The sequence below is a fragment of the Urocitellus parryii genome, chromosome 2 (assembly GCF_045843805.1).
Source record: "Urocitellus parryii isolate mUroPar1 chromosome 2, mUroPar1.hap1, whole genome shotgun sequence".
Classification (NCBI taxonomy): domain Eukaryota; kingdom Metazoa; phylum Chordata; class Mammalia; order Rodentia; family Sciuridae; genus Urocitellus; species Urocitellus parryii.
Window position 1 is genome coordinate 119,474,704 of NC_135532.1, and position 105,069 is coordinate 119,579,772.

Here is a 105,069-nt window from a genome sequence, read left to right on the forward strand (position 1 = left end):
ATAAGAATTTTGATTCTGATTGTGTATAAATCATCTTGGGAAGAACTAATGCTGACATCTTAACAATATTGAGTTTTCCTAGCTATGAACATAGAATACTTCTTCTTTTATGTATCTCTTCCTTGAGTTCTTTCATCAGAGTTTGTGATTTTCCTTATAAACATCTTACCCATATTTTGTTAGATTTATAGCTAAAGATTTCATTTTTAGGGGCACTATTGTAAGTGGTAATGTGTTTTCAGTTGCAAAAATTCACTTATTCATTACTGGTTTATGGAACTTAAACCAGTAATGAATAAGTGTCTCTTAGCCTTAACTTTGTCTCTTAGCCTTAACTTTGTATTCTGCAAAACTGCTATAATCACTTTCTAGTTGAGAAATTTTTTTTGGTGGACCTTTCAGATTTTCTCCATAAATAGTCACCTAATATGTCAAAAAGACAGTTTTATTACTTCTTTCCCAATCTTAATATATTTTTTTTCCTTTTCTTTAATGCATTAGATGGAACTTCCAGCATGATGTTGAAAAGCCCTCACCTCTGTGAGGGAACGTCACAGCCTTGTTCCTGATCTCAGTAGAAACTGTGTCTTTCTGTGTGGGTTTTTATAAATATTCTTTATCCAGCTAAGCAAGTGCTCGTCCGTACCTAGTTTACTGAGTGTTCTCACTGTGATTGGAGGTTGCTTTTTATCCAATGCTCTTGGCATCTATGGTATGATTGTGTCTCTGTTCTTCTTTATCCTGCTGAGCTTGGGGACCATCACTTTGGACCTGAGGTGAGGCTGCATGGGGTGGAGCACTCTGCTCCCCTCATGGTGGCCAGAAGGCAGAAAGCAAGAGAGACAGAGGCTGGGGGACAGGGCTGGGGCCAAGATGTACTCCAGGGCATGCCCCCAGGGACCCACTTCCTCCAGCTGAGCCTACCTCCTGCAGTTCCCATGGCCTCCCGATGGTCCACTCAATCGTTACCCATCAGTGGATTAATCCATAGGTGAAATCAGAGCCATCGTGATGGGTTCACCTCCAGAGCCCATCTCTGAACACTGCACAGGGGACCAGGTCTTTGAGGGAACATTCCAGATGCAAACTATGACACTTGCCCTGGAAGCTGTAAGATTTCAATGGACTCTAGAGTCCCCAGACATCAGAGCAGACAGACTCTGCCAGTGTGCCCGGACGTCCCAGCAGACACACTCTGCCAGTGCGACTGCTGTTAGGCAGAAGGAGTTTCTTGGTGCATTGGGCTCCACCATTTCTCAGACCCCTTCCCCACAGTTTCCTGGCTCTCCTCGGGGTACCTTGGCACCTGGGGCTGGGCGCTTGCCCCTGAGGGATGGCTGCCTTCTCGCGACTTGACCCCTTTGTCATGTGCAATGCCTGTCCCTCCCTCTTCTCACAGTCCTCTGTCTGTCCCACCCCTGCTCTCTCCGCTCAGTGTCAGCGTGGCTCTCTCCGCTCAGTGTCAGCGTGGTGTCCCTTCCTTCACCCCTGGCTTGTAATCAACATGGGATTTTATACTTAAATTAAGTTTCTCACAGATAAAGTACGGTTAGGGCTTGTTCTCTGACTGGCCCTGACAGTCTGGCATCTAGTGGTCTATGTTGTGCCCCGCCCCTTCCACATGTTACAATCCACCCCTCATGGAGATAATATTAGGAGGTGAACCCTGAGACAAGAGTAGCAGGGTGGAGTCCTCATGAATGAGATGAGGGACCTTATAGAAGAGACCCCAGAGGTGTGCGTGTGTGTGTGTGTGTGTGTGTGTGTGTGTGTGTGTATGATTGCCTCCCTCCCTCCCCCTCTCTCTGTCATAGGAGGATACACAGGGCAGATGGCCATCTTCAACCTGGAAGGGTTCCTCACCAAGACCCACCCATGCTGGAGCGCTAAACTTAGACTCTAGGTCTTAGAACTGGGAGAAATAAATTTCTGTTGTTTATAAGCCACCCAAAGTTTAGTAACTTGCCATACAGTCCAAACGGACTGGGACGGTGCATTTAGGCCTCTGATATTCAGAGTGTTTATTGATAGAATATTAAATGTACTTATTATTTCCTATTTGCTGCCCTTGTTCTTTGTTCGTATTTTTGTCTTCCACACTTTTTCTGCCATTTGTGGTTTAACTGAGCATTTTTTCTGCTTTACTAGTTTTATCAGTTACAAGTATTTTGAAAGTTTCTAGTTGCTCTAGAGTTTGTAATGGGAGACGACTTAATCCAAGTTCACTTTCAGATGACACTATTCTGCTTTATGGGCAATGCACGTACCTGCTAATAACAAAACATCTGTGCTTTCTTCTTCCCCTCCCTTTCCTGTTTCACTTACATGTAAGCAGATGTGTGTGTACTTGGTTTCAATTATTATTTGAACAAACTGCTACAATAAGAAAAGTGAAGGTTTTGATTTTATCCTCACCTATTCCTTCCCTAATACACTTCTTTTTAAATGTAGATCCCAGTTTCTCATCATTTTTATTATTCTTCTTTCTGAAGAATGTTCTTCACATTTCTTGCAAAGCATGTCTACATCTACTAACAATAAATTCCCTCAAGTTTGGGTTTGCCTTTAGAGTCTCTTTCTTTCCTTCACTCTTGGAGAATTTCAGAGGGTTCAAATTTCAAGATTTTTTTTCTGAATAAATAATTCATTCCACTCCACCTGCTGACAGTTTCTGAGAAGACGTATGTAATTCTTACCTCTCATTTCCCATAGGTAAGGTTTCTTTTTTTTTTTCCTTGTTTCTTTCGGGATGTTTTCATCTCTGATATTGGGAACAGTCTGTTGCTGTGGTTTGGATATGAGGTGCCCCGACTCCGTGTTGCCGGAGGAAGGCTGGACTATGGGAGCTGGACCCGCCATCCTTCCCAGTTTCACTGCAGGCAGGCGAGGTGGGGCAGAGGAGGTGGCCAGCCCGGAGCTGAACCTCCAAACTGTGAACCAAAATAAATCTTCCCTCCTCTCAGAGTCGCCCTCTCTGGTGTTTTGGTCTCAGAGCCTCCAGGCTGACCAAACAGCAGGGGGTTTTGTTTCTGTTTTCCTTTGTCCTACTTGGTGTTCCCTGAACTTCCTGGACATTGGTTTTGTTCTGGGGAACCTCAGTCACTATTGGTTGAAGTATTCTGTTCTCTTCCCTCTCTTTTCCTTCTTCTGAATTCCCACTTTGTGCATTTATACCGTTTATATTCCAACAGGTCTTTTTTTAGTCAGCATTTTCATCGCTGTGACCAAAAGAACTGATGAGAACAATTAGAGGAGTAGGAGTTTATTTGGGGCTCGCAGTTTCAGAGGTCTCACAGATGGCTGCCTCCATTGCCTGGGCCTGGGGCGAGCTAGATAGAGCATCTTGGTGGAAGAGTGTGGGGAGGAAAGTGGCTCAGAACATAGCACCAGGATGCAGAGAGACAGAGTCCCCCCACACTACTGACAAAACACACACCCCAAAGGCATGCCCCCCATGACCCAGCTCCTCCAGCCACACCCCACTTGCCTGCCGTCACCACCCAGTTAACCCTATCCTGGGCTCAGGTGCTGATTGGGTTCAGGCTCTCTTGACCTAGTCATTCCATCTCTAAACCTCTTGCCTTATCTCACACATGAGCTTTTGGGGGACACCTCATAACTAATATGAATATTCTGCTCTGTCTTTTCACTTTTTCAGCTTTGAAAGTTTCTGTTGATAAATCCTCTAGTTCAGAGATTCCTTTCTTAGGCATGCCTACCCTAGTATGAGCCGATCAAAGGCACTCTTCATTTCAGTGTTTTTGATCTCTAGCATTTCTTGGTTTGTTCTGTTGTTTTGAGACCGGATCTTACATAGCTTAGCCTTGAAATCCTGGGCTCAAGTGGTCTTCTTGCCTCAGCCTCCCGGTAGCTGGTCCTAAGGTACTTGTCACCATTGCCCGGCTTTCTAACATTTTTTTTCTTTTTCTTTTCCTAGACCTTCCAAATCTCTTCTTACGTTACCTGTCTGCTCTTATCTTTTCATTGCCTTTTTTTTTTTTTCCATTAGAGCCCTTAGCATCTTAATCAAATATTTTTAAGCTCCCAGCCTGTTAACTCCAACCTCCTGCCTTATCCCAGTCTGGTTGACTCTTGCTCTGTCTCCCCAGATCTTACTTTTTGACATTTGGTGTTTCTTATGATTTTTTCTTGGTGGCCAGATGTGATGTACTAGGTAAAAGGACTTTGAGAAAAGCAGGCCAGTAGCATGTGCTGGGAAGGAACGGGCAGTGGGAGGTCCTCTGCAGACCTGTGACAGTGAGCCTGTCACCTGGACTGGACTCCTGGGTGGGACAGATGGCAGATTGGGGGAAGTGGGCGTTTCCTTCCCAAGATCAGTTAGGCTCTGATAAACCCCAGCAGGTTAGACAAGCAGAGTCTCCCGAGGGCGACCTGTTCGTGAGGACAGAATGTCTTGGTATATTTCAAGGTGGTGCTTTTCCCTCCCATGGACCTGAAGAGACTTTCACCTGATATTCAATGTGAGACGTGGTAGAGTTCCAGGAAATAAAACTCACAGAGGGAGGGGGCCTCCCGTGCTCTGAGCTTTTGCCTCCCCACACGTCCACACTGAACACCGTGATCCGTCAGCTGCCGTACCTCCCTGTGCAGCACCAGGGCCTGCGAGGTTTTGGCTTCTGGACTTCTGACCCAGAAGTCCACGATTCTCTCATTGATCTGTTGGTCTCTCCCTTTCGAGAGGGCGGGGGCTAAGATTTGCTCTGTGGCCCGCCTCCTTGAGAGACCCATGCAGAGCTACTGATGTTGAGCCTGTCCACCTCGCTGTTCTGGTGAGGACTGAAGGGAGACGTGCAGCTTTGTGCACACTGGACGGGAAACCAGCCCTGATTTTTTCTTGTAAGGTGGGTGCAGGTGGGTGACCTACCTGAGCATCTGTCTGGACATCTGACTCCTTTTGTCTAGTGGCAGGTTGGAGCCCTATGCTTTCACTGTGTAGAGAGGACTGGGGGACATTGCCCAGCCAGGCTGGAAGGGGATGTGTAACACATGATAACACCCCACTGTTGGAAGCCGTTCTACGACGGGGGAGACAGGAAGATTCTGGGAAACACATGAATTTGGGAGATTCAACAGCTTCAGCCACACTGTCTCATAGGATTGCTGTGGGAACTAAAGGAGCAAAGTTATGCGGATCTACAAATATTATTTCCAATCCATTCTATTTAGATTTTCCTTGTGAGTGTTTGTTTTGTGTTCCAGGATTTTTGTGGTTCTGTTTAACATAAACAACGCGAGCCAGAGCTGTCAGTTGTTCCCCTGGCTGTGCAGCCTGGCCTCAGGGCCGCTGGCTCTGACCACTGACCGGCCGATCTCCCACGGTGGCCCTGGCTGTTCTGGGAGGAGGAGCGTCAGTCAGCCTCAGCACAGGGACTCATTGCCACAACAGCACCCTCCGGCTCTCAAAATCCTGGGCCAGGAACTGCTGGAAGCCCTGGACAGTGCGACCAGCGCTGGGCAGCGAGGCCTGGCTCCTGACTGTCTCTGGAGCCTGAGTCAGCGTCTGCTTCCCGCTAGCTGCACTCCACCTTGATGGATGAGCTTGACGTTGGAGGTTGAACCCCAGGCCCAATTTCTACATTCTTAGGACCTGAGAATGCCCTTGATGCCAAGTGGAAGATCACCCCCTCTTCTGTGGGGGGCACCCAGGGAAGAATGTCTTCTTTTTAGTCTTTCAAATAAAACTTGTATGCAAATTAATAAAAACTTATTATGTAAGAATTACATAATAAACAAAAATGAAACAAAAATCACCTACAATTTCACCACCTAGAGATAATAGTTATTATAATATTTTTTAAACAAAAATAGGATTTTATTGTATATGCCACACTCCAAAATTTTTTTAAAAAAACTTAATCATAGCAGAAAGATCAGTAAAGGGAAGGGATTGGGGTGGGAGGAATGGAGGGAAGGGGAAATATTGGGGACTGAATTAGAATAAATCATTTTCATGCTGTTATAAGTATGTCAAGATAAATTCTATTGTCATGTATAACTGAAAGATCCAATTAAAAATGAAATGACTGTAAAAATGACCTATAAAATAATCTTTGTCCTATCTAAATTTGTCATTTCAGCTTATTGAAATTTAGGGAAGTCAATTATACATATTTTTCTGTCAGCTATTTTCCATTTCATTTTTATTTATAATTTAAATATTCTGCACAATTTCCTAAATACACAAACATGAATATAATTAATTAAGCAAAGTTCTTTGAAAATAGTTTCTTGGCAGGTACAAGTAGACCTTCAATGTGAAAAAGGCACTTGAACAATAATCATAAGTAATGGGTCAGTGTCCCAGGGTGTCTTTCAGGGTGATCATTTATGTGTGTAAAAGTCTGCTGTAAATTTTGAATGAAAACAAAAATCTTAAATGTCTGGGTTAAACACTGACTTCCTGGAGTTAGGACCGCACACCCACTGCTTTTGGCTGCTGGCCTCCCGTTCAGCACGCATGCACAGTTTCCTTAACGTGGGGGTCCAAAGCAGACACAGGATAGTGGGCACCAGCTTGAAGAAAGCGAGGTGACAGACAGCAGGTCCTGTGCAGCCAGGGCGTCCAGAGTGGTGCAGGCCAGGGAACATGAAGAAAATAAAATACAACCATGATCGTCCCCTGTGGCCCCTTGGTTGTCATCTCTCCTTGCCCTCTTGCAGATGAGCTGTGATTTTTCAGGCACGTCACTGATGCAGGGGCTCTCCCTTCACAGTCCACACTGGTGGACATCACCTGCCCAGCTCTTGGCTCCTTCTTTGCTCCCCTGTATTTTTCCATTTCCTTTGCTCTGTGTGTTTGAACAGGTTGCACAGAGCCAAGAACACCCACCTGGTCAGGGTAGTCACTTTACCAGCCGGGTGGATTAGAAGTGGTGGGTGGTTTGGGTTTCTGGTGTAAAAACCAGCCAACCCCAGCTTTAGCTCAACATGCTTCCTGCCCTGGAGAGCAGGCCCCAGCTCAGACCTTCTCTGGCCACAGGCGAAGAGGACCGGCCGGGAGGACGCAGGGCCATGTGGAGTCAGAGGCCCAGCAGCAGGCTCTTTTGCCACGTAGAAAGCATGCTTCACATGTGACAGGGCACCACCTGAGCAAGATGCATATGGGCTCAGGATAGAAAATGATTTGAAATCCTTTTTTAGTACAGAGAATATTTTTATGTTATATAAAATCTGCCATCAGCTTGCAAACAGAATTTTTTTTTAAAATCTGATGCAAAAAAAAGCAATTTTATAAGGACCGCATACCTCTTGGCTCTTTCCTTGCATTCACCTCTGATCCAATGAGATTACACAGAAGTGAGCAAGGCCTCAGTGATTGTGCCACCCTGTTTTTAAAATACCTAGCTGCTAGTTGTCTACACAGCAGGAAGTGCCCACCCCTGAGTAAGCATAGGCACCTTCTAAGTCCGGCCCAAATGTCCTCTTTCCAATTTGTTTCCTGCCGGCTGCATTGCAGGTTGTGATGTCAATGTTGAGGCTTTTCTGTTACTGACTGTAATGCCCAGTCCCACTGCTTGGCCTCCGCCTGGGAACCCAGCACCCAGCTTGCTCCTATGGTTCAGTGTCCATCAAAGCTCCCGGGTTGACACAGGATGGTCAGGGAGGAGCAGCTGGGCTGAGGGAGCCATGACCTGCTCAGGCCACCCTAGCTCACTGGTAGTCACTGGAGGCAGGCAGGGGAGCTAGAGGAGGTGTTCCCCTGAAGCCTGTCTCCTCTCTCTCCCTCTACGGCTGGCCCTCCTGAGTGGGGCACCTTCCTCTGCCACACTCTCCCACCATGACCTTCTGCCTCACCTGGGGCCATGGAGGGAGCCCACCATGACTGAACCCTAAACTGAGCCAAAATAAGCTTTTCCTCCTCTAGGCTGTTCTTGTGGGCATTTTGGTCAGAGTGATGAAGAGCCAAGGGACACACAAGCATAGGTAATCAATGGACGCGGGCTAACACGGTAAGATGGGCTAGGAATACTGTTCCAAGAGTGCTCCTTTGCTATCTCATGAATCTTCACCGTGAATGTGCGAGGCTGATGTTAGTGATGTCCCCATTTTACAGACAGGTAACTAAGGCACAGAGGCTAACCACGTGCCCAAGTTCACAATGACTGGATGGCAGCCCTGGGACCTGAGCCTAGGCAGAAAAGCAACACTCAGACTCTGGTTCTGAACCCACGCTGAATACATTTCACTGCAGAGGAAGCACATTCTGCGTGTCTCTAAGACTCTGGAGAAGCTGCATGGGGGCCTGATAGACCTATGACTTCCACTTCAACTCTGCTTTCGCCGTCAGCACCTGCATGGCTGTGGAAGAGTGATTTAAATATTCTAAGCCTCTGTGTCCCCCCACAACACGCAGCCAGCCAGGCCCTGCCCTGACAAGATCAGAGTGACCTTAAAGGGCACAGTCCCTGGCACAGTCCTGTTAAGCCCTTGGGATGGCACATGGTGCACCCCAGAGCTCCGTTGAAGTGGCACCCCCTTTCTCCACTGAAAAGTCTTAACTGGTCCTCTCCAGAAATCTTCACCATGGCTGATTTTAGGACTGTCAGCAAAAGAGTCTCTGCAAAAGAGTTCAATGTAGATAAGCTTCCTATTTTCGTGTCACCCTGTTTACTTAGCCACTGGCCGGGAAGATACCAGCACTCCAGGTGCTGGACACTCCCTAACTAGTTTTTCACAAACATATCCAGTATAGTACTTTGAAGAAATGTGCAAACAAGGCCTCTGGCCTTGAGCTGGGCTTCACAGAGATGTCTACATTTTTAAGATAAGTTACAATTGGGCTCCATGGGAACAGCTGGCAGGGGGAGGAAAGAAAGGGGAGATGAAGCTCTCCCCTTCCCAGGTGTTGTCCTTGAAGAGTTAACTTGCCCAGAACAGTGAAAGAAAAAGCTGCTTGTATGTGAATTTTTGCAGATTGTGAACTTCTGATGCCCCCCCCCCCACTTACATGCTGGGTATAAAACTCTGAAACTCCCTGAACTCGGGGTTCAGGGGATTAATTGATCACAGCAAAAGCTGTGCCCTCTGAACCTGGCTGCAGCCAAATAAAACTGTTTCCTGCTATCTTCAGTGCCTTGCCTTGATTGTCCCTACAACATCATGGGCATCTGTACACAGGGATATTGTCACCACATCGCAGGGGCCAGACTCAGGGCCAAGTTCCCACTGACCCACAGTGAGTGTTTCCAAGGCCTCCACAAACAGGCCCCTTCCCTCCAGCCGCCTGCTTCACGCACAAGTCTATGTGTGTGTGTTTGTACACTCACTCTCACACCACGCACACACGCACATGCACACACCACTAATGTGAAATTGGAGGGTCTGCACCCAAGGAGACAGCCCCCTGCAGTGTGTCTGTACCCACCCTATTGGATGGTTTTCAGGGAGCACCAAGGGACACTGCCTCCTGGGGAACCTCCACTCCAGCCCCCACAGGTCAAAGATCTAGGCCCCCGGCAGCTGTGAGGAGCCAGGGAAAGGAAGCTCCTTCCAGAACTCAGAAAAGCTCCCCCTCAACCCATCCACCATGCTCCAGGCCCGGCATCCAGCCCCCCCACCCCCAGGATCCACCCTGCAGAGTCCAAGTCCTCCTCTGCCCTTCCCCACCAGGAGAAAGCCAGCAGGACTGTCCACGGCCTAATATCACCTCCCGCTTTATTCCCACTGGGTCCAGGCAGCTGTGCCCTGAGAAAACAGCTCTGACTAGAGGAAATAGGATCTCTCTTAGCAGCAAGCTCTGGGCTAAAGCCAAAGTAAACAGAACTTCTGAGGAGGAAAGAGGGAAATCAACCAGCACAATTTAGAAGGGTGGAAAAGAGAAAGTGCAAAGAGCTCTGGAAGATGAAGTGGCAATGTCCTGTGGTGTCCACACAACCCACACATGCGGGGAAGCCCTGGCCTGCACAGGCAGGAGCTCACCGCTCATTTCCCGTCCCCCAACTCCAGGCAGATTATTGGTCGACTGCTCTAAGCAGCCTGAAACCAGTTATGCTGTACTGAAGGGAGGGAGCAACAGCTGGGATCCTGTGGGCGGGCAGGGCTGTGGGGCCGGCAGGGCTCGATGTCCTTTCAGAGGCCCTGGTGCATAGAAGCATAGAATGCTGGTGTTGGGAGGAATGTTCCTGGCTCTGCCTCCTCGTTTCACCTGGCCAGGAACTAAAGGTTAGAGCTAATCCACCCTTCCCAAGGTCACAGAGCCAACCAGGGCAGAATGTGACTGCTGGCCCGTCATCCTGTCCTGTCCCCTCCTGGTGACCCCCCCCTTCTGCAGCTGCCTCTCCCTGGCACTTCCCTCCCACCCTCTGGGCTCACCCAGTGCCACATGGGCAGCTCTGGTGTGCAGCAGGTGCAGGAGAAGGCCCGGGGCGGCACATGGGAAAGCCAGGCGTCTGGGCTTTTTATTCTCCCCATCTGTGGAAACTGACTTCCTCCTGGATCCCATATGTGGAGGTAATTTTCCATCCAAGGAAGATACTATGGAGCTACCCAATAGAGATGGGGATCCTCCAGGATCATAGCACCCTTGGGAAGTTTTTGGTAATCAAAGGATGGAGGGGCCATTTGAGTGTCCCCCCCTCCCCCCAGAGATGGTTGGTCCCCTGCTACTTGGGTTAATGCTCATCAACATTTTCTTAGCAGGAAAGGAAAATAAATCAGTGTCAGAATGCTTTTAGCTACGTTTGTGGCCCACGCACTCTGTGCCTGGCATTATTACGTCATTCTCAACAGCAGGGCGATTTTAAAGAAGAGGAATCCAAGGCACAGAGAGGTGCAGTTCCCAAAGCCTTGCAGAAGACAGTCTGGGTCCAGAACCTGAGTCCTCCAAACTCTTGCTGACCCCTGTGAGGCCATGCATGGCCCTCGGTTCACGGCACGTCGTTCCCGCACGTCCTGCCTCTCACAGTGGTATTGATCAGCGTCTGACCAAATCCTCAGTGATAGTTGCACTGCCGGTGTTCAGTTCATTGAAAGTTCCTGCAAAGTGTTGCTTTGACAAGACTGTTCATTACATAACCGCTGCTCTTGTTAGTATGCGCCTTCCTATCATTTTCCTCTTTATTTAAAATGAGGAAAACCACAGAGCAGACACATTCCACTTCCTGGCCCCTCCCTCCTCCTTTGTTAGGCAAGGGTAGACTTTGTGGCCTGAAGTCTTTTCAGCCCTTTTCCAATGAATGGATAATACTTCATTGAGTAGCATTATCATTATTTGACGTAATGATAAATAAATAGGATGCATAAAGCCCTCAGAGGAGATGTCTGGACTGCTTCCAAATTCTTCATGGTATCAATAACTTCAATCCGCTGTAATCTCAAGTTACTGTCTTTCTTCTGGTTTAGCAGAAGGTTGTGTCTTTGAGAGATTAGGCAGGGAGGGTTCAAGGAACTGTTGGTGGGTCATGAACCAAATAGAAGTTTCGGGAAGCTCAGTGAGTCACAGAAAAGGCCTGCAAAAATCAATAGCAAGCTGGGAGCAGGAGCATCACCAACTAAGAGAATGCGGACGGGAGATTGAGGAAAGCCAGCAATGTCACCAGGTCTCAAAGTGCCATGTGGAGAGAAAGTTCTCCCATCACAGGACTCTGAACGCATCTCCTCACGGAGGAAACTCCTCTGAAGTGCCACACTCATCACGATTCCCAGATCTTGGAGGCAGTCATGAGGGTTCACTCCTCTGCACACACACCCAGTCCAGAGACGACCTTCCCATACCAGCCTAGCCCAAGTGGAGGCTGGGCCTGGGAGGCAGGAAGGCTGCGTGGGACCTCGGCTGCTTCCTTTCTGGCAGTTCAACTCTCCCTGGATGAGAGAACTTCTCAGTTTTCTCACATGTAGGATGTAGGATGGGAATCACATTAAAGGGAACGAATGATTAAATGGATTTTTAAAAAGCACTTTAAAAACCACAAACACATAACATAAGTGTTAGCCACTGTGTATTGTTAGGGCGTGTAGAGATGCTGACTTACTGTAGAACGTCGCTCATCCTGGGGCCCCAGGGTACAAGTGGTGGCATGCCCACAGTCTGCAAAGCAATTTATCTAATAGGGCAGCTTGAGATGTTTTAGAATGTGGGGAATTGATAGATGCTTTACTTCCCACATTGTGTTTGCCCCTCGCCTGTCCCCGAGTGTGGGAGTCTGAGCAGCTCTGCCGTTGCTAGGCACCCAGAAGGCCCCGTTTCCTGCTGGGGAAGTGGGAGCCCACTCCTCTGCCGGGCCCCTGTTGGCTTTGGGCTGGTCACCTCATTCCCCGAAGCCCCGGATTCCTTGATTCTCTCCTCTCAGCTCACATCTGCTCCTCCAAGGCTGCTGCTCCGACTCTGCCCACACAGCTTCTTGCTTTGTCTGTGTGAGCTCAGAGTCTCCTGCTCAGAGTCTCTCTTCATTTTAATCCATCCTACACATCACTGCCGGATGAATTATAGTCCCCAAATAATGTCGCATTTTACCTCAAAAAATAATTTAGTGTCTCTAGATTCCCCCATCAGCTAACAGAGTCTCCCATCATGATGCTCAAGGCCCTCTACATAGTGTCCACACCACGGAAACCAACTGGGTCTCTCCCACCTTCCTATTGATACATTCTCATCTCTGCTCAGTGTCAGCTGGACACACGGCTGTACCCTCTGTGTACACATGACCTTCCCATCTCTGCTCAGTGTCAGCTAGACACACAGCCGTTCCCTCCACATACACACAACATTCCCATCTTTGCTCAGTGTCAGCTGGACACACGGCTGTTCCCTCTGCATACACATGACATTCCCAGCCTGCCTTTTAAATGTTTCGTGTGACCTGATTCCACCATTCATGAGATAGAAGTAGGGGTGACTTATGAAGGTTCTGGAAGGGCTGTGGGGGAAGAGTCAGGCCTGTTCTCCTTCCTGCCAGGTAGAATATCTGAGTGGAAGCTACCTAGTGGCCTCCTGGACTGAAGGTGGACGCCTTAGGCTGAGGACAGCAGGGCGGCCATGCCACAGGAGCCTGGTGTCCTGACCCTGTGCAGCACCATGTAGTCCCTTGCAGACACTGTGAATTTTGCTGTGGGTTGGGTGACATTCCCCAGTTCCTATGTTAGCCCCCCATAGGTGGACCTCTGAGAGGCCTGAGGATTAGATAGGTCAGAAGGGTGAGGCCCCATGATGGCCATATTGGCCTCTGAGAAGAGGAAGAGACCCAGCGGGCCCACGAGCAGGGTCTCATCATGATGCTGAGCCTCACTGTGATGCAGCAGGAGGCCCCAAGCTTGGGCCGATGCTGGCCGTTGCCCTCAGACAGATAAACTGGTGTTTTCTAATTATCCTGTCTCAGGTGTTTCCATCTGCAACAGAAAACAGAAGAAACAAACCTGTCCTGAAGTACGCTTCTAATTGTGCCTTCTCAATAGTGGGTTCACCAAGATCCGATTCACATGCTGTAAATCTCTCCCGTAGCGTGTCAGCTTCTTGTGGCATTATTCTTTGGACCCATGATGTGATTATTACATGCCTCTCATATTTCTCCTACTCATATTCTATAGCATCTGGCCCATTTGGGAACTCAAATTTTTATGTATTAGCTTAATACTTTGTGTACTGATTATATTTATGACCACATGACAATATTGGTCAAGTTGAAATTCCAAAATGAGAAAAAAATTAAATATATTTGAGAAACCCATATATATATTGCCTTATTCCTATAGAACAAGGAATCTAGTTGAGGCAACACATTGAATTTAAAGCAGTTTAGCAACATTAACATCAGAATTCCACTAATTATGTGGAGTTGAGGTTCTCCGACTTCAGTGTATATAAAAATCATCTGAGGAGCTTGTTTAACATGTAGATTTCAGAGCCCTATCCTCACAGGCACAGGGTGGGGCCTCAGAATCTGTATTTTAATCAAATCTCCTATTGTCTTAATAAATTTGTCAGGATCTTAATGAATTTGTCAATCACTCCTGCATTGTGTAGATTTAGTCAGAGTCCTGACACAGGAAGCAAAATGGAGCATCTCTTAGGTCAGCAAATCTTAGCCATCTTATGTGAAAACCAGGAAACTAACATCCAGAATAAGCAGCATTTTTCGGGAATTTGTGCTCATTCTTAGATATTATATAGATGGTCATCATAGCCAGCTTTCTGCTATGAAGATCTTACTTTCTCTACATCAATCAACACTTCTTAAAATGTGCTCTGTAAAAGACAATAGGAGATTTGATTAAAATACAGATTCGGAGGTCCCACCCTGTGCCTGAGAGAATAGGGCTGTGAAATCTACCCGTTAAACAAGCTCCTCGGATGATTTTTACATACACTGAAGTCAGAGAACCCCAACTCCACACATCAGGCCAGAGGACCCTCCCTGGCAGAGCATCTGAAGCTCGTGTTGAAATTAAGTTACCCCATTCCCAAGCCCCCCTGGAGTCTCTGAGATAGTGACTCTGAGGGCCACCATTCCCTCTCAGCTAAGACACGCCATCCAGAGTTGTGGAATAATTGGAACTTTAGTGGACTAAAAAACTGTATCCAGAATACTAAATAGAATATTGGAATATTAATTTAATAGAATCTTAAATCAATATTTTAAAAGATCACCAGAGGCCCAAAATGATATCTGGAAACAGCGAGATTCACGTGATTTGCACACTTGGCTATCTTGTTGTGGAAGAAAATTGCCAAAGCATGTTTTGGAAGATTTGCATCAGGACCCTGTTTGCTTCCCAAAGACCACCAGAAAACCCAGTTGATTGGCAAAGCTAGGCCTCTGCCTCACGGGCAGCCTTGGCAGAGTGTCAGAAGGGAGCTCGGAGGAGGACATAGGGCAGCCTTGCAAGGAGGGAAATTGGACATGGGCAAAGAAGCCAATAGCTAGCTGTAGGCCGTGAGGCATAGTGACAGAGGGCCCGTGTCTAGATGGGCAGTCTATAGGCTTCTGCTGGTGACAGGACATTTCACTGGTTCTCAGTTTTAGACAGGGGCAGGGATGGTCTTCCACAGAAGAAAAAGATGTTTGTTTCCATTCTAACTCTTTTTTTTTTTTATTGGTTGTTCACAACATTACACAGCTCTTGACATATCATATTTCATACATTAGATTCAAGTGGGTTATGAACTCCAAATTTTTACCCCAAATACAGATTGTGGAATCACATCGGTTGCACATCCACATTTTTACATAATGCCCTATTAGTAACTGTTGTATTCTGCTACCTTTCCTATCCTCTACTATCCCTCCTCCCCTCCCCTCCCATCTTCTCTCTCTACCCCTCCATTCTAAATCAAGTAAAAATATTTGCACTGGATCCCACATTACCTTAAAAACTCATTTTTCAGAACTTTGTGTTCTGCAAGCACCGTGGTGGGAATGGCTAGCCTCGTTTTTTACATTCACACTGCTGTGTCGTTGAGTCTTTTGACATTTGGTTTAACTGTGAGGTAGTTAAACCAAATGATTTAGTATTCCCATTTTTAGATGACGACATTAAAAAATCAGGAAAATCATGTAATTTAATTAAAGTGCTTTAATTTCGAATTATACTCCTGGCCCCAGACTTCAAAATCCACATTTTATTAAACAGCATCACAAACTTATTTCATTATATTCCAATGTCCCCCCACCCCAGGCTATGGAGTATGTGGGGCTTGTTTGGAGCTTGTTTCATGTGATCTCGCTGTAGGAATACTGGAAGGACCTCTTGTTACAACCTGGCCACAATCACAAGCTTCCAGAGTCCTGTGACCTGAAGAAGGCACTGTGACTAGCCAGCAGTGGAGCCCCATGCAGCTAAGTGTAAATCGACCAAGGAACACCAAATACACAGGGACTTCCTGGTGCGAAGCTCACTGCCCCACACTTTCATCCTGGTTGCTATTAGCTCCTTAATGCAGAGAACCCAGAAGCAAGTTTTGTGGTTTCCAAACCATCTCTACAGAGAGGAATGTGTTTCTCAAGGATGCCTCCCACCCCCCGACCCTCCCCACCACCCACCCCCACCCACCACTCCCAGCCTGACCAGGAAGTCACAAAGCTCAAGTGGAAACTTACTGGTGGGGCTTAATGAGCCATGCCACTTTCATTAATGAGATGAACTATGCCATACTTCTAAATGTTCCTTAAAGTTCAAACCCATCTAAAGGGGTGCCTCTGCAATGATCTGGGGGACAATAACAACGTCAAATGTGGGAATACACCACAGATGCAGCCACATATGAACTCTTTTAGAAACTGCATGTCCATGTAGATCCAGCAAGTGCCCCCTGATGCTGGAGGCAAGGGAGAGATCAGCTGTCCCAAATGCTCCCCTCAGCAGGCTCTCACCTTCACTATGCACCACCGTCACCCCAGGACTTCTGAAAGTCACTGATGCTCAGGCCTCCAGAGTCTCAGATCCCCCAGGAGGGCCTGGTGTGCTGCCAGATGGAGCCCTGGGCAGTCCCCAGACCAGCAGCAGCATCTCCCAGGAACTTGTCAGAAATGCAAATTCCCTCACCCCACCCAGCCCCTCTATATGAGCAACTCCAGCTGATACAGATTGCTCTAGAATGTCATTGAGAAGCACTGCTGTAATAGAAAGGCAGGCTCCCTGCACCTGCAGCTTATGGGACACAAGTCTGACCTGCCCCAAACCCGGGACATGTGGCTTTTGTCTGAAGACAGAAGCCACTATTGACAAAACACTTAGGCCCCTGGCTTTAAGGCGAACTGTGAAGTTCTATGTGATAAGTAAACTGTGGAGTTTAAAGGTTGAAGGGAAGAGAAATTCTCTGGCCCCAGTTCCAGGGCTGGTCTCGGGAATCTGGCTGGTCCCCTAGCGAATGTCCACTCAGGATTGCTATCAGTGACCCACAGCCAGCATCTGGGGTTTGCCCTCAACACACATTTCCCTTCTTCCCACTAGAGGCTCAGATTTGTACTGAGGGACCCACTGTCCCCCACTTTCAGGTGGCTCCCAGGTGGATCCCATGATCCTGGCCACTCATCCAGAGCTTTGGCTGAGCACTTGGCCGGGCCTCCCTCTTCACCCCATTTCCTGCCACCCCATCTCCTGCCACCTCCTAGGCAGCACCATGTCACCTGGGGCACCATCCAGCCCTGGCCATCTGTGGTTTACTTTCTTCTTTTAATAGGCATACCCCCACACAGCTTCCCAAGAAGTTTGGAAATAATTTTGTCCAGACGTCACATGCCTGAAATGTCTTTATTCTCATGTTAAAACACTTATTTGAGTACAGAATTTCAGGTTGAAAATAATTTTATCAAAATTTTGAACTAATTGAGTTTCTTAATATTTATTGTTTTATTTTGTTGTAAATTGACCATTTATAATTGTTTATGGGATTACAAAATGATGTTATGATTTATGAATATAGTGTGAAATAATTATGCCAAGCTAATTAACATATCAACCACCTCAAATAATTACCCTTTTGTGATAAGAATATATGGAATTAATTTTCTTGGCAATTTTGAAATTACAACACACTGTCATTGACCATATTCGCCATGCTGTGCAATAGATTTATTAAAAAAACCTATTCCTGCTGTGGAGATCGAAGTGCCCTTGACCCCATGCCCACCCCTCAGCCTGCAGACCACCCCACTGTTCTCCTCCATGCCTATCAGCGCGTCCCTGAGGCGAGGAGGCGTCTGCCTGTGCTGCCCAATTTATCTAACTTAACAGTGTCCCCCAGCCCCTCCTGCTGTCACAGATGACAGGTCACTTCCATCTGAAGGACAGCAGTGCTCCGCCATGCTCAGGCGTCAGGTTTTCTCTGCCCCTTGTCAGTTGGCGGATGCAGGTCGGCTCCATCGCTGGCTTTGGGAGTCGCTGCCATGAGCTGGAGCACAGCTGCCCCTTCCACAGACTGAGTTCAAGTCTTTGGGGCAGACGTGCACCAGTGGGGTTTCTGGCGTCTATGGTAGTCACGGCTTTTGTTTCCTGAGGAGCTGTCGTGCTGCTTCTGTAACAGATGTGTTCATTTACACTCTCGCAGTAGTGTACAAGAGTTCCCTTGTCTCCACAGGGAATATCGTTGATATTGTCTTTATTTTTAAATGTCGTGGTGGAGAAGTCGGCTGCAATTCTGATTTCACATTCTCCAGCGGCACGCTTTCTTCCTGAAAGATCTTGAGCTCCAGCATTTAGCTCTGGAGAGGGTCAATGTTATGATGTTGTGCCTTGATGATTCCTTAGACCCTTTCAGTATGGAAACTCATGATCTCCAGGACTGGAAATCTTTAATACAGTTCTATTACAGTCATGTATATATATCAGTGCCCAGTGCCCAGATGTCAAGTAAACAGCTGGAGATTATATATATATAATATATATATCTCCCATGTTTTATATATAATACTATTTACATATAATAACATGATGTATTATACTACTATTATATATTATACATATATTACTAGTTGTGTGGTGTGTGTGTGTGTGTGTGTGAGTGTATGTGTGTGTGTGTATGAAATTTCCTCTCCACTATCTGTTTTCTACTCTCTTTCTGGATCTGGAGTTCTATTTTTTGCATTATCTCCCTTTCCTTCTATTTAGTTTTGACCCTCCCTTCCACACTGGAAGCTGTTCTAGGGATGCCTGCATCTGGGCTAAGTCATGCTCTGTGCCTGTCGGCTGGTGCTTACTGTAAGGCACTGCATAGCCGTGGGTCTCCCACAGGACTCTAGGATGTCACTCCCGGGCACCTTTCTCTGTGGTGGTTTGGCTTCTTCCTCTCCAAAACTCCTGGGCCTGGTCTTCCTTCCCGGAGCTGGCAGCTGAGCCTCCCTTTTCAAATAACAGTTTCCTGTGCTCCCTTGTTTTTTTCCCAGCTCTGTCCCCTGGTTCCCAAACATGGCGCCTTTTGTTCCATCTGCCCATGGACTCCTTTCTCTGCCCACTGTGAGGTGGCCAAAGGGATGACGCGGTGAGGACAGGGCCAGGAGGTCTGATTTCCTCCTATACAGACCTGCAGGTGGTCACTCTGCCTGCAGCCCATGGGTGGTCCTGCTGCTGCCCTCGAAGGACTCCTGGGCTCCACTCTGGTGTGGGCGGGGTCCTGTGGGGCCTGCTGCTCCTCCCCTCTCACTCAGTGTGCTGAGCCTCTTCCCATCCCTCCTGTCACCTTGTACCTTTATACCTGACAGTTCAAAATCACCAAGAAATTCCAGTTTCATTAGTAAATGGAGGCTTCTATTCCTTTTTATTCATTTTTTTTTTTTGAGATGTCATTTAGACATTTTAGTTGGAGATGTCGAGTAAACAGCTGGACACATGAACATGGAGTTCTGGAAAGAAGGGCATAGGTTCTACTTAGAGGCACAGGATCAAACATGATCACAGGACAACCTTTATAGATATGGGGGAGAAAGCACAGGACCCACAGCCACATGTCCAACAGAGAAGGAGGAAGGAGCTGAGGAAGCAGGAGAACTAATTATAGTGCAAACTATTGTGCATTATCTATGTTAATAACTGGGTAATGTATTAATGTATCTGTGCAAATGAAACTTGGAAATTAAAAAGCTGTCTTAGGGTGGTATTATTGTAATATTTTAACTTAAACTTTTATGATGTTTTGATTACATGCATTAGTCAAATAATAGTGAAAGAAATGGGAAGAACTTGATCTCAGGAAAGGGTCCACTTTCAGCCTTCTTCACTTCAGTGTGTTTGGATATAAGGAAGGTTGCTAAAAAACATGAATCATCTAAGACTGCAGTGTCAGTGGGGGCAAGATCCACTGTAAGTCAAGATTACACCTGATACGTAAAGAGCGTTGAGATGGATTCATCTGAGAAGAAGTTTTGGAATTTGCTTGCTTAGGAGCTAACACTATTTCCATGCAGAGAAAGGACTTGAGTAGCTTGATTTGGGCCCCGGTGGATTCCGGTTGGGGATGTCTTTACTGATTCTTGCCTTCCTCCTACACATAGAGCTTTATGTTTAATAGGAATCCAGCCCCACTGGTTTATAAAATGCAGGTAATGTGACTCTTAGTGGCAGCCCTGTGTGGGGTGGCCCAGATAGGCCTCCATTCCATGCTGTGTGGTCTGGAGATGAGGTGTCCCCAGACTCCCATGCCACTGCAGGGGTGGAGTGATGACAGATGAGAGCCGTGGCCACTCAGTCTGTCCTAGTGTGAACGAACCAGAGGCCTATGGGGCCTGGCTGGAGGAGTCACTAGGGGTCTCTAGGGGCCACTGGGGTGTGCCCTAGAAGCGTGCATTCTCCGCCCCTTGCTCTCTCTGCTTCCGGCCACCGAGAGCCGAGCAGCTCTGCTCCACCATGCCCTTCCTCCATGATATTCTGCCTCACCTCTGCCTGGAACAGTGGAGTTGGTCCACTGAGGACTGAACCTCTGAAACTGAGTCAAAATAGACTTTTCCTCCTCTCAGCTGTTCCTGTCTGGTATTTTGGTCCCAGTGGTGAAAAGCTGACTGACACATATGCATGCTTTGTTGGGGTGACGGAAAAGGGCAGAAATAGGAAGAGAAGATGGAATGTGTGAACTTCAAGCGTCCCTTGGAACAAAGTCTCTTGTCTGGCTTCCTGATGCAGAACTACTGGGTAGTCATTGGAATTTATAATTTGTCCCTAATTATAGCAACAAAAACAGCTTGATGTCTCATTAAAAGGACTTCAAGTTTAGTCCAAAAGAAGGAGATTTGGGGAGGAGTGTGTGGAAGGGAACTGGAGACTCTTCACACTTGCATTGGAAACCCTGGCATAGTACTGTCCTTATCAAAAGAAGCATGCAACTTTAAACTTCCCAGATGCCTCATTCAGAAGATCATAAGGAAACAGGTGAAATTAGTTTTAACAATATGCACTACGTTATTTGCTTCATTGGCAGTGTTATCTCAATCTGTGATCAATATTTAAAAATTTAGCCATTTGTCCTTTTCTGTTCTAAGTCTTTGAAACACTGTCTGTGCCTTGCTCCTCCAACACATGCCAGTTGTGACTAGTCACATTTCAAGTGCTTGCTGAAGTCAGTGGCTACCGTATTGGACAGCAGAGCTCTTAAATCATTCTTTCCCAAAGGGAAGCAAAGGTTGTAACTAAAATTTGAAAGCATCAGGTCAAAAGTTGGCTGGACCATACAAATGCAAAGCAGATATTTGTCGTTTGTCTGCCAACAGGAAGTGTACTGTCCAGCTGAGGAAGTTCTGTGGCTGGCTGGACATGGGCCTTGGGGTCACTGAATGAAGACATGTTTTCCTGCCTGCAGGACCGGTCCATCAGCCGTGAAGTCTTGGAAATTTTCCTCTCCCAAGACCTCTAGTATTTTTCCTCACTTAACAAGTCAAGGATTTATTTCCTGGTTTTCAATGTCCCACATAGCCACTAAAATGTGTCTTATGAGCCTCTTGGGAACCTCAGGAATTCACTGGAATCCCATCCAGGGGTGACATCCAGCAAAGCGGGATGGACACCCAGCTGCTCTGTGTGGAGGTGCCTGAACCCAGAGTCATCACTAATTTCTCACACTGCATTAGGCTTCCAGGGATCGGGAAGCATGACCAAGATGTCCCAGTTCACCCTCGCTGCAGGCTGGTGGTCGGGTTGGTAACCACCCAACTGGATCTGTGTCTGTTTCCTTCAGCAAACTCATGCTCCTTGCTGGGGAGAGAGACAGGGCCCAGCTGGTGTGGGCTGCCCCCCTGCAGCCCCTCGGGCTCCTCAGCCAGACCACATTGCATCCTGTGTCTTCCACACCTCCCCAATAGGTCCATGAGGCATTCACGAAAGCTGGATACACACAGGAGCCCCCCATTTGACTTTCAGAGGATCAGCGATGTCATTTTCTACCTGGGTGAAGGATGCGAAGCAGCATTTCCTACCCTGAGCTAATGCTGCAGGTGAATGACCTGTTCTGTGTCAAGTCCCTGGCCGCAGCCAACGCAGCCACAAATTGCACCCAGCCTGCCTGACTGCCAGCAGTCCTCTCCCACGGGCCTGTCACACTTCTAAAAAGGTGACATTTTAGCAGCCTGTTTATAAAACTGCCAAAGGAACATTTATCATGAGGTGCAAACAAAGGCAGTCTAAGAGAGATGTTTTTCGCTGGGCTTTGCAGAACTGGGAGTCTTCTCCCAGAGAACCAGGGAGGGACACCTCTGTTCATCCCCCAGCCTTGCAAGAGCACATTCCAACCAAACAGGGGAGCGAGGGCAGGCCAGGAGGTGCAGCTGGCTGGAATGTGCTGGAATATACACCAAGGGGATATTTTTCTGACAACAGTTGGTGAAAAGAATTCAAGAGATCAAGGAATTACTGACTTTAAAAACCCCCGACTGACTGTATTTGCCCCCAGAATCCTGTTAAAATTCAACAGGCCACCCATGATTGGAAAGTAAATAGGCATTTCCTTCAATGAGCTGGTGATAAACCCACTATCCACCAGGAGCGGCTGGGAACACAGGCCTGGGGGTAGGAAGCAAGGGGGTTTAGGCAGCTTGCTTTCTGAACTTCTCAGAGGAAATCAGAATCAGAAATTAATGTACCAAACAAGCTGCCATCAGAAAGTCATTCATTAACAAAGAAAACCTAAAAATAATCAGAAGATCTGGCTGCAGCCATCGATGCCAGCCACTTATGGAGCCTGCTACCTCTTTACTTTGGAAGTCACAGGCCGGGCCATCCGTGTTACATTCAGATTCCAAGCAATTAACTCTGCTGGACCAACCAGTCTTGGGTTACCCCTTTCAGGATCAGAGGGAGCAGAACTGAAAGGTGTTCTGAGCAGCTTCGGAGGCTCCAACACCCACCTCAGTCAACTGCTTATAGCCACAGCACAGACCCACACAGATCAGATCCCCTCCCCACCCTCTCCTTCTTCCCTTCTCTCTTGTTCCCCCACCCCCTTGTCCCTGTCTTCCCAAGAAATGGAGAGGAGACCTGGAGGCAGAGGAGAGCATCAGACAGACAAATTTCATGGTATCCTGGAAATGGAGAGAGGCACTGTGGCCTCTATCATTTAAAAGTTACTCTGAGGAGCCACTTACTGGCTGGGGTAGGAGATAGATGAGGAACTTAAGGTAACATCCTTATTTAGAAGACTGATTCTTTCCTAGGTTGTGGGCATCTTGAAGGGAAGAGCTATGTTAAGGTCACCTTTAAGACAGTATGTAGCCAGGCACGGTGGTGCACACCTGTAATCCCAGCAGTTTGGGAGGTTGAGACAGGAGAATTTCAAGTTCAAAGTCAGCCTCAGCAACTGTGAGGCCCTAAGCAACTCAGTGAGACCCTGTCTCTAAATAAACTACAAAAATAGGGCTGGGGATGTGGCTTAGTGGTCGAGTGCCCCTGAGTTCAATCCCTTGTATCAAAAAAAAAAAAAAAAAAAAAAAAAAAAGACAGTATGTATTGTTTTTCCTGACTATGAAGGAAATACGTGATCATTGTCGAAAAATTAAAGAATGTGAAAAAAAATCTCTTTTTTCATTCAGCTTTTAGATAGTGTTTTGAACAAAATAGGCACTTAATAAAATTGTTCATGTTGGAGAGAGATAAAGGAAGGAGAGAAAGCAGGAATGAAAGATATGGATTAGCTGGGATGGTGACCTTTCCTTTAAAAGGTACATAATCCAGCAGTGGCCACATGGGGGCCACAAGTCATAGATGCTAAATCCGCGACGTGTTCGATGTACACTCCGGAGCAGAGGCTGCCTGTAGCTGGGGCTGCCACCCCTGCCGCTGGGCTCAGGAATCCCTGGGAAATGTAAAGTGTATTTATCAGAGAAGGAGGAACTGAGAATAGTTGGCCTAGGGAAGAGGAGCATGGGGACAATTTGAAAATCAGTATGGAAACAGTATATCCATTTTATAAAAAAGCAATGTGTGTTTATCAGAGAAAAACTGGAAAGGATGAAGGACTCCACTAGGGACAGTCCCACTATTTTGGATTATTCTCTGGAATCATGCTCCACCAAGAGGGGTTATGGCGCACACGGTGGGTCTATATAGCACTGAGAAAGACAGGACAGAAGAGCACACCAAGTGCTGAGGGTGTGGGGCTCAGGTGAGCAGGTGGGGTTCCCTGCAAGCTTTGAAAATGTGTGTGGGCGTCCTGGTCCACATGCAAGAGCAATGGTTGACTGTGGCTTGTGGTCAAAAGGTTTGAGAAACACTGTACCCCATATTTCTTTCTGCTTGTTTCATTAACTAGCTTATTAGAACATACTTAGAAGTTAGTGCATATTAATGAAAATGTCATTATTATTAACCTTGCATGCCATCAAGAGCATGCAAGAGGATCCATAAGTCTTTCCCTACCACTGGGAATTTATTTCACTTCATTATTATAAGTATTATGAGAAGATCTTTCTGCATATTTTTTATGCTTTCAAAACTAGGTTCCAAAAACGTGAAATGTTTATATCAAAGGATATGATTGTAGCAGAGATGAAATTTAATAGGCTACATAAACTTGGAGATAAATGCAGTCTGTAAATCTTGTAGCTGACCTTGACTGACCCCCACTTCCCTGTTTCTCTCATTTACAGAAAACTTAATCTCTGCACTTGAAGTTAAACTTGTCCCTCTGGCTTACAGTTCTGTTTGCTCAGTTTAGGCTGCCCTCCTCCCCTGGCTCTCCCACAGGGCCTAAGTCCAGGAGAAGCCCAGGGAGGCAGGATCTGGTGCCTAGTTATCTTCTGCCTTTGATAATCTCCCTTGGGTTGTCACTCCCCTCTTTGTTACTTATCACTTTGTCTCTGTTGTCCGTCCCCTGTGCCCTTGAGCAATCCTGTCCACACTTTCTGCCTCCTCTTAGCCCAAACAGGAAGTGCCTCTTGGTCTGCCGGCCTCGTTCCTGTCCCAGCAGCTCAGAAACTCTCAGCAACTCCCTTGAGCCAGCCTGGGCTGCAGGGTGCTGGGAGCCCACCTCGTCCACTTCTCCCAGCCAGTGCTTCTCGGGCCCCTGTTGTAGGCCTGGCTTCTCTGTCCTGCCTGCTATCTCCCCGGCTGCTCCTTGGGTACCAGACAGTGGTATCTTTTGCTCTGGGAACCTCCTACATTTATCTGGGTTTTTCCACTCTGCAGTTTGTGCCAGCCATGAAGCTTACATCTCCCTTCCAGAAAGCAACTTGTTATTTAGAGGCAAGAATGTCAGTAGCCAGCAGGGCCGCCCCCTCTCCTTTTACCCCGCCAGCTCTCCATTAGCCTTTGAGCGGAGGCTGCGCTCTTCCCACACACAAGGCCCAGCTAACAATCGAGCACTGTGGGGACACTCGGGCATGGCTCCTCTGCCAAGTCCAGGCCTCCTCTGAGGGGCAGTCTTACTCCAGCGCTGGCCATGGTGGGCAGAGGCCTCCAGGCTGCCCTGCATTCGGAGGCTCTCCCTGTTGCCCTTCATAGGCACCAAATCTGCCTCATCCCCTCCCATGAACTTCCTCCTGAGGTCCTGTTGACACAAAGTGCTTTTCCAAAAATAAAAGGGCCTTGGAGAATTGCTAAACATCATCACAACTTTGATAAAAATCTGGGAAATGTGTTTTACATATGGGACAAAGAAGGAGTTTGATTTTGTTTACTCTAATAAATTGGAATACAGGGAATTTAAGTGCCCAGGAAGCCCTCTAGGTTGCTATCTGGCCCCGTCTGCCTTCTGCAGCCCAGGTGAGCGCGCCAACGATGGACCAGGATACCATGGCCTGATGTGAAACCCAAGGAATCTCAGGAGCTGGTTCTTTGGGGAAGACAGCTCAGCAGTTGTGGCAGAAACCCAAAGAAACAGAGCAGACAGCCTCAGGTTGGCAGCACGGAGCAGCATTCCAGGGGTCCAGGCGGGCATTTGGGACCTGCACCCCCCCCCCCCAGCTCCTGATGGCCTGAGCAGCACCTAGCTGGTGATGAGCACCTGGGGCCGGGCTTCTCTGGGTTACTGTGTATGCGGACCTAAATGGCACCTTTCTAGCATGCGTATTCGACTCTGCAAGCCTAGGGCCCTGAGACCACACTCCAGCAAGCCGCAGGTGACACCATGGACGCTGTGGTCCACTGGTTGTACTGTGAGTCCCAAGGACGTGGTGTATGCTCATAGAGCTCCATGTTCAATGCCAGAGGCACAGACGCTGTTTTGATAATTTACTCCCCTTATCCCCAGACCTCATGACCTCTTCAGGGGAGGCTGGCAGAGTGACCCTGAGGAGAGTCACTGAGAAGCAAACCTAAGCCCCTCACAGCCTCCGGCCACTTTGTTTCTGTGAAACCATTGTCACTTCCAGCCCGAGCAAGCATTTCCTAGGGACAAGATGCGTGGCCCTGAAATGACTTCATCTGATAGATGCATGTGGCACTAGATGACCTGAGTCAACCAGGCTGTCACTCCCCTGCCAGTCTTCCTGGTTTTGGAGAAGAAAGTCCCTGCCAAATGCCAGTGGTCTTTGGACACTGGCCTCTGCCCCTGTGTTGGGAAGCCATTGGTGTCCCAGGGCTGTCTCAAAATGCCCTGAATAACTGAGGGAGCTTGGAGGGAACAGGAGAAGCCCTGGCCGGTCTGTTCAGGAGGCCCTGGGTTCCCGAGGATCTCAACCTCTCTCTTGGGCAGGCAGCTGCTCTTTCGATACCTGGGCAGTGCCAGACCCTGCGTTTGTACCCAACGCTGGCCCCAGCCAACAGCCAGAAGGTATAGCGCTCTCTCTTCCAGGGGCTTCTCAAAGACGGAAATGATTTTCCCAAAAGCCTCCAGAAAACATGTCCCTGGTGTTTCATCAGCACAGATCAGCCCACGAGGCTTTGCACACCAGTCTCCACTGCTAAGAGAGCCTCAAGCCCTCGGCCTATGTCCGGCAGGGGGAAGAAAGCTAGGTGGTTAGAGCCAGGCTTCTCTCCATCCCTGTTCAACAAGAGAGAGCCGGCCACTAGCTATGCACCTGAGTGCAAGCCACGCTGCCCGGCTGGACCTGAATAGATCAGGGGGCTGTTGTGTGTGTCTTTCCAGTTGCTTCCTTTTAATGGTAAATGGTACTGAGTTCTTATTTATAGTGATAAGAAGAGTTTTTAAATGTCTTACATTTCAGTTTTTTAAATGCAAGTTAATTTAGAGAAAAATATTAATTAATGAATAGAATGTCTGATATATGAATGTGGCCAAAAAAAAAAAAAAAAAGAAAAAAAGAAACTTGTGGAAAAATGAGAGGTTTGGAAACTATCTCTGAGCTGCCTCTGCCCAGCCACCGGGTCCTTGGGCCTTCCAAATCAGGAAGGTGTGCTGTCTGGAGAAGCTCCGCTGCTCAGCCCCTGAAGCTAGAGTCTGTGGGTTCACAGCCTGGCTGGAGTAGAGCCACCTGAGGATCATGCGTGCTCCACCTTCTGCTGGCCACAAAGGGCTTCCTCTGTGTTTTTAAAAAGCCTCATGGGCTATTCCAATTTGCAGGACTTTGGAGAATCTTTTTGAAGCTGAAAGTTGAAGGGCAACATCAGTTTGACCTATGGTTAGACTGTCACCATCCAAGAGACTGTAACCCGTCCCATGTCCACCATTAACCCAGCCTAGAAGGCGGAGATATGCGGCCTGCTGACCAGAGACCAAAAGGGACAAGAGCATTATTTGGGTGAATACATTTTGAGAATACTGTTTCTCAAGCAGGGTTTTCTCAATAAACGTAGAAGGACGGTTACAAAGGCAAGGAGATGCTAGTGTTCGATGGTGATGTCTCTACTGCGGAATATTCAAAAGCTACTCTGAAAACCAACATCCATGTTGTGTCCTTGTTGATATAAAAATACTGCAACACGGGCTGGGTGGGCTCCATGGTAAGAGCGCTGGCCTGGCACGTATGAGGCACTGAGTTCTCAGCACCAAGTAAAAATAAACTAACAAAATAAAGTCACTGTGTCCATCTACAACATTATAGGTACACACACTGAAGCGTTGGGCCACACAGGACGCCAGCCCCAAGCTTCAGCTGTTCCCTGCTCCAGGCTGAGCGGGGGCTTAGAGATCAGGACAGTCCCTGAGTCGGCAGAGCAACCCCATTTCTAGATATGGTCCTGATCAAGCTCGTGGGCAGGTCTTGCGGGGGAGCTCCCATACTGCCACAGCCCTTGCAAAACACGGTCCCTTGCAGGCCACCCCCTAGTCAAGGCAAGGTCAAGGAGCGGTTCTGTGGAGCCCAGGAGGCTGCTCTTCCTCCTTATCCATGTTTCCTCTGTGGGAGGTTCACTGGCGGCTTCGTGTCCCTCTGTGTCCCCAGAGCTCCCTTGTGCACAAGCAGATGTTCACAGGGATGGCTTTGGGCTGCTATGAAAGACAGAAGCCACAGAGGCCCCAGCGGGGGGAGACCCAGGGAGAGATGGAAGGAGCCTCCTGGGACTCTGCAGGCGCCCCTTCACTGAGGACATCCGTGTCATGGGGACCAGGAGAGAGTGACCTGCTGAGATGAGGGGCTTGTCCTGGAAGACCCTGTTGCTGCTCCGCCCTGGCCCCATCCTCTCACTCTTCATCAGGTATTTCTTTATTCCACGATATTTATCAAGCCCTGCGTGGGCCAAGCTCAGGCAAGAGTAGAGGAGTCCTCCTGGAGGCCCAGGTCAGGCCCAGAGGCCAATCCTTTGTCTCCAACTACAGAACTCCATGTAGCCACAACTTCCAGCCGGGGAAGGACTGACCTGGGGCTCCTCTCACACAGCGTCTTTCTGGGGACCACAGCTAGCACCGGGCCTAGCTAGGAAGGCTGGCGTCCTCCCAGGGTCTCAGGGACTGGGGCTGTCCTGGTCCCGCCAGCAAGACACTGACTCAGGGTCCTTCTTCTCCTTGCCCCAGTCCTCAGAACAGCCCTGGTCCCACCCTCGCCCTCCTCACCGCGAGGTCCTCACCCGGCCATCTGGTCTCTCTGCAGGCCGATTTCAGGAGCCCACATCCTTGGTGTAACCCTCAAATTTTACACCTTGATCATGAGCCTTTGACAACAAAGCCTTACTTAACACTCCAGAGTCATGTCTGGAGCTCACGGTCACATCCCACGCTGGAGAAAAGAAGTTTCACTAAGAACTTTGTTGTCACAATTAAAGTATAAATAGGATGATAAATAATAGCTTAGATCATTAGGGTTGTATTCTTTAATTCGACCACACATTAATCTCCCATCTCATGTCACGACACACACATAGGTGTGGAAACTAAGGAACAATAGGCCTGCAGAGCCTCACAGGCCTCCTGCCACAGAGGAGCCAGTAGATGCATGGTCCTAGGACCTTGCTTCACGGGGGGACAGCCGGTCTCTAAGCCTGGCGGCATTTAAAGTGTGAGAGCTCATGAACAGAGCACTTATTCCAGAGAGGAGCCGGGCAACAGCGCTCGCTGACTAGTGCAGTTGAGAATGTGTGCGAGTGCACGCACGTGTGAATGTGCATGTGCATGTGCATGTTTTGATAGATGGCTGATTTTATTCCTGGCTAATTTTATTTTTGACTTTCTTTTTGTCCCAGTGTTCATTTAAATCCCGACCTTAACTAATTTCTTTTTTTCTACTCACAGAAGATAACACCTTTGACAGCCAGGACAGAAAGTGACAATTGGCAGGCCTGGGGAGCAGGCCCTGACATGTTCTCTACACGTCAGCATCGATGATTTTATGGTTAAGTTTGTGTGCAGAAAAAAGGAACACAGACATGCAAACAGACTCCTGCTTGCCAAGCCACCCTCTTCCTCTGTTGGTGTTAGAGGTCAGAGCTCCAGCAAACCAGATCTCCCTCCCTGTTGGAAAGCGCTCTGGTGATGGGCAGTTATGCCTACAGGGACCACAAGGGACGTGTATCTGCATGTGTGTAAGCTGCCTTCATTTAAGGGCTTCAATGTTGTAGCCCCAAATGGCAGTTATTTTACTTAGTTGCCTTTGGTCAGAACGGCCACAGTTCCCGGGGCACTTTAAAGGAATATCGGCCACCAGCCCAGACACTATATGTAGAAAGGTGTGGGAACCACTCTGTGCCTCCATAAAAACCCTTTCAGTTAGAGTTGGAAGTGCTCTTCCCACCATGCCAGTGCTGACATTGGTCTCTGTCGTCCCCTCTCGGAGTTTATCTCGGCCCCACCACGTCTTTTAAAGATGGTGGGTCACCGTGGGTGATGGTGCAACTCGTGGAAACCTGGGATTCCAGAGGGCCAGCTTCAGTTCTTTCCTGAGATGGTCACTATACCTTCTGGGCATTCCCGTCACATGGTGGGTCTGCACTCCCCTGCCCACAGGAGGCTGAGGTGGACCTGCTCCCAGCTCTGATGGACAGAGGGCACACAAGCTCGGGGGAGAGGACATAGTGGACCAGGAGAGGCTATTGTCCCTTTACTGTCACCTATGAGTTCTCAGGCTGTAACACAGACACTGTAGAGTCCCGAGAATCATGCTCTGGAGCAGCAACGTTAGGTGGAAGCAGGACTCCATGAAGAGGACAGAGGCTTCAAAGCCAATGTTCCTTCTGGAATCACTATTCAAACATAAAAGAATCTCACAAACAACACTAAATGGTGATTGCATGAACATTCACATGGGCGAGGGAGAGGGCACAGTTCACAACTGGCCTGATTCCATTCTTCAACAGGTCTTGAAATGCCCTCCCTCTTCCTAGTTTAGACATGGCTTCATGTTAAAGGACAGCAACCCATCTGCAAGCATGACTTTCCTTCTTCCTTCTCTCCAGGAGCAGCTCAGAAGCAGTGTGCCCAGCGTGCCCACGAGCTGGTCAGCCCAAAGGCCTCACTAGTTTTTGTTCCTGAAGGTAGGACATTTTTGCCTCCCAGAATGCAAAACCCTGTGTTGTCAAATCCATCCCTCCTGACCCTGCATCTCCAGCCCTGCTGTTAAGGCAGGGTTTCCTTTATGCATGCTTTGATGAGTGAGTGCAGTAGCTGTGGCCGGAAGACAGCCTTTGATCAGTTAAATTGATGAAACTTCTGGAGCATTTTATATGCATTCCTCTACTCTTTTACAATTTTGAGCTACTATATCCACTTTGCAGATGGGAAAACCGAGACTCTGTGAAGTGCGTACCGTGGCCTACAACACACAAGGTCAATATTGGACAAGGTTCTGCTCTTGCTTTTCTTCTTTCCCTCAAAGCATCTCTACATTCTCTCCCAGGCTTTAGGGACTTACCCAATGGCACTCTGTTCCTTGTCTTGAGGCAATTTTGCCACCAGGGACAGTTGACATTATCTGGAGACAACTGGAAGGAGAGAGTTACTGTTAGCTTCTGGTGACTAGAGACCAGAGATGTGGCTCAACATCTTCCCATGTGCAGGGCAGGTTCCACAGCAAAGAGATCTCTTGTCCACAATGTCATTGTCAGGGAGACTGCCCTACACTGTTCTCAGATCGTAATGGAGTCTGTTAAGCGAAAGAGGCTGTTAAATTGCATTTGAAGGTGGCCACGAGGGATAGTTGAAAATACATCAAAGAGCCATGTTCCAGTCCCAGTCCACCGTTTGTTAACCTCATAGCTCATGAAAATGCTCTCTAAGCTTCACTTTCCTAGGATCGAGGGGGTGACAATAGTATGTGTAGCATCTGACTCTTTATTAATTTACTGTATCACGTTTATTGCCTCCCGTGTGCTGGGCAGTGCCCTAGACACTGAGTGTGCCACAGGGAACAAAATAAGTGTCATTCCAATCTGTAGGTGACTTCGTGGGAAATAGATTAGGAGGGCTATGAAAACCCAGCAAGGACACATGGAATCCACTTCTGGATGGTCAAGAAGCAACATCAAACAGAGGAACCAGGAACACAAAGTTGGAAAGCCAAGGAGAAGGGGAGAAAGTAGAAGATGCTGTTTGTAAAGCGCAGAGGGGAAAAAGAGCCAGGGGCAAACCAAGAGCTGGAACCATGTAGCCCCACAGAGGGAGGCGCGAAGGAGGCAGCAGGTGCACCTGGGGGAAGCAGAGGTGTCCTCTCAGAGGGTCCTTGGGCCAGGCCAACACAGACAAATGTCAGCCTGGAGGAGAAGAAGGTGAGGTTTCCAGAGGAAGAGGATGACATGATCACCTCCAGGCTTCAGAAGATCAGGTAGGCTGCAGGGTGGCAACTGAGTCTGCACCTCAGGGATGGGATAACCTGTTGTGATCTGTCCATGGAAGCTGTGGCTGCTGCCCTGCAGAAGAGGTAGAGGCATGGGGACAGACAGAGGAACTGAATTTAAGAGAGATCAATCAAGTCCTGCCACGGAGGGGTTGGCCAGAGGTTCCTGTCCCATACTTCTGACCCTGCCATGTCATAGCACTAGACATGTCCCCAGTCAGCTCACCAAGCTGGACTCTTGGCAGGGCCTGTGTCTTTGCCTCATTGGAGGGGCATTTTGTGGCCTCTGCCCCATGTCCGCCATGCAGCTGCTAGGGCTGTGGGGCAGGCGTGTCTCTGGTCTGTTGGGAAGGGTGCCCTAACCTAGCAAGGATGTTTCCAAAGGAAGACAGATCTGCTGTATGGTCCCCATGGATCCAGGGTGATTTTCTAAAACCTACCTAGAAAGCAAAACTGGAAATATCTTTCAAATTAAAAATATCCCTTCCCCTAAGAAATTCACTCTTGGAAATCTGTTCCCTGGAAAGAGAGCTGCCCACACAGAAAAGCCTGGAGTCGGACCTCCACATCCATGGTTCCGCAGCCCAGCTTGCACCAGTGTGACTGCAAAACACCCCCCTGTACTTAGCATACATAGACATTTCATGGTCTTTATTACCTAAACAATACCAGGGTCATCTTCCCAGCTGCTGTGTGAGCAGGCTCTGGTCCCCTCCCCATCTTATAAGGGCACTAAGCCCATCTCTGGCTCTGTCCTCATGACCTGTCTAAACCTAGCTCCCAAGGCCCCAGCTTCAGGACTTTCACGTTGGGATCACAGCTTCCATTTGTGAATTTGGGGGACACAAACTTTCAGTCCTCAGCAGGCTCACTAAGTCATTAAGTGTGGTCTTTGAGAACACGGGCTCCGGGGCCGACGGAGCCCTGGTCCTGACTCTTGCCAGCCACGTGACCTTGGGAGAGGTCTTGAGCCCTCCTGTCCCCTGGTCTGCTCATCCATAGAGTGGGCATCACAAGGCATCACAAGGATAAGCCAGTTCCTACCTGTGACGCACGGCTGGGGCAGCGCTTTGCACATACAAAACACTCAAGAGATGTCCCCGTCTTCATTCTCTTCTAGACCCAGTGAGGGCTTAAATCAGTCTTCTCCCAAAATACTCGTCCTACAAGGATCCCCTCAGCTTTCTTTCTGTCCCAGCCTTTGGTGGAAGCTCTCAGTTTAAAAAACAAAAGAGAGCTGTGTTTACCACACACAGACAATACCATAGTGATGGGGGTTCACGAAGGACACGTGGCGGTCCTGGGGCGGGAGGGGGAGGGAGGCGTTGGTGGGGGCAACTTGCCATGTTGCTACTTGCCGTTTTCAAAAGCTTTATTTAACCACTGTAATTTGTGACTCTCTGAGGGCTAAGTATAGAGCAACACATAAAGAGGCAAACGGCTCATGCTGAGCCCAGTGAGCAGGCTTCCCCACCTGTTCTCCCACGGGCTCTGGTCGCCTCCTCCGTCTCCTGTGTACCTGTTCTGGAAGCACCCTGTCTGTCCCCTAACCCAGCCTCCTCTGGGGGAGGGCGGCAGGTCACTCCACGCCTGTTCTCCCGCCCACCTCTCAGTTTTGGTTTCCAGCTCCCATTCTGGTTTGCTACCAATGCAGCAGCTGCCAATCATGGCGAGGGCTTGGGCAGAGTCCGTGCAGGGAATGGAGTGACCTGTGGAATGACCAGGGAGAGAGCCATTTCCAGGCAAGCAAGCCGGGAAGTGTTGTCTGTGGACTGAGAGTGGATTCCAAAGTGGGTGAGCTTGGGTCATTTTCTGTGACCTGTGACACACGATTTTTTCCTTCTAGTCAAAGGTTAGTCTCTAAACCAAGGCAGAAAATGTCTGTGTCTGGATTGAGACATGGTTATTATGCTTAGACCATATGTTCTCGGAAATAGTAAGATATTAATTTCCAGCATGTTCTAGGAACTCTTCCTCTTTTGCATCCCGGCCAAGAGGCAAATGGCTCTTGCCATGTGCAGCCACCGTGATGTGTCACCTTACCACAAGCCCAGAAGCAAGGCAGCCAACTCCAAGACATGGACAAAACTCCAAACCTGGGAGCCAAGATAAACCTTTTATCTCTATAAGCTGATGATTTCAGGTATTTGTTGTAATAACAGAAAGCACAGGACATAGAACTCTACCCGGCCCACACCCTCAGTGCATTGCTGAAGAGTGTTTACAAAGTTTCTTTACTCAGTACAGCAAGTCTACCTCTCAACAGAAAATTAAAGGGCACAATAAGGGCAAAAATCACAATTTGAAGGAACTGAACAAATATCAAGCCAATTCAGATATGGCAGGAATATTGGAATTTGCAAACCAAGAATTGAAAACAGCTATGATTAGTATGTTAAGAGTTCTAACAGGAAAAGGAGATGCCCTGGAAAAACAGGCAGGTAACAGAAGCAGAGAGATGGAATTCTAGCAATAGAATGCTATATAAAGAACCCTGGGACAGAGTGATCAGCTCACTAGTAGACTGAGGGAATAATCCTGAGATTGACAATATCTTAGTAGAAACTTCCTAAAAGAAAACAGACCATGGTGGGTAATGATGATTGAGAATTTCTACACATTTAGTGTTAGATACCAAACCATACAGAGATCCAAGAAGTTTAGAGAACACCAAATAGGTAAATGCCAAAACCCTGTGCTTAGGCATACCATATGCAAACTGTGTCCTAGCAAAGATAAAAAAATAAAATCCTGAAGAGACCAGAAGTAAACAAAAATACCTTATCTTTATAGAGGATCAAAAATTAGAATGATATCCAATTTTTCCTTAGAAGCCACAGAAGCAAGAAGAGAATCAAATGAAATATTTAAAGTGATGAGAGAAAAAGCCCATTGGCCTAGAATTCATACCTTGTAAGATGGACCTTTAAAATTGAAGGAGAAATAAAGACCTCAACCATAGAAAAATTAAGGGAATTTGTTGCTGGAAGAAGCACCTTTTGAGAAATGTATAAAGCATTTCTTTGGAGAGAATAAAAATGACAAAGATCAGAAGTTTGAATCTACGTAAAGAAAGGAAGAGCATCAGAAAAGAAATAAGTGTTTAAATTCCTAATTGATCTAAATGCAATGAACTTTTAAAAATAACAATAGTAACAATGTATCAATTATATATTAGTGAATGATTGACATCGGTGATACAGAAAAGGGAGGGAAGATTATAAATATCTTGTCATCACAGGGTATTCACACTACTGTGAATTTGTGTAGTGGATTGCCTGAAAGTGAATCAGTTATAGATCTGTAGTTTAAACTCTAGAACAATCAGCAAGAAAAGTTTTTTAAAAGTATAATTTATATGCCAAGAAAAGGAAACCACAATTATATAAAATTCTCAATTAAACCACAAAAGGTATAAAAAAGGAGACCAACAGGAACTAAGAGCAAGGGCCACCAATAGAAAATGGCACACATGTGGACATTGATTGATTGAACGCCACAGAAGATCACTGCAGGTTAAAAAAAAAAAATCTCTGCAGGTGTCCGCGGTCTGAGTACATCTGCTAGAAGCAGAGATGCTTACGGTGGATCAGAAAATAGACCTTACAGAAAACAGACTGTATGTTTTTATAAGAAACACATTTTATTTTATTTTATTATTTTTTTTTAATATTTATTTTTTAGTTCTCGGCAGACACATCTTTGTTGGTATGTGGTGCTGAGGATCGAACCCGGGCCGCACGCATGCCAGGCGAGCGCGCTACCGCTTGAGCCACATCCCCAGCCCCCAAGAAACACATTTTAAATATAAAGATGCATATATATTAGAAATAAATGGATGGAGATGTTATCATACCCAACACTCTCAAAAGAAAGTGGAGCTGCTATGTTAATTTTAGACAGACTAGACTTGAGAGCAAGGAAGAGTGTCAAGGATTAAAAGGGAATTACCAAATGATAGAAGACATAAAGATCCTTAATGTGCATGTGCCTGATAACCAAGCATCAAAAATAACTGAGGCAAAACCTGGTAGGACTGCAGGAGAAACAGGTGACACCCATTGTTATGCCAGATTCCTGGGATCCCAATAGACCTCCAGGAGCCGAATCCAATGCAAGCACACATGAGTCTTTATTGCAAGCTCCAGCCTGGACTCACAACCATTCCCGATGCAGTGGTCCCCAGGGAGTGAGTCCTGGTCCTTTGTTCAGTGAGATTTTATAGATTTTGGGGGGATACTCTATGCATCACAACATCACACAGCAAATCATTCCATACTGCGGGAAAATCAAACAACAACTCTTAACATTGATTAGCACATTCACTGGCGGGAACAAGTTGGGTAGGTGTGATTGGTTAGTACAAGATGGGGGTTCGTTTGAACTGATTGGTTTAGGCCACGAGGGGTGTACGTGCTAAGCTACATGGTTTCCCAACATGTTATCAACCACCATAAACTACTGGGGGGGTCATCTGGCATCCCAGGTATTTTCCCTGTCTCATGCTGATTGGTGGTTGCTAGGGGGGTTGCCATGGGTCCTCACCTAGCCTGACTGAATCAGGGACACCTGGCACCACAGATCTCTCCTGTTATTTACAGACAACTCTGCAGGGTGGGTATGTGCTTAGGAGTGCTCTGTGGGTTTTTCCAAGGACAAGGGTCATGCCCCCTTCCTTAGGACAGGCCTTGAGGTAGAAGCTGCTGTTGTTTATTTATTTTTTAAAAAATGGAGTCACATTAGTTTCTCACCATCAGTCGGAATGGGAGAATCAGCCGGCAGAAGAATGTAGCTGAACTGAGCTGTACATCCATCAACTGGGCATAACTGACATCCGCAGATCACGTCATCCAAGAGCAGAGGAAGCCACGTTCTCCTCAAGCTCACGGGGAATGTTGACCAGCAGAGACCACATTCCAGGACACAAAGCACACACTGACAAATTCAAAAGAGGAGAAGTCATGCAATGTCTACTCTCAGACCACGACGGGAGTCAACTAGAGTAACAGAAAGATAGCTGGAAAACCCAAAGCTGTTGGAGAGGAAATAACACGCTGCGAGATAACACATGAGTCGAAGGAGAACTTTGAAAGAATTTTTAAAATGCTTTGAACTAAATGAAAATAAAAATACATCTTGTCAAAACTGTAGGATTCAGCAAAAAAAAAAAAAAAAAAAAAAAAAAGCAGGTCTAAGAGGGAAGCCGACAGCATTGCCAATGCGCATTAGAAGAGAAGAAAGGTCTGACAAAGGCGTGTCCACAGACTCACAGGGAGGGTCTCTAACCCAGCAACAGCGAGACGAATGGGCACACAGGACCGAGAGTGAGCCCCAAGGTGAACCGTGGACTGGGGCACAGCGAGGAGGCCTTGTGTGTCCACTGACTGATGCGGACACGGCTCTGACACAGTGTGGACAGCAGGGATGGGTGTAGAGAAACTCTCTATTTTCCACTCAACTTTGCTGTGAACCTAAAACTACTCTAAAAAATTTTTCATTAGTTGAAAGAATCTTTTGATTGAATTGTCAGAAACACAAATCTTTTTAATTTATATTTTGCCAAATTAAAAAGAATTCGTTTTTGAATCGTGACACAACTAATTAACTTCTGGGAGACATAATTTGACATGAGAATTCATGGTCCCTTTTTACATTTATCTTTAAATCACATATGATTCAATAAAGTACTTATTACGGATTCCACTGCCACTCACTCTGATGAGTACTATTGAGAAATATTAATCTTAAAATACACAGCTCGGAGATGCGGGGTCATCTTTATTCATGACATTATGTCCCCAGCGCTGTCTAGATGTCACTTACAGGATTTATCTGCCTGTACCTCGGGCCACATTTGCACCCCTGTCCCCTTCCCAGGCACTGAGGGCTCCCCATCATGCACAAGACTGGCAAGGTTCACAGAACCATCCCGAATTGCTTTGGATCTTACTTTGGTTGGGTAGTCGTGGAACCATTTGTATGTTATTCCCAACACAGATAATAGTTGTCTCTCCTGTCTTAGCTATTAAAACAAGAAATTTTACCCTCAGGAGATTGGGCAACAGGATGACCATCTTCTATTCTGAAGGGACAGAGAATGCAGCTCATTTCTGGCCAGGTCTCAGATTCAAAGGGCATTTCACCCACACGGAAGCTGCTCCTGCAGGTGGTCCCTCAACAGCACAGGTTTTCAAAAGGAAGGGTCATCAAGAATTTTTATTTTGTTTTTATTTTTCTTCTTCCTACTTTGTTCTTAATGAGCACATGTTATGGATGTAATAAAACATTCTTAAAGAGTCAGAACCTTCGTTTGTTTGGAAAGCTTTGAAGAGAGAGCTTTAACTCAGGAATTCTTAACCATTACTTCCCTTGGGTGGCCTGGGGAGCCCTCAGAGAAACACTGCTGGCTTAAATGGAGTGTCAGTCTGAGCCAGACCTTGGCTCGAGTTGGAGACAATGAATGAATGGATGGATGGATGGATGGATGGATGGATAGACACACAGATAAACAGAGGAAAGGAAGCCAGTAAAAGACTTTCAAGAGGCTCATGAAAATTTTGTTGAATGCCTCATTACAAGAAATGCCCTTCCAGAGGGCCAAGCCTATCTTTCTCGTCACCTGAGCATTTCAACCAGGACATGTTAACACTAAGCATCTCCCCTTCCTGAGGCAGGTTTAATCTGCAGACCCTGACAGGTGACATTGCTCACAGTGTGGTCCCTGACCCTTGGGGGCTGCACAGGACTCTGGGCCAAGCATCTTCAAAGACCTGTCAGAAGTTGATGGCTTAAGTACATCAGGATGACCTGGCCCTGGCATTTGGTGGGGTCCCAGGGGCATGTGGGGGTGAGGACAGGAATTCAGAACCAGGAAGTCACTTGCAGCCTGTGGGAGAGCCTTTCAATTAAAGCTTTTAACATTTTTCCAAAAGCAGCCCCCAGGGACTCAGCCTTTCTCATCTCTACATTGATGGATGGCCGGTTGTCACAGTGGAGGAGATGCCCAGCGGCTGCACACACCAGCAAGGCCCAGAGGCTCCTCCCGCCCCCCCCCCCCAGGAAGCTCTGGAGGCCCACAGGGACCCCAGGAGCTCTGGGCAAAGTCGACTGCTAAGGAAATGCAAAAATGCTGTTTTCAGCAGAAATTGTCCCATTGTTTACTTGCCTTGTCTTTGAGTCACTGGAGACAGAAACAGCCCTGTTCTGGGGTCTCTTTACAGACAGATGGGGATGCAACGTGGTGCCCAGAGGAAGAACTGGCCCAGACCAGTTGCCTGGCTCCTCCAAGACCCCCTTCCCAGGTCTCTGCAGCGGAGTGACAGTGTCCGACCTGGAACTTCCATTCTGACTCCAAAGGGGGGACCTGGTCTGTGCACATGAATGTCTGCTACGCTCATCTATCACCTTCACACACGAATCCCAACTTCGGTGTACATGAATCTGTGAAGTAGCATTTAAAATGAAAAGTGGCATCTAAAGAGTTCAGATTTCTGTTTCTCTTGAAAACAAACCTGGCATCCCTGGGCTGAGTCCAGAAGGCAGCTGCCCTTGGAGTGGGGCCCAGCTCCTGTCCCACTGTTCCCTGGCCCTCCTCACCTGTGTCACATCTCCTCAGAGCTCGTGTACCCCTGCACCTCCATCTCACGATCAGAGCTCTTCAGGAAAGCAGAGGCACCAGTTCAGATCCACGGGCTGCACGGCTGAGGAGTCACGGCGGGGCCTCCGCTGTCCCTGGCCCTGGAGAGCTGACTTGGAAGAAGGAAACTCCTGGAAGCCAGGTGGGGTCTCAGCAGTGAATTTGTTTGGCATGGCCCTGGCCGTGGAGGCCCTACTTCTCTCTGAGTGGCCGAGTAGCCAGCTGAGCACTGCAGTGCTGGGGAGGTCACCAGGCCCTGGCCCCCCTTCAGCTGTCAGTGCTCCTCCATGGGGCCCTCTGTCTCGAGGGAGCACGCTGTCCATGCTGAGGCTTTCCCCTGTGACCATGATGGCTGGGGAAGGGCACACGGCTCACCCTTGATGACTTGCAGCAGGTTGGCAGATTCCCAGCATGGGGAAAACTCCACTCGATGGTGAATTTGCTGCATTGCCCCTTTACTTTGAACACCGTACCAGATATGAGTTTGTTATTATTATTATTATATTATCAGATTATTTAGAATCATCACACACTTATTTATCAAAAAAATTATATTTATATGATATTTACAGTTATGTTATATTTATATTAATAATTATCTTCACTTAGGACCCAACTCTGTTATAGATACAAATCATTTTCAAATAGTTTTAACAGCCCTTGACTTTTCCATGGTTCAGGCATGTTCTGAAGAAAGAGCAAACATCCTTTGTTCAGAAATTTGTCAAGAGTTGGTTTCTATTTCAGAAGCCACCTGAAGGCAGCATCATCCAATGCACCGGGGTGACCGTCCCACCCGCTGCGTCCATCTGTGTGGATGCTTCATCCAGGATTCTTCCTTCCTTCCTTTCTTTCTTTCATCTATAATTGTAAAAGCCTGATTAATTCTGTATATATAATTTAGAGGAAACAAATAAAGGTATGTTCCAATGGAAAACCGTGAGCTGCCTCCAGCACACCTGGGGTAGGAGCGCACTTGGACCCCGTTGAGTGTAGATCACGGAGAGCAACACAAAGTAACTTTGTCTGCTGTGCAAATCTGTATGTCTGGTACGCGCATCTATCACCTGCACACATGAATCACAACTTCGGTGTACATGAATCTGTGAACTAGCACTCCACGGAAAGGGCTGGGCCAACTTGTCTCCTCGCTGTTGAAGAAGTGAATTTTGTCCCCAGCTGAGCATTCCTTTTGATATTCTTGGTCTATCCATGGCCCACCCTGTGGCCTCTCTCTAGAGCAGGTCAGAACACTAGCCTGGTTCTCATCATGACTTAATTAAAATATACAACATATGCTCACTTTTATATCTGAGTAAGAGTTGTGCTTTCATCTTAAACTGTCTTTTAACAGTAGTCTTATCTGGGTATTTGGAAATTTTGATGCATATCTTACTAAGAATTACTTGCCTTTATTGTTCTCTTAGAAGAGGATATTTATTTCAGGGTAGTCATACATAAATTTCATTTCAGGATAGTGAAAGGGTGTCCAAATATTTGTCATGAAAGGGAACAGGAGGCCTGACGGGGTTTGGAATCACAGATTCCAACAGAAATTCTCTGAACCAACCCACATATGTAACTGATGAGCTGCTCATTCTTTTTCCCAGTCAAAAAGAAAGTTCTAGAGCTCTGAGCTATTCAGAGAACTCGAAAGGCTGTGGACTGTTCTGGAAGCCGTGCCCCCCTCTCTCAGCTCCAGCACAGTTCAGATAGATGGTTATATAATAGCTATTTATGAGAACCATTGACCCAAACTTCTGTTTTCAATATCTTCCCCCAGATCATCAAGCCTATTCCAGACAAATCTCATTGTCCAGTCATCTTGGATAATGTCCAAAAAGAGTAACAAAAACCCTTTCCCCTGATTCCCACCCTGGATCCCATGTGGTAGCTGAGGACGGTCCACCGGCAGTGCGCTCCCTCCACAGCCTCTCAGGACTCCCATCCTCACTTCCAGCCCAGGCAGGTCTCAGGACCAACTATGGAACACCTGTACATGAGGCCACATTCAAATTCCAAAGGGATGGGGCTTCAGGCTGAAATTTCTTGAAGCTCAGAAAGAAGCAATGAGCCAGGTCACCCATCTGGACACTCCCACCCTGGCTGCTGGCTGCTGGCTGGGAACGCCCTCGGTGGACAGTGATGAGTGAAGGAGAAGAAAGATCCACCTCTGGTTGTGTTCTACCAAAATATCCTTGTTTCAAGATATCACTTTCCTTTTATTTATTAAACACATCTACCCTCCAAAAATGTACAGGAAAGCCTGGCAAATAAAAATAAACTCTAGAAAATTCATAAGCCAGGCTCATAGATTGCTTTATTTGGAGGATGATTCTCACACATTTTTTTCCCTCCACCCACCAAAAGGAACATGCAGAGTAAATGAAACGCAGCCCGGCAGGAAATCATCGATAGGGCCCATTTAAACTGTAGGCAGAAGAGCAAATCTCCACATGGCTATCAGGAAGCTCGTTCGTCTTTCTAAGCCCATTGACGACCAAATAGCCGAGAGTGCCTCTCTGAAGGAACCAGAGAAAGGAAGTCCCAGTAACTGTCCCCACTCTGACGATACACCTGGGCATTCATTTTTGGGGTCACTTAATGTAAGAGCAAGGCTGCTTGGCTTCATGCTCTAGCTCTCTGGCTCTCAAGCTCTGTGACTATGGGTGAGATATGGAAGTTCCATAAGCCTCAGTTTTCTCATCTGTAAAATAAGGAAAACATACAGTGCTAGATAAGATCACACGTTATATACACGGTTGAGATGTCAGAGACTCCAGAAGATAGTGAGCACCGTGCCTGGTGTCCACACTGTAAACATTTCAGACTTGATTTTCTGAGACCACATGTTGGTGGGGCGGTCAGTACTACTAGAAGGGTGACACTGTAGACATGATGGCTTGCAAAGAGCAGCCGCTCCAAAGAGAAGACAGGAGGCCAGGCCTTGGAAATGGCAGGCCACCTCCTCTTGGGCATGAATGACTGGCCTCCTCAGGGCTTTCCTCTTTATGTCCTGGAGTCCTCCCCAAGGCTGTACTTCCCCTCGATTCTGGGGTTAGGTGTGTGTGTGGCAAAGAAGGTTTAAATGCCTGAATGAGATCTGTCTCCTGGTCATGGATGATATTATTTGTGGCCACGGAGTTTCACACATCAGAGAGCAACGGTGTCCGAAGGGTTAATTGAGTCTAGAGGTTAACTTCTCAATAAATAAAATTTGCTCAATGAGAAACTAATGTGACTCCATTTTTGAGAAACCAGCCTCTACCTCAGAGCAAAGCCTGTCCAAGGAAGGAGGCATGGCTCTTGTCCTTGGAAAGACCCACAGAGTACTCCTAGGCACATACCCACCCTGCTGAGTTGTTAGTCTGTAAATAACAGGAGAGATCTGTGGCACCAGGTGTCCCTGACTCAGTTAGGCTAGGTGAGGACCCATAGCAACTCCCTAGCAACCTCCAATCAGCATGAGACAGGGAAATACCTGGGATGCCAGATGACCCCCCCAGTAGTTTATGGTGGTTGATAACATGTTGGGAAACCATGTAGTTTAGCACGTACACCCCTCGTGGCCTAAACCAATCAGTTCAAACGAACCCCCATCTTGTACTAACCAATCACCCCTATTCAGCTTGTTCCCGCCAGTGAATGTGCTAATCAATGTTAAGAGTTGTTGTTTGATTTTCCCACAGTATGGAATGATTTGCTGTGTGATGTTGTGACGCATAGAGTATCCCCCCCCAAACCTATAAAATCTCACTGAACAAAAGACCGGGACTCACTCCCTGGGACCACTGCGTTGGGAACGGTTGTGAGTCCAGGCTCGAGCTTGCAATAAAGACTCTTGTGTGACTGCATCGGATTCGGCTCCTGGAGGTCTATTGGGGTCCCACAAATTTGGCACAACAGTTAACTTCTTAATAAATAAAATTTGCTCAAGTCACACAGAGAATTTGTGCCTTTTCAGAGGGGACTAAACGGAAGCTGCAAATTCCTGAGTATAGTGTGATGCCGGTTTTTGGTTGAGTTTTTTTAAAGAGGACAAAAATAATATTGCAGGCATATGTGTAGGTGGAGTTTCATCAAACCTAGTGAAGATGGTGCAGAGATCAGAGAGTAGATGATTCTGCCTTTAAATCATGTTGCTGTATAAACAGTTAATAAGCAGCATGCATTACTTTTGTAATAGAGAGAGGGGGAGAAAGATGGGAAGGAGAGGAAAAGTGAAAAAGGAAAAGAGAAAAAAATTATTTCTTGTTTATTCTCCCTTTTGTTTCCTCCCTATGATCTTTGTCAGCTTGAAAAGTTTGAATCCATGTGTTCGAGAGAGAGGAACCTCCCCACAGACACACACACCAAAAAAAAACTATAGGAACACCAGTGGCCATGAAGGAGGTATCCACAGAGGCAGCCGCACTGCATGTTCACTGTTGGCACAGATTGATTCCAATTAACACTGCTCTTTAAACTGGCCCTAGAGCAAATACTGTCTTCCAAATCATAAAAAAAAGGTGAAATTATTCTCAGCACAGTTTTGTTATAAATATCTTTGAGTTTAGTAATTTGAAATGTGGCAATCTCTGAAAGACATATCAGAGGGACAAATTAAAGAAGTCAGAAGATAGGTTCAGTGGTGTACGCCTGTAATCCTAGCAACTCAGGAGGCTGAGGCAGGAGGATCTCATGTTCAAGGCCAGCCTTAGCAACTTAGTGAAGCTCTAAGCAACTTAGTAAGACCTTTCCTCAGAATAAAAACTAGAAATGGTTGGGTATATAGCTCAGTGGTACAGCACCCCTGGGTTCAATCCCTACCTCAAAAAAATCATAAATAAGTTGGGGGAAAATACCATTATAAATAAGTTGATCATTCTGCCTGAAATGACCCCACCCTTCCCATCTCATCCAGCTAAAGCCTTTCAGTACTGTCAACTGAATTCCTTGCTATAGAGTTCAAGAGTCACAAGTTTGTATTCTGACTCTGCTAAATGCTGTATTACCTCCAGCAAGCTGATTAACTTCTCTAAGCCCTGTTTCCTAATCTTTAAAATGATGAGGAATTAAAGTCAGAGCAATCATGCAAAAAAAAAAAAAAAAAAAAAAAAAGAGAGAGAGAGGGAGAGAGAAGCCATCCAAATTGGAAAGGAAGAAGTAAAATCATCTCCATCCCTAGACAACATGATCTTATCTGCACAAATACCAAAGATTCCACACACATACACACAAAGAGGTATTAGAGCTAGTAAACTCATCCAGCCAGGTTACAAAATGGAAAAAAAAATCAGTACACAAAAATCAGCCTACATTTCTATGTACTAAAAGTAAACAACCTGAAAAGGAAGTTAACAATATTCCACTTACAGTAGTGTCAAAATAAATAAATAAATACTTAGGCATGAACTTAACCACGGAGGTGAAAGACTTGTATACTGAAAACTGCAAAACTGTACTGAAATAAATGAAAACAGACACAAGTAAATGGGAAAACACCTTATGTTGCATTGATGAATGGGAAGACTCGATATTGTTGAGAGGTCATATTATCCAAAGCAATCTATGCCTGCAATGCAATCTCTATCAAAATCCCAATGACATTTTTTTTTGCAGTAATAGAAAAATTTGTCCCAAAATTTATATAGAATCTCAAGGAAACCTGAAGAATCAGGTTGATTCTTGATTTCAAAACATTGCAAAGCTATAGTCATCAAAATAGTGTGGTGTTGCCATAAGAAAGAAAATAGACCACACTGCAGAACAGAGAGGTCAGAAATAAACCCTCACATATGATCCAATGAAATTCAACCAGATGCGAAGACCCCTCACCAGGGAAAGGACAATCCCTTCGACAAATGATGCTCAGAAAACTGTGTATGCATATGCCACAAGAAGTGGGACCCTTGGCTCACAACATAGCAAAAATTTAAAAAAAAAAAACTTAAAATGGATTAAAAACCTAAATGCAAGGCCTAAAGATAAACAATTACCAGAAGAGAATGTTGGACTTTGCAGTGATCTCACGTATATAACAGCAAGAGCACAGGCAAGAAAAACAAAAGTAGGCAGATGGAACTACATCCAACGGAAACAAGGTTTGTACAACAGAGGACACAACTCCTGCAGGGCAAGGGCAGCTTGCGGAAGGGGAGAAGGCACTTGTGAATCACGCATCTGATAATGAATTAGCATCCACGGTATTTTAAAAGCTAATATGACCCAACAACAAGAATCAAATAACAATAATAGAAGATGTGCAATGGTCTTGAAAGGGCATTTCTCCAAATATGGCTATAAATGGCCAACATATGAAAACAGTTCCAGTATCGCATGTCCTAAGAGAAATACAAACCAAAACCACATTGAGGGGTCACATCATACCCATTAGGATAGCTACTATTTAAAAAAAAGAAAAAAAGAAGAAAGAAAATGTGAGCATGTGGAGAAATTGGAACTCTTGGGCACTGTTGGTGAGATGTACAATTTGTTAACTACCGTGGAAAACAACAGGGGTTATTAAAAATTACAAACAGCACTATCATCTGACGGTGGTGTGAACAGCACTCCATTTCCTACCTATGCAGAGGAGCATCTGACTGTGGTGTTGTAGGGACAAACGAGGCAAGGCACCAAAATAGCAGGAAACAGTTTTATTTGGCTGCAGCCAGGTTCAGAGGGCACAGCTTTTGCTGTAATCAATTAATCCCCTGAACCCCGAGTTCAGGGAGTTTCAGAATTTTATACCCAGCATGTAAGGGGAGGGGCTCAGAAGTTCACAGTCTGCAGAAGTTCACATAAAAGCAGCTTTTTCTTTCACTGTTCTGGGCAAGTTAACCCTTCAAGGACAACACCTGAGAAGGGGAGAGCTTCTTCTCCCCTTTTTTTCCTCCCCCTGCCAGCTGTTACCATGGAGCCCATTTGTAACTTACCTTAAAAATGTAGACATCTCTGTGAAGCCCAGCTCAAGGCCAGAGGTCTTGTTTGCACATTTCTTCAAAGTGCTATACTGGATACGTTTGTGAAAAACTAGTAAGGGGGTGTCCAGCACCTGGAGTGCTGGTATCTTCCCGGCCAGTGGCCAAGTAAAACAGGGCAACATGAAAATAGGACGATTATCTACATTGGACTCTTTCACAGAGACTCTTTTGCTGACAGTCCTAAAATCAGCCATGGTGAAGAGGGCTTTTCTGTGGAGAAAGGGGGTGCCACTTTAGTGTGAACAGCACCATGGTTTCCTGCCTATGCAAAGGAGCATCTGACTGTGGTGTGAGCAGCTCACCATTTCCTGCCTATGCAGAAGAGCAACATGAGGCTTGGAAAGCTCACTTCCCTCAGGTGCTTTGGACACTGAAGGACAAGGCCCAGCTTCCTGCCACCTGTCTGTCCAATCCCAATTCCAAACAGGGGCCTCCACAGTGGTGTGCAGCCACTGCAAGAGGTGACATGGGGAGGCACCAGGTAAAAGGGAAAGGAGCGGACTTCTGCTCCTACCCTTGGCGAGGACCCCACCCCCTCCTGCTGGAGCTGAGGGTGCAGAAGTACCAGAGGCCTTGCTGCTGCTGCCCAAACCAGGACCACAAACGGCTGGTTATAAGCAACATCGATTCACTGCGCATAGTGATAGAAGCTGGGAGCTTCAAGATTGAGGCAGTGGCTAACTTGGTGTCTGGTGAAGGTCGGCTCTGATCCCAAGAGGACACCTGGATCGCTTGTCCCATGGAGGGGTGACTGTTGCGTCCTCACAACACAAGAAGGGCCTGGCTCCTTCCCTCCTGACTTGTGCAAGATGTGATGGCACCCACCAGGGCGGAGACCCCTGGCCCAGTGCCCTCCTACACACCCCACCTCCGACCCACTGCAGGGGTCTTCTGAGGGCTCTGGGTCCCTCTTCAGAGCAGCCCAGAAGCACCGTCCCTGGCGCCAGGCTGAGCTGCGCTGGAGCGTCTGGAGCGGAGCTCTCCAAATGCGCCATAACATCCGTATTATTGGGCATTTTCTGAAATTGCTAGTTACACTCAGTTGAATAAATGTTCCTAAATGCAATTAAGAATGTATTATGTGTTAACTTCATGGATGCACTAAGAAAAATACTCATTATCTTGTCTCTCTAGGAAACACTACAGAGCAATATGCACATGCTGAGAGGCTTTGTATTTTTATCACAGTCATAGGGGACAAACAAGGAGGAAGACCAGAGCTCCCTGCCCAGCTGGGGTGCCCTCAGCCCCCTACACATACACACACACACACATACACACACACATACACACACACACAACACACACACGCCCCCTCTTTTCCTCCATGGAGAAAGCTGTGCGTGGAGAAGCAGAGAAATCCAGCTTCCTGCCTGGTCCCGAAGGCACTCCCTGGAGCAGATGTCCTTCTCCGGGTGCCCAAAGGTGAGTGATGGCCCAGGAGAGTGTGGCCCTGGAGAAAAGATGCAGCCTTCAGGAAGGGCTTGGTCTGGAGCTCCCAGCCTGCCTCTACAGTGCCCAAGCCAGTGCTCCCCTCTCCCTAAAGTAGCAGGACAATCCCCAGGACGCCCCTGGGTTCTGCTCCATCAAAAAAGGTGGGAAGGGGCCCCACCATGGATGGGTAGGGCCTGGCCATCTGCAGTATGTTCTGCCAGTTGCTTGACAACTAGTTGTGTCAGGTACCCTCATTGGAAATCATTGCTGCTTAGGATAGTCACCAAAAGTGGCTTTTATGACCTCCTGGTGAGGAGGTGCCGCAGTACTTGGGAGACTGCCAGCTATGCCAAACCTCAGGGCAGCCCAAAGCCACTGGAACAGCTGCACTCCAACTAGATCCTCCAGGTGTGGGGATGTGTTAGTCTGAGAATCACCCTCCCCAACTGTCTGAGAAGTTCACCTTTAGGTTACCCATCCGAGATTAAATGCCCGCTCTAACACTGACTTCCCTGCTCTGTACCTTCAGGCAAGCCACTTCACCTCTCTGGGCCAGGACTTCTACATTTATAAATGGAAATAAAAATAGGTACCACCTCACAGGCTGTTACAAGGAAGACCTGATCTGTGCAAGTAAATTATAACACCTACCTCAAAGTAAGTGCTCAGAAAATACTAGTCTAAGAAGGCCAGCTTTCCTACACCGGTGGATTAAAAAATGTCTCAATCTGCCTGTCTTTTCGCAGCCTGTATCCATGAAAGGCTGATTAATAATGCTCCCCCTCTCCAAGACCATCAGCAGATTCACTGACTGCTCTCCCAGAAGTGAAAAGAACAGATGCAGCCCTCGGCGACTAGCCAGCTTCCAGATGGCCAGGTGTCATACACATGTGTGGCGTCCCTGTGGGAAAGGGCTGATCTGTATACCTATAAGAGCACACGGAAGGCAGGCGCATGACTTCCCAAGGCAGGTTTCAGAATTTGTGGTGACTTCTGCTTGCTTGTGGTCAGGCCACTCACTCTGGGGGAAGCCAGCCTCCATGCCCTGGGGACACCTAAATACCCTAAAGAGAGAGGTCCCAGTGGTAGGAACAGTGTCTTCCTACCTGGAGCCTGCGCACCTCGTCAGGGTCAGTCGCATGCGTGAGCTGTCCTGGGAGGGGGTGCTCCCACCCTGGTCAAGCTTCCAATGACCAGAGCCCTGCAGTCCCTGGTGACAATCAAACACAGCTCTCACCAGAGACCCTGAGCCAGAAGCACCCAGCTGAGCCCGTCCTGAATTCTCCACCTATAGAAACTATGTTAAATTGGAATTTATTGTTGTTTTAAGTCATGGAGTAACTTATTATGCAGCAACAGATCATTAATTTACCCACTTATGTTACCAATATATTGTATAGTTTTTCCCAATAAAATTCTTTTATCTAAGATCACTAGAAAGGAATTAGAAGAGAATAAAGGTCTCTTTCATTCTCATTTGCAAAGCATTGCTGCAGTTCCAAACAGGCAGGAAGCACAGAGATGTCGGCAAAGGGGACACCTCCTTCCCACCTCCTAAGGGTGTCCTTAGAAGAGATGGATTAAAGATACCAAAACCAGACAAAGACACATTAAGGAAAGAAAACTTCAGACCAGTATCCCTGATGAACATAGATGTAAATTAAAAAAAAAAAACTGGCATATCACATACAAAAATATATTAAAAAGACACTGCACCATGATCAAGTGGGGTTCATCCCAGGGATACAAGGTTGGTTCAACATGGAAATACTTAAATGTGATTAATCCTATCAATAGAATGATAAGAATCACACGATTGCCCCAAAAATGCAAAAAAAAAAAAAAGGCATTTGACAAAATACAGCACCCATTCATACCAAAACACTAGAAAAACTGGGAATAGAAGGAACATACCTCAACATTGTAAAAAGCTATCTATGCTAAACCCAAGGCCAGCCTCATTCTAAATGGAGAACAATTGGAAGCATTCCCTCTAAGAACTGGAACAAGTCAGGGAAGCCCTCTTCTACCACTACTATTCCACATAGTCCTGGAATCTTTAGCCAGAGCAATTAGACAGAGGAAAGAAATTAAAGGGATATGAATAGAAAAAGAACAACTCAAGCTATGATTCTATATTTAGAAGACCCAAAAACTCCACCAAAAAATTTCCAGAACTCATAAATGAATTCATCAAAGAGACAGGATATAAAATTAACACCCATAAATCAAACACATTCCTATATATCAGGGATGAATCAACTTAAAGAGAAATCAGGGGGGATGGGGCTGTAGCTCAGTGGTAGAGCGCTTGCCTTGCACAAGTGAGGCACTGGGTTCAATCCTCAGCACCACATAAAAATAAATAAAGATATTGTGTCCATCTACAACTAAAAAAAATTTTTTTAAAAAGAGAAATTGGGAAAACTATCTCATTCGCAATAGCCCACAGAAAATATTTGGGAATCAATCTAACAAATGAGGTGAAAGACTTCTACAATGAAAACTACAGAACTCTAAAAAAAGAAATTAAAGAAGACTTTAGAATATGGAAAGATTTCCATGTTTTTGGATAGGCAGAATATTGTCAAAATGGCCATACTACCAAAAGCACTATACAGATTTAATGCAATTCCTATTAAAATTCTAATGATGTTCTTCATAAAAATAGAAAAGCAGTCATGAAGTTCATCTGGAACAATAAGAGGCCCAGAATAGCCAAAGCAATCTTTAGGGAGAAAAGTGAAGCAAGAGGCATCACAATAGCAGATCTTTGTTGAGGGCCACAGCCGAGTCCGGATGAAGCATGGCATTTTGAGTCCGGATGAAGCATGGCATTTTGCCAGAAGTAGTGGTTGAGAGGTGACGCCAGCGAGTTCTCGTGGAGTTCCCCTTGAGTTCCAGTTGAGCTCTCGCGGGATTCCCGGAGAGTCCCCATTGGTTGGGGAAGTGCTGGAGGAGGGAGATTTCCGGCTGCTGGTTCCTAGACGAGCCGCATGGCGTTTGGGAGAATTCCCGGGGAGCGTGTGTGGAGTGTGCTGGTGGAGTTCAGAAATAAAGTTTATTCCTGCTTCAGTGGCTTGTGATTTGTGCCCATCCAGACTGCGGCAGATCTTAAATTATACTACAGAACTATAGTAACAAAAATGGCATGGTAATGGCACAAAAACATGTAGACTGCAGAGAAACATTCAGACAAACCCACATAAGCACAGTTATCTCATACTAGACAAAGGCGTTGGAAAAACATTTTGGAGAGAATATAGCCTCTTCAACAGATAGTGCTGGGGAAACTGGAAATCCCCTCTCTCTCACCTTGCACAAAACTCAACTCAAGGTGGATCAAGGACCTATTAGAGCAGAGATTCTGTACCTAATAAAAGAAAAAGTAGGTCCAACTTTCCATCATGTCAGTTTAGGAATTGAATTCCTCAACAAGACTCCTAAAGTGCAAAAAGTAAAATCGAGAATCAATAAATGGGATAGTATCAAACTAAAAAGCTTCTTTATAGCAAAGGAAACAATTAAGAACATGAAGAGAGAGCCTACAGAATGGAAGAAAATCTTTGCCACCTGACCTCAGAAAGAACATTAATCTCCAGCATTAATAAAGAACTTAAAAAAACACCCAAACAAAACAAAACAAACAACAAAATTACCCAATCACTACATGGGCAAAGGAATTTATCAGGAACTTCACAGAAGAAGAAATGCAAATGGTAAACAAATATATATGAAAAAAGTGTTCAACATCACAAGTAATTAGAGAAATGCAAATTAAAACTAAGATTTCATCTCACTCTAATCAGAATGGCAATCATCAAGAATACAAGTAACAATAAATGCTGGTGAGGATGTGGGGAAAAAGGCACATTCACACATTGCTGGTGGGACTGCAAATTGGTGTAACCACTATGGAAAGCAATATAGAGACACCTCAGAACACTTGGAATGGATCCACCATTTGACCTAGTTTCCTACTCCTTGGAATATACCCAAAGGATTTAAAATAAGCATAGTACAGTGACACAGCCACATCAATGTTTATAGCAGCTCAATTTCAATAGTTAAGCTATGGGGCTAACCTAGGTGCCCTTAAACATATGAATGGATAAAGAAAATGTGGTACATATACACAGTGTAATATTACTCAGCCATTAAGAAGAATGAAATTATAGCATTTGTGGTAAATGGATAGAGGTGGAGACTATTGTGCTAAGTGAAATAAGCCAATCTCAAAAACCCCAAAGCCAAATATTCTCTTTGGTATGTGGATGCTGACTCACAATAGGCAGTGGGGAGGGAGGAGTGAAGGTTCATGGATTGGATGAGGGGAATGGGAGTAAGAGAAGGGGGAAGGAAATGGGAAAGTCAGGAGAATGAATGGACATAATTTTTCTATGTTCATACATGAACACACAACCAGTGAGATTCCATATCGTGTACAGCCACAGAATGGGAAGTCATACTGCATGTAGGTAAGATATGTCAAAACACACCCTACTGTCATGCATAACTAAAAAGAACTCAACAAGAAGAAGTGATGGATAATAGCTCCATTCTTGGGGGGCACTGGGAACTTTCCTTCCTGGGGGGTCTTTGCCCCTACGCCCCCTCATACCTGAGCATGCAGACTGAGCATGTCCTGTACTGGCCAGTCTTCCCAGGCATGGGGGCAGCTGTGCAACCCCAGGAGTGGGCTCATGGGAGCAGGCCCTCCAGGGAGGCATGTAGTGGCCCAGGCTTTCCATGGAAGTTCAGACACACCGAGTCTCCAATCAGGAGGAGTGCTGGGACCCTGTGTCCCCAAGCTGAGCCGTGTCCTCCAAGACAGCTTTTATCAGCCGCAAGGTGTCACATTGAGCTTCATCTTGGAGAGACTGTGTCGACCTCTCAACTGGTCACAAGGTTGGAAGAGGAAGGTGTTATTTACTAGCCCGTGACAATCAGCTTGTGGCTGTTGGGGCCAAAATACCTGACATAATAACTAAAGGAGGAAAGGTTTACCTAGGCTCAGGGTTTCAGAGGCCCATGGCTGGCCAGCTTCATTGCCTGGGCCTGAGTCAGGGCAAAGCATCATGAGATGGCACAGCAGAGGGCAGCTGCGCATCTCATAGCAGCCAGGAAGTGGAGAGAGGAAAAGGGGAAGGGGCCGGGGCAGGTGGCTTCCAGGCCATCCCTAGTGACTCGCTTCCTCCCACCAGGCCTCACCTGCCTACTCTTCCACTCAGACCATCAGTCCACCAAAGGGACTGATGAGGTAGAGCCCTCATGGTCCAACCACTCCCAAGCCTTGTCTGGACATTGCTGCCCTGGGGGCCAGGTCTTCCACACGTGGGGTTGGGGGACACTTAGATCAAACCATAGTACCTCCAAACCTCAGCGAGTGGCACGGCAGCGCAGACAGACGGCTCTTCGTCAATTCTCCCAGTCTCTCTTTCAATACTCTGCCTCCTTCTGACACTTCCAGCTGTCACTCCCCAAGTATGACCAACTCAGGAAACTGCTGGTGTGTCTGAATTCCTGTCTCTTTCTCCAAGTACTTTCTTGACTTCAAAGTCCAAGTAGTGCTTCTTGAGGGAGGGACTAGGGAGTTGGGGAGGCCAGACCAGCTGCCTCACCATGACAGCAGAGGCACCTTCCATGCAGAACCTGGCCACCTCTGTAGGGTCTCTCAATCCTCGAGCCAGCATGAAGGCATAGCCACTGTCCGTCCCCAGGGCAGGAGGAGCCTGAGGCTCACCGTTGTGACTCACAGGGAAGTAGCCCAACATGCAGGGTTTGACGGTGACTGCTCGGCCGGAGGTCTCCGTTGTTTCTGATGCATTACTTCAAGCCCTACTTTATTTAAACTAAACGAGTCTCCGAGATGCTTGGAATTTCTGGTAAGGAACGGTCTTTGGTTACCCTTAAGTCTCACCCCATCACCCCATCATTTTCAGATAAGGAAAGTCTCTGGGGGGTTAGGCCCCTTTCCAAGGTTAATGGTGACTGGTAAGCACTGTGAGTGGCCCAAGCTTCTCGCTTGATTATTAAGTTACTGTGCAGGAATCTGATTCTGAGAGCTCTTAATCTCTGGGGGCTCGGACCCCCAGAGCCAAATGGCTGGACTGAAATCAAAGGCAGAGCCCCTAGATTGCTTCTGATGACAATTTTACAGGGAAAGAATATAGTTATTTCATAGACCAATAAAGGCATCGAGTTTGCCTTTCTTCAAGGTCTGGGTTCCAACTTCTACAGTTCATTACAGGATGATGGCATTCACTAGAGAAATTCAGTCACAGACCCAAAGACAATCAAGCCCAGGAGCGCGCAAGAGGGCCAGATTGTTTTACATTCGAACCCTAGCCTTGTATAAGCATTTTTAAAAGGTTTTAAAGTTGATTGCTATCTTTATAGAAATTGTACAGATTTAAAACGCACAACCTGATGTTTTGATATAGACTCATGCCTGGTGACCTGATTACTACAGTCACACTAAGGAACCCATCCATCTCTTACAGAGGCACCTTTGTGTGTGTGGTAAGGACACTGACATGTGCTCTCTTAGCAAATTTACTTTTCACTGTAATTACTGTGCTATCCATTAGGTGTCCAGCACTTACTCACCCTGCACCTGAAACTCTACGCCTAGACCAACATGTCCCCAATTCCCATGCACCCTCCCCGCTGCAGTGGGCTCCATTGCTACCAGGTTGTCTGCTGAGCCTCCACACAGAAGCTGGCTATCTTGCAGTGTTTCTCTTATGTGTCTAGCTTATTCCTCTCATTATATCCTCTAGCATCATCCATATTGTTACAAATGGAAGGATTCCCTGCTTCTTCCATTGCTTCTACAAACCACGTTTCCTTACCAATTTCTGTTTATAGACACATAGGTTGTTTCTTATCTTGGCTGTTGTGAAAAAAATGCCACTATAAACCTGGGAATGCGGATGCTCTGAGATTCTGATTTTGTTTCCTGTGACATGTACTCAGTGGAGGGATTCTGGGGTCATGGGATAGCTGTGTTTTAATCTTTGGAGGAACCCCCACGTTTTCCACCTTTTCATCCTCATGTGCACGCTCACGACTGCGCAGTGTTCCTTCTCCACACCCTAGCCAAAGCGAGTTAACCACTGTCTTTTTGATTATACCCATCCTAACAAATGTGGGGTGATATCTCATTATGGTTTTGACTTGCATTTCCCTGAAGAATAGTAATAAGGGTTTGGTTCATTTTGGAGCTGACAATTACTGTCCCCAAACAATCTTTCTTGGCAGGAAATAGACTTACATCTCCATTTATGACACTTTCGGGAATTCCCCTGCCATTTTACCAGAAGTAGCACTTATTCTGCAAGGAAAGCAACTCTGAGCCTTTCTGCCGTCCAGGACCCATGGCCAGGCCAGGAGTCACAGACACGTGCTGCCCAGCCCTGCCTGGGCAAGTGACCCTGCTTGACTCCTTGGAGGGAAACCATATCACTGTCTCTGCTTCACCAAGCAGGAGACTGAGACTTGTGTCTCTTCATTTCCAACAAACGTTGATCATGTGCAATGATGTGCAGGGCAATGGTCCCGGGGTACCTTGCATGAGACCCCCAGGTGAATGAGCTTCCCGAGTGGAAAGGTCTAGCAGGAAAAGCAGCCTGGACTGCATCTCTGACTGTGGAGCCCAGGGCTCACTCCCGGCCTAGGCAGGCAAGTTCTGCCCAGGGTGGACCAGGCCCTCAGGGAAAGGCTCACCCCTCGCCCTTCAGGGGGCGCCACTCACACTGTGTTCACCTGAATAGGCTTCCCAGAGCTGGCTGGGCAAGCCCCTGGCCCTGCCATTTCACAGGCAGGCAAACAAAGTACAGGGACAGTTCTAAGCCAGTAAGTGCCTCCCAGCTGCTTTGCCAGCTTCTGGAGGCCAAGGTGCCCATTGCTGTGACGCCCGTAGCTTTATGGGCTGTAGGCATTTGAGCTGCAGTGAACACCGTCCCTGGAAGGTCCTCCTGAGGCAGCGGTGGCCAGTCCTGGCTGTGGACCCCAAGCTCAGGCCAGCCCCACGCACAGGGTGAGCGTGCATCTGCCAGGTTATATTTAGCTTGCCTTGCGTCACACGCTGCACCAAACCCAGGCGAACACAGTGTCTGCATCCAGAGAACTAAACATACCGAGAGGCAGGGGAGCCTCAGCAGGAAGAGTGGTTTCCAGGCTCTGGTGGCATGAACAGCTGATGTCACACTGAATCCACACTCACCGCCTCTTGTTTCTCTTGCTGGTGAGCACGGTGGGAAGACATGTCCACACAGCCTGGTACCACGAGGGTCCCCAGATCGACATGGACTTGTGAAGTGTCGGCAGCCTCCACCAGGCAGGACCCCAGCCTCATTCTGGCTCCTGTACTTGAAAGTGTGTCAGAACTACTCAAAGAGCTTGTTCAAACACATGGCTGTACCTCACCCATGCAATCTCTAACCTCTTTCAATTTCCAGAATGTTCTCAGGTGTCCAACCAAGGGCTGTGCTTCTAGAACCTCTGGTTCAGCTTCATGGATGCGAGAAGGGGCCCAACTCCAAGATGCACTTGGAGTGTGGGGATGGAAGGTGGGGCAATTTCATTACTATTTGTGTAGAAATGGGCTGACATACACACCGGCAAGTTTTATATGCATTTATTATTCCTAGGTGAGTCTAAGAAAACGTACCCACTGTTGCCTCAGGGACTAAGGGTGCTGTGGTGGGTGTCTCCTTGCCTCTGGCTCTGCTCCTGTCCTCTGGGGCCTCCATCCTGCCTCCCTTCATGGCTGGCTTCCTCTTGGGTCTGGAGTGGAGGCTTCTGCAGGAGCTCTGACTGAGGCCTTCCTTCCCTGCTTCCTGCTCTGGCAACCGGTCCATGGCCAGCTCCTTCCCTCAGGCCTCGTGCTTGCTAGGCCCCACCAACACCGCTCCCTCCTCCAGGCCCTTGCTGGTTGCCGGGGCCTCCACATTCCCCTGCCCACATCTCTGTAAGAAGCCCTTTCATTAAAGGCTCTTAACCTGAACCTTCTGGGGCGAATTTTGTTTCTGCCAGGACCCTGCCGAGAGGTGGGAGGTTACTGTTGAATGTATACCCTCTCGTACCATTTAACCACTTCATCGTTTGCTGGTAAAATCCATCCCCCAGATGTAACTATTAAATAAATCACAGAGATAAGCATTCAGTCTTGAGTAATCCAGAACAAGAAGTTCCAGAGGGAATTTCTGGAGACTCCGTCTACTACAGCACCCAGTGTCCCGCATCTTGCGTGGCTTTAGTCTGATGCCAATGATGAATTGCTCTTCATCTTCTCCTACTCCCGCACTGTGGGCACAACCAGACAGAAAGCTCCAGGAGGCAAGGACAGTGTTCAGGGACCCGCACAGACGGGTTATTATAACATGGTGAGAAGAAATTCTGAGAGCCAGAGTCCCACAGGCTGAGTTCAGATACGTCCTCGTCACCTGCTTGCTCTCTTCCACCACAGCCTGTCCTTCCTGGGTCCGTCAAGTGCGCTCATCACGTCACAGGAGGTGGCATTGTTGGGGGCCATGAATATTCATACTTTTACACTTTTCGCAGCCCAAAGAAGGAAACCATTACCTCTTAGTTGTTTTCATCTAATCCATGTTCTCAGGACACATACCTGGCCCCTGACTGGAGCAAGGCCGGCAGGGGTCAGGCATGGAGGGTTTAGATCTAAGGAACTGAGATTTAGAGGACACAAAAAAATATGAGTAATGATTCTGAAAGCGTCACATCTATTTAGCAAGAGTGATGATGTAAAGTGGGAGGCCGGCAGATGGTGTGCACAGTTAATAATGCCCATCTGTGAACCATATCATGAATTATAAAGTCGATTCAGAGGAGATCATCTCCTGCTGCTTGTCTCCTTATTGCCTTGGGTTTGGGTCTGGGTGAGGCAGACTTGGACCCATATTGCTTAATGCTATGTCCTATTTTTACTTAGTAATAGAAAACACCAAAATCACGAGTGCTGTTTTTCAAGGTTGAATTTGTGTTACCCAGAGGGCTGTGTCAGAACTTGCTGCTTCACACAGGAGCCTGTCTCTAGGTCATGGTAGAATCCAACCATGGGCGGGGTCTCTGCTTCTGTTATGCCAGATTCATGGGACCCCAATAGATCTCCAGGAGCTGAATCCGATGCAATCACACAAGAGTCTTTATTGCAAGCTCGAGCCTAGACTCACAACCGTTCCCAATGCAGCAGTCCCAGGGAGTGATCCCAGTCCTTTGTTCAGTGAGATTTTATAGGTTTTGGGGGGATACTCTATGCGTCACAACATCACACAGCAAATCATTCCATACTGTGGGAAAATCAAACAACAACTCTTAACATTGATTAGCACATTCACTGGCAGGAACAAGTTGGGTAGGGGTGATTGGCTAGTACAAGAGGGGGGTTCGTTTGAACTGATTGGTTTAGGCCACGAGGGGTGTACGTGCTAAACTACATGGTTTCCCAACATGTTGTCAACCACCATAAACTACTGGGGGGGTCATCTGGCATCCCAGGTATTTTCCCTGTCTCATGCTGATTGGAGGTTGCTAGGGAGTTGCTATGGGTCCTCACCTAGCCTGACTGAGTCAGGGACACCTGGTGCCACCGCAGACCTCTCCTGTTATTTATAGACAAACAACTCAGTAGGGTGGGTATGTACTTAGGAGTGCTCTGTGGGTTTTTCCAAGGACAAAGGTCACGCCCCCTTCCTTAGGACAGGCCTTGAGGTAGAAGTTGCTGTTATTTATTTATTTTTAAAAGTGGAGCCACATTAGTTTCTCACTTCCAGTGCTGGGAGGGGACTACTCCTGACCTGTACCCAGCCCTGAAGGCTTCCAGCCTCCTGATCCTTACCGGGGCTCCTGACAAGGCCAGTTTGACCCTGCAATGCCCCCTACACACAGTGACCTCACAGCTGCAGACAGCTGGGGTTCCAGCCTGTTTCTGATCCCTCCAGACCAGATCAGCTGCATGACCCAGGCTGGGTTCCCTGATGGGAGAGGAGACCAGACACTGCACAAACTCCCCAAATCTCTGAGGCCCAGTTTCTCCATCCGCAATGATACTCCGCAGAGGAGTTCCAGAAAGGACCGAAGCAGAGTGCTTGGTGGGTGGTGCAACAGGAGTGGATAGGCATCCTGAGGCCAGGACAGGGGTTTACTGCCCCATCCAGCACCCGCCTGCCTTTGCTCTCTGCCTCTACAGAGAGGAAGCCCCGTTAGCACCTGGAGGCCCCTTGATCCTCCTGCAGTGGCCTTTCCTTCCCAGAGCCCTGCCTGTCTCTCCCGAGCTGCTCTCAGCCATCGTTCTTGTGCTGTCTTCCCCCTGCTTGGACCGTAAGTCCCCCCAAGGCTGCACCTTCTCCAGGCTGTGCCTGACCCAGAGCTGGGAAGACAGGGAACCTGACTATTCCTCTGTGCCACAGGACCCTTCTTGTCCTCTCAGTCATCTTTGACTCTCCCAGGGCATCAGAACCACCTGGGAACTTCAGAATGGCCAGGCCTCAAGGCTCACTCCAGAGATCCCACTGCAGTTGGCCTAGAATAGAGTCCCTCCCACCCAGGGCTTGTCTAAGGCTCCCAAGTGATCACGAGACGCAGCTCTGAGCAACAACCACCATGGCACGACATGGACCAGGGCAACTGTCCTCTGCCCTACTTCATTCCCCACAGCATGGCAATTTATCAGCTGGCTGTGCTTTAACATTTCAAATTATATCTCACGAGTTAAATTGCAACTCTTAGCTCCTTCCTGATGTAATATACAAGCAATTGTCTTTAGGTCAGTGACAACTTCCTGACATTATCTAGCTGTAAAAAACCAGCCGAGGGATTCCCTTTAAAAGGAGATGCTGGTGGCTGCATGATCGTCCCCAAGCAACTGCATGCAGGCAGGTAGCCACTGTGGCAGTCCACTCCATGCCCCAAATAAGCTAGGCAGGGGGGTGGGCAAATGAGGATAGCTAAGGTGCTTACAGTATTGGGGTCACCAATGAATAATGCTGAGAGAATAGGAAAGGCACAGAAAGCAAGGGTGATGACTTAACGAGGCTATTATGACAGGAAGGTTTAATGGCACACTGCACAGGAAAATGAATTAACGAGGCTTTGATGACATTTGCATTTTCCCCTCAAGTATCTCCATGAATTCAGAATCTACTGAAAAACTCTTTAAAATATTGTATTTTGAAGACTTTCTGCTAACGAGACAGGAAAAGTAACCTTGAGGAATATTCTCATTTGCATCCTTTGGATTGCAGTTTTAATTACTGGTAAATGAAGAACCCCAATAACCCAGATGCTTGAGCAGCCAAGGTGCTTTTAAATGCAAATGTTTGTAAGATGGCTAAAAAAAAAAAAAAAAAAAAAAAGAAGAGAGGGAAACCAGGAGGAGGTGTACTCTGTTGACACAGTCATCTCTGAAGCACAGTGTTCATCAAAGTGGTCGGGAGGCACCGGGTTTTAAGATTCTGTCAGTTCATTTCACAAACAATTGCTTTGAAAGGTGCATGTGAACCTTCTGGGAATTGGGAACCAGGAGCGCTGCTGAACCTCCTTATAAACCAGGAACTCCACTGAGAATCTGTTGCTTCGACTTTCTCTGCAGGGTACGATTCAGCTAGAATCTAATAACTCCCTTCTGCATCTACCCACCTGTTCCTTTGGAGAGCAGAATTTCATTGTTTGTGAACCATTGGTAGTGAACGGGTCACGTTCTTCTTTGGAAATCATCTCAGGACCTTGTTATTACTGAAAGTTGACATTTTTCTTCTTGATGACTCTAGAGAGGCCCACCAGGTGAGACATGCTATCTCCACACTCAGAGCTTTGCACACTTAGATTCCTCTCTCTAAAGTGTGAACAGGGCCAAGGATCACTAACACCAGAAATCTTCTAATGGGAAAAGAAGTGGCCCCAAAACAAATACACAGACAAAAGCCAGGGAGCTGAAAAAGAGATTGTGAAAGGAGCAGAAGAAATCACTGAAACTTAGAACCCATGGTTTCTGGAAGAAAAGAGAAGCTACTGCGTCCATTAAATAAATCAAACCTGGGGAAAAAGATATGATGGAGTAACAAGGGGGAATAGCTCATACAAAATATCATACTCAAAAGTTGAATTTCAGGTGATCTTATTGCTGAAATGGAATGAAAAAAGGAAATCAATAAGAAGAACAAAAATAAATAAGAAAATGAAAAAATAAAAGAGAAAAAAGATAATTTCCAAAGTCCAAGAGCTCTAGTCCAGGAAGCAAAGATGGAATGGGCGGCAGGAGATGGAGAAAATGATATGGAAAGTTTCCAGAACTGAGGTTTCAGATGGAAAAAGACGGATGTCAGGAAACCTATTCTGGTGGAGAAAGAGAAAAGGAAACACAACAACAAAAGAAACCGAAGGCATACCCCTGGACGGCTCTCAATAGGCCAGACTCTAAGGCCTCTGGTGACCGCAGTACAACAGGAATCAAGACAACTCGGACTTTCTCAACAGCAACACCAGATGCTAGAAGACAGGGAGAAATGCCACCAAAATTTAAAGAGGATCCCAAGACTTGACTTCATCTACACTTTCTTAGAAAAGTACCAAAGAGCACATATACCGGCAAAAATGGAAATGAAAGGCAGAAACATGGGACCCTGCACAGGACAGCGGTGATGGGAGGTCACGGGAAGTTGCCCTGCACCCTGCCAACACTGAATATCCTCAGTGTTGGGGTTTTGTCTGTGTTTTCATTTCAGCCATCTGAAATAGGCTCATCCTGATATCTCATTTTGGTTTTTATTTGCATTTTTCTGATGGCTGTCCACCGTAGGCACCTCTTTATTTGTTTATTGCCCCTTTGGATACCTTCTGTTTGCCTGTTCCAGCCTTTGCCTCATTTTTTCACGGTGTTGTCTTCTTTTCTTATTGATTTGCAGGAATTCTTTTATATATTGTGAATATGAGTCCTCTATCAGGCTTGTCTTGTACTCTGTTAAAGGTATATTTTTATGAACAGAAGTTCTTTATAAAGTCTAATTTGTCAGTCTCTTTCTTTATGGATGATGCCTTAAGGTTGAAGTTTCATTTTGAAATTGAGATTATTCCGCACACGCTCCCTATAACATTTTAAACTTACCAGTGTATTGCAAGGTACTTGACATTATAACGTTTTCTTTAAGAACATTATTTTAAATGACCGTGTAGTATTCCATTACATGGCCATTTGATTCTTTATGTAATGCAACATTTACTCATGTACATTCAGATTCTTTTAGAATGTTATTTAAATAAAATCATAAATTAATGAGTGTATTACAAATTAGAAATCTAAGAAAAAATCCAAGTTCAACCATTTCCAATCTGTGAGTGTACACTGAGCTTCTACTGTTCTTCAGCAATGTGTTGACTACCCCGGAGGATACAGAGAACACATCAGTTGACATCTTCAGGAGCTGACAATATACCTGATGGCCCCAAACTTCACCTGCTTGCCAACTAAGGAATAATCAATAGCATGAGTAACTATATTTGGAACAGGAAAGAAGATCAGGGGACGTAGATAGAGCATCAGAAGAGCTGGCTTCAGGGAGAGCTGGTCCTGATGGTCTTGCAGCTGCTGGGGTGGCTGCTTCGCAGGGCAGAGGCTGCGTGGAACCAGAAGGAGAAGTCGGGAAAAGCAGGGTCTGCAGACAGAGGAGTCGCTAGTGTAAGTGGGAAGAGGAGTGTTGATGAGCTGTGTGAAACAGTGAGGCCACACTGCGAGGCTTGGCAAGAGCTACATGGACCCGATTCCATGGGCCATGGGCACCCTGCACCTGGGGGTGAGGAGGCTGGGAGCTGGCCACCAAAGTGCAGTGCCGAGCTGGATACAGAGGCGAGGAGGCAGAGGCAGGAGGATCTCACGTTCAAAGCCAGCCTCAGCAACTTAGTGAGGCTCTAAGCAACTTAGAGAGACCCTGTCTCAAAATTTAACAAAAAAAATTTTTTTAAAGGACTAGGGATATGGCTCAGTGGTTAAGTGACCCTGGGTTAAATCCCCAGTGTCAATCAATCACTCTATCAATAAAAAGGTCTGGGGATATAACACAGTGGTAGAGTGCTCCTGGCTTTAATTCCCAGCATCAAAAAATTGCAGTTTCAATAAGAGCCTTCAGGTTGGTGGTGAAGGTAGGGGCAGTGAAGTTAGGAAGACAGATTAAAATTCATAGGAATAAGCCAAGGGCTGGATAATGTTATTTAAAATAAATATTTGTAGTTAACACAATTTTTAAATGGGAAAGAAAAACCATATATTTGATTCCATGGTCTATTATTTGGTTCTAAATAATGTGCTCAGTTTTTTTTAATGGTGCTTGAAAGAAAAATAAAAAGTCTTGGCAATAATTATTGAGAAGCATCTACATAAGTATCTCTATTAGAGAAGGAGAGAGATGGGGAAGGTGGCAAGAGGGGAAAGTGATTAAAGTGTGTCATAAGTATGTATGAATAAGCCACAAGGAAGCCCACCACTATGAAGTATTAAGGGGCACTAATAACAATTGTTTAAAAACCTACCTAGACACAGGAATAGTTACGATCCTCTCGTTGTTTGATAAAAAAATGGAAAGATGGGTTGGATTGAACAGTGGCTTATGATTATTTACAGGTGAAGCATCAAAACATGTGGATCTGGCTCAAACTGTAGCTGTGCCATGTTGGAGAAGTCACCTAAGCTCTCCAGATAGAAAGGCCCCTGCCACCCAATCCAGGGGGGCTGTGATCACCCTGGTCTGTGTGGGAGATGTCCTTATTTTATAGACTCGTTGACAGGAAGACTGACTCATAGAACTAATGGACACTGGAGAGATTGTCACCCCACAGAACGCTGCGAGGAGTAAGGGTAAATAACGGGAAGCATCATCTGAAGTCCCACCTGTGACCTCCCTGGCTCTGCAGCTGTGGCAATAGTATTATGAACAGTGCCTGATTTCCTTGCAGCCTGAGACCTGGAAACAGAGCCAAGCGGCATATGTATATACTTATTTAATGGTGGGAGACCCAGCAACATTGGCGACAGGCTGGCGTTCCCTGGCGGGGGATGAATCTCACACCTCACTCCAGCTCCTTTATAAAGGACTGCTGTGCATCACAGCTGTAGTGTTCCCTTCAGGGAACTCCCACTGAATGCAAAAGGCACACTGCAATTTATGCACAAAAGCCAGCCCACGTTTGGCTCAGAAAACTCTCTGGGAGGACTGCACGCAGCCTGGGGCTCCTCGCGAACAAGCTCCCGCATCTCAGGGAGGTGCCTGGTTTCACTTTGCTATCACCACAGCAAGATCAGAATGCAGCAAAGAAAAATGTCGACATATTCTGGCCAAAAAATGGTTCCCTGCTGCATCAACACTGCCGTGATTCAGATCGTCCTGTGCCTGGTGCCCCTGCCATCCAGCCCTGACCACTGTCCCTGCATAAAGTTGCCTGTCATTCCCTCCCTGGAGCACTCAATGCCCACCCCCCAGGCCTCAGGGGTCTGGAATGCACCAACACTCTGCCTCCAAAACCAGCACCTTTATGCCATCTGCAAGGGAATGTCTCTTAACACCTAATGGAAGAGTGTGATGGAAAAATACCAATGTGGAAATGTCCAGCAGGCGACCAGCACAGTGGTTTCATTAAAGAGGTTCGTGGCATAAAAGTTAACTAGTGAGATCAAAATAAAACACACAGACTCAATTACCTTTTTCTATGACCAGGTCCAAGACTGCTCTCACCTCTCTGGCTCTCACCTCGAACCACCCGGTAGGGCAGCAAGGCTTACTCAGGGCTAGCAGGAGAGAGAGAGAGAGCATGCCAGGGAGTGGCCTTTTATTGGGGAACAAGAAATTCAGGGGAAAATTCCATCCAATGAAGGTCGAGGGGGCAGCATTCCAAGGTCAGGGTCAGTGATTGGCCTCAGGGTCAGTGGTCAGTCACACCCCCACACGGACAGGCTCTCACACCTGGAGAGGGTGGGGAAAGCTCCAACACAGTTTAGCCAGAGCACCTCACACCCAATCCGGGAGGTGCCCAATCACGTTCGAGAATGGCTCCCCACAGAAATGGCCTCATCGCTGAATCCTGATTCAGAAGGAATGACATCTGCAGACAGCTGTGCAGCCACCACACTTTCCTGACCTTATTCAGACAGGTGCCTAACTCCAGGCACCAAGGTTCCTCCCCAAATAATCTATGACCTCACACCTGCAGAGGGGTGCTGTGCACCACCTGTCCATCATGTCAGCTCATCACAAGGAATGAGACAGGAAGACAAAGCAAGAGCATGCCAATTTTGTAGAGGGGACACTGAAACCCAAGCAGATGTACTAATGCACCCCAATCTCACAAAGGGCAGAAATTGGACATGAAGCCAGTGAGCAGTAAAGGGTACCGCCCCACAAGTTACGCCACTTCCCCGAAATGTTAATTGCAAGGGAAATAGGACCTCATCTCTTACCATGGTGAGTTAAATCTGAATTTCTTCAAGCAATGAAGAATAAAAATAAGTCTTTCTTTAGTCCCAGCCTGAAGAGCAAAGGAGCTACTAGGTAGCTTATATGTCAAGACCTGAGCCATTCAGTGGCACCATTTTGTGATGGGATCTTCTCCCATGGAATCTGTGCCTCGCTCAGTGGGCAATGCATTGCAGGATCTCTGCATGGCTGGTGTTAGGGTTTGGATGTGTGGTATCCCCAAACCTCCTGTTAATGCAGGGATGTTCAGAGGAGAGGTGTCTGGATTGTGGGGCTGTGACCTCATCTGTCCTTACTAGTTTGAATGACTGACTGGGTGAAGACCGTGGGCAGGTGGGGCCTGCTAGAGGAGGGTATCACTGGGGGCTGCCTGGAGGGGGGCATCTTCCCTGTAGCCCCTCCTGCCCCACCCAGGCCTCCCGACCACCGTCCTAAGCTGCTTCCCTCCACCATGCTTTCCACCATGATGTGCTGCTCACCTTGGGCACAGAGCATGGGACTGGCCCATCATGGACTGAACCTCAGAAACCACGAGGTGTCCTTTAAGTTGTTTTTGTCAGGTATCTTGGTCACAGCGACACAAGCTAACTAACACTGGAGACACGGGTTATCCGATGTGCTTTGTGGAAACAGAGGGGTCAATAGGTGTGTTCTGAGCGCTATGTTCAGGTAGGGAAGAGCCTCTGGGGGTCGGCGAGGAAAGGGCAGCTTTCCACAGGAGCAAACTAGCGAGTCAGGAAAGTCAGCAAGTCAGCAAGTGGAGTTCTTCAGGCCGGAGGAGGGGATGGGATTCCAGGCAGGCCCATCATGGCAGGAGGGCGACTGCTGCCCAGGGGCTGGTTCAGAGGGGAATGGTGTGGGGTGATGATGACCTGATACCCAGCTAGTGCCCATGTGTGCCAGGGTCTGCTCTAAGCACTTCACAAGCACATTTAGCCTTCACTGCCCCTGGGAGGCAGGTGCCATGAGAGCTGGATGTTAAGGAGCTCAGCTAGGATTCCATGGCCAGCCTTCCTGTGGACAGCCTTCCTCATGGTGCTGTGGACAGCCTTCCAAAAGTGTGGGGGGGAGACAGAGAGAGAGGAGAGAGAGAGAGAGAGAGAGAGAGAGAGAAGAAGAAGAAGAAGGAGGAGGAGGAGGAGGAGGAGGAGGAGGAGAGGAGAGGAGAGGAGAGGAGAGGAGAGGAGAGGAGAGGAGAGGAGAGGAGAGGAGAGGAGAGGAGAGGAGAGGAGAGGAGAGGAGAGGAGAGGAGAGGAGAGGGAGAGAAAGACAGAAACAAAGAGAGAGGAGAAAGACAAGGGAGAGGAGAAAGAGAGAGAGACAGAGAGGAGAGAAAGAGACAGAGAGAGACAAAGAAAGGAGAGAGACACAGAGAGAGGAGAGAGGGAGAGGAGAAAGAGACAGAGAGAGACAAAGTCAGAGGAGAGACAGAGAGGAGAGAGGAGGGGGAAGGGAGAGAGACACGAGAGGAGAGAGACAGAGAGGAGAGAGAGAGGAGAGAAAGAGTCAGAGAGAGAGAGAGAGAAAAAGAGAGAGGAGAGAGACACAGAGAGGACAGAAGAGAGAGAGAAAAAGAGGGAACAGAAAGAGAAAGAGGGGGGAGAGAGAGTTGGAGAGAAGAAGGGAGAGAGAGGAAGAAGGGAAGCTCCAAAGAGTTTGAGGGAAAAGAGAGATTTTAGAAAAAAATAATCTGAGTGAGGAGCTTCATCCCAGAGAGGAGGCCTGAGGAGGAAGCTTGAGAAAAATGAACTCCAATATGTTGAAGGAGAGCAAAACCCCAGTTAGCCATGTCAAACCTGAAGGGGGCGGGGGGGGGGGCCTCTCCTCCTGGAGATGAGCTCCTCATCCATGTGTGGTGGGCAGAATCCCCCCCCCCAACTGCTCCAGAGGCACAAGAGAAAGACATGTGGGGGTGTCAGGGTGCATAAGCCCTTTGGGTGCAGATGATCAAGAAACATTAATGTCAAACCGAATTTAGTGCTATACATAAGAAGAGTGACATTAATTGGGAACACAGTTAGTGTTAGGTATAGTTGTTATGTTTCACAGCTAACCAGCAAAAATGCACTAAGGGCTGATTTTATACTTTTCTCTTTTTTTAGGGACTTTAGTGTAGATAGTCTACCACTGGCAATTTAGAGGTCCAAAGTTAAATTTAAGTCCACTTCTAGCAAGGTAGAAAGAACTTGGTGATATTATTTCAATTATTAATCTTGCCCCCATGTCATTTTATTTTTTCAATGCTTATTCCCTTCCCATACTCTCCCTTTCCTTTTAAATATATGTATTAAAATGTATAATAAATTTATATATATCATATAATTTACATAAATCTATACAATATATTATAAGGACATATATACCTTTGAAAATGATCACAAATTCTTTTGCAATGAGGTAGAGTATAATTAAATACATTCATAAGCCAGATATTACTTGGAGACTCCCTGAAGATTAGGTAAAAATTAGCTCAACGCCCACCCCACCACCTCGAAGAATCCCCATGACTCTGCACTCCTGTGGGGCCTGTGAATTCAAGCCTAGTATTCATTATTTCGCTTATTCTTTCGACAAGGATTTGCCGACCACCTACTCAGTCCCAGACATTATCTCAGGCAGAAGCTGCGCAGTGGGGACCAGGCAACCTCCAGGGCTGTGGGACTTACACCCTCGCGGTGGGCGGGGCAAACCAACAAAAGTGAAAGAATTACACGCCTGAGAAGACGTGTTTAAATAGCAAGAAGTTTGACGAAGAAAGTGAAACAGGGCCACGCGAGGTCTGAGATGCAGTCAATCAGGTGGGGGATCAGGGAAGTCCTCCCTGAGAGCTGGCCCCTGTCGAGGGCCTGAATGCCCAGCACTTCTGCCCGCAGATGGGAAGGAGGCTTCCAGGAGGGCTGGGAGCCCAGGCTGAGCTTAGGAAGGCAGAGGAAAGCTGGGGGGCTGGGGCTGGCCGCACCCCAGGGGAGGACGGCCACAGCCTGCGGAGCTCAGACCACAGGGGATCTGTAAACCAGGAGGAGGTGCGAATTTATTCTAGGTGGCGGTTAGGGATCTGAGTTCCGATTTTAAATGGCGCTGTTTCTGAAGACTGTGCAGAAGCAGGGCAGGATGCAGCAGACCAGGGCACAGAGAATGCCCCCCTGAACCGTGAACCCTGAACACAGCTCGAAGTGGACTGAGCAGGACCCAGCGTGGGCGGTGCCGAGAGGGGGCAGACCTCCAAGCCCAACCCCGCGTTCCCCATCCCCCTATGGCGCCTGGGGGGCGTTAAGGCACCAAGACTGCAATTTGGGGGTTTTACTTAAGATTCGTGGGGTCACACGCGGAGGAGCCGCCTTGGGGGATGCGTGGGCATCTTGGTCCCGGCCCCCTTCCTCTCATGCTGGCCCTTTGACGGTTTCACGGAACCCACCCATGACTCCCCTCGACGGCATCCTGCCCCACCCAGGCTTAGGATCGAAGCATGCTTTCCAAACCCCGTGGGACCCCACCCAGCTCCACCCTCGGCAGCGTTTCCGCGGTTGGCTGGCGGCCGACGCGGCTGTGGTCTGTGGGCATCTAATCAGACCTTCGCTTTTCTCAGCGCTTCCCCTTTCGGTCCTTGAAGTTCGCGTCCCCCAGCCTCGACTGCAAAGCCCCACTGCAGCGGCCGCCACCCGGCCTCACAGGCGTTCGGGTGAACTGCGTCGTCGCTGCGCTCCGGGTGACCGCAGAGTCAGCGGTTTCCACGGCGCCGCCCGCGATGACTGCGCGACTTCCCACCCTCGCATGCCTCCCTCGGGTTCCCCTCCGCCCCACTCCCCCGCCGGCCTGGGGCCTGGAAGGACCACCCGAGCCGGAGGAGCGGGAATTCTGGGCCTTGGGTCCTCCAGAGCTGACCACAGCCGGGGGCTGGAGCTGGGAGCCCAGCCAGGCCCAGCAGGGTGGGAGAGGAATCAACCCCCAGCAGCCGGAGCCCTGGAGCCAGGGGCACAGGAGCACAGGGAAGGAGGAACAGCCTCCCCGACCTCTGCTCCTGCAGGGCTGCGCCTTGGCCCTTCCTTCCTCAGTCACTCTCAGCGCCCCCAGGGACCACGAGGGACCCTGAGGAGGCCCTGGCTCACCTGGCGCTGTGGCTGCTCACTGTGGCCTGGAAACCTCCCTCCATTTGCTCAGCTGTGAAATGGGACGGCGAAGGTCCCACTGTCACCGAGCTGTGCTGCAAAGCTCGGAAAGCACAGGAGCTGTCCATAAATGCTTAGCTATGGTTAGTTTAACGAATCGTTGAAACAGGATCATGATATCATGGTATATTTTAATTATAATTTAACAAATTATAACATTAATACTAAAAATACAGTGGTATATAACTATGATATTCATGGATGATTATAGAAGTTCCTTTAAAAAAATTAATTCGGAGCACCTTAGAGGTGAGATGGCCCAATCATGGGACGTGGGTGTAGAGTTGACTGAGAACGATCTGTGTCCAAGACTATCTTTATAACCTTTTATGGAAGCAATGTTAAAAGTCTAAATTTGAGGCCCTCTGTGAATGCTTGTCTCCAAGCCAAATATTTTTCCTGGTCCTCTCCCTGACTCCTGTCTCACCCTTATTCATATCTTACATGACAGATGAATGTGGGGAGTTAGACGCCACTTCCTGCCCTCTGACTTCAGAATTAGATTAACCAGGATCAAGGCCTTTCCTGCTATAACTGGGTGGTATGTAGGCTTTTGAGTGGTATGCACATATGCACACACACAAATATGTAAAGAGAGATTTACATTATGATGCAAATGTAGGGGGGGAGGAAATAATGCAAGACTGAATCTCATTAGCTCTATAAACAGCTGAAGGCTGTTTGAGACTTCCAGGCGAACCAGGCTTGCAGAGGCTGCAGAAGGAGGAGGGGGATCCAGTAGCCACCTCTACTTCCCAATTTCAGTTTAACTCATCCATGCTCAGTAGAAAGAAGCTGATCGTAAGACAAGCAAAAATGGATGATTTCTTACCAAATGGCCCTTTGTGGCCACACACATGACCCCAATTTACAGCAGCCTGTGGTGTGGCAGCCTGAACAGAGACCCAGAGGGAGCATTGTCCCAGGTTCCCCTGGAAACAGCAACACAATGCATGAAGGGCTTGATGGCTGCTACCCGGGTGCTGCTTGCAGAACTTTAAACACAGGAGCCTGCCAGCTCCCCAGGAGGCTGAGATGAAAGTCTTACCTAGACTAGAGCAGACCCTGACCTTTCAAAGGCCCTTTTATCCTTGGGAGTCTGTGATTTTGATGTAGTGCTGAGTATTTTTCAACTTCCTCTTGGAGTCAGTAAGTATATGAAACATAAGATCTTGTTCTGCACTAATTCTGCCCTGCAGTTTGAAAAATGGAGAAGTAATACTAATCTGAGCATGATGAGAAATTTAAAATGTTCTGCTTTGTCAATCTAGGGGTTTCAAATGGCTACAAAGGCATAGGGGAGGTAATTCACTGGTGCTCTGTGCATCACAGGAACCCAGCATATTTTTCATGTGATGGAGTTGTTGCGGAACACGGTTTTCCGTGTCTTTTATTTATTTATTTTATTTTTGTATTAATTAATATGTTAATTATTTTAGAGGAAATGAAGTCATTGGATAGCAATGACAATATGGTTAATATTTACCAAGTGCATTCTACCTTAGTAATTCCATTATTTCTTTAGGCTTTAGGGTTCAATTGGGCTCAGCTGTGTGGTTCTTCTGCTTCCACTGTGTCTGCTGGGGCTAGAATCTCCAAGATGGTATTCTGTGTCACAGCTGGGTAAGTGGAGCAGCTTGGGGTTGGCTGGGCACCTCTCTTTTAAGGTGATCTCCCCTAGAGGACAGCCTAACCTCTGTATGTGATGACTCAGGGCTCCAAGGGCAAGCATCCCAAGAAGACAAACCCTTATGTACAAGCACTCATGAAGACTCTGCTTCCATACCACTCATGAGTAACCCAGTGGCCAAAGCAAGTCCAGAATCAACAGGGCTTACATACTGGAGGCATGGTCCTTTTGGGGCCACCAGTATAACAGTTAACCATACAAGCCATACACCAAACCATGCATTGGTGAAGAGATACTTCCATTCATCTTTTTTATAAATCAGAACAATACTATAGGGACTGGGGTTGTGGCTTAGTGGTAGAGCACATGCCTAGTGCATGTGAGGCGCTGGGTTCGATCCTAAGCATCACGTATGAATAAATAAAAAATAAAGGCATTGTGTCCGCCTACAACTAAAAAAAAAAAGAATTTTAAAAAACAATACCTATAAATAGACTACTACTTAGCATTTCTGTCCTAAAATTTAAAAACTGAGGCACAGAGGGGTTAAGTTACTTTGTGAAAGACACACTGGTAAGACATAGCAGAGCTAGGATAGAATCCAAGACATCTAATCTCAGAGCCTGAAAGCATAAGTTCAAGAATAAGAATGGAGACTGGCCCTGCTGACTCAGGCAGACCCATGCTGGAGCCCAGGCCCAGGCCCAGGACCACCCCACCAACTGTCAGACACAGATGCAGGCCTAGGACCACCCCTGCTGACCTGCACAGGAGCCTAGGCCAAGGTCAGACCCAGGAACACCCTGCCAACCCACAGACCCACACCGGATCTCAGGCCTAGCCCACCTCCATCTTGGGACACTGCAGCCATCTCCATAGCCCTCTCACACAGTAGCCTTCACCTTGGGACAATAGATAGGGCCTGGAGGCAGCTGCACCTCTAAAAAGGCAGCCCACCCTTTCAGCCCCATCTCTGAAAGTGGCTGCAGCCATCTTGGGACACCCCCACTGCTATCTTGAGTTAACTCCACTATTGCCACCACCACCTTTAGTTGCAATAGCATTTATCATGGGACCCTGGCTGGGGACTGGAAGCCCAACACCAAGGTGAGGTACAGGTAATCAGCAGGGACACTACAAGATTATAGGATAGAAACTATAATACCTTAGATCTTCACTGCGAGAAAGGAAGACACATAGTGTGAAAACAAGGGAGGAAAGTGACCCAAACAAACCAAGATACTACAAAAACAGATCCCAAGGGCAGCAGTTGATGGGATGTCAGAGAAGGAGTTCAGAATGAACACAATTAAAATTATTTGTGAATTAAAGAATGACCTAAGTGAGCAAATACAGGCAAAAATTGATCACTCCAACAAAGAGATAAGGGAGCTAATACAGGTAACAAAAGATTACTTCAAGAAAGAGATAGAGATTCTGAAAAAAAAATCAGAAATCCTTGAAATGAATAAATGAATAAAAAATGCAATAGACTAGATCACCAACAGACTAGATCACTTGGAAGACAGAACATCAGATAATGAAGACACAGTACATAATTTTGAAAATAAAGTTGAACACACAGTGAAGATGGTAAGAAACCATGAACAGAACATTCAAGAATTATGGGACAGCATCAAAATCCAAATCTGAGATTTATTGGTTTAGAGGAAGGCACAGAGATTCAAACCAACGGAATGCACAATCTCTTCAATGAAATAATATCAGAAAATTTCCCAAATATGAAGAATGAATTGGAAAATCAAATACAAGAGGCTTACAGACACCAAATGTACAAAATTACAACAGATCTACACCAAGGCACATTATAATGAAAATGCCTAGCATACAGAATGAGGACAGAATCCTAAAAGCCGCAAGAGAGGAATCAGATCACATATAGGGGGAGACCAATTCATATCTGTTGGTAAAGATGGTTCCACTGAGCGCTTCTCTTCTGGGAGCTCAGGTCCACGACGCACTGAATGGTGTGAGAACCATTACCTCCAGTCCCTGTGAATGGCGCAAACTTTGGCGCACCTCCAATCCCTGAAGTGGTGTGAACTCTCAGCCAATGAAGAAGTAACAGCCCACTTGCCTTGCTCCTCCTCATCCTGTGTTAAGCCCATAAATATCAACACCCTGTTCGTGCTCTCACTCTCACTCTCCCCCTCTCCCCCTTCCTCCCTCCCTCCCTCTCTCTCTTTCTCTCTCCCTCTCTCTCTCTCCTCCCTCCTCTCCCCCCTCTTTCCCCCCCTTCTGTTCTGCGACTGCCTGCTATGGTCCTGCTAATAAAAATCTCAGACAGGTTTCGGCTTGTTGATTTTACAGAGCTTTTTCCACCGTTCCTACATTGGTGCCAAAACCCGGGACGGGAAGGCGGAACACCGTTCCCAAACTCCGAGCCCAACCGTTCCTGTTGCAGTCCACTCCTCTGATCGCCTGCCTGACATCCACCACTGGCCTGCAGATTGGTGAGTTCCATCCCATGAGCGCCTGAACCCTAACACACCAGAACGAGGGAATTGGCTGTTGAGTGTCCGGCAATCCCTCCAGGTATTTTAGGTGGGGAATGCACCCCACTCAGATCCATCTGGGTCATGGTGGACCCCAGACACTCTGCTAGGACACCCCTGGGAATCGACCACCTGGGACATAGGATTAATTCTCCCTTTCTAACCCCTCCATCTCCCCTCACTCTTGGCTCCTGTGGACAGGTTAGCATAGTTGCTACAGCCCGTCTCACCCAAGTTCGGAACTCTGCGCTCCTGGAACTCCCGATTACTTCTGACTCTTTTGTTCCAGTCGAAAAACTCTCCTGATGTCAGGTTACCCACAGCCCCGTCCCTATTTGGGTCTCACAGATCACACTCTACTGATGATGACCGGGCAGTGCTCTCTGTATTTCCCTGCGGTGGTCAGTCATTTTGGGGACGCCCTCTTGATCCTCCGTCCACTCTAGAGCTTCAGGAAGCTCTTTCCGGCCCGGGTTTTCTCTCTCTCTCTCCCTCTCTCTTACTCTTTCTCTGACTCCCATCTCGCCCTTCCAGCATGGGAAGTTCCTTGTCCCTCCTGGCCGATTCTCCCTTTCGGTGCCTCTTAGATAATTTGAAAACCCTGAGCTTGGCCCCTGATATTAAACTGAAAAGGCTCATAAAATTCTGTACCCAGGACTGGCCTACATACTCCTTAGACAATCAAAATGTTTGGCCCACTTGTGGGTCTCTGGATCCCAATTTATTCTGGGATCTTTTAAATTACTGTGAGTGATCAAAGAAGTGGAACGAGATTCCTTATGTGGAGGCTTTTTTCTTGCTTCGATCTTATCCAAATCTCTGCACCTAATGCAAACCTCAACAGCTACTCCTTGCTCTCAAACCTCCTTCCTCCTCTTCTTCACTCTCTGCCTCCTCACCTTCTCCTCCTCCTTCCTCTTCTCTGCTCTCCGCTTCTACTTTTGACCCGGCTAATGAACCGCCTCCATACCGCTCTCTGCCGCCCTCAGCCCCGCTTTGCCCTGTCGAATTCTCTCTCTCGGTCTCTTTCCTCTACAACTCTTCCATGTCCTTCCAAACCTGCGCCCCTCTCAACCCGGCAACCCCGTTACCCTTTCAGGCTCAAGGTCAAACACAGTCCCCATTACATAAATGCAGGGAAATTCTAGAAAATTTCCTCCCATGCCCAACTAATATCATTGAGGGACCTCTAGACCAATCTGATTACACCTTGGTTCACTGATGGCAGCTCCTTTTTGCATGAGGGGATCAGAAAAGCTGGATATGCCATAGTGTCCCTATCACGAGTAAAAGAAGCCAATCCCCTGCCTGCAAATATCACCAACCAACAGGCTGAGCTGGTAGCTGCAATGCAGGCCTGCAAATTGGCAGTGGGGAAAAATCTTATGCTTTATACTGATTCCAAATATGTTTTCCACATTCTCTTATCTCATACAATTTGGAATGAGAGCAGTCTCCTGAACTCAAAGGGAACCTCTATAACCAACTCCACATACATCACCCAGCTACTACAAGCCTCCCAGCTTCCTAAAAAACTTGGAGTTGCCCATTGCAGATCATACCAAAATGACTCCTCCCCCGTCACACAGGGGAATTCAAAAGCAGATCAGGCAGCCAGGTCAGCCGCCCTTTCAGACCCCACCGGATCTCTCGTCACCACATGCTCTCCATCATTACCCAATAACGGAGACCCACCTAAACATGCCCTCTTTACTTACCTCCACTCCATTTTCCAAACCAGTCCGCAGACTCTCAAAGCCTTTCTTCACTCTTTCTTTACTCTGACTCCCCAGGATAAAGAAGTGGTATAGCAAATCACAACCTCATGCCAGATATGCAAAAGAGTGAATCCCAATACATCTTTAAAACCCGGAACCTTCCCTTCTCATCAGGCTAGGGGCCATATTCCCTGGGCAGATTGGCAAATCAACTTTACCAACATGCCCAGACTAAAAAACTTCAAATACATACTAGTTTTAATAGACACATTCTGGGGTTGGGTAGAGGCCTTCCCCACCTTAAATAAGCGGGCTACCACGGTGACTAACATCCTCCTAACCAAAGTAATCCCTCGGTTTGGGATACCCACTTCAATCCAATCTGACAACGGGCCTGAGTTTGTCTCTCAAGTAACCCAGAATGTGGCAAAGACATTGTCCATCCCATGGCACTTTCATTGTCCCTGTCGCCCCCAAGTCTCAGATAAGGTTGATCCAGCCAACCACACAATGAAAGATTTCATAATGAAACTATCTTTAGAGATTCATTTAGATTGGGTTAAACTCCTCCCTCTTGCCCTACTACACATGTGGGCTTCACCAAAAAAGCCATCCCTTGCCTCCCCCTTTGAGATAATGTATGGTTGTCCCCTTCTCCCCCTGGAAATCTCACCTGAGCCTTGGCCCCTCCCCAACCAATATGGCCTTCCCCTCCTCTTCCTTATATGCTCTGAACTATGGAAGCAACAAGATTTGTCGCTTCCAGATCCAGTGAACTCAGCTGCCTCCTTTCCGCTCAAACCAGGAGAATGGGTCTACTTTTCTTCCCCAGGGGAAAGATCCACTCTAACTCCAAAATGGGAAGGGCCATTACAGGTAGTCCTGTGTACACCCAATGCTGCAAAACTCCAACAGGAAGGAAAGAAACCAACCCCCTGGATTCATATTTCTAGGTTAAAACCAGTGGCAAGCCCTCCAGAGGACAATCCCACCACAGCTCCCAACCTTGCAGGACCCCCACAATCACCCAGATTTACCTGTGAGATATCCCCAGATAACCCTCTCAAGTTCCGTTTTTCATAGTCATGTACTACTCTCCCTCCCATTCCAGAGGAGAAGAACATACATAAGAATGGGCCTCCTGATAGGATCCAGGAACCCACAGGAACACAGTACACCCACGCTCTTTTTAGAAACAACTACAGGAACAACTAGAAAAAAGAAAACAGCAATTGGCACAACAATCCTATTGGGACCTCTTCACAAACCCTGTCAGCTGCTGGATTCTCCTGATTCTGGGACCTCTAGATGGTCTTTTTATTCTGTGCCTTCCTTCCTTGCATTTTAAAATTCCTTCAAGGACAAATTAACAAAATCTCTAACCAAACTTTCAATCAGCTCCTCCTCAGGGATTACCAGTTACTTGCCAACGAGCTGGACAACACTCATGTCCACACATCCCAAGAAGCCTCCACAAGTGCTGAAAGATGAAGATACCAAATGACAACTCCACTGATGGGCCATCTCTACCCCACCATGCCAAAGAAATGAGCCCTTGGTTTTCAGCTTTATATGTTCTAATCTGCCTTCTCCTGGGCATAGGCTTTTTTCTACCAGCCCTACACACTGGACGACATGCCAGAAATTAATGATGTTTCTTTTCATAGTTGCAGGGCACATTCATGGACTTCTTCCCAGAGGAAATCCATGCCTTCAGTGCATGGATGTGGAACCTCCTGGCCCTCCTTCTCCAACCAACTGACCTCCCTCCCTCTAAATGACACCCCTACTCAGCAGGAAGTAGCCAGATCGAGTACGACGCCCCCAAACCAAAACAAAAAAGGGAGGAATGTTGGTAAAGATGGCGCCCAGAGCACTTCTCTTCTGGGAGCTCAGGTCCATGACACACTGAATGGCACCCGAACCATCACCTCCAATCCCTGTGAATGGCACAAACTTTGAATGGTGCACCTCCAGTCCCTGAATTGGCACAAACTCTCAGCCAATGAAGAAGTAACAGCCCACTAGCCTTGCTCTTCCTCATCCTGCCTTAAGCCCATAAATATCAACACCCTGTTTAGTGCTCTCTCTCTTCTCCCCTCTCCCTCTCCCTCTCCCTCTCCCCCATCTTCCTCCCCCTCTCCCTCTTCTTCTCCCCCTCTTCTCTCTCTCTCTCTCTCTCTCTCTCTCTCTCTCTCTCTCTCTCTCTCCCTCCTTCTCTTCTGCGACTGCCTGCTACGGTTCTGCTAATAAAATCTTGGATAGGTTAACAGTTGTTTTGACTTGTTGAGTTTACAGAGCTTTTTCCACCATTCCTACAGTATCTCAGCAGATTTTTCAATCCAGACCCTCAAGGCCAGGAGATCATGGAACAACATATACGAAGCTCTGAAAGAAAATGGATGCCAACCAAGAATCTTATATCCAGCAAAACTAAGCTTTAGATTTGATGTGGAAATAAAAACCTCCCATGATAAACAAAAGTTAAAATAATTTACAACTGCTAGAAAGCCTGCACTACAGAATATTCTCAGCAAAATATTCCAGGAGGAGAAAATGAAAAACAACAATGAAAATCGGCAAAGGAAGGAATGACACTAAGGGAAAGGCCAATCAAGGGAGAAACCAAGTCAAGTTGAAAACCACAAATAAACCAAAATGACCGGGAATACAAATCATATTCAATAGTAACCCTGATTGTGAATGGCCTAAACTCATCAATTAAAAGACGTAGGTTGACAGATTGGATTTTTTTATAAAAAGACCCAACAATATACTGCCATCAGGAGACTCATCTCACAGAAAAGGACATCCACAGACTGAAGATGAAAGGGTAGAAAAAAACATACCACTCACATGGACCATGTAAGCAAGCAGGGATTTCCATCCTCATATCAGATAAAGTGGACTTCAAACCAAAGCTAGCCAAAAGGGATAAAGGACATTCCATATTTCTTAAGGGATTCATACATCAACAAAACATAACAATCATAAATATCTATGCCCCAAATGACAGAGAATCTATGTATATCAAACAAAAACCTTCTCAACTACAAGAACCAAATAGACCACAACACAATAATACTGGGCGACTTTAGTACACCTCTCTCACCACCGGATAGATCTTCCAAAAAAAAAAAAAAAAAAAAAAGCTTGGGCTGGGGATGTGGCTCAAGCGGTAGTGTACTCACCTCGCATGCGTGCGGCCCCCGGTTCGATCCTCAGTACCACATACAAACAAAGATGTTGTGTCCGCCAAAAACTAAAAAATAAATGTTAAAATTCTCTCTCTCTCTCTCTCTCTCTCTCTCTCTCTCTCTTAAAAAAAACAAAACAAAGAGACTACAGAACACAATAATACAGCCAATAACTTAGACTTAACTGATACATATAGAATATGTCATCCTTCAACAAGCGAATACACTTTCTTCTCAGCAGCACATGGATCCTGTGGCATATGTTATGCCACAAAGCAAGTCTTAGCAAATACAAAAAAATAGAGATATTACCCTGCATTCTATCAGACCATAATGAAATGAAATTAGAAATCAATGATATAATTAAAAATAGAGTCTACTCCAACACCTGGAGACTAAACAATACACTATTGAATGATGCATGGGCAACAGAAGACATCAGGGAGGAGATAAAAAAAATTCTTGAAGGTAAATGGGAACTCTGATACAACTTATCAAACTCTATGGAATACTATGAAGGGAGTGCTAAGAGGGAACTTCATAGCATGGAGTTCATTCATTAAAAGAAGAAGTCAACAAATAAACAACCTGACATTACAACTCAAAGCCCTAGAAAAAGAGGAACAAATCAACACCAAAAGTAGTAGAATTCAGGAATAATTAAAATCAGGGCAAAAATCAACAAAATTGAAATAATTCAACAAACTGACAAAATAAAAAGCTGGTTCTTGTAAAAAATAAGTAAAATTGAAAAACCCTTAGCCACCCTAACAAAAAAGAAAGAGAGAGAAACTCAAATTACTAAAATTCATAATGAAAAAGGAAATATCATGATATATACTATTGAAATACAGAAGACAATTAGAAACTATTTTGAAAATTTATACTCAGTAAAATGGAAAACTTCGAAGACACCAACAAATTCTAGAGGCACATGATGAACCCAAATTCAGTCAAAAGGACATTCACAACTTAAACAGATCAATTTCAAGCAAGAAAATAGAAGACACCATAATAAAAAGCCTACCAACCATGAAAAGCCAACCAACCATGAAATGCCAAGGACAAGATGAATTCACAGCTGAGTTCTATAAGACCTACAAAGAAGAATTAATACCAGTACTCCTCAAATTATTCCATGAAATTGAAAAGGATTTTTACCCTTCCAAACTCATTCTGCAAAGCTGGTATCATAATGATACCAAAACCAGGCAGTGATACATCAAAGAAATAAAATTTCATACCAATATCCCTGATGAACATTGATGTAAAAATTCTCAATAAAATTCTGGCAATTGCATACAAAAATATATTTTAAAATAGTGCACTATGATCAAGTGGGATTCATTCCAAGGATGCAAAGCTTGTTCAACATATGGAAATCAATAAATATAATTCATCACATCAATAGACTTAAAAATAAGAATCATATGATTATATCAAATGATGCAGAGAAAGAAAGCATTTGACAAAATACAGCATCCTTTCATGTTCAAAACACTAGAAAAACTAGGGATAGTAGGAACATACATCAACATGGTAAAAGCTGTATATGATAAACCAAAGGCCAGCATCATTCCAAATGGATAAAAATTGGAAGCATTCCCTCTAAAAACTGGAACAAGACAGGGATGCCCTCTTTCACTACTTCACTTCAACATAGTCCTTAAAACTGTAGCCAGAACAACTAGACAAAAGAAAGAAATTAAAGGGATATGAATAGGAAATGAAGAACTCAAACTATCATTATTTGCTAACAACATGATTCTATAGTTAGAGGATCCAGAAAACTTCTAGAATTAATAAATGAATTCAGCAAAACAGCAGTATATAAAATCAATCAATACCCATAAATCAGATGCATTTGTATATATCAGTGATAAATTCTCTGAAAGAAAAATTAGAAAAACTACCCCGTTCATAATAGCCTCAACAAAAAATAAATAAATAAAATACTTGGGAATCAACTTAACAAAAGAGGTGAAAGTTCTATACAATGAAAACTACAGAACACTAAAGAAAGAAATTGAAGAAGACCTTAGAAGCTGGAAAGATTTCCCATGCTCTTGGATAGGCAAAATTAATATTGTCTAAATGGCCATACTACCAAAACACTATACAGATTCAATGCAATTCCAATTAAAATCCCCACATCATTCCTTATAGAAATAGAAAAATGCAAATCATGAAATTCATTTGGAAAAATAAGAGATCCAGAATAGCCAAAGCAATTCTTAGCAAGAAGAGTGAGGCAGGAGGCATCACAATACCTGACTTTAAACTATACTGCAGAGCAATAGTAATAAAAAAAAAAACAGCATGGTATTGGCACCAAAATAGACATATAGACCAATGGTACAGAATAGAAGATACAGAGTCAAAACCACGTAAATACAGTTATCTCACACTAGACAAAGGCACCAAAAACACACATTGGAAAAAAAAATAGCCTTTTCAACAAATGGTGCTGGAGGAACTGGAAATCCTTATTCAGAAAAATGAAACTAAACCCCTGTCTCTCACCATGCACAAATTTCAACTCAAAGTGGATCAAGGACCTAGGAATTAGACCAGAGACCCTGTGCCTAATAGAGGAAAAAGTAGGCCCAAATCTTCATCACATTGGATTAGGCCCTGACTTCCTTAAGGAGACTCCTAAAGCACAAGAAATAAAATCAAGAATTGATAAATGGAATGGATTCAAATTAAAAAGCTTCTTCTCAGCAAAAGAAACAATGAGGTGAAGAGAGAGCCTACATTTGGGGAGCAAATTTTTGCCACATGCACATCGGATAGAGCACTAATCTCCAGGATATGTAAAGAACTCAAAAACTTAACACCAAAAAAACAAACAACCCAATCAATAAATGGGCTAAGAAGCTAAACAGACATTTCTCAGAAGAAGATATACAATCGATCAACAAATATATGAAAAAATGTTCAACATCTCTAGTAATTAGAGAGATGCAAATCAAAACTACTCCAAGATTTCATCTCACACCAGTCAGAATGGCAGTTATTAAGAATACAGACAACAACAGTGTTGGTGAGGATGTGGGGAAAAGGCACACCCATACATTGCTGGTGGGACTGCAATTTGTTGCAACCACTCTAGAAAGCAGTCTAGAGATGCCTTAGAAAACTGGGAATGGAACCACCATTTGACCAAGCTATCCCATTCCTCCATCTGTACCCAAAGGACTTAAAATCAGCATACTATAGAGACACAGCCACATCAATGTTTATAGAAGCTCAATTCACAATAAATTGTGGAACCAACATAGATGCCCTTCAGTAGATGAATGGATAAAGAAACTGTGGTATATATACACAATGGAATATTACTCAGCATTAAAAAAGAATAAAATTATGGCATTTGCAGGTAAATGGGTGAAGTTGGAGAATATCATGCTAAGTGAAGTAAGCCAATTCCAAAAAAACAAAGGCTTAATGTTCTCTCTGATAAGTGGATGCTGGTCCATAATGGGGTGGGGGCTTGGGAAAAATAGAAGAACTTTGATTGGGCAAGGGGGAGGGAGGGAAGGAGAGGGAGTATAGGGGCAAGAAAGATGGCAGAATTCGATGAGCATTGTTACCCTAGGTACATATATGACTGCACATATGTGGTGCAATACTACATCATGTACAATCAGAGTAATGAAAAGTCATGCTGCAATTGTGTACAATGAATCAAAATGTATTCTGTTGCATATATACCTAACTAAAATAAATAAATAAACTTTTAAAAAAGGAAATGAAGAAAAAAATAAAGTTCAATGATTCCAGAAGGAGGAGGAGGAGGAGGAGGAGAAGAAGAAGGAGGGAAAACTATTAACTTCAAGGGGACAATGATATCATAGAAATATTCAGGCAATATTTGATTAGAGGATTTATACACTTGATAACTATAGGAGAATTTTGTCTTCCTTTTTAAAAGAGAAATCATGTGCATTTTACCTCCTTAAAAAAATATGTGCCTCACAGTGTCAAGAACACTGGCCTGATGAATCCCTTTGACCTGGGTTAGGATCGGCCTTCTTACCTCCCCCACTCCAAGGTGTGAATGAGAGTGTCTCACTCCAGGGAGGGTCCAGGCAGGAAGGGCTCACTGGTCAATGCTGTGAGCACAGAGCACCAGCATGTTCTCAAGGCAGGGTGCCTGTAGCATGGGCAGGTACGCGCTGCCCAGAGCTGGCCATGGTGAGACACGCAGGTCCAGGGGTTGCCTCTCCTCCATGAGTCCTGCAGAATGAGCAGGACAGGGAGCCCTGACATAGGACAGGCCGTCACCCCTGCCTATGGCTGGGAATCACCAGAGCAGAGTGGGAAGAATGACTGGTTTGCTACACCTCATCCTAGGAGCACCAGAAAAATAGACGCTATGGCTCCCAGAAGACCGTGACAGGTGCCACCACAGGGCCATCTAACTAGCCCATCCCAACCTGACCTGGCTCTAGTGTCCCATCCAGCTCTAACACTCTTTCATGCACCCCCAATTCGGCCTGTGAGGATCAACTATCCCAAACTCCGTCCTGTGCACAAAGCCACGTGGACACCAGTGAAGATGGGAAAAGTGAGAAAACAAAAACCAGTTTGTTGCAGACAGCTTTCAGACCTTGGTTTCCATTGTCAGGTCCCGCTGTGGCTGTCTGCGAGGTTTGAGGCAATGTACGACTGCAAGAAAGGGCTCCAGGGTCTTTCTCGGGTGTCTCAGTGATGACTCTTCCCATGATCTACGGCCACAGCTCTACACCTGAGTCATGGTGGCTCTAAATGACAGCCAGTATTATGAGCAAAAAGATAAATCCCTGACTCTCTTATCTGGGAGGCAGTTGGGGGATGGGGAGGATGTTACTTACCCAAAAGCACTAAAATGACAGGGAGGTGTCTGTGTCAGAAAAGCTGGAATGCCCTCAGATGCTGGCACGTTATCACACACACCTCTTCCCCTTTCCAGATGGCTGAGGAAGGCTGCAGGGGGAGGGAATGAGTGGGAAGGACGCAGGCAACCCTGCAAGCCCCGCTCCCTCCCTCTGCTGCTGGCCGCTGCTGCCCAAATGCTCTGATAACTCAAGGCTACTCTTCCCCAAGCACAGCTTGGTGTTGGTTTTTGTTTTTTAAGATCATTTCTCATCATTCATTAAATGCATTTATCACCATCCCACAGGCCTGAGTAACTCCTGAGAATGGTTCATCCATACTGTGATATGGCTTCTATCTCATTAGCTGTGCCAACTCAGGTAAGTGATTTCAACTCTTTAAAGCTCAGTCTTGACACCTGAAAAATGGACACAAGATACCTGTGGCATGGTGCTACTGGGGGAGCTAAACTTAGTCACTGCCCCTTCTTTCTTTCTGAAAGATGCCTCTGGCATCTGAGGTGGAGAAGTCTGGTGGAGGTTGCTTCCATGGTCCCCAGGAGAGATGCTGGGCCAGCATGAAGAGACACAGAGGCGGCAGGGAGGAGGCCACCCCAGACACACGAGGGATGCACAGCTGATGGAGCATGGAAGAGGGCATCGCGGGAGCCTGGAGAGAAGAGGGACCACCACGTGTCTGCCCGGATGAACCGGCAATGCTAAGACCCCCTGCAACTGTCCTCTCTTGATCCAATCCCTGGTTTCGCCTGCTTTCAGGACCAGTGGCTTCCTGAGTCCCGCTCACAGCACCAGAGCAGTGAGGAGCCGCTATCCCAGGCACCATCCCAGGGAGACACTTAGTTCGAATAGCATTGATTTTATCAGTGATTACACTTCATCTAGTTCGCAAAAATATCTGGAGCAGTTCATAAATATTAAAACATCTTGAAAATATGACAATTTTTTTTTTAAAAACCAGAACAAAAATATTTAAAAGAGGTCAGAGAAATAGGGCTGAGGTGGTGGCTCCGTGGTAAAGCACTTGCCTAGCATGTGTGAGGCACTGGGTTCGATTCTCAGCACCGCATATAAATGAATAAAATGAAGGTCCATTGATAACTAAAAAGTATTAAAAAAAAAAAAGAGATCAGAGAAACAAATGTCCCTGTGTCCTGGAACATGGGCTGGGCTGTAAAGTGGGGGTGGGAGACTAGGAGGATGAAGGAAGAAAGCCCTGGACTGCTTGGGCTTGCCTGTTAGAAGAGAGAGCGTTGGCAGGGACACAGCCTTTGAGAAGGTCAGCAAGGCTGTGTACCAGATGGAAGAATCCAGAATCCAAAGGACTCCTGCAACAGGTGTTCAAGTGAGCAGTGGCTGCAGTTCACACATGGGATTTGTGTTTGGGGCGTGTGTCTTTGCCCTGAGAAGACGTAGCATACCAGGTGATTTCTGAACAAATGCAGCGTCTGTACAGATGCTGGTGACTTGGAATGGCTCTACTTAAGATTTTCCAACTGTAAGACAGTGCAAAAGCAGTAGGCACTTCATAGCAGCCATATTTCTCAGTACCCTGAGTTTTGAATTCTGATCTTTTCCAGGCTAGCGATATGTGGTAGGATACTCTTGCAATGCTGGGCAGCGATATGGAGCTCCAGCTCCCAGTCAACTGGGAAATTATTTCGAGGTCACCCGGGCATCCTCAGCGTGTTGCTAGGCTGTAGCATGTGGCAGGAATGCATTTCCCACTTGTGCAATTTTCGATTTATACTAGTTTTATTAGGATGTAAGCCCATCCTTGATAATTCTTCTTTCTTTTTTACAATTAAAAATTAAATAAAAGAAGGTCAAGCAAGACTTCCTTCCTTGGATTAGAAAATGCCAAGGAATTTTGGCTGCGGGCACTTTGGAAGCTGCGGGGGGTGGGGGGGGCAGCTCTGCTGCAGTGGAGCTGCATGGGATGGGGCTCCTGGGATCAGACACCCTCTCCAAGGGCCCCTGCGGTGAGTGGTGGTCATTACTGGACTCCAGTACTTTTTGGAAGACAAGCCATCAAATGAGTGGAGATTTAGCTTTGTGATTGATGCAGGCAGGAGATGGGAAGACAGACGTGGAACAAGCTTGAAAAATACACAGGAATAAGATTCCTATTCAGCAATAAAACCGAACAAAGGACTTGGGCGTGCAGAAATGCATGAATATAAAACAGGCTAAATCAAGGAAGTCATGCTTGCCAGGTCCCACAGAGCACGGACCGTTTACAAGACACTCTGGAAAAGACAACCCCACCAGGCTCAGAAGTGGGATCAGGGTGGAAACAGATTGGCCGTTGCAGAGCCTGGGCTGGGGGAGGGACTGAGTAGAAAGGGGTGGGGAGCGGGCCCTGGGGCCTTTCTGTCTGGACTGCTCTTCCTCCTCGGAGCTGAGCCCTACAACAGGTGAGTTTTGCTGTACACAAATCATACTTCCATAGACCACACTTTCCCCGTAGAGACTCTCTTTCTCTCTCTCTCTGGTTGGAACCAGGGTCTGTGGGGCAGGCTGGGAAGGGGCCACTGAGATTGCAACTGTGTGCCCATGGAGCCTTGCAGCAGAATGTATTTGCAGAGAGTCTGCTGTGCAGAACATTTGGAAACCACGGGTGGGATTCACCCCTGCGCAGAGCATGGGTTGCTCCGGAGGGGGAGGGTACTGCCCCCTCTGTTTGGGGTATTGTTTTGTTGTTGTGTGCTCTTTTCCCAGAGCTAGCTTCCTGAGAGAGAGAAAGCAGGTGAGGAAAACAACCACAAAAGGCTCCGCATATTAGTTTTCCCTGAGTGACCCCAAAACATTTTCTGTCCTTGGAGTGCGGTCTTCAGAACTCTGGGCTCTCTAAACCAGGACACAGGTCTGACCATGGTCTGCCTGTCCTCCTGACAAGGCAGCTGAATTGTGCTGTGGTGGGGTGCAGGTGCCAGGGCATGATGCCTGGCTGCACCTGCAGGAGCACCTGCCGGGCTTTCTGGCCCTCAGCATCGACGTAGAACAGCCAGGAAAGGGCTTTGGGAAGTTCTGCCACCTGGGCGCTGGCTGGTCCATCACGGCTGAGGCTGTGAATTGGCTCTAGTGACAGACAGGACGGCTCTTCTCAACCCAGGGGTGTGAAAGGCTTCGTTCTGCACACTCCACTCGCCTTTCCACCCTGTCCCCAGGCTGTTCCTGCCTCCCTCTAAAGTGTCAGCTGTGAACACTGCAGGGTTTGCTGGCCAGAACTGGCCAAGGGTATGCAGGGGAAGGTGTGGAGTTCCCTCTTCCTGCCTCCACGTCACACCAGGTGTGCAGAGTACTGTTCGTCCATTGTCCCTGAAGTCCAGGCCTCCAGCCCATCGTCCTCTCCTGGGCTCCTGGTCCCTCAGCTCTACCTGCTCAGACCTACATGTCTGCCCACACTCTCCAGGAACCTCGCCAAGGAGCCATTAGAAGTCAACATCAGACACCAGCTCCTGCCTGGGCCCCCTTTTCACAGCTGTCCTCCCAGGGAGTGGGACGTGACATTGCAGACAGTAACACTGCCACTCCTTACCCCAAGTTCCACATGATTTCCCAGTCTCCTTAAGACCAAGTCCTAGACTCCTTGCACCCTTCCCATGACCTGTCTCCCCATCTTCTGCTACCTTCCCTTATCCACCAGGTTCCACTCCTGTCCTGCTTTTCCCCATGGGAGCCATTGGCACCTGCTGTTCTCTGCAGGTGGTTCTTACCCACAGGTTGCTGCAGCTGCTCATTCTGCTAGCAGGAAAGATGCCACCTCCGCAGGAGGCTCTTCCTGGCCAGTCTGAGGAGAGCAGCCCTCGCTTCCATTACTCCACTATACATTTTTTGGCAGGGGGTAATGGGGATTGAACTCAGGGGCACTTGACCACTGAGCCCCATCCCCAGCCTTACTTTGTATTGTATTTAGAGACAGAGTCTCACTGAGTTATTTAGCCCCTGTGGTTGCTGAGGCTGGCTTTGAACTCGTGATCCTCCTCCTCAGCCTCCCGAGCCACTGGGATTACAGGTGTGCGCCATGGTGCCTTGCTCCATTTTACTTTTTAAAAGCCCTTCTAACTGTCTAAAATGACCTTTGCCCTCACAGGTGTGCCTGTCTCTCCTCCACACTAACAAGGCTCCCAGGAGGCCAGGCCTCTGCGTTATCAACCATTATACGGGTCAAGATTACAAGAAAGAAATGAGCAGACAGACTCAAGCTGAGTTAGAGTGAAGGGGTCATTCAGAAGGACAAGGACAAAGAGGGACAGCACAATGCCCTGGGCTAGTCCCCAACTGCAGGGAAACCAGTGCTTGCCAAAACTCAGAGACCGGCTGGGCAGGGGCTATGGCCCTTAGTTCCAAGCCAGCAGCCTGGCAGGGAGGCAGGTTCACTGGTCACTCTCCTCCTTCCTAGCTTCCCAGTGTCCTTGAGGGATTCCATCATGCAGTGGGAAGTGGGAGTCCACGCAGATTTGCCTGCTGGGATGCAGAGTGGGTCAGAGACCTAAGACAAAGCTCACCAAAGCCACCGTGTTCTACCTCGCCAGCACGCTCCATTCACCCAGGCGTGTACAGCAGGCAGCCTGGTGTAGGGTCTCGGAGAGGAAGGTGTGGAAGGAGCACACAGGGCGATGGGGACAAATGAACAGCCCTCCCCAGGTCCCTGCCTGGCCCCTCATCAGAGGGAGAGCTCCTGTGGCCAGGAGGCCCATGTGTTCTGTGCCAAGGACATTGCTGAAGTTGAAGGACAAGCTCTATTTATGTGCAGCCTGGAAACAGGAGCTTGTTTTGCATCGTGTGTGGGGATAGAGTGGGCTTAGGTAACACATTCTGATCTGTCCATGGAGCACATGCTCTCCGGGCTTTGTCGAGGTAGGAGCGAAGCCACCCGTTCACAGGATTACAGCCAAGTGGGGAGGAGCCACATCATGACACACTGCTGCCATCGATGTGTGGAACGCCATAGGGGTATGCGTGGAGAAGGGACATCCAAGCGGACTGTCCATCAGAAAGCCTCTTGACGGCCTGCTGGGAAGGGGAAGCCATAAGGACTCACAGCCCCTGAGGACGGACATCTTGCTTCAGTAGCAGATGAAAGCTGTAGTGTGCTTGGGGACCAGCTCCACGCGGATGCTACATTACTAAAGGTGGGTTGGGAGCCACTTGTCAAAAGGGTTGGAACATGAGGCCACAGAATTACTTGATGTGATGAAAACCATGTCAGAGCAGCCTCCCCACGTGCTCCCGGGAGTCCAGACTGAAGGAGGAGCAGACCCGGGACAGCCGTGGAAATGGAGAAGCCAGCACAGACAGCTGGGACACACAGCACAGCCGTCCTGCCTGCGCCGGGCCAGATGGCGCCACTCTACACATGGTGCAGTGAGAAACAGCTCTGAGCTCTGCGCTGCTGCAAAGTTAATTTCCCAACACGCCTTTCTCTCTGATCCACCCTCTACATTTTGGATGGATGCTTCCGGTTGCTTTGCATCTCCTTTCTTATAGGAGGAAAGCAAGTCCCCCACGTGTGCTAACATGTGGGCTCCAGCCCTTGTGGAGGGCCCTCGTGCTGGTGACACACATGGGTACCCTCCAAACAAGAATAAAATCAGCAAGTACGTGTCGTCCGGGGGTTTTTAAACTTCAGGCCTGTAGGGCAGAAACTTGAGGCGCCAGGGGAGGACACATTGAGAAATCTAGCTTCTAAATGAGATCTGCACAAGATGGGGACAGGGATGTATCCAGCGTCCAAGGAGCCTTCTCTACGTGCCAGGCTCTGCCCTGGGCACAGACACACCAAAGACAGATTGGATGTGGCCTCGGTGTCCATGAGGGGCCAGAAGTGACAGCAGCACATGTCCACGAGAATCACAGAGTGTCAGGGACCTCGCAGGAGGAGCTGCTGACCTAGGCAGGGGCCAGGGTCACAGGCACACTGTCATAGCGCCTTCCTGGTGCCTCTTCAGGGCTCCAGCCATCTACAGGGGATGCTCCAGGTTGGATGTGGCCCAAAGGGACAGAAAGGCTGGGCTGTCAGTCCTCCAGGGTTCCTCCCAGGGTCCCTACAGGCTGCTGTACCCCTACTGAAGGAGGCCACTCCTGTGGGATCTGGGAAGAGCATCTGCACACCGATGTTTCCTGAGTTCTGTGACCTTCTGTCCGCCGTCACCCCATTCCTTGGGGTGCTGGCAGTGCTGTGAGTCATGGGACACTGTCTGTCACTTTCTGGTTTCCTTATATCTGCTCACATCTTCATAACTGGTTCCTTTAACCATTCTCCCAGTTACCCAGTGACCAGGTGCCACCTCTGTGCTGCTGGACCTACCCCTGATCCCCAGGGAGAGGCCATGCCTGACCTGAGTGTAGATGGTGACAGTTATTTGGTGGGAGAGAGAAGAGTCCAGGTGTAGAGGGAGAGAGCACGGTGTGTTCCAGCAGCCATGGTGGCCAGGAGCCTCTCCTCCTCCACGTCTCATCCCCAGGTGTCGAGTGCCAGGCTTGGGTTTTACCACCAGATCTCTGACGCACCTGCACCTCTCTACTCCACTGCCCTCGCTGTTTCTTGCCTCAGTTGCTGTGACAGCTCTGCAGTTATTGCCTCACCCTATGCCAGCCCTTCATCCTCCTCATGGTGTCAGCATGGATGTGCAAGGACCCTGGGTAGGGACCCCCCACCTGCCACCCCTCAGGGAGAGGTCTCCGCCACCGAGGATCCCTGCCCTCTTCTCTCCACCCTAGCTGCTGATCTCTAGGTCTTAGAAGCTCCATCTTTACTCCATACCTGGCGTGCTGCACAGAGCACAGCAAGAAGCAGGCACCTAGGAAATGTTCATTGACTGGTTAAGGAACTGTAGGTAATTCAGTAGGGACACAGTGAGCAACGGGGAAGAAAAGACAAGGCACATCACGGGACAAGACATGCAGGACCTGGGTGAGCCAGGCTGAGGAGCACCCAGGACAGTTGGGAGCCACAGAGAGCCCTCAGCAGGGGCGAGGACCAGACCAGACACGCACCCTGTGCAGCTCGTCCGAGCAGTCTCAGTGTGTCAGACACAGCAGAAGACCCCGATGACAACCAAGGACAAGAAGAATCCCAGCCTTTGACAAAGTGAGGCAGGATGATAGAGGAAAGCACAGAGATCCCACACGAAAAATCATCTGAGTTCAAGGAAATGAGTAGCTGTGGCTTGTGGAAGGGATTTGCAATCATCGTGATGTATCAAAACATGTGAAAGACTGCACACACTCTACAGCCATCCTGGTCATCCACAGGGGACTGGTTTGAGGACGCCCCCCGCCTCGTGGGTACCAGACCTGAGGAGGCTCGAGGCCACACATGGGGTGGTGTCTGCCTGTATCTGTGCACATCCTGCTGTGTGCGACGATGACTCTAGATTACCCACACCTGCTACCATGCAAGTGCCTGTGAGAAGCTGCTGTCCTGCATTGTTTAAGGAACAAGGAGAAACGTGTCCACACGTTCAGGACAGATGTAAACTTCCCCTAAACACTGTTGCAGTTGGTGGAACCCACAGATGCAGAATCCATGGGTATGGAAGGCTAATTTATCTAATTTCTTAAAAAAATTAGAAATGCTTCTTATTTTTAAGGCCAGGAGAGACATACATTAAACTCTCAGCAGGAATTTGGAGATGTTGGAAATACAGGTAAGTTTGACCTCCTCTCTAGATTATCTCTAGTCTTCTTTGTGTTTTTTAAACTGTGAGAATGAATAGTTTTCTGACAACAAAATTTCTCATGCAGAGACAGAGACATGGGTGAGATCTTGGCTGGGCTGTGATTGTCCACCTGAAGATACAGAGCTTCCCACCACTGACAAAACCTCAGCTCATCCATGTGGCCTGCAGCAAATGGGCCAAGGTCACAGACAGGGACTCAGAAGGTCGAAACCCACTGGGGCAGAGATTGTACACTCTGTGCTGTCTCCTCAGTGCCTAAACCTGGGCCCAGCACATGGAAGAAGCTCAGGATGCATCTGTGTGATGAGCCAATCCCAGTTCCACATTTGTTAACTGTGTGAGTTTGAGCAGGTTAGCTCATCTCTCTATGCATTGACAATCTTTTCTCTAAAATGGAGAATCATAGTAATAATGAATACAGAGATTCGTGTGATTACCTGAGAAACACCCACAAGCAACATGCTTGCCTTGTAGGATGTCCTCCAAGCGAGTGCAAAAGTGAAGTCAGGTGATTTTGATGAAGGATTTCCCCTGAGAATTGCATTTCTTATCCTCTAGCTTTCAGGGACGGGCACCTGTTCGCCAGCAAAGGGCCAAAGGCCCACCAATGTGTCCTTTTAAGATATAATAATAATGATGATGAATGTGTACTGATAAGCCGAGACTGCATTATTACCCTCCTTATAACAACGCTGTTGCAAAATGCAACTGGAAACTTTTTTAATGAATGAAAGACACCTGCATGGCCAAGTTACCAACAGCCCACGAATGTCACAACGAGGTCATATTTCTCTCATCGGTGTATTATTATTCCAATGGGAAATTTGATTCAAAACTTTATGCATGAAGCTGCTCCTGTAAGTCAGACGCGGGGGGGTGGATACAAAACGAAATCTGAAGGAGAATGAGGGGTGCCCTTCAGACCCAGGGTCAGGGAATGGAGAGACAGGAAAGAGGGCAATGGAGACAGAATAATCCAGAGGGCAGTGCTCTTCCCCAGCCAGCTGGCGAAGTGGGTGCTTAGGAAGCTGCTAACATGTGACCCAGCAGGATGAACTCCAGGCATCAGGAGGAAAGTGGCAGAGACTTGCAGCATCAGATCATTTTCCAAGTCAGGAGCCTGAGGTTAAAAAAAATGTTTTTAAAAATATGCGGCTGACAGCAGGCAGCAGCCGAGGTGGCGTTTTCTCCTCAATGTCTGTAGCGTCACGTCAGAACTGATCTCGGTTTTGCTGAAATACCTAGTACACAAGCTCCCAAAGAAAAACAGTAATAATGTGCAAAATGTAAAGATGTTAGTGGGTTTTGCTCCAAGAGTACCCAGAAAAAAATGTCAACCACTTGGACAAATAGAAGGCAGAGGCAATGATCAGAGTACTCCAGTGGGTGTCTGCCTGCCCAGGGATGGAGCGCCTGTCAGATCCAGCCATAGGTCTCTCTGGGTGCGAGATTGTGAGTTATTTTTATCTTTTATATATTTTTTGGCATATCTCTCTATTTTCTTTTGTTTCTACAATGGGCATCTACAAATTATATCTCTAAAAGTCAACATGATTTTTCAAGTCCAGCTATAAAAATTATAAAGTCACATATTGAGAAATTCCAAGAAAATAATTAAAGGTTTATGATGAAGTTGTTTATAAAAATGAAAACTAGAAATACTCTAAATGTTCAATACAAGATTAATTAAACACACTTTACTCTATCCTCGAATGGTCGTTAAAATTATTTAGATTGGTACCGACTGATATGAAAGACATCCACAAATACATTTTTAATGTAATATATAAAATCTGTAGAAGAGTATATATGACATAATTTCGTATTTTACAAGATTAAAAATAGTTCTTTTTTAAGGCCAGGAGGAATGCACAATAAGGTAGCAGTGATTTGGGGGGTGCTGGAAACACAGGACATTTTTAATTGCTCTCTGGATTTTCTTTCTAGTCTTCTCTTTCTTCTATGAATATCCGTTCTTCTTTAAGCAGGAAACATTTCCCCTGGACAACAGTTCTCTGAAATCCTTGTGCTTTGGACTGGAAAGAACATCATCACCCTAAGATCCCCAGCTGCAGGCTTGCCTGCAGGTGCCTAGTGCCACCTGAACCACAGGGCTCAGCCCTTTGATCATGATGGAGAGGAGCACTGATGTTGGCAGACTGAGAGCAGAGATCCCAACTGGCATTGTGAGACACTGAACACCATGATATCACCTGTTTCCTTAAAAAACCAAGCATCCTAAAGGACCATCTGGACAGGTGTGGTGGTGCACACCTGTAATCCCAGCGACTCAGGAGGCTGAGGTAGGAGGATCACAAGTTTGAGGCCAGCCTGGGGAAGTTAGTGAGGCTCTAAGCAACTTTTAGAGATCCTGTCTCAAAATAAAATATAAAAAGGGCTGTGGATGTGGCTCAGTGGTTAAATGTCTCTGAATTCAATTACTGGTTAAAAAAAATTCTGTGTAATTAGCAGAATGTTCTTTGGACAGACAAAATGCAGAAGCTTCAACAAAAAAGTAAGATGAGCGGGTGGAAGGGCCTCTCTCCCTTATAGACCAATCGGTCGGAACCAAGTGGTCTGGTGAAGTCTCCCCAGCATCTTGCTTCTTCAGTGATTTTCTGAATGCAGGGGTAAAAAACAGACTGCCAGACCTCAGGGAATTTCACTCATCTGCCACCTTTCAGGAGCGGAAGCAAGACACTAAAAATGAATAGGGTTTGTTGGGACCCAGTGGTTATTGAAATAGTACATTTGTTCCATCTCTCGCCTACAATGTATCTGGTTTCTTGTCTAGCTACCCCAAAAAGGAAAAAGAAAAAAATAACTTCAGCTAATATTTACAGGACATGAAACAACTCCCACAGACCTTGATGAAGGACATCTGGTACCAGCTGGGGAGACGGGGTGTTCCTCTGCACCCAGCCTTGCACACATTTTCAACATTTGTCTGTACCGTCTTAAACCCAGCAAAAGCCTCTTGGTGACCTCCAAGAAGAAATACTTCATTTTCTCCCATCCTACCTCTGAGTTGGATTCATCTCCACACAGACACGTGGAAAGATAAGAAAACAGACCCGCACAGGGGATGAGAGATTGCAGGAAAAGTTGATGCCTTCAAGGGGTTGCTGTCAGTGCTTCTTGCTCGTGCATATTTCTCTCCAGATGGCTGGCCAAGTCCCTGAGGAGAGACCATGCTCTGCACATCTTAGAGCCCCCACACGGAGTCTGGTTCCTGGTGGGAACTCAATGAAGATGTCCAAAGCTGCAGGCTGAGGGCCACTCAGGGTGAGAGCCAAGAGCAAGAAGGGCCACCCCTGGGGAACAACAACTAGAACCTGAGGGCTGCTGCTCTGCAGTGCCTGAGAGATGTGACTTGGACCTGATTTTGCCACCAAGGTCCAGCAGCACAGGAATGAAGCCCGAAGCGGTGTCAGGTGGCTGCCACGGCCGATCAGCTTGCCAGCTTCTGAGTTGTCCAGAATGAAAGGAGGGAGGACTCAAAGCAAGTCCCACCCGCTGCTCCCTGCCAAGACCGAGACACTCGGAAACAATTGGGGAAGTTGCAACAATTACACAAAGTCCTTGGCCCCTTGCTTGTGGGTGGCATAGATCTCTGCCACAGCTGCTAAGTCCTGGCAGGCTTTGAGAGGGCAGAAAGGACACTGGCCTGAGCACGTAGATCTCTGTATTAAGATGGGTGTCTCACTGCTACTTTGAAAATGCTCTCAACTCTACATACTTCTCTACGATGTTGACTTTTGCAGTGGACATTCTACATTGTAGAAGACATCCTTCTTTGTTTCAAGAGGTAGCCCATCTGGATATTAATGTGTTTGTGGTAACAGTTAAATATAGGAGATTATTAAGTCAAGGAGCCAGGGTCACAGATCTTTATTTCAAAGACTACCGCAATTGTTGCAAAAACATGTGGCCTCTTACATAAGGGACAGTGGGAAGGGCAGTTCTTGAATGTCTGTACTGAGAGCGCTTAGGGACCACCTGCCGGAAGTACAGGCAGAGGCCCGAAGCCGCAACTGCAGGCATCTGTCATGACAATGGGTGGGCACAGAAGCCCTCTGACAGTGCCTGTCCTCCGCCTCTGACCTGTCACTGCTTTGGCTTATCCTGGGCTTTGTGGCGATCCTCAATCCTCCCAGGGAAAGTCTGTTCAGTTTCAGCATCTGACTCTCAGATCAGCTTTCCGCTCTCCAGTGTGTTCAGCACAACCTGCGATCTGGGCGGCCGTGGGAGTTCTCACAGCTGTCTCTGACGCCCCCTCTGCCCTGCACCGCCCACACCCCAGCCGCCTGCACCTCCCCCTCCCTTACCTGGGCACTGTGATGCCCATGGAGCACCTTTCATGTTCCTTGGCCGTGTCCAACCCAAATTCCTCAGCCTGATATCTCTAGATTTCATGATCTGACCTGCCATTCTTAGAAAAATGAAAACAGTCCTTTTTGTTCTTGCGGAAGTTAACGATATAACACGAAGCCTTCAAGAAGGGTCCTCGTGATTAGGGCTCCCCAAACACCGAACCACTCAGCAGCTGCTCCAGTGGACTTTGGGGCAAACACTGCCCACTAAGCAATGACTGTCCTTGATTCTGTCCAGAAACAAAAGTCTTAGGCTCTTCCCAAGGACAGCCCTGCAGGGGGCATGGGTTCAAATCACGGTGGCTTGCAGGTGACATTGCCAGGTAAATATCTTCCTTTTGGAAGCAAAGGATCAGGAATATCTTTCAGCATTCTGAAAGCTTTGCTAACTAAAGTAGAAAGAGCCACTCTAACAGCCAGCCATTGGGAAAGACTACAGGAGGGCAGGCTGGTCCACAGCAGGAGAAAACTCCATAGGCACACCCGAGCCCACGGCCGGCCGCTGGGTTGCCTTCTGCTGGAAGGTGGCTCTCCCTGGCTCTGCACCTTGTAACTGAGGCCTGTGGGGGGTGTTTTCTCCTGGGGCTTTGAGGTCCTAGCAGTTGCCTATCACAGATGAGAGGGGTTGGTGGCAGCAGACTCTGACCCTGAGAGACACTCCCTGCTAAAGACAGCCATGCTAGAAGGGGCCAGCCGGGCAAAACACCCAAGGAGGAGAGGTTTGCCTCCAGGGCCCGGCCTCTACTCTGAAGGTCTCTCCGACACTTCACCAGACTGATGCATGGACAGAGTGACACTGTGAAGCCATCACACCTGGGTTCAAATCCTTTAAGTGCATGGGCTAGAACAGATATTGTCGAGCTGGGGCCTGTCGTCCAATGCAGTCTGTTTATTGACTTAGTAGGTGAGGTTTCCTGGGTCCCAGCCACGCTCCTTCCTTGACTTACTGTCTTTGGTGGCCTGAACACCCACAGGGGAGAACACAGGCTCCCAGAGCATAAAGCATCTTCTACCTGACCTTTTGCAGAGAGAATTGTAGACCCCTGGCATAGAGCAAGTGATAACCTCAATTCATTAGGCTCAGAATGCTGCTGGTAGCACTCTCCTAAGAGGCTTTATGGAAAGATAACTAGTGTTAAAGTAAGTGAGCACGTTTGGAAAACTCTAGGTTAAATAAGGATGTGTCCCTTTACTGAAGGCCCCTCAGAGCCCTGAGGAAGCCAGTCAGGGAATCTGGCTTGCATTTCTCTAATCCGTCTTGCCTTGGAACCGACTGTCATGGAATAAGGCTCAAGTTGTCTTCGTGCATATGTGCACAGATCCCAGGGACACACAGAGACTTCCCAGGAGATAAAAGCAATTTCCACATCTGAATTTCTTGCATTGTTGCATGAAACAGGTTCACCTGATATAAGTTTCCCCCACCCTCTGCCCCACACTGCAGTTTCCTGCCTGTGTCAGAGAGAGGCTGGCCCCTCGCTCCCCCTGAGCCTGTGCTTGTGTGGAATCCAAGTGCTGGAGATGGCCTGCTCCTCAGTGATGAGTCATGACCCAGGGTTCCTGTCTTAGAGTTTGTTAAGCCTGGAGCTTCGAATTGTGAGGTGTTGGGGACCTGCTCTGATGCCCTTGAGCTCAGAGGAGCAGGAGTGACCCAAGTCTGGGAAGTGAACTCCCAAACCCGTCACAGCAGTTTCCTGAGGCTACCAAATTTTTCAAGGTATACAGAAGAGAACATGATTTTACATAATTTCTTTCAGATTTGGTGCTCTTTATTCAATAAGCTAGTTAAAAAGCATTCCTACCAGTCATATTATGAACTATTTGTGCCAGTTGCAATCAACCCCCACCTGATTTCATTTTCATTTTTATCAATATGTTCTACTCCTATTAATTGAAAAACGGAACCTTTAAATTTTTGATGAAAAAGTTTAGATGTTAACTTACAAGGATACGTGACTTCGCAAAATCCTCTCAGGAAGTCGGTCCCCACAACGTGCTAAGCTACACCTTTTGCCGGACTAGCATCCTCAGCACTGTCTCTGGGTGGCACCAAGTTAGACAGGTGTATGGAGGGTCCCAATGTACAGCAGCTGCTGATAACCACCCCTCCTCCCCTCCACCTCCTGCCAGGCTGATCACGGCACTGTGCCCTTTGTCTCCACTCCCAAACCCCAAGCTCTTGGGAGAGGGTTTGATGGACAACTTCACACCCAGTGATGACTGAATGTGTGGTGGCACTCACCGTCACTGGCACTTGCATTTTAACACTGGGGAAGTTTGAGCTGGTGGCAGTGCTATGGAGTGCAGGGGCACTTCCCTGCCTTCCAACACCGACACCAGGAAGCAATGGGGACTGCCAATGGGCCCAGCTTTCCTTTGTGGGTGATTTTTCCCCCAGAGGAGTGCGTGCTCCTTAAGCTCCAACCAAAGGGCACTTTGCAAGAGCAGCCCCCAGCAGGATGGCCAAGGCTGCACAGGCCCCAGGAGCACATTCCCTCTGGGAGGGTGCAGGAGGGGTGGGGGTGCTCCACCAGGAACACTGCCTTCTCCTGGCACTGCCCACGCCCCGCCAGCTTGTGGTATTTGGGGCTGTCTTACTTCTCAGGAGTTAGGAGACAATCTGGCAGGGCCAGCTCTGAGTGTGGGGAGCAGGCTGCACCCTGGTCTGCTAGCCGCAGCGTGGAGAGCAGCAGTTCTCAGACTGTGCCTAACCTAGGGCCGCCCCACCCTGTAAAGCAGCAGTTTGCCATGAGTCACTCCATTCTGAGGGCAAGTGCCAAGGCACCGTGACTCTGTGCCTTTCTGTACAAGGAAACAACGACTATCTGCCCAGCACCACCAAAAGACACAAGGTGACAAAGAGCTTATTCATGCCAACTTACCAAACTACTTCAGGAGCACCTGGACACATGGCCATCCCAAATCATACCAGCAACACCAAGCACGGGAGCTTAACTACTTCTCCTAAGACCCGTGGAAGGAGGAGCCCCCCCCCAAGAGTGGACACAGTGGCACCCTGGCCCTGTCACCTGGTCACAAGCTTGCCCAGGAAAATTGCCACGGTGATGAAGCTCTGGTTCTGTTTCCAGACTTCAGCTTGGCACACTGCTGCCCATGACTGTGCTGCACGGCCCAATCCAAGGTGACCCTCTGAAATGGCCAAGTCAGGACCGTCCTCCTCACAACTCTGTGGAACTGGTTGGGTTAAGCCCTTCTCTGACCACCTTTTAACTCTACATTCACACCTCTCCCTGCCTGTGCCCTTGGCACAGTGTCCTGTAACCCGTCGGCCACCTGACCCCTCAGCCTTTCTGTGCCATAGAGATATCCCTTCTGTGCCATAGAGATGTCCCTTCTGTGCCATATAGATGTCATTGTGTGAAACACAACCTGAATGCAATTGTTACAGACTTTGGAAATTAAGATTAGAATGGAATAAAAGGACTATGATGGCCAGCTTCTGATGGCCAGGTGGCCCCTGAGCAGTCCTGATCACCACTGCTGTGGTGTTGCTTGTGGATTTACTGCTAGTCCATGATACTGGCGCCGTGGGAGGCCCCGAGCACCCTGGCTCCTAACAATGTCTTCCAGCCTCACCGGTGAGTCCAGCAGCACGTCTTACAGGGCATATGTGTGCTGACCCGCTTCCCCACTCCCTCAAGAGACCCTGGAGAGCAAATCAGACCACCGAGGCAATGTCTTTGCATTTACCTTCTGAGCATGCTCACTGGCCTGGCACAGCCTGGGGTTCATGTCTGGGAGGGGGTGCTGTTTCCACACAGAAGCTCCCACTGGGGGACTGCATGTTGAAAACCAAAAAGGAAAATCCCATTCAAATTGAATCAAATGATAATAATAATGACAATTAAAAATTATATCATTCCATGTGTTTAACCTCCCATGGAGTTGGTGTTTCTATCAAGTCAGGTTTGATCAGCGGCTCAGATAGCACCACTAAAATTCCCCCTCCTGCCTTGCTCCGTCCTTAAGCTGCATTTTCTAAAACCCCCTGCCCTGCCTCCCTCTCCCATTGCAGCCTAACCTCAGGGTGGCTCGCTAGAGAAAGCCCTTCGCCCCTCCGGCTTTACATCTCATGTCCAGGCAGTGTCCTTTCCTCTGATCTTTAACACAGTTTAAAACCTAGCAGCCTATGGAGGGGGAGGCCAGTTTCCTAGCCACTCCCTGCAGGCCTATCACTTGGCACAAGAGACCATCCAGAGTGCAGAGGGCCTGGCTCTTCACACTTCCTCCTTTCCACCGAGTCTATGGGTATTCTAAACACACTCCCGTTACCTTGGGCAAGCATAGATGCAGGGTTTTACAAACGAATGCAAACACAGCTGACGATAGCTCTGAAGCTCCAGCCAGAGGCAGGCTCTTGAGAGAGAGCTTCAGGCTTGGGAAGAGACTCAGCACAACACCCTCCAGGCTGGGGAAGAGACTCAGCACAACACCCTCCAGGCTGGGGAAGAGACTCAGCGCAACACCCTTTGAGAGACAGCCAGCAGGAACCTGAGGGGGAGAGCAGGTGGAGGACTAGCACACTCACCAGGGTGGTCCCAAAGTGTCCCTGACAGTCTGCTATGACTGCCTGATGCCCACAACTAGGGCCAGATCAGCAGCTGCTGCACAGATCAGCAGTCCCTCCTGAGCCTTCTCCCCTGCGGCTTCTCTGGTGTGTTGGAAACACCAGGAGCCTAAAGTGGATATGGTATGTGCCGGGGTCCGGCTGCAGCAGAATAGCCGGGGGGGTGACGAATAACTTGTGTAGACTGATACAGCAGGAGAGGGAGCCGTTTATTGTAGGACAACAGAGGTATTTATACATTTTGCACAGCTAATCTTAATTAGCATAAACTAGATACATCAGTCAACCAATAAGGAATCTCCACTCTTAATGGCTCGCTTTTGTTATGTCTCAAACCACTCCCTCTGGCATTTTGCCAGGCACCATCTAGACTTGTTTACGAACTCTAACATTCCCCTGGCAAAATGCCAGGTGTTATTTTGACTTGTTTACAGACTCTAACAGGTATGAACACCTTGGGCATCCCTCCTACCTCTCTGCTAAGGCACAGGATGTCAGGATGAAGGTAGGGAGTGGTCCTTGCCGTGCAAGTCCTTGGAAAAGCCTGTGGGCCTCAAGCCATGTCCACTGTTCCCAACTGTCAGGCAGCGTTGGGTGGGGACACAGCCTGGGAGCTGGCCATCAGTTCTTGGCACCAGAGCAGAAAACAAAGGTCTGCCCTCTTTTCAATTCTTCTTAGGACCCTGATTGGGGTCCTGATGAAGAAACTCCAGCCCCTCCTCCTGTAGGCCAGAGCCTCCCGCAAAACTGAGCTTTGCTCCCAACATTTTCTATCAGCCCCTCCTGGGCTCTTGGGCCATGGAGAGCAGCTCTTTCCTCAAGGAACACTCTCGTTCCCCTTTCCCCTTGAGCCTGATGACAAAATGAACAAATCAAAACCTAAACAAGTGAGGATGCCAAGGTCACTTAAACATTCACAGATCAATGCAACCATGAGCATCTCTTTGCTTGCAACTGACTGCTTCATTATTAATGTGAAATCAAAACCTGTTCTGAGCTCTTACAATCTGGTAAGTGGTCCACAGTTGTATTTACTAACATTGCCCTGATATTGAGCACTTGGGAACAGATAAAATATATAAAAGATGTTGCAAACCTTAGGTATGACTACTTTCAAGTCAGATGGGCAGGTCTGAATGTGGCTTGGCCACTTGCCAAAGCCACTTCATTTCTCTGAGCTCAACTTCTGCATCAGTAAAACAGGGAGAATTGATCCACTGCCTGGGTATGTTGTCAAGAGTAAATGACATGAGATTTGTAAAAGACCTAACATAATGTCTGAAAATGAAGCACATCCCCAACAAATAGTAATTATTATTAACAAGCTAAATGTACATATTAAAGTTAAGGTAATCAGAATTTCAGATAAACAGAAGGAATCTTGAAAAGCTCCATTATGGGTTAGAGAATAGGTGACCCCCAAAACTTATATGAGAACAATGTAAGAAAGGTCAGAGGTGAAATGCCTGGGTTATGAGAGGTGACCTAATCAGTGGATCAGTGCACTGACGCAGGAACTGGGTGGTACCTAGAGGCAGGTAGGGTAGGTATGAAGGAGAATATATGTCACTGGGGTGTGTCTTTGGGTTTATATTTTGCCCCTGGTGAGCAGAGCTCTCTCTGCTTCCTGGTTCCATGTCCTGAGCTGCTGTCCTTTTCTACACCCTTCCACCATGATGCTTTCCTCTCCTCAGGCTCAGAGCGGTGGAATTGGCCTTCTGTGGCCTGAGCCCTCTGAGACCCTGAGCCAGCACAGACTGTTCCTCCTCTGTGCTGTTCCTGTCTGGTCTTCTGGTCACAACAACGAAAGGCCAACTAAAGCCAGCTTTTTTATTCCTTTATGCATTCGACAGTGTTTGCTGAACATACTGCTGTACCAGACACCCGCCCCCAGAGGTAGGACACACAGGGGGGATGGGGCAGGTGACACCCTAGCTCTCCCCGAGGTCAGGAAGCTAGCTGTGATGACAGGGAGATGACACTAGGAGAGGAAATAATGAATAGAGAGGATAATCAGATGTTTCTGAGTGTGGGCGGGAAGTCAGACAAGTGCAGGACAGGTGCAGGACAGGTGGATTGCTGGGGAAGGACCCCTGAGAGGATGATAATCCAGGTGATGCCTGACCCCAGGGGACCAGGGTGTGCCAGCTGGAGCATCTGCAGGCCTAGCTGGGTGGCGCTTGGGGAGCAGAGCGCCCTGGCAGGGCAGTGAGGCAGGTGGCTGTGGAGTTCGAGTCCCTCCCCTGGTCCTGCTCCCAGCAGGCCTGTGGCTTGGAATCACGCTCTCAACTCTCAGGATCTCAATAGTACTCTCTGAAAAATGGGAGGACTGATAATCACTGAGGGCCTGTCCCAGCCGACTGGCATTGTTGGCTGAGTGCATTATCACAGTCTCTATGGTGACCATAAGGAATTGAGCATAATACAGTTTGCGTAGCTTTGCTTGTATGAGAATTGATCCTCAGGGAAGCGTTACTGATAAGATCAGCCAGACCCAGGATGTGGAAACCTTTATTCTATATATCTCTTATCTCTTTTGACTCAGTCTTGACAAAGGACCAGCCAGCTGCAGATTGTTTTGAGGTCTGATAGTGAAACAGCCCCTGGAAGCTGTCCCAGGCAGTCCCAGTCTCCCTGTCCACTGCGAGAGCACCAGAGGCCATGAGATCCACTGTGCGGCTGTCATGGGGAAGTGGGTACATGTGGAGGTTTCGTGGGCTCCAGCTTTCCCACATCATGAAGAGAACTGCTCCTGGCAATGACGTGGCAGCTCAGTCCCTCCTTCCCCTCCTCCTTGGGTACTAGATCTGTATACATGGGTGTGTAGGTGACTACCTCTTTATGTACCACACACACACACACACACACACACACACACACACACATGCTAGGAGCCACAGCAAAAATATTGATACAGGCACCTTTGGGTTTAGTGACTGCCAGCCAGCCATTCAGATTATGATTATGTTAAGTTACATTATGGTAATTGTCTCCTGCTGTTTACCTGGGCCGTTTCGGGACTCAGGTTACTCATGTCACTCTTGTAATGGGAGAGTTCCCATTGGTTGGGAAAGGATGGTAGGAGGGTGTTCCAGGGGAAGTGGAGCCCCCCCCCTCAGGTAGAACACTCGTGGATGGACCCACTTGTTAGGGGACGCACACGGCCTCTCACAAAATAAAACTTTGTTTCAGTTTGGCTGGCTTGTGTTTTTGTGCCCAACCGGGTTGCAAGATTGCAAGCCTGCGTGCACTGACAGCCCAGCAGGGAAGCGCCCAGCAGGAGTGCGGTAGGCGGTGCTCGGCGATAGCAGCGGCAGGAGCGGGGCTCAGCCAGCTCGCTTGGCCCGGGGCCGAGAAGCCTGCAGCACACACACACGCACACGTACACACGATTCCTTTTATTTTTCTTTATCTTAGTATTAATTTTCTGTTTACTCTCTTGAGTGCCCCTCATGGATCGGCAGGAAAGCTCACTCTCCCAATGGTCCACATCCCAAGCAAAACTTACTACATAAATCAGAAACACAGAGAAAGCACATAATCTAAGTAATTAATAAACACAGGCTGATATAAATAAGAGTGATGTACATAGAAATAGTGACTACGGATGTGGGCAGTGTGCAGACCATCCTGCTCTTACAGGCGGCTGGACAGGAGCCTGTTTTGGCTCTTGGATGTGTAAACTTATTTTTACTAAAAACTCTAAGTGGTAAGACTCAGGGAAAACGGTTCTGCAGAGATGACTTAGGAGCCACAATAGTTCAGAATCCTGGGGAAGTGACCTGAAGTACAGGGTTTTCCCATGTAATGAGTAGAAACATAGGATAATCAGTTAGATTTAAATTTCATTAAAGAACCTAACTTCTAACAGTGGGTGGGAAAACCTTGCCAAGCAGAATCACATGAAGATAGGAAAGAGCCAGCAGGTGAGTGCCCCAGGGGGATGTGGGTTCGCCAGCCCAAAGAGCCTCTTGGCCACCACGCAGTCCAGCCTCAGAAGGTGGCGTGGGCCCAATTCTACCACAGCAGAGGGTTCTCAGAACCTCAGGTGGGACTCCAGGAAACTGAAGCAGGGCCACGTGCAGCTACCTCGGAGTCAGCCTGAGCAGGCTGGCTCCGCACCCAGGCAATGCCAAAGTGGGCACGGAAGGGAACAAGGGGCCCGTGTACCCAGGGAGTGTCTGTCGTGCCAGTTGGTGACTTGTCATCTCGGGACACGAAGATCTGTGCCTGGGAAGCTCATCTGTTTTGAGTTTTCGTGTTTTCCATGTTTGGTCTTGTGCTTTCCCCTTACTTCTCAGTCAAGTTTCTTTTTGAAAATTCTAGCTTTTGTCTCTGAATAATTAATATCTAGGTCTTTAGTCTTTGATCACTCATCAATCCATTCTCTTTGTGGCAATCGAGGGCTCTCCCTCCAAACTGCTTTATTGTGGTGTAATTTATATACAATACAATTCACCAATTTTTTTTTTCATTTTTAGATTCTTGGGCACTCTAGGTGCTTTGCATTTCATGTAAACTTTGAAATCAACTTGACAATTTAAAAAAGAACTTGCTATAATTCTTATTTGGATTAAATCAAATCTATAGATCAATTTAGAGAGAACTGACATCATAACACTTAGGATTTCCTCAAACTACTAGCACAGTGTACCTCCTTTTTTATTAGATCTTTGATTTTTTTCTCATCAGTGTTTTGAGTTTTCAGCATACAGATCTTGCACCTATTTTGTTAGATTTATACCTGTCTCATGATTTTTGAAGCTAATATAAA

The 105,069-nt window shown here is 47.3% G+C and overlaps 2 long non-coding RNA genes across 3 annotated transcripts; both read right to left on the reverse strand.

Moving 5' to 3' along the window:
- Nucleotides 1-23,595: 23,595 nt before the first annotated feature.
- On the reverse strand, nucleotides 23,596-98,820 carry LOC144253316 (uncharacterized). Its single transcript, XR_013343266.1, has 3 exons — nucleotides 98,590-98,820; nucleotides 31,107-31,176; nucleotides 23,596-23,722 (listed from the first exon to the last, which is right to left on the reverse strand). It is a non-coding gene; the product is annotated as an uncharacterized LOC144253316 (long non-coding RNA).
- LOC113175566 (uncharacterized) lies at nucleotides 92,117-95,983 on the reverse strand. Of its 2 annotated transcripts, none has more exons than XR_003299991.2 (2): nucleotides 94,356-95,983; nucleotides 92,117-92,454 (listed from the first exon to the last, which is right to left on the reverse strand). It is a non-coding gene; the product is annotated as an uncharacterized LOC113175566 (long non-coding RNA). The 2 variants fall into 2 exon arrangements; XR_013343265.1 differs by having other exon boundaries at nucleotides 94,201-95,983.
- Nucleotides 98,821-105,069: the final 6,249 nt, after the last annotated feature.